We start from the raw sequence: 144,179 nt of genomic DNA, 5'->3' as shown, positions 1-144,179 counted from the left end.
GCTTTTCCATCTCAAAACTTCTCAGAAAACCTTCACTTCTACTCCCAGCGGCTGCTTGGAGAGTGCTGTCTCAGTGCAAGGGCTTCTGGGCTGGCAGCATACGGTAATTTGAAAATATATGTTGAAATGAATACCCAGAAGCAATAAACAAAATGGGATTATAGATAACATATTGTGAAATCTGGGTCCTGAATTTAGTTTCTTCTCAAGCATTTTATCTGCATGATTTTAAGAGAATCAAAGGGTAAAGTATTTTTGGTTGAAAAACTGATTGCTGCTGAATATCACATTGGTACAGAGATCACCACTGACAAGCAAACAGCTTGTGTAGTTACTTTACATATCTGTGCATTTATGTTTTTCCATTTGGATGTATGTAATGATAAAATACAGATGTTTCAGTTCTGGGAGTAGACATTACATTGACCTGTGGAATTACTGGTTAACATTAGATCATAAATACAGCATTTAAATCAACATGTGGACATGTATGGGACAGGGATGTTGCGTAGATTACGGGTAGTCATGGGTAAGAGTAAACGACATGATTAGAAAAAGATGATAGGTCTAGGTTTACAGCTTCACACTATAGTTGCTTTTTTTGCATTACCAGATTTCAGTGTAAACACACAGTAACTAACTTAAAAAACATTCAACTTAGTCATCTTTATCATTTTTATTCTTCTGAATGCAAACCTCGGGTTTATGGAGGATGTGTCAGTGCATTCAAACTGCAATAATAAGTTTGAGGTTTATCATTATCATGCCTCTGTTTTTATGATTTGCATTTCTATACCTTCTGAGGGGGCCTTGATTTACGATTATTTTATTACAATACTTTCACAAAATCTGTGTTCATTACCTGATTGGGGAACGAAATAATCAAAAAAAAACTTCTATAGACTGTCTTTTTTCAAGCTCTGTATCTGAGGCCTCAAACGTTTTTTTCACACCTATAATTGAGACGGGGTTTTGACATGCCATCTCCAAATGTGTATCTGAGAATTTCTTGTACTTTCTTTTTTTTTCTGAAATTTTGAATAAATAAATGAATGAGAACTTTTACTGTTTGTTCCATTTAATTCCCTCCCAGGCCACGGTTGCCAATCCACGATAAGTCTGTGTTGTGTGAAATGTCTTCATAAGGAGATCTGCCTCGCTGTGACCGCTGGCTTGAGGTGTCGCTGTCTTCCTCTCTTCATGCTGATTCTAAAGGCTCCTCCAGCTGGTCCAGCATGCTGTGAACGAGGCTCTGCAGCAGAGGTACCAGTCTGTCAGCTGAGGTCAGGCTGCCAGATGAGGGCACATGGATGAAGGCTGCTCTCCTCTGACCGTGATACAGTGAGCAGTAATAAGCAAAATTACACAGGTACCTGAGAGGAGGGCGAAGAGCATTATCTCATATTGCTGAGTGTCTGTCATATGCTGTGCAGGAGCAGCATCTCTGGAATAAACGACATCCGTCCCTGCTTGTTGGAAGTCTTTGGCGACAGCTCTCATGTTAACAACTGAGTCCAGTTTCTCTGGTCCTCCTTCCACACAGCAGTGGTTCTCAGGACAGAAGCCGCATACATCTTTGTCTCTGTATCCACTGCTCTTCCCTGTTTGCTCCAAAAAGACGACACTGGAACCTCTGGCTACGCCCAGATGTACTGCAAACTGGGACCACACCAACACAGAGGGTAATGTGAGATATTCACCTGTATTTCTGCATTTCAACAGTTAGTATCCCCACCAGGGCTGTAGATACCATTCAGGATGCCGAGGTCATCACCCCTGTAGTTTTTCTGGGAATTTGGGGATTTTACCCACTTTGATTTTATTGAACAAAATAAATAATAGTTTTAAAATCCAAATATTTAATAGTTTCACATTCAATTAGTTGGTTTCTGCTCCGGATGAGAGGAACTATCACAGTATTTATTTGAATCAAATAAGCCTAATAGGAGTTAACTGAGCGCCGGTTTGAAGAGTTCGTGTATTCATGAGTTAACACTACTTTACCTGTAACCACCACGATTTATTTTCCATTCATGACGCAGTAAAAACGACACAGTCAGTGAGGAAAGACAGTTGTTACGCACTTCATATCAGGAGACTGAAAAACAACACGGCTTATTTTAGCTCCCGCAGCTCTGTTTTTGTCCGCTTAGTGGAGCTGTTCCCCGGCGTTTAAATGACGAGATGCCCATGTGAAGGTGATGTATTCAGGTGAATTCTGACATCCGATATACAGGTCAAAAACAAGTTCATTTAATAAGCCTGCTAATAAGACTGAACCGACTTTTCTTTTTCAAGCCATTTAAAAAAAAGTGCATTTCCTCATATTTACTTGATACGTTTTATGATTAATTATGAGGCTACAATTACTAAAACACCTTTGATGTGTTCTTTTATTTGCATTCTTTTTTTATTAGCTACACTGTAGCAAAATGCAGAGACAAAACATGAATACAGTATGCTAAAATACGTCTTTATATTAAACGTCAGTAAAGAGAAACTACAGCCTCCAAAAAAATCGTTTAGACCCGTGTCCTTTTTCCGTTTCCCCATCTCGTAATGTTATTTTACTACATGACATATTTTTAGCATCAAGTTCAATTTTGTATTTGTGTTTAGTACCAATCGCACAGTTGTATTCACCACATCCTTTGTTTTAGTCTGTTGTTTTGAGATTAGAGGAGTAGTATTTCAGACAGCCCTTAAACGCAACATAACATCTGCCAGGGACACGGACGCGCTTGGGGCGATCCTGTGTGAGGCAGGACCCGCCCTCATCCTCCTCCTCCTCCCCCTGCTGCACTTGTCAAAGGGCACTGATCACAAATTGCATCACAGTCGTTCCCACAGACGCACACGCAAATGACACCGGGACAACCTGTCTGCTAGAGTATTACGCTTTTTTAAAACTCGCTTTTTCTAATTAGATGCCACAATGTTGCCTTTCAAAACAACTTTTGAGAGCGACAAACAGCAGCTGCAGGAGCTCAACAGCAGACTCGTCCAGTATCTTTCCAGAACGAAGCAGCTGGAGCAGGAAAATGGGTACCTTATTACCGAAATAAATAAACTTAGACAGGGGAAGACGGCGGAATGGGAGCCGAAGTACAAGGGTGAGATGCGGGAGCTGAGGAGAATGGTGGGTCTGTTGTCGTCTGAGAAGTCCCAGGCCGACATGGAGAGGGAGAAGCTATGGCGGGAGTTGCAGATGGTCCAGTCTCTGTGCAGCGAGCAGACCGGGGTGTGCAGGGACATCAGTGGCGAGCTGAAAGGCTACGAGAAGGAGCTTCAGCACGCCCACAAGGCCAACGGTGAACTCCAGCAGCGTTTATTTCAACTGGAGAACGAGTATAAATGCATGGAGGATGCGCACAGACAAGACAAGGATCGTCTGCGGCGTCAGGTGGAGTCCCGGGTGGTACCCATCATTACGCAAACTTATCGCGGGCCTCCGGTGGCCTCCATGGAGGAGGTGCAAGAGTATGCCCGCGGTCTGTCCGATGGGTGGATTGAGACCTATGAACTGTACCAGCTGAAGGTGGCAGATATGGAGCAGTCTGTTAAAGGCGACCAGGCGAGGCTGTGTGATCTGCAGAGGGAGAAGACGCTGTCTGCCTCGGAGTTGGGCAAATTACGCACAGAGGCGGAAAAACAAGGTCAGATTCAATCCTGTCTTGAAGAACAACTGATGCACATGCAGGATAAATTCCGGGTGGACTTCAGTGAATATCAGGTGAGGAAAAGTCCAAAGCTAATAAGAGTAGGACAGCTCAGGTTCATATGTCAGAGGGACTGAAGGGAAGCCAGAGTTTAGGAGATGTATTTGCATTTTAAGAAGTCCCAACATGCATGTAATAAATATGATACAATTTTCAAAATATACAGGCAGAACAATCTTCCCTTTATCACACTGAGCGATGAAGGAGGGGGAGGCTGCTCCCTGTTGTCGCTGCCACACCCACTTTGCTTAAAGGCACTTACGCAGCTGCAGCTCTTGGAGGCTGATTGTTAAGGAGAAACAATAGTCCTTCACAATCTAGGCTGAAATTTCTCCCCGTAAAGACTGCGACTCTGGCTTCAGCCCTTTCTAAAATGACACACATGCAGTAGATGTTGGTTCTGAAATGAATGCAACTCTCCCCACCCTCAATACATAATGACATTGCCAACATGAGGTGGTGCCAGACAAGTTTGCGTGCCACATTTGACCTCAGGATAAAAGGATTGAGTAGCGTGATCAGCTATAACGACGCTCTATACCTCCCCAGTACTGTAGCTGTTAGAGTACACCAGCCACTTAAACCAATTACTGTCAGACTGACAAATCCTTATTAGCCTCCTAAAGATTGAGCCCTTAGCAGGTCAGTCAATTACAAATGAATGCGCGGTAGGGCTGTCTTTAATAGTGGAACAACAAACACATTTCACACAAACAGTAAACCCCTGTGGTAAAATATAAGTCAGAATGACGTCTGTCTACGTATATCACATGTTATTGAAAAAGGCTCACGCACAAATTTACAGAAGCAGTCACTGGATTAAGTCATTAAGTGGTCCAAATGATAAGTGCAGTCTGTGAGTGGGATCAGACTTGATTTTGACTCGAAGTGTTCAGCCAGTTCGCCACCTTTCTGCATTAGTAGTCAACACAGATACTATTTGGGGAACCAAAACAGAGAAAACACAGATTTACAAAGTGGACAAAACTGTAGGCTGCAGTACAATAACATGTGGTCACACACTTGGGTTGTCACCAAGGCATCGGAGTTATTACAGTATTTTCAGTTAAATAGCAGGGGGAAAAATATATACATACCCAATGGACAGACCACAAGCTTGTGCTGTGTCTATATGAAACCAACTGTGCGCAGAGTAAAAACGTGTTGTTTTTATTTTTCTTTCGTCCCTCCAGATGATTATCGAGCAGCTGGAGCACGAGAGGAATATGATGGCTGACGCTATTGCAGAAAAGATGCGAGAGCATCAGTACCTTCTCCAGGTGAAGATGGATCTGGGCATGGAGGTGGCGTCCTACAGGTGATGAGCTTATTTCGTTTGTCAGTTGTCCAATCAAGACACGTTCTTTTTATATTGTGACTTTTAATAAAATAGACCTTTTCACAGTAAACATTTTTAACTTGTCATCGTTGAAAAAGCACAAGTGTTACTAATAACATTAAACAATCGCTGCTCTCCATTCAAGTGTTTTTTGTGAAAAAGACCTGTGGAGAGTCTTAATATGTGTTATGGAGCGTTACTTTTGTGCCAAAAAAACCCACTTTATTTTCTACTTTTTGTAAAGGTGATTTAACTGTTACTCTGGTTTGAGAAGTATATGAGCTTCTCAAACTGGTGATGAAATATACACATGAAAATACCGGCCAGTTCTTTTACCCAGGGCGTCACATACCAACGCTTTGTCAAGCACCTTGATGTCGACTGACGCAGGCCTTTAGGGTCTGTATGGGTAAGTACAATGTCAACACGTCATTATTAGACGCTCGGGGAAAATGCCACGGGAGCGTGATGACGTAGTATAAAGACGGAAAAAAACCACACAGGAAGTGGAGGTGGATGGGTCAAACAAACCTGGAGACTGATGATTGAGACTGGTATTTAGAAGCGATTTTTGTGATGTTTTCCATGCTTATGTTGCCTTTTTATTAAGTTTCCGTAATTAATTTCAGCACAACCATGATATTTTCCTTAGCCTAACTCAGCGGTTTTGTTGCTTAAACCTAGGTATGTGTCGCTATGTCACAAATTGTAATGAAAACGTGTTTGAAAGTACAGCCAGTACACTCTGAAATGTCTGGCTTTCAGTAAAAAGCTTTTCGTGAATGAAAAAAGTTAGCTTAAATAGGTACATCCTCTCTTTTCAGCGATATTTTAATGCTTTGAGAAGAGATTACTGGATGAACCTGCCCCCCCCCCCCCCCCCCCCCACTGCCTAAAGCTACTCTTAGATTAATTAGTGATTTCAGTAAACACAGAAGCAATCTGCTGCTTTCTTCCTGTTGGTTTGGCACCAAGTCATCTGAACTTCACTTGGATAAACTCAAAGTATCAGCTCACATGTCACAAGTTTAAACTTTTGTTGTGGTTTATTTTAAGTGTTTATAGTGTGGTAAATATATCTGCCATTTCATATCCTGAAATAACACGGCATGTCTTCATGCTGCTAACATAGCCAGATCACACAGGGTCACATACTAACAGACTATTTTTACTGAAAGGTATTTATAAAGCAGTGAATAAACATTCTGTATTTTCATGTTTCCAAACTCCAGTGTGTTTTAAGGAGTCCTTGTAACATAACTTCTTACCTCATATCACATCATTTTATTTTTAAACAGTTTTTTAAAATTAGTATTAAGCCAACTCCGAGGAAGTTCTTGAGAAGACTATTTGTCTCTATGTGGTAGATTCTCTGCTGGCACATCTGGTGTGTTTTGAATTTTTGGAATCGACAGAATATTTTCGCAGAGACGTGGCAGCATTTTGTGTTTTTGTGTGTGTCACAAGTCAGCTTTTGCTTTGGGATTCGTAGGGAAGTGTGCACAGCCCTGTGTTGTCACAGTTATGTGTAGGTCAGTCTTTGGGAAGGCAGTCTCCGGAGAGGTTGTTCCTTTTTGAGGCACGCTGGTTTTCTGTTTTGTGTTTGTTGAAGCATGGCCAAGGAAAGGTGAGCCGCTAAAGCTAATTCTTTATTAGCCTACATGACCGAGGCTTTTTATGTTAAGTTTTAAATTACTACCTTATATGGCCTGGTGATGGGCTCATACCATCTTGTAAGCCTGTTGCATTGAGTTTGAAGGGGTTGACATGGCAGAGCTGAATGATGTACACCGTCTAGTGAGGTATTTGTCTTTAATCTTTTCTTTTCTATATATGGTAAAAAAAAATAATTATGTTGAAATAGGAAAATAACCAGTGATTTTATAATAGTCTTCAAATATATTTTGCCTTGTCTCTTGTTTGTTCAGGGCTCTCCTGGAAGGTGAGAGAGTGGATCTGCAAGATGCTCATAGGAGGGTCACCCAACATCAAAGAGAAAGAATAATAGGTACTGTATTTTAAATCATTCATTGTTGTAACATGAAGTGTAAATTGTAAAACTAGTTTTACAATTTGATATTTAGCAGATAGTCAGATGAGAAGATCGATACGATGTTTCCATCTCTTGCCAAGAAAGCTAATGAGCTCATTGCCCAAAATATCGAACGATTAATTTAATTATCTGTCTCAGATATAAGGATGCCTGCCAAGCCCTACACTCCAAGAGCTTCCACCTTAACCACCAGACAACATATGGATATCAGGTACACGCCGCCGACTTCACACCTGAGAAGATCCCCTGTGCCTCCCTCTGGGTCCATAAGTCCCTCTAGGATCATTCCTATTTCAGTCGCAGCCAGAGCTCGGCATCAGAGTCCTGCATCCAGAAGGGACATGATCTCATTCACCAAAGCTTGGGCTGCCACCTCTGCCCCTGCTGCCACCACCGCCAAAGATAAACAAACAGGCCAGAGTGAATACCAAACCAGACATGTCCAGAAAACAGCAGCAGAGGAGAAAACTGTGAAAATCGAACAGGTCTCTCGGGTAGAGAACCAAGTCAGTCCCATCAAGTCATCCGCTACTGAGACCAGATCAGTGAAAGTGGTGTCACCGCCAATGATGAGACTGAGCAGGAAAACTGAGACAGAGAGCAAAAGGCAAGTGTCGGATGAACAAGAGAAAGATAATGTTTACGTTGGGGAGTTCAAAGATGAAGGAAAAACAGAGCCTACGATGGGCGCAAGTGAGAAAAAGATATTAGATTCTGTGTCTCTAGAGGAGATCTTCCAGAAAGCGATGAGACCAGCAGGTTCGGAAGCTATGGTTTGCTCCTCGGGGGATTCAAAGGTAAGGTATCATGTGGAGAAAACTGAGCAAGAGGATGGAACGACTAAGACGCAGATCGTGTTGGAGTCCAAAATGGAGGAAGAGCTGGATTTTGAGGACCCTGCACTGGAGGAACTACTGAGCCATGGGGTTAAGAAGATGTCACTGGAAGACATCAAGTACACAGCAACGGGAAGCATGATCAAGAACCTGCTAAGTGACCTCCAGGTAAGCGAGAACCTGGAAAATAAGTCTGTCAATGTGGAAATCATCGAGGAACCGATGGAGTCTTACATTGATGAAGAGTTTGCGCTTGAGCGGAAATCCAGATCTGTTTTTTACGAGCCGTCCTCAACATATTTCCAAATCGAGGAGCTAGAAAATATCCCTCATGGTGCTCAAGTTCAGAGGAGTGATGGTGATGCCATGAAAACCTCCATGACAGATACAGACCATCGCAAGGGTGCATCTGTACAAGTCCAAGAGGTTTCTAGAGAGAGTGAATCTTCATATTTCTCCCATGACCAAGGGCCTGACGAGTATTTCGTCTCCACACCAGATGATCATCTTTCTGAAACCGAGGCGGGTGGTGGCATCACCTCGTATGGCCATTATGGTATCGTCGATGACCTGTCAGATGAGCGGTATTATCAAGATGATGGTCTTCTCTCGAAAGGGGTGATTGTAGAGGAAAGTGAAGAGTACAAGTCAGGTGATCACTCGTTCATCAAGGAGAGTTTCCCAGAGTGCATCATTGAAGAGGAGGTTTGCGTCTCCCCTATAGTGCAGGAGTCGATGCTCGAGTTCCTGAGAGAGGACTCTTTGGAGCCCAAAGAGCAACTGAAGGGAGCTTTAGAGAAGCTACAAGGCTCAGTGTCGGGTCCACTGAGGGAGGAGTTGGCCTTCCTCACAAAAGTGAATCGTGATGGTTCACAGGCTTTCAATGTCACAAAAGTGCAGCAGTCGAGTGACAACGGCACCATGACTATAGTCGCAGAGCTGAACACGTCTCAAAGTCTGGAAGACTCAGGGCTGCTGGAGGCAGGAGATGATCTATCTGAAGAGCAGATCATGGCAGCGCTCAGATCCTCTGAGAAAGCCTTCCAGGGCGGGGCAGGAGGAGGATACAGCTTCAGAGTCTCCAAAGAAGAGGATGTTGTGAAAGGTGAAGAGTTTGAAGGCTTCACTAAAGAAGAAGGGCCTGCATCTGAAATCACTGAGAGGCAGATACAACTGGGGCCATCAGAGAAGTCCTTCACCTTTCAGATGGACGTACATGGCAGCCATGCTGAGCCCTCAGAGCTAGAGCTGCAGTCTCACCCAATTAAGATTTCTCAAGAGAAAAGAGTTGCAACGCTTTACCTTGACTGTCCAACAGATGATTAAAAAATAATTCGGTCTGAAATATTTTCACGGCCAAGTGCTTGCCAAGGTTACTTGTTAGTTTCACATTACAGAAGTTGTTCTGACGCAGCAGTCCACACACACACACGGTTTGCAGACACTACTAATGCTGTCAACTAATTGATTTTCGTGCACTCTTTTGCTGAACCTACTTAAATTGTGTCACCTAAAACTTGGCGTACCGAACATGAGGCAAGCTAAATTGAGTTATTCAGTTAAAATGACCAGATTAACACTTTGTTGTGGTATTAATTGTGGCAGCACTGCTATTAGAACACTGAGTGCAAATTAAAAATGGGATATTTTAAGTCAGGCTTGCGCTGGAATGTGTGTAACCTTTTTACAGCTTGCAGTTTATCTTAAAAGAGGTTTGTTTATTCTCTCTAGATTTCTCTATCTTTGTACTAACCTGTGCTTCGCCCATTCGGCAATCATCACATCACGTGTTACAAGCCAACATATGACCGTTGGAGTTATGATGTGCTGTGAACTGTTCGAGATCGGGGCTTTCATTTTTTGGTTTTGACTTGGGCACTGCTGCCAAATATACATAGCTTTAGCATTTACTGTGTCCTGCAGCAGCAGCAGAATATAGTGAAGCTTGTAGCTGAGGACAGTATAGTCGGGATGGGACAAAAAGATGGTAGTTTGTCTTAAGAAAGTTTTAAATACTGAAATCAAAGTGTAGTGCAGTAAATGTGGCACTTCAAGTGTTTTTTAAATAACCGGGTTATCAATGTGTTCGATGTGAAACGTGTTTGTAAAATATGTATCTTTAAAGGGTATGTGTCAATACCACACATTTCAAATTTCTTCCGCCAAGTAAAATTTAGATTTCGAACATAATTGAAAATGGTGAATGATACCATTTAGAACATCAAACAAGGCTTTACAATTACGAAAGCCAATAGTGAGATGAAAGAGTGAACAGCAGCAGCAGAATGTTAATAACAAATCTTACTTTACTGTATATGTACATGTACAGAGTGTAATCTAGATAATGTGCAACATCCAGAAAATATGTATGAAGACTTTGTAATGAATCAAAGGTTCAACAAATATTAGTCACCATGGATAGGCCAACGTCATTGCTTTTATTAACATGTTTTTTGTTGAACACATGGTATTATGCTTTTGTGAAAAAAAATCCAGCCCTTCTGTGGAAATTGATTAATATCTTAAAGCAATTAAAACACATTGTTGGTAAGTTTTCTGAGTACGAGTATTTCTTTAAAGCTGACTTATGTTACCTAATGTACAAAATGACACAAGATCATGTACAAATGCCAGTGGACATAATTAGTGCAAATGAAGATGATTTTCAGCAGTGCATTATCTAACAAACTGCTGGCATCCATTTTTGAATGCCAGCAATTATTGGTCAAAACTTGTAAGATTATTGTACTGGCGAAATAAAAAAAAAAAAGAAGATTTCAAGAGTCCGACATTGAGTTTCCATCATTGCCACGGCAGGGTTCAGCTGAAAGTGTGTGACGTTTTGTTTTCCTTCTCCCTTGCCTGTGTTGTCTCTCAGCCACCTCTGGTGCCCTACAAAACACACATTACATGGTCGCATTACGGAAACATGCACTCGTTTGTTATTTTTCAAATCATTCTATGACTGTAAATGCAACTAGTTGATTGAGAATTCATCACCAGGAGAGTAAAATGTCTTAATATAATATAAAGTATAGTTCAGCAGAATTACCGCGCCAGCATGTCCACCGCTTTCTGTGTAGCTTTTGTCTTCTTGTGCTGAGGACCGTACAACAAACTCTGGATCTCCAGGCACTAAAATAGAAAATAATATTAAAAATAAAACATAAAAACATGATGACAGCAGAGTGAGTGGTCAGTGGAAGACGAGAGGTGCAACTCACACTCAACAGGGGGAATAAACACTTCCGAGCAACATGTGAAGGCACTAAACATCCCAAAATAACCTCTGTTGCAGCCCAAGGTTTAGAGAACACCTGTGCTGACTACTCGGGAGTGACACTAGATTTATTACAAGGACTCCAAATAAACAGCCCAGAAATCTGAGGTCGTTAAAAAATGTAAGCTGCAGCCTGAGCCATTTCCCCCCCTACAGTCAGTTTGATCCTATCAAATGAGAGGAATGAGCAAATGGCTTCGCTCTATGACATGAGAAAATGTTGCCGAATTTTAACATAATCCAGTCAACTTTTAACCATAAACACATGTATTTGATAACACAGCGTGCGCATACAGTTGCGCAACAGACATGATAAAAGGCTGCCAATTCTGCAATAAATAACAAGATGTGAAGAGAACTTTGCTAAAAGAAGGGAAAGAGTGAGCCAAACGTTTCCCTCCTCGCAAGGGAAAGTAAAACACACTGTAATCTGGAACAGATTCATTTGGCCTCCTGGATATTTTCACTGTTGCTAAGGTTGATGTAATGGAAGCAGCACAACAGAGGAAGGGGGAAATGTCAAGTGTATGGCTGTGTGTGTGCGCGCCATTGTTCGCCATGTTTTTTTTAGCATATCTGAAGTTCTGTATCTTTTGCATGAGTCAGGTTTCCTTTGGAAAAACAAAAGTTATTCAGTCATTGTGCAGATAGTGTCAGGATGACAGGAAACAAATGTCCTGACAGGCTCAGTGCCAGGGCACTTCAGAAAGGTTACTAGTTGGCCGTGGTGTGGAGCGAGTGAGCCCTGATGCACTCTGTCAGTGGTACCCTTTCCGCTCTTAAGTGTCATAACAAAACAACATAGCAACCGGGCTCCTTTACTTACAGGCATGTTGTTACTTGTATGAAGAAACCCCCATTTACTGCTGTATTTTAGTATGTGTGATGAGCTGCAGAACTGAGCTCATACGGGCAAACATGTGCAGTCATACAGTCTGTGAGCAAAAACACATTCCGTAAGGAATAAAGTAAAACAGTAGCAGAAGGGGAACATGGTCAAATTAACTAAAAGGCTGCTGTTCTATCACTGCATGTGTGCTGAAAGACTGAGAACGTGACTTTTGTTTCAAAGGACATAATGGCATGCGTCACTAATTGGGGTCAGTGTCCCTTTAATTGACAGCAGTTAGCAAACTGTTGCCATCTGTCGGGCTCCATCCAGACTGAGGAAACACAAAGTCACCGTGTGTGATATTTTACACTCTGCCCCCTTCCAAGATTAGCATGCGACTCTGATCTTTAGGGAGGCGGGTTGAAATAGATCACCTCAATCTGACAGGGACTCTTTGTGTGTTTATTTTGAACTGGCCTCTCACTGGTGTAGATGGACACACCCGCTGACTCCTGCCCTTTTAATAAACCCTCCCAAATGCAGCACATTGGCAGGGACAATGTCATCTCCATCATTTCTAATATGCTTTTACAAGTTGTAGCTAAGACGAACATCAGTTGTGCTGTTTGTGTTCTGTAACTTGCGATACCTTTCTCATGGTCCTGTGGGCCGGCGTCAGTCTGCCCTCACTCATCTCCACACTTCCTAGAAGCTGAAGGGTGTCTGCTACCTCAGCACTCAGGTCACCAAAAGTAGATCTCTTTGTAGCGAGAGAAGCTTTCTGGATCGCCACACATCTCTGAAATGTTACATTGAAAATAGAGAAGTCCTCTCTCTCCATCAGTGGTGGAGCAGGTGAAATAAATGCCCTAACAATCACAAACTCTGAGGGTGTTACCATGAAATGACTGTAGTGGCATTGTCTAAGTGTGTGTGTGTGTCTGTAACCTCTTGCTGGCCACTGAGGAGGAGAAAACGGCAGAAATCATCCTGGGCCACGAGAAAGGCTGGATCCTGTGAACCTGCAGAGTTCTTATATGCACTGAGACTCTCCTCAAAGTAGCAACCTGCAGATTCTACACCAGCATGGGAAAGACACACAAAATATGCAGGTTAACGTGTATAATATCAACGGCAATATGATTTTGAGATTTAGTTTGTGTCCAGATGTGATGTTTTACAAAGCATACATTTGTATTGAGACAGTTGCCATGGGTGAATCATACTGACATGACTGAACCTCAACATGTCTTCAATGAGACTAGTCTGGTTTCCATAGCGCCATCTTATAGAATTTCACATATGGAAAAATCCGAATGAACCCTTTGATGCATATCGCACAGGGCTAGTCTGTGCCTGAGAATAAACTCACCATTCTGATGTGGCTCTGCAGCAGCAGAAAGGACGAGGGCCAGGCTGTGGGCGATCTGAGCCCCCTCCAGCTCCTCTTTGCTGTGACTCATAGCAATGGCATGGGCCTAGCAGCAACACCCACGCGAAATAAGGCAGATCACATATCACCAAATAAGAGCTGTGGGAACGTTACCGAACAACAAAGCCTGGCACCATCTCAAGAAGCCCTCGTGTGCATACAGCGTGTTGTGCTGTGTGAGTGACGTGCCCCTTGCCTTGGTGAGATGCTCGATGGCTCGGTCCAAATGACCTTTGTCCTGTTCGATGGCGGCCATGTCCCGATAGAGCGAACACGTCTTCTCTGGCTCGCCACAGTCCTTCAGCCGCTGCAGGGACTTCTCACACTGGCTTAAGGCCTCCTCTGGTCTGTTCTGTCTCCTATAGATCCTGTAGAGCAGAAAGGACAGATCAATGGAGAGACTGTCCGAGACGGAAAGACAAGAACAAAGAGAGTCCAGGTCAGCCCACTATAGGAGGCAGCAGTAACAGTAATGGTTACAAAGTGTACCCTGCAAGTAGATCGTCTGCAGCCGTGTGTTGAAAGACATTTGCTCTGCCAAAGTCGACTTGACTAATACTCTATAACCATTAAAGATGTTATAATTAAAAAATGATATCTACTAACATTCTGTATTTAGAGTGTCACTTGAGTACAGTATATACCCATAAGCCTGTTACTTCATTACCATGAGCCTGTTCTACATTACAGAAGTAACTGCTTGGTCTCTAGCCAAACCCAGATCCTGCAGAGTGGTGAAGGCTTCTGGCTAATGGCTGCAGTTGAGGCCTGTAGACTATATTAGGGAAAGCTTGCACATTGCCCTTATTAAATGTTTGGGTCACAGGAAACCCCTTCTCACAGTCTCCCACATCCACACTGAGCAGAGTATGTGTTATCGGAACAACAATTCACTTACGTACAGAATCCCCGCTGAGGTCAATCTGTAACAGCATGGCATTTGATTTAAGGTTTTATCCATTGTGCCTTCCAGTATCACGAGTACAAGTCTTAGCAGGGGCAGCCTGTGTGGGAAGCTAAAGTCTGAGCTTCACAGTATTATGTCCTGCTTACATCCCAGGACCACATGGATTTGGAAATTCATGGCTCCGCGGTTAAAGGCCAGCAGCACAGGTTTCTAAAACACTTTTTCCCATGAAACCAAGATTATCCTAACATGCTGTGATGGATAGAAGGTGTGCCCCGCCCATACGTGTTCATCAGGCAGGCACTTCGGGTCCTTTTAGGGCAGCAGCGATGGCTGAAGCAGAGCTACATTCCAGCATGTCTCGACTCCATGCCATTCTGCCTGCATGGACAAACAGAGACAATACCGCTCTATCCTCTCATTCACTCTGCATCCCTACGCACTTCCAGGCAGGACGGTAAATATGCCACATCCCACTGAAATATACCAAGAGTCCACAGGGCAGGGAATTAATATAATTAAGGATTTGTAGATGTGTTGCCAAATGCGAGCCATACAGCCCTCTTTTGTAAGCATTTCCAGAGGTGACGTAAGGTTGCTCTGGGCTTTCACTCGGAAAATAACACAGTAGGCCAAGCCTATAAGTGAAAAGAGAGGGACAGAAACACAACAGCCTTCTCCGGCAAATCTGCGTGGTGCTTTAAACTGATGGCATTCTGATCGATGAGGCTTTTTATTGAGTGCCTCAGGAAGATGTCGGTAAAAAGAACACTGGAGAAAAACACTGAACTACCTGATCAGTCTTGGGTAGTGATGTCATGGCCATTTACAACTAAATCCCTGCCAATCCCTGCTGTGTGTTTATACTATGACTGTGGATCAAGTCAATAGCATACATATACACAAGGAAAGGGGAACAGGTCATCTAATTGCAACAACAGCACAAAGTTGGTGAACACAGAGTGCAATTCAATCGATATGTTGAACATGACAATTAAGGGTGGAGAGGATAAAATCTGTTGGCTAAGATGTCGATTTATGGCAGCTGTTATAAAGAAGTGAAGAAAATAAATGAGAACAGATTTAAACCTAACAATAAATATCCCATCTGGCTGATCAGAAGTGCACACCTTGAGTGTGACTCTAAAGCCGAGCAGAATGTTTGGATCTAATGGAGAGCTGAGCGTACTTTATTGTTGCGGGCTTTGGTGGGAACATTACCCTCCATCACAACAGTGTTCACTGACAGAGCTTTTTAGAAGCACGCCAAATCCGTAGTCATCGCATAACAAAAGAGATTTAGCAAGCTTACACACCAGCCAGAGTCTGCACATTTTTTCAATTACACACATCATGTCAACAAACTCTGACTCTCTGAATCAGACCAAGATTCCTATCGGTGTAGCTAACCTCAGCCACTGACGAGGCTCGTTATTGTTGCTTCAATTTACCTAGCAACAGGATTTTCAAAACAATGGGTCATGCATAAGCTCGGCTCCCCTGTTAATATACTGCCACCCTACTACTGTCATACTCGCATACTCCTTTATACGACTGTAAATGGTTTTTCGAACTAAAACTAAGATATTCTTAAACTTTGTGAGGTTGTCAAATGCTTTGAGGGAGACCGGCCTGAATTTTTTGTTGTCGTTTTGGCTTTTAGACATTAGCGGGCTGATCTCAACCCGGTTATGCTGCTAACTTCACCCACAGTAATCTAAACTATGACAAGTAGCTGCTATTTTTATGTTGCCGGGCAACACAGTTCCTTTAACAGACTATCAGTCTCTCCTAGGCGTGATGTCTGTGAGTCTTTAATCTTTTCCTGAGCATGCAATCCTGCACTTGGGACCGCTGTTGTCAATACCACCACTAGGTTACAAATGCATATTGTAAAATGGTAGCCACAGATCAATAATGAGAGGAAAAATACCTTTCTCCCATCTGTGCCAAATGAAACCCAGCAGGTCTGTAAGCATCATTACAACACACCCACGCTGACTGCTGACTGGACAACAACAGGGGAAAATCCAGATTTATTTAAGTTGTTGTAAGAGAACATAGGATAGGCCTAGTGGTATTTTTAATAGCATAACCAAGTTAGCAAGAAAAAAACATGTGAAAGGTTGATTTCATGCCAATTGACGTGAATATATCACCATCTTGTGGCCAAACTTAAATGTAAGGCAATGCATTTCAAAATTTAAAAGGGTTTGAGAAAAACAAATCCGTTAACAACTTCAAAACAAATCGAATGCCCTCCATGCTGTGCTCTGGAAAGACCTGCCTTGTTACCTTTTAATTGGCAAAAGCACCAAGGTTGGCTCAGGTATTACATACTATAGGCTACAAATGCTGCATTAAAGCCTTATTTTGACAACAGATCTGCTGTGTGCTGCTACTAAGACATTTCTAGAGAAATGTTTCCCCAACTGAACCTGGAGAGACCAGCGGAGATTTCCAGCTCAGTCTTCATCTTCTCTTCCTGGTTGATGCCACTGAGTTGGTGAAGCTCCTCAAGAACTTGTTCTGCCTCCAGAAAAGAGGATTCTGCCTCCTCAAGAGTAGAGCAGAGTCAAGGAACTTTTCAGCTTGGTTATTTGAGTAAATACTTCTATTAAGATCGCACACATTACTGTAAAACGTATCATGGTAAGGATATTTGGCTGTAAGCAGTGAAGCGCCTCCCTGGGTGAGGTGTACGTTCAGGAGACACATAAGAACCTCGAGCTTTTCACCTCTGCAGGAGGAGACGGAGGAGCAGAAAGGCAGCAGCTCTCTGGCCAGAGCTGAGTGCTCCTGGGCCTGCAGTGCCCAGCCTCAGGGAACAAAGAACCATGATTGTGTGTAAATTAAACCGCATCTCAACAGGAACAATCCTTTCATTTTAGCTGGGCCACACTGAAGCAAAGAGCAAAGTAAAACCACATGTACAATTACAAATAGAAGCTTAATCTCGATAACACATACTACCGCGACATGGATTTATCATACTAGGCTGAAGTGTGTGTCGGTTTTTAATAAAATTGTCTTAAACTTTTAGTTTAGTAACAACAGGTTCCTGCATTTCATAATATGCAGTTTTGCAATGTGCTCACAGTATTATCTTTTTAACATTACCTTTGAACTGGAGATATGCTTCAGCGAGTCTGGCATGGGCCTGGGCTAGTTTCAGATGTCCGTCCCCATATACCAGCCTACACAGCGCCGCACAACGCACCAGGTCCTGAATGCAGGCATCTAACTGAGCAGACACAGTGAATAACTTTCAGGATCACTTCTCTTGATAACCCACTGTGCCATGTATCAAAACCCATATCAATAATACATCTGTGTTACACTTTAGAGCTTAGATTAGCATTTAGAAACTAATGTCAATCATTCACCGGCCTGGGTGTCGACCTTAGTGAAAACTGTATGTTTGAAGACGGGTTCATTTGAGTGTGTTTACAGCTGAAACGATAAGTCAATTTATTGATAAGTCAACGAATTGCCTATAAATTTGATTATCAATTGATTGTTTATCATGTAGAAATAGACAGCAATCACCGGTTCCAGCTTCTTGGATTTTGAGGATTTACTGCTTTTCTTATATCATTATGAACTGAATATATTTGTGTTTTGGCATGTTGGTCAGACAAAAAACAAACATATTTTTTGTCGAATGGAAATTATGATGGACATTTTTTTTTAAATATTCACTGATATTTGATTGAAAAAAATCAATGAACTAGAAAACTTCTTAAATTTTTTATGTTGATTCAATTTTTTTTTAAAATAATGAATTAATTAAAGTTTTCCATTTTTTTTATTTACATTTGTTTCCATTTTTTTCCATTTTTTTTTTTTTACAATTTGTTGAATTGATTCCAATTACATTTTTAAAGTTGATTCAATTACATATTTTTTTTAAATTTCAGCAGTGCAATGCTTTTAGCCTTCAACATTTTCCAGACAGGTAGTCTCCCATTTCTGTATTTTCAGCAATTGTTTTGCGATTCATTACATCTTTCAGCATTCCAACGCATTTTCTGCAGGAAATGCATTTTCTAGTTATTAATTGCAGCCTTATTAGTGCATTCATCTTCATGAATATGCATCTGCACAAATACCTCCAAAATCTAATTTGTGACTGTACCCACCTCTTGGTTGTCCTCACGGGCCTGAGCTCGGCGGTCAAAGTATTTGAGCTTTTCTTCAGGTGCCATCATAATAAATTCCCTCCGAGCATATCCTGTCTGAGGGGAACTCAGCACTGAGTAACATGGAGGAGATGCAGTCACGCCTCTGCTGGTGCTTCCCATGCTTTCTGGGGATCTACAAGGTAGGTCAGTGCATTTTTGAAAAGGTGGACGTATTTAAGGAAAACACCTTTTTTTTAGTATCTGTGAAGCTCCTGAAAACCTACAAAGATAGATTTAGCTCGGGACACAGTTAATACAGTTATAATACTATTTTTGTCTGCATCTTCTGTTCGGTGGGTTCGTACCATCAACATCTACCTTCACTGGTCAACGGATTAAACAGAATGTTAGAAGAAATCACTCACTCGGCCGTACACTCGGAGGAACTGGCTCGTGTTGTGGTCTTTGAGTGAACAGCAGCCATTCTAACAGACAATCAATGACTTTGTGTTCTCTCCGTTTTTGTTGTGGTTACACTTCGCGTGCTACTCTATCTCGCGTACGCGGAGCGTCATTTACGTGCCCACAGTCTGTGCCGCTATCTGTAGCTCCTCTGTCTGTCTTACGGAAAATACTACCGTACCTTAGGTTACGGTAGCTACGTGAAATGTGACGCAAAGTATTTCACCTACAGGAGATAGTCTCGTAGACACTGTTGTGGACTGAGGTATCGTTGCGGAAGAGTTTCCATCTGCAGAAATGCCTTTCCTTAAGGTAACGTACATTTACGCTGCGAAAAGAAGAAAGTGGGGTGCATTCAAGAGCCACGATGTTCTTAAAAAGTACAATGAACGCTTTAATTGACTTTGCAGCAGTGAAGCACAACAAATGACATGGTGAGGGCCTTATGTTTAGGTCCTGTCTGTAAAAGGGCCACTGTGTAAAAATATAGTTTCAAAAGCTTCATTTTTTTTAGAAGTTGTGTTGCTATATGTTGCAAATTCCTTTATTAATGTGTGCTAATCGAGTTAATACACCATAAGCCTATACCTGGGGCCAGGTAGTACTCCTGTATAGAAACAACAGTTGATAATACACAGAGGAGGGGGTTAATGGTTGGTTAACAGTGGCTTATCATCTTAATATGGCCCCAGGGCCCCCAAGCTGGTTGACTTTCATCTTTACTGAAACGCCATGAAATCTAAAGTATTTAAAACAAGGCAGAAATCTCATTAAGGCAGGCTTTTTCCTGGTATTGTTCAAATTCATGTGAGAACTCTTCCCGTTTTGAACATATGAATTGTAGTATTCCTATATGTCCACAAGATGTCAGTAGAGTAATACAAGAGTCGCAGTCCCAGATATACTGTAGTTTTTAATGTTGTGCTCAAGGGAGTTTATCATTTTGAGGGATTATAATATTGTTTTGCTCTTTTAAGAAGTGACGGCTGGGGTGTTGGCCTCTCCTTAGGGCACAGTTCAAAGTGTTTCAACTGGCAATATGAAAACCCCAGGGCCGCTGTTCTATTTTCTTCAGTGTTATCCAAACTGTGTCCTCCGTGCTCATCAGACCATTTAGTTTATGTTTTCGCAGACCTTCCTGTTGTCACCTACTCATGCCAGCCGTCTACAAAATAATAAAGCTTCAATGTAATTTTTCTTGTAAAAAATGTTATGACGACAAATACAAAGCATCATCACGAATAGAAGAAAAACATGCAACATTGTCTGTGAATCAAAAGCATAGATGACTGTAACGATGACCGGTTGTACAGAGTTAGCTGCTAATAGCTCATTAGTTTTAATGGGTGGGTAATTGGACTGGAGTTATTGAAGTGCACCGGTTTAGAGGTGTCACTCAAAATGGTAAACAATGAACCTGGAAGAGTCAAGAAGAAGTGTTTTAACCTTTAGTAAAACAGCACATTTTACAGTGCTTTCTAATTGGTTGTGCTTTCCTGAAACTACACCAAAAAAAAAGTATTTTATCCAAATCTGCTTCAAATGAAACAGAATAAATCTGCTTCAAATGAAACAGATTAAATCTTCTACATGGCAACATGCTTTCCCCTCTCTTTAATTGCTTATTATATAACAAGGAGTTTATGATTTATTTCAGTGCTGCACAATGTTCATTCATTTTATAGTGTGCATAGCATTTAGTAATGAAGTATAGATCTGAACTGTAAGTATAGATGAGGATGAAGAAATGGAAATCTTTTCAGGATTGAAAGAAAATATTGTCTAAAAATTACAGATAAGGAATACTTGTTCCACATCGTTCTTTACTTTCATAGACCTAAATGCTACATGCCAATTTCGCAAGAAGAGGAAATGTACATTTCCTTGTGAAAATATCCTCTCTTACATCAGCTCCCAAAATCCTTGCCAAATAAACAAGAAGTAACGTCTCTGTGGCTGCTTTGAGAAATTGGTCTCTGGAGAGAGCTTTCTAGGTTAATTTATTCTGTATCGGGCTGCGAGTATGTTTACTGTCACCGCTTTTAAACTCGGGGCAGGGCACATTTTGTGTGCAAGACTGCCTAAGATAACTTCTTATGGCTCCTTAGGATGGCTGCTGCCGGTTGATTCTGGCAGGCCATGAGACAACCAGTTTATTTGTTTGTTTGTCCCGTGAGTTTTTGGCTGGCCGTTCAGGGCTCTGTTTGGCCCCGGTCCCTGTTGAGCTTCTATTTCTGAAACCCAAGTGGCTCTTAATGAAGCTCGTAGGGTTGGCATGGGCCCTCAGCAAACGCAGGCCTGATCAGACCCTTCTTCTTCTGCCTTGGCAGCCACACTCCATTTGCTCCCTCTGGCTTCCTAATTTAGTAACGGTGGGTAAAAATATGTGCAAACGAACAAGGTCTGGTATGTCAGGCTGGCGTCCAGAGAAGAGGGGAGGGGGGTTGAGGAGGGTGTGTGTGTGTGTGTGTGTGTGTGTGCTGTTTTCACAGCAGGGACGACAGGGGTAGAGTCACTCAGACCTCGCTGACATCTGTGTGTTTGCGTGTACGTGTAGACGTTCAAGGGAGCGTGTGGGGGTGGATGATGAGAGGTGGCGGGTGAGCACTTAAAATTTCTCACCCTTGCCAAACCCTTCTAATCATTCTTCTGTTTTATTCCAACAACACTGTGAGGCTGCAAGGTATGGTGTACAGTGCAAATGCAGATTTTATTGAAATATGATGCATTTGTCGTCTTAAGTTACTTATGGTGTTTTACACACTGTCTGTAGTTTTCAGAGTCTAGCATCTGTACGTGACATGCTTTTAAAGTTGCAATTTCGGCACCATAGCGTATCATGTAACGTGGTGTTTTTGGTTATTTTAAGCCCAACTGTTACCTTCTCTCAATGAAACATTAAAGTGGAAAAGCAGCAGCAGCAGTTACTTTCTGTAGAAGAGCTTCAGCGAATCCAGACCATAAGATATTACTTAAAAACTATGACACCTAAAAGCCATGACACCTCAGTGAACATTTTGAGTTTTAATCATCTGATTTTGAGCGGATGTATTTGTTGCTCACTGCAAATTATTTCTGTTCAGCCTCTGTAAGTGCTTACTGGATCTGTAAGGAAACCCTTTTACATGAGAGCTACAGAGCCTCCTGATTCAACTCTATGTATGCTGTAGGTTTAGCTACAAACCATGCAGGCAGCGGAAGAAAAACATGTTTTTAATGTATGTTTACCCTATTCACCTCAGACTTTCAAAGTTCTCCATTTTCCATGGACCTGTTCCAACAAACATTAACGCTGAATAACTTTATTGAAGCATTTTCGGTGAAAGAAACCGGAGAAGTGGTTCCAGTGAACGTTTTTTGTGGTCATTCAATGGCTCTGAATAGTTTATTCTGAAAAAATGTTTTCTTTTAAAATGACAGGCCTGCTTTGAAATGACACCGACGTGTTGGCTCTTAAAAAAACAATACAGTGTGATGGTAAAATGAGCTTTTAATTCTTTGTTTGGGAGCTTAGAGCGCCCACTGCCCGAGTCTGTGCTTGCAATTACTCCATTTTCATCCGTCAAGACACTCGACCATTGAAATCTGCCCTTAAGCACTTCATCACTTGCCCTTCCTGTTCACAGTTTAAGAGGCTCGTGGCAACCTTGTCAACTTCACTTGTAAAACCAAAGCTTAAGATGAAAAGAGAAAACCTCCTTGTCTGTCGGAAGGCAGCTCTAAAGTTACAGGAAGGAAAACAGCTGCTCGATTTCATAGAAAAAAATAACATGATACAACTAATTGCACGGAGAGTTTGGGGGGGGGGGGGGGAATTCCCTCAAGCTGTGCCCTGAACCTTAGCCACACAACTGCGTGGTCACAGACGGGCTAGGTAACAAACCACACCGCCAGCTTGTGCAGGAACAGTGTGATCGACACGCAGCACGACTCCTAACGTGCATGATGAGTCAATACTCGCGCATCATTATGGGTTTGAAGCCACAACGTGTGTGTTTCGTAATGTTGTAGTTTGATAGGAGTCTCGATAAGATAATAGAAAATGTCATACATTTGCAAAACTCTCGTTGGAGCTATTGTATCAGTTTTTTAAAGACAGCATTTGTTGTTTGATTGTTCCCACGTAGTAATAGTCTAACAAGGCAATTAAGACCAGTTATCATTATGTCTTGACGAACAACTCTACCCAGCTAAGTGCTTTACCTCTTAGCAATTTATGGATCCACTTCTCAGATAAACACACAAACTCTGCCCTGTTTGGAGTCGTTTGTGCTCGTCAGATATGCCAGTTATTTGTTAGTACCACAAAGTAGCACCTACCTTTTTTATACAGCTGTCCCCACTTCCTGTGTTAGTTAACCCACAGACACCCACCACTCTGCAACATCAGCCCCTGTCATAACAAATGGTGTTTAGACTAGGAACTGACAGAGTAGACGGTATTTAATGTGATATGTTTTCTATAGTCTCTTAGATAATTGAAGAAAAACAATATAATTGCTCTTTATCCCAGCTATGATAGCAATTCTGGGGTTTCAGATATTCCTGCTTTATCTTTGAGTTCAACACAGTGCATTTATTTTCAAATCAGATTCCAAATTTGGTGAAAACAGGCACATTTCTATAGCTGTACAATTGTATGAGTGGTTTACCACTTTAACAAAGTTGTCCTCGTCCGACTCACGCAGCTACTACGCCAATGTCTTCACAGCTGCTGCACTTCAGATAAAGCATGCTATTTGCACAAAGAATAAGAAATGTGTTTCAGTGCCGTAATCAAAGTATTTGTGCAAGTAATGCCGCTGTAAAGAAGAAGAAACAAAGCCAGGCACTTAAGCCAGGCACCCCTTCCTTTGAACTGACTGAAGCTGTCCACAGCAAAGACATGATAGTCACAGTGCGATGAGATAAGCTCTCTTTCCATGCAGCAGCATCGCTCCATGCCAGTGCTTTGTTTAAACAATAGTTTTGAATTCGAATGTGAATTGTTCTCTGCTACGGCAGAGACTTGGCTTAAACTTGTGTTTATCCTTAACCAAACCTTGGCCTAATTTGAAGCATATGCAGAAAACAAATCTACTATTGTTCCACCACTAAATCTTCTTCTCTCCTTTCTATTCAATGTCAAAATCAAAGATTACGGAGAGCTTTGGAGGTGATATATTGCCATTCTTTGTTTCGACAATGGCACACTAAACCAACAACTGTGTTTTGTGTGCTGACAGCGTGTACGTCCTTTCATAATTGCAGTTTTAGCAGCACTGTGACAGGGAGATATGTGTATGGGGGAGTTTCATCTTCTTCCAATGGCCCTGCATTCAAGCTTTAGCTGATGGATGGATCAGCAACTGTTTGCCAGACATTTTCAAAATGATGTAGAGGGGTTTGTCTGTAACTCTGGCCCCTCAAACACAAAGACAGCGCTGCCAAGGACATTCCTCCAAATGATGAGAGAATGGTGCAGCTCCTTGTCTTCGGTACACTGTAGTCCAGCCTTGCACCCTCTTGTATCACCTTGTAGGCAACCAGGGGAAACTTCTGCAAGTTGCCCATTCGCTCACTCGGTGCTGCATATCACAGTTAATTGTGCTACAGACGGGTCCAGCATAAGCACCATTAGTTGCTTCTTTTATTATATCTGTAAAATGTACATTTTCTGTCCAGGAAAAAAGAGAAACCAAGAACCACTCTGTCAGCTTTTGCAGTTCTATGAACTTTAGATTGTTTTTCCATTTCATCATAACATATAATCTGTGATGCACATTAAATGTCCAATTATTCAACCAGTAATATTCATATCATGATGAGAAAACCTGGTGAATATGGCACTTTTGTATGGTCACTTTGAGCAGAAAATTGATGCCTTCTGCTTAAAGCTGAAATGAATCCCTCACGTTTGAGACTTGGCCAAACCGCACATGTAACCCCTACCCCTATGCATACACTTCCAAAACCAATGGAAGCCATGGGAATACGAATATCAAAAGCGGGGTTTTGTCACTTACCTTTTGACTATGAATGTGAACGAGAGGCAAAATGTCTGCCTGTGGTTCTTTGACCTTTTGTGGCTCCACTGCTGACTTGGTTCAGGTAAGTGCAGGTTGTGTGATGCAGTGGTATTAATAATGGAAGAAAGGCAACCCCCTCCCTCTGGCTGCTATGTGGGTCAGAGGAGGCTCTCGGTGGATGGGAGAGATTGATGAAGAGCACCAGGGAGAGCGTCGGAGCGCCTACCTCACAGCGTTGCAACCCGAGCCGCTCCCCCTGCACTTGTTCAGAGCCCCCTCCCCCCCCCCCCCCTCCCCCTCCCGAGCTGCACCGCCTAGCGCTCTTTAACTGACCTTCAAATTAGCCTTATTTTTCAGGGCTCCAAACCATTCCGGGTCCTTCCTGGAAGGATGGTGGTGTCTTGTTCTCGCTCTCTATCGCTGCTTTTTCTTTTGTTGACCACTGATGGAGTAAAACAACAGAGAAGTAGAGCTTGTGTAGCAAAGGTGAGTGATTTTCACTCCTGTTAGTTCTGTGAAGTGAGCTTTTTACCCTTTTCGTTACTCTTTCAAACATACAGTATTCCTTTGTCCCACATCCTCATTTCAGCTTCTGCAGACAGTGATACATGTGGTGTTTTGAGAGGTTTGTGTGCGTGATGGTGGATGGGAGTCACAGTGGGATCCTTCTTCCACTACATCACAGAACAACACTCTGTCAAGCCAGCCATCCATCACTACAGCTGTGGTTTATGTACACACTGCAGGTCATGCTGGTCCTCTGTCCAGACCTGATGCAGAGCTCCTGATTATCTATTTTATTTATTTTTCAGGGACACTGATCAACAGTTGCACTGTAAGTGAGCCAGAGTTAGCCAGAGAGGCTAATTTCCATCTGCTATCGACTTGCATTAAGAGAAACACACCCTCTCTAATGGAACTAAATGACTCGTATGCTGCAATTTGCAAGGTTATGCTTTGATGGAATTGGTATTTGCAAGGTTATGCTTTATGAAGTTTTTCAAAAAAAAATTTAGGATGATTTGTTCCCAATTTAAGTCTATTAGACCTCGACGATCTCATCTCTCTTACACCTGTGACAATATGTGAAGGGTGAAGAAGATCTCTGCAAACTCTCCTCGCCAATCTACAATATACAGCTTTTGAAAGCTGATTTTAACTTGCCAAGTGCAGATAATGTAGTGATTGCACGACATTACGCCCTCATCAGAAACCTCTCTGGAGGTATTAAATATAAACATATATTCACTTTTGCGATAAATATCACTGATGAAGGTGAATAAGCAGAAAAAAACAAGATCAAAATTCAAAGCAAGCTCTTTTCCTCTGCTTGCTTTTGCCAAACATTTGGAGTTAATTCTCCAGCTATCGTGATGGAAAATCGACAGGCGGGATTGTAACTCACAGGCAGCTCGAGAGTTGGAGAGCAAACATCAAGGGGAATCAAGTTGGAAAACATAATAAGTCATTGTGTTAGCTGTGTGAAGTGAAAGAGATGGTGTGAAAATAGGCAGGAGGACAGCCAGAGGTGGGGCATGACTGATGGCTCAGTAGGATGGGGGGCTTGTTGCTCCAGAAGGGCAAACCTGGTCTGATTGATTGGCCAGTATTTCAGAAAGGCCCATTTGCTTATGATGCTGGAATGCTTTGGTAGCATATTGTAGAAGGAGTGAAGACAAATGATGAAAAGCAACCAACGTCCCATACGATGTAAAAGTATAGGGTGTGAATTAGCAAAAAGGGACAATCCAGTCATGGGAGAAGATCATGATGGTATTGTTTTAGCTGTGAGTGCTGTTAAATTGTGAATGCGGTGTTATTATGATCGCTTTAATTTCACAGGAATCGTTTTAATAAATAGTTTTGGCACTTTAACTCACGTCAGTCACTTTCACATGGTAAATTAGTGTTATTCTGTTATTTTTGCAGGTATTTTGACAACAATCAAAGTATTGGACAAATTGAAATTTTGACCTGATGATGGCGCAAGATGAAAAGTTATCAAGGTATCAAAGTTACTGAAAGAAACATGAATGTCTGCACTAAATTTCATGGCAATCCATCCAAAAATTGTTGAGATGATTCACTAAAACAACAACAAGTCAACCTGCTGGTGGCCCTATAAAGTATTTCAGGCAATCACCAAAGTCAGTAGGATTCATCTTCTGGGGACCATGAATGTCTGCACATGGCCGTCCATGTCATAGTTGTTGAGATACTTCAGTCTGGACCAAAGTGGTGGACCGACCGGCCAACATTTCCATCCTTAGAGCCATGCTGCTAACTTGGCTAAAAAGCATGATTTTTGGTTTATTAAGCTTTCCTTTTGTCTGCTTAATTTTTTCTCTCGCAGCACTCCTTTATTACAGTATTATAATGAGAGGCTCACGCATTAAACTTCATATCGAATCCCTCCAGTCTCTCCTAAATAGTGTATGGCTCGGTTCCATGAACTACAACAGAAAGAAACACTTACTTCTGGAATGTGCTTCACTGAAGAGCTTTTCTCCATCTGGATAGTGGGATTGCTCTTTCCTGACTATCTAGTATCTATCCAGAGAGGTTATTACGGAGAGAGAGAGGGATATCACCGTGCATTATCCACAGACATCGTACAATAACAATCATGGAAATGTACTGAGCACTTTGCAAAGAACATGGCCAGCTGTTTGGCTGTTCTTAAGGAAGAAAGAGGATACATGCTGCTTCCACGTTGCACATTTCCTCTGCTTTGAACTTACTTCAAACATTAGTCAGTGTGTGTTTAGTGTCATGCCAGCCATGTGGATGGCATATGCTAACATTGCAATTGGGCTGGCATGGTTAAAGGTGTGTGCGGTGACCAGTAGCCCTTGGTTATGTCCCTGAGGTGTAACTTTGATGTGAGGTATGGATGCCAGTGGTTGAAAGGTTGATGCCTGAGGTAAACGTGTGCATGGAAACAATTCAGAAGCAAGCAGTGTACAGCAGTAGCCACGTGAAAGGCCCCTTTGTGGGGCTCTGCCTTACAGATGGTCAGCTTCCCTCGTCCATTAAATAATAACCGTGCTGCGTACTCTCACCGGCCCAGATGTGCTGAATCTATGATGCTAAATGGAAACAAATCAGCCAGGCTTTACTCTTTAATTGAGCACTGGAGTGTTTATTTTCTTGGGACTGTCATAATAGACTCCAGAATTCCCATAAAACTCAACTGTGAGGGCAGATTAGCCCATTTAACACCTCTAGACAGCATTTTCCACATGAGACGAGTCTTAAGTGCAGTTCTGCTGGTGGCAAGACTTCCACACGGGACTGGCCACATCTTTAGTCACTCCTTATTTCTGCTCTGTGATCTTGCACTTAGAGGCACCCCTTGTAAAAGCAGCAGTCGTGGGGAGGTCGCCCTGACATCTTTATCATAATTGCCCTAAATACCCCCATTAGAGAAGCTAGCCAGTATCCTCAATAACACTAGTCATCCCTGGTAGCACTGGTGCATCTAATTGCCTGGGCCTTTTTTTGAAAGATTGCCTGACATCAGCACGGGTCCCTGTGGGCTGGCCCTCTTCATTCTCTGCCCAGCAAAGCATATCGTTATCGCAGCCAGCAAAGAGACCCGGCCTCCCTGCTCCTGGATAATTAACTGTCTGGCTTAACTGCATAATGGAAAGAAAGGAACATTGGAGGTATGGTAGTTATTCAAGCAGGCCTTGGAGAGGAGAAGTATAAGACAATACTGGGGTCATCTATGCTCACCATTTTTCAGTGGGATGGCTGGTAATGTAGAGGGATAGGAAGTCATATTGCAGACTGGTTATGGAGGATTGGTTGCATATGATAATTAGGCCCATATGCTAATTGTTGAGGAAGCTTGATGAATTCGTTCAGCCCGGCTCTCCACTCCTGGGTTGGCTCTCTCTTATCAGCCGTCCCCAACGTCCCCCACTTCAAAGGCTCAAACCATCTTTACATAGCATTACTTTCACTCTGTCTTTCTGCTTCACAACAACAGTCCCTATCGGTGTGTCCCCCCCCCCCCCCCCTCTTCCACAATTTTTAAAAAGACAAGAGGAGCAGCAGGAGGGGGAAGTAAAGGGGCGTCCGCCGTAGTTTGACATTTCCAAGTCTCTTAATAAAATGCGTGATGCACATCCCTGCAAGTGTGCGCGCACAAGTGTAATTAGAACACGGCAGGCATGTGTTTGTCTTTGTGTTGTTGTATGGCGGAGGTATCAAGGACAAGTGCATTAATGAGCACCTGGAGAGGAACAGCTTGTGTCTCCTGGTTAGTGTGACCGCGAGCAGGGCGCAGACTCCTTCACTGACTCAGATGACGTGACTGATGGAGGGGGAGGTTTCTGTCAGATCTGGGGCAGTCCCAGGAGCTGCAGTTTGTCTCGGCTGACAACGGCGCTCACTAAAGGGGCCCCCCACGTCCCACACATCAGCTGGAAAGGCGAGAAAAGATGTTGTCCTTCGTTCTCTACTTAGAGACCTGCTGCTCTTCCGTTACGGCATATTAATATTGTCTTTTAAAAAGTGCCTCTTCTCTCAATATCCTATTATTTCCTGAAAGTACGACATGTATAGCTGCAACAGCGACCATAAATTCAAATAACTTGGTACTCATGACATTTGCTGTTTTATAAAGAAACAATTATCGAATCAACACTCTTTTCAGCTGGACAATAGAGCTTCTATCAAAATCTTAACTCTCATGACACAATTTGGTATCTGCACAACAGATGGGTGATGTCCATGAACTGGTCTTTTCCACATACAGACACATCGATTAGATGTTTGTTCCGTATTCTAAATAGTCAACGTGTGAATCACAACTGTTGTTAGTCTCCAACAGTAAAAGTCAAAACATATCATCATGATAACTTTGTCCAAATAAGGACCAAATAAATATCCCCCAAATGTCGCATTGATTCTTTGTGAATGGCAAAGGAACAAAGAGACGGAGTCATATCCTCAGTTATATATGGATGAACAGGATGCATATGGAGCAAGAGATATGAGAAACCAGCTGGATTTTAGAGTTTGGCAATGCTTGAAAGTGTACTGAGAGACCGAGTCCAGCCCATAATGAAAACGACAATGTACAGTCATTCATGCCACGTCAAAATCATAGCACTGCGTTTGTGCTGTGATATTGATAATAACTTATTCGAGCTGTGGTATTACATTGCACTACTAATAGAATTACATTCAGACTGCTAATAGCATTACATTCACTGAAGTGTCTCTTATCGTCATCAGTAGCACAACAATGCCTTGTCTTGTTCCCTGCAGTAGCTCTCATATAAAATACAGAAAATGTACAAGCATGCGTAGCAATATTTAAACACTGAAACGGATGGTTTAAGCCTGGATTTGTTACGGTGCGTGTCTCATTTAGAGGCCACACGAGTGCTACAACTCTCTCTCTCATTCAAACAAGACGTTAGAGACGGCTCAAAGGCTCATTATTGCCCCGGGAACAACTGTTGACAAAACAGCCACTCTGGAGCTCTTTTATCATCTTTTGCATCTTTATCGGCAGATCATTTTTCATCTGTAGATGATTCAATCTTTTTTTGGTCAGCACTTCTTTTCAGTGCCAAATTCCATCTGCTGATGAATATCATGTAATAGAATTGACAGGTCCAGAGCAACTAAATGGATCTTGCCCTTGTTGTGAGAATATTTAGTCAACAACAAGCTGTTGCTGTAATTTGTGTTCTATAATGAGGGGTGGCATGAAAAATAATGACAAGACTTGTAACAACTTCATTGTACTCTCATTGAAGTTTTACAAGTTCTAGTCAGTGATGGGTTTTCCAGATTCCAGACTGCTGGCGACAGAGCTGCTGGTTTTAAAGGTACAATGGCCCCTCGAAAACAGCTTTAAACACATGATACTCATTCAAGTAGAGCATCTCTTCAACTCTTACGGAAAAATGAAGCTTGGGAAATTGGAGCAGCATATCACAAAGTCCTTCTCTTTTCTGTGACTTCCTGCTTTGGTGAACTAAATACTAGGACAGGAAGAAAAGGCTCAAGGTGTTGAGATTGCATTCTGTTTTAACCAAAAACAGGCTTTTGAAGTAAGTTTTCCATCCAGTCAGAGGTCGGATTTACTTTGCCTGCACTGTGTTGGTAGTATGGTGTTTTGAAATTTGCAGAATGGAATCTGTAAGAAGTCTTCTCAATGTTCAGAATGTCCACAGACTTGATACGGTTATCAATACGGAACCTCCTCCTAGCAATTTGTCCATTGAAAATCCCCAGCCGAGCCCATGGGGACATTTGTGCTTGTGTTACAGCTGTCCATGTTTACCATTCTCCACCTCAGGCTCTTTCCACTGAGAGAAAGACGCTGGCTAGGGTGCAACTCTGCAAATCCCACCTGGATGTGGCATTTGTGACAAACAACCTAGGGGCATGGCTACCACCCTTTCTCTTTTCACTCCCGGGCCCTGGCGCCCCTCCTCGAGCCCCTTCAACACTGTTCGTAAGCTCCCCACACAACCTCTAATTTGTGTCTTGATTAGTGCCATATCAATTGCGGTGTGTTGTTTCCCAAGTAACTATAACGCGTGACATGGCTGTTTCACTGCATGCTCTCTTTTTCTCTCTCTTTCACACACATGCACGGTCTTCATCGCTGTGATAGCACATGAGGGGGAAGATATAGTTATTCAGGGAATTATCTGCCTCATTGGTGCCATATCTCATCCAATGCTTTTCTGCCAAATGGCCGTGTTTCCATGGAGCCTGCCTATGTTTACCGTGACGTGCCATGGCAGAGCCCTTTCTGGTACAGAGGGACTTAGAACACAGCAGTGGAGGGTATTTCAGTCCCCGTTTGGAGTTTTGGGGCTTACTTCTCCAGCTCTCCCCTCTCCTCCCACCTGCTCTCCTTGCTGTTCCTTCGCTGGGTGCCTGTGTGGCTGTGCTGGTGCTCCTGGCCCTGTTCTTGGACAGACGAGGCTAATTGAAAGGGAAGTCTGCTCTCTGCTGATCAGCTCTGACAGCAGTGTCTTGCCAGAGGTGGGTGTGCCACCCCATGCTGAGAGTTTTCACAGCAAAATAGCAGTGCTGTCGTGAAAAACACAGGCCGTGCCACGATTACCCGGGCAGCTTGCCAAAGGAGCCAGATTTTGCGGACGGAAGAAAGAGGGGAAACCCACTTTGTCTGCTTTGCGACTTTAGGGAGGAGAGCTGTGCCAGCATTTAGTGAAAAATCTCCCATTTCATTCAGGGTTAGAATGAAATTAAAACGCATCTTTTTTTTTAAACAAATGCAACAATGAATGATCGTGTTTGATCACAGATGTACAGTCTGTCATTTTGTGTTGCTTTCCAACCTTACAGAATAAAATGACTTGTTCACTAAATTTAATATTCAGTCGTTACCAACTCGCCCTCTTATCATCAAAACTGAAGGTAGAACAAAAAAATGAACATAAATGAGCTTTCTCCTAAATTAAAGAGAACAAGGACTCAAAAGTCCAATACCTTAAATTAGCCTATTGGGTTTGCATATATAATGACAAGGTTTATGATTTTTGCGATGTTTTATGGAGCTAAATTCGCATCCATAGGAACTGATATTGACGTATCATAACTGAATTGTCATTTCCAGGTGAACTATTCCTTTAAGTCAGACTTCAATCGACTCATCCAGCAGATCGTTTTCATTTGCTGCAGGTTCTTCGATAAACAGAACCTCTTTTCAACTTTTGTGTTGTGACTTAGCCCGCTCCCAGGGCTCTCCCACTGCCCATATCAGAGGTGCCATGATCCAGTGTGACTTGATGCACCAGGACAGGTCGGTGCCCCTCAGCAGGCCCACATTGGACAACTGTGATTACTGCTGACAATAATTGATGGTCCCCTCTGATTGAAAACATGAGAGCTTGAGATAGAAAGGCTGGTGCGGAGTCAAGGCACCACCTTAAGATATAAAACTGAGGCCACAGCTGCTGTCAGAAGCAAGGCTCCTGCCAAGCTCTGCAGGCCTTCTGCCCATCCAGACGAACACAAGCTCTCATGTTGCACTCTTTTCTCTTCCCTTATACTTTCCTTCCTCTGTCTCTTTGCTTGCTTATAATCCTCCTCGACATTGTCTCTCTCGTAATTTCTATCTGGCTGACACTTCTCTTACATTTTCAACTTCATGCAATATCAACCTCCATGTCCATCATATTCTGGAGGTATACGCTTACGCTCTGTGTAATAATTGTCTGAAATGAAAAGGGAACAAATACTTATCCACTCTGTCTGATCAGGTGTCTCGACAGTGAGGTTTTCCGGCCCTGAGATTACCATGCTAATCCTAACAATAGCAATGTGCAGCTGGTTTGAACAACTATCTGCACCATTGTTTATGTTGTCGTCCCCGCTGGATCGCACCGTTTGAGTGGATTTGCATTTGCTATTTCAATGCCGTATCCAGGGATGAGGATCTCCTTCACTAAAAGGATGTATGTTCTGGGTATTGTGTTCTATTTCTAAAAGAGGCCTTGAACTAAAGAGAAGGGGGAGCAAAGCTCTTGTGGATATGAAACTGAAATGAATCAATCTCTAGATTGAATTGAATTTATTGAAATGGAATCAGACGGGATGAAATCTCAAATACACTTGAGTCAAAAGATTTTCTTTTAAAAGTGGTCATAGATCAAATTCTCTCTTTGAGTTTTGGTTATGCTAAATAGAAAACTGATTGTATATTTAATACATGTTCATATATAATTAAATCTACTTCGAAGGAGAATTAAAGCCATCTTATACTTGCACAGTGTTTTGTACTATGTTTGAATTCTAGTTCTATAACAAAACAATATCAGAGGTTTGTTCTATAACTTGCCATGTCCTGATAGCCAATATTCATCACTGTGACCTGGTATTACTTTATGTAATTGGTGCAATTTTACTAAATGCTTTGTGTTGTGTTCTAGCAAAGTCTTATTTAACGTATCACTCTGAATCTCCACACAAGTCTGTTGGCTACCTGTAAAAATAGCACCTCAATCTAAGGACGGAATATGTTTCCGGTCAGAGCGAATGGTGTGCAACAGCCTCAGAATTATGTCAACAAGAGAGGAAATGGAATCGCCCCAAAATTCAAGGTGCACTGTTGTTCAAAACAAATATTTTTATTCACTACAGTATGTAACAAAGACATATGTATTAGAGGAGTGATACAAACATCCTATCAATCAAACAAGGTAACAATTACTCTCCCAATTCGTCCAATGTGTGGGTCACTTATCAACCGCCCCACTACTCTGATGAGCAGGTATAGAGAATGGATGGGTGACAGAGAGAGACACAGACAGAGAATCCGATCACCGATCAGCATTCAGCTGTATCGAAACCATATATGCCAATGATCGAAACATAACTATCTGCCACTTCAAACAACGTTAACTCGTATGAACGCAGGACCTCAACGCAATTACCTTGTTGGTCGCACCAGGGCCAGTTTGTGACCTCAGACAAAATAATTGTTGTAGCTTCAAGTTAATAATATAGTTTGTAACGTTGTGCAGTTTAGTACCTGGGCTAACAGACATCATGGAAAAAGAAGGCTATACTTTCAAAGAGAGTACACTCGAGTTTTGAGTCATTTTAATGGCTGTTTACCCCATTTTCTCAATGTTTCATTGAGACATAAGCCAGACTGGCTTCTGATATGTAAGCTGTATCTTCATGCTCCTGATTACAGGGTCAAATGTTGCACCTTTTATGCCTGAAGATGTATTGTTTTCTTAATCTCATATGATTACCCTCTGCCACTAGATAGTGGTTATTAATTATTGCTCCTATAGTGACTGACAATAATTCCTGCACTTTGTCCCAGAGACAGCACAACCATTCATCACGTTGTCACCTCTCACGAGGGACTCAATGGTGTCCATTTATCCAGTGGAATAAAACAAATCGGACTTTACTGTCTGTATACTAGCACCCGTGACCATGTATGAGAAAGTAAGCAAGAAACCCCACAGAGACCTGTTCCAGTGGTTCAAGATAAGGTATTAATGATATTTAAAATATCCATTATACTATTAGAGAAGATGCAGAAAGTGAAGCCAATATTATGGCAGGGTTTGCAGTTGTTTTTCAGGGTGGTTGTTACCGGTTGCTTTATATCTTTCAGCTCAAAGGGAGCTGATACTATCAGACTTCCTATCTCTTTTTCCCTCTCATCTCATCTCTCTCCCCCTCCGCCGTCCTCGCTCACATTCACTCTCTGCCACCTGCACACACTCGCACACATGGATGACATAAAAAGACTGCTTTCTGATGAATAAATTTGTATATTTTAGAACCTATCCCTGTTTCAGCAAGTATTCTCCAGAGGCCCTGGCTTCTCCTCTCCTGAGTTCCCCTGCAACCCAGTGGAGTCATTAGTCTGCTTGCTGTGTTGAACTCTTTAATCATCTGTGTGTTACATAAAAAGAGGACTATTCCTCCGTGACACACAACGGCATGCTCAGCTTGGTTGGGGCTTGCTTTGATGTGCATAGGCTGTTGTGTTGTGTCTGTGCTATAGGCTTCTTCAGGCTCCGTTTTTCCATTTCTCTGCGGAGGTGAGATAAGATGTCAGTCTTCCTCTTGTTGCACTAAAGATGTGACTGCGAGTGTATAGTTTGCCACTAAATGGGAGCATTGGGCCTTTTTAAACATACTTCCTACATAGTCCCAGGTTTGCGCCTCTGCCTGCGGCGCCTGGATCATGTTATTTTCTCTCGTGTGATAGTGAACTACTTGCATTGTTCTGATTGATAAAAGCCCCTCATTATAGTAACATATTTACGTTATTTACACTTTCCTTGTGGTTATGTTACAACCACAAATGTTGTCTGAGTACATTTGATCAAAACTTGTACTCACACACTATAAGCACATTCTGCATCAGTGTCCCGACGGGACGGAGGCAGGCGCCTGCTGCCATGGTATCGGGTTGCAGGTCTGTCAGACACAATGGTGAGGAGTTGCCCCGCGGCTCGGCCTGAGCGGGCAGAACAATGGAGCCGCAGTGCAGACGGAGCAGCAGAGGGCACGACGAGCCGATCTGTCAGCCTGGTAGAGCTGCACAGGCTACTCCGGCCCCCAGACCCTCTCTTCGCACATACAATGGAGAGTGGGAGGTCAAGAGCTTGAGGAAATGGAGGGGAATTCCCAGCATGCTATCATAAAATGGACTCCTCTATTTTGGTGACTGACGGAATAGGACACAGCTAGGCTACACCCAGAATACAGCATAACATTCAACGATTACAGTGAAGTCATTTCAGAGGGTCAGCATGCAGCTGGAGATAATCAATGCGTGGGTCAGCGGTTCACTCTGGTGGACCATTGCTCATTGCTTTTGCATGAAAGTAAATGGCTAGTCTGTCTGACAGCTGAACTTGTGCCATGAGACCATTACCATGCTCTCTTCATGGTTATCAGAACTTGTTAAAAGTAATGTGTGGTTGTACGTGACATTTTCAGAGGGGGAAAAGTAGCGTTTTGAATTGTATTGGAAGAATGCGAAGGATTTTGTGGTGCACATCTAAATCGGCAGCACAATATGTTGAAAGATAAAATTGAATCATTTCGAGGCATGACATCCGATAAAGCTGAATGTGTCTGATCTCCTACACCAGTTACAGGGAAAAGCGTAATTACTTGAGACCAATTCTGCTATGAGTTTCTACAGCGCCGCCATAATATCTCCATTCTCGCCTTTTATCTGTCGAGCACATGTACGCTGCCCCAAACTGTTTAGGGGGGACCAGGCGTTCAGACGGGGCTGTGTACAAACCGAGGTCCTGAAGACGGCTGCCCTCAGACTGGTGACGAAGGGGGGGCTAGCGAGAGCCAGATTTAGTTAAAGCTCTTAATAAGGCACAGTGTGATATATAAGCCCGCAGGCGGCAAAGCTCTGTGTGCAAACACTTCAGCAAATCGTGTGATAGGCCAATCTGTGTATGGAACAGCGGATGGCCCAACAACTCTGTTATTTCAAACACGACCCTATTTGGCTTCTCTGATATCCTTAATTTGGTAGCTGAATTTGATATAGTGCTGCAAATATTTGCTTTGGCACACATTAACGCTGTTTGCCTGGTATGTTACCATAAACAAACCGCAATGGTGTACTGAATGTAATAAATGTCAAACAGTGCATGCAATTATATACTTCACATATCTGGCCCTGCACACTGAAAGCAGGCTTTGTGGACCTGAGCTCTCTTTTGACAGATCGTTATTCCCCTTCCTGACCACCTAGGTTTACATTTAGAAATGAACTGTTTATGGGATGCCCAGGGTAGACGGCACATTTTAGCCCATATTTTAGTGTGAGGAAAATATATATTTTGATGTGAAAAAATTCACAGTTTCAGGGAGCAGAGGTTACATTGACATGCACAGAGAAAACCGGTTCATGCAGACGCTTTAGATCAGAGTATGTACTGCATAACTGGTAGGTTGTTGGTTCATGCTTTACTGTGCTTTCTGCTTTGCCTCTTTTCTGAATTCATTTTTTTATTAGGACTTCGGAGCCTGTCTGTCCTTTTTGCCTCTACTATTTGTGCTCTTTCTGTGCCCTCGCCATTACTGTACACAATAACAGGTTTATCTCCTTTTGTAGGGGTGTAACGGTACGCATATTCGTATTGAACCGTTCGGTACGAGGCTCACGGTTCGGTACGCATGACGAACCGAATACGTTTGAATAAAAAAAATTTTTTTAATTGTTTAAAAAAATTTAAAAAACTATTTAACCAGGTAGTCCCATTGAGATTAAAAATCTCTTTTGCAAGATGTAAGTAACAATACAAGATGTAAGCAAGATGTAAGTAACAATACTACATAACATTAAGGAGCAGTTTTTGTTTTTTATGCTTCTGTGTTGCTTAGAAGACACCCCAGAAGATGGGTCACTCAGGTATAGTTCCATCATTGTTCAAAGTCAAAGAATAACTTCATGATGTTAGTTGTAATGAATAAATATATTTTAAAATCAAGTACATTTCTCTGGCATTTATAGTTTTCTACTGTATCATACCGAACCCAACCGTGGATTTTGTGAACCGTTACACCCCTACTCCTTTGTGTATTACCTTTATTTGACCTCTCTGGTCTCATAAAAAGTATTTTCCTCTTGCCACAATATCGCTAGTTATTCCTATTAAGTCCATGAAAACCAGGGATGTTTTTTTGTATTAGACAAGGACTTGATCAACTTTTGCTACACGACAACAATATTTGAGATCGTGGAGGGACAAACATTTAGTTGTTTGTTTGGAAGGGCTGCACACCCATTGTTCCCACGGAGGTTAAATGCACTATATGTTTCTGTGGGCTAAAGCAGCCAAACGAATGCAATCTAATGGCAATAATGTTTAGATGCCTCCTTGCCGGCGAGAGTCTTGGCCAGAGGCATTATGTTTTCGGGTTAAACTGTCCGTCCGTCCGGTTAATTCTTCATGACTAATAGGATGAAATAATGAAGTGATGACATTTCGGCCAGACATGGATGTAAACTGCAACATGACTGGTTGGCGGAGGCAAACAACCAGGAGTCGGTAATTCTAGTTTGTTAAAGTTCAGCTATAAGTCAAGAGTCGCCTAATCACGCTGAAATACAATCCCTAATTTAATGCTACTGCTGTGATTAATTACCTCAAACACAAGCTGGAAGGAGTGTGTGAGATCAGTAGAAAGTGGGGCATCAGCGGTCAGCTGTATTTGGATTATAAGTCAACATGCTTTTAGCTGCACTGCTTGCTGAATCAGCCGTTTCTTAGTAAGGATAGTGAATGATCTTAATCCTGTATATCCAGGTAACCTTCTCTGAAGGAGGAAGAGAACAAGAGTAGCGCCTGTTATAGTCAGACAATGTCTAGATAAAAACCACAACATATCTAAGCAGGTACTCGTACGTAGGTTTAGGATCTTTTGGTTTTTATAGCTTTTTTCCTCCCGTGACTGCAGAGATCCTGGCATGCCGCAGCTACCATAGAGGAAAATGAGTGAGGCGTCCTGTTTTTGTGTTGCAACTTCTCTGTGGGAATACATATATACCCTGTAGTTTCAGAGAGGCACCAGCAGTTTCTCTTACTTCTTGATAGTTGTTCTGAAGCTTTTCTCCGGATGGTGACAGCCTGTAGCACTGGTGTGAGAGGAGGAGAAGACAAAGCACTCTGTACTCCAAGTCTGTGTTTGATTAATGACAGAGGTGTGTGTTGCAGTGGGCACCCTCGGAGCAGCTACAGATCAGTCTTCCTGTAAGTCAAATCTGACACTCACCAACCCGCCGCCCCACCTTCTACCCCCTCACCACCATCAAACCCTCAGCACCTCACAGCCAAGTGCACCCAGCACGACATCGCACTCATAAATCATCCCAAACAAAGCATGTTTAATCTGTGACGTGCAGACCTGACACGCAAATGTATTACCTGTTGTAGAGAAAACTGCATGTGCCCCACTGAGTCAAGCCTCTATTTACCTTTGAGAAACCAGTGAAATACTGGAAAGACAAAGTCTGCTTCAAAGAAAGCTGATGATGGCAGTGTCTTTCAGGCTGAAGTCAGGAGACAAAGCCCCGCTTTACTCAACCATCCCGCTGCCTTTTCATGGCGGATGACATGCTTGCTCGACTTTCTCGACTGCACTTGCCAAAAAGATTTAGGGATTTTTCTCGAGCACATTTGTAAAACATGAATACCGAATTATCTCTCGTGGATTAGACTTGGATAGCTGGTATGAGTCATAACGCTGAGTGAGAAATGGGCACCTACTACCTACAATTGTGTGATATGGTAGGTTTTTAGAAATCAACCGGGCAGTGATAGAGCATTGTGAGGGAATATGCATTTAATATTGTGCTTGTCTTCAAAGGCAGCGGCATAGAAGCCATTCAGAGAATATGACAACAAAAACAAAAGTTTGGATGAGGTGTTTCGAAGAAAGCTGGAACTACTGTATTTTCTATTCGGCCTCATCAGTGTGCCACCTATCGGATGAAAAGATCTAACATGAAAAAAAAGAAAAGCATTATTTGGATTACAGTGAAAATGTAAATGCTGCCTACAGGTGAACAGTGACAGTATATTCAGATAGCTTTAGCTTTCATGCTATATAGTCTGACAAACTGAATTACAGTAGCATTAGCTTGATGTGAAATCGTTGCTAAAATGCCAAGAAGAACTGGCTGAAAGGCAGAAATTATAGAGTGGTTTCTCCCACACATTCCCTTTGGCAGTCTCCCTTGATCCCGCTCGTCCTCAACATGTCTTTACACTGTCAATGGTGGGAATGAGAAGTGATGGCACCTGCTGACTGGCTTTGGGGATGTCAGAAAATCCCACACATGAACACAAACACACACAACAAGGTTTTTGTCTATGATGCAATCATCGTCAGAAAATCTGTGAAATTAGCCAATAGTGAAATGCAGAATGATCCTTATGCCTCATAGAACATCAACGTTTTATCCCTTACAAGACAGAAAAGGCATCATGGATGTTCTTTTTCTTTTTTAATAAGTGTAATCACAGACATTTACAGATGGCTCTTACTTTAAAAAAAGGAGGAAATTAGAGAAAGTGTTTTGTTCCATTTTGCTCACAAAAGAAACGCGTTTGTAAGTATGAAAACCGCTAATATCTCCCAGCAACTTCTGACATTGTGAATTATTTGAGTCATTTCAGGTGATTAATTAAATAATACTTGGAATTAGGGACAAAATGAATAATGGTAAGAGCAGTTTCATTCCTGACCTTGTTGAATTTTTAATGAGCTCAGTACGGCGGAGACTCAATTTTATAAATGGAGCTATAGGCTCATGTGAATATTGGAGATAATTAAAGAGCGGATCTCTGTACATCTGCAGGAAAAGAAGGGGGCTCATCAAGCAAACTGCTCCACCTTGCAGTTGATGAGCATTCAGCGGTGTGATAAACAGGGAAGAATACTTTAAGCAACCCGAGAGACTGGTAATCTCAAGAGAGATCGTCAACTCATCATAAGGACCTTTGTGCTGTCGTTCTCTTGCCTCAGGAAGAGCACAGGCGCTCAACAAAACCCACTGCAGCGTGTCAAAGTTGTGCAGAAGTGCGATATAAACAAGATGAATAACACCACAGAACATTTGAGGAGTCGTGCCTATCATTAAACCTGAATAACAAATATGCTGCAACTGCATTGCCTCGATTTGCAAGGAACATTTGTCTGCAGTTGACCACAAAAGCTAACTGGACGTTTCTCTTCTGACCCAGAATTCACTGGAGATCTCATCGCTCTGTGTTATCTGCAAACTGACATCATGAGGCTTTTCATTTCAAGTGTCATTCGCTCACATTAACAGTTGAATGCTATTCTGTGCTGTCGGTTACTTTTAATTACAGCGGGTAAAGAGAGAAGAGATCCAAACTGTGAGACATGGAGTATTATTAGATCTCCATCTTGATTATCCAACATATTGCTGAGTTCTCCTCAGATATGACTTTGTTGGAAAAGTTTTGTGACATCAACATGATTCAAATGACTGTGGACGGAGAGTTTTAGCACTTTAAAACCATCAATTCAATTATTTAACACATTTGTAGGTACTTTACTGTAGTAACCCTTCTAGATTTGTAATATTTTTGTGTTAATGTATTTTAACCACTACTTGCAGATTTGTTTCATAAACTGGTGCTTATGTAGGGAACTCGCACTGCAGGGAATGTAATGGGTAACTTTATATTTCAGAGTCGTTATCTGAGACCGCAGTATGGCATGTGTTGGCAGTGTTTGTCCCAAGACTGGATGTGTAGTGTGCAGCGAGTGGAGGAGCAGGGATTGGTGAGAAGTGTTGAGGGCTTTTCACAAAGGCTGCTTTAATGAGCTTCAGATAATGAATTGTTATTTCGGAGCTCGGTGGTCAGACTGCTGTCTCAGAAAGTTGTGTGACTCAGTGATCTGTTTGTGCGGTTCTCATTTACAAAATAAACGTCTATTTCTTTCCCCGCTATCGTATTGTAGATCAAACTTGACTTATAGCCTAATAAAGCTCGCTTCATGAGACGACTGTTTTAGTCCCTTTTTTAATTGGAGAGAAAGAGTGTCTGGGTCTATTTGTGGTCTGGTGCAATGTTGGAAATGCCAGCTGTCGTGCATCAAAGCCCTGCTGGAACAAACCGTTATTTGGCATGCAACTTGTTGAAATGTATCACTATGTCACACACACAATACATTTTCACCTATAATTTAAAAAAAGACAATCTACCTCACATGGATGTTTGATAAAGTTTAAAAACAGTGTAATCTACATGATAATACCTTCCATTTTGAAGATTTATTTTTACTGTGAACCAACACAAATTCCTTTTACTGCCAGCTTTCTGTGGGAGGAAGGAAAAATATTCAACACTTTCTGGAGATATGACTGACAGCTGTGGCTGGTCCAGAGAGCGCCGAGCCAAGCCCCGTCACACAACGCATGCCCGACATATCTATGTCCATCTGGGGTCCTACCTTTCAAACCACTGCCCCCCCCCCCCTTGCTCTCCGCCTACAGAGAGACCAAGGGACAAGCGGAGGAACAGCGTGTGAAGACGGGCCTCTTAGGTCTCTGAAGGAAGCATCTAAAGCCAGCTGGTCTGGCTTTGAGGTAAATCAATGGACAGACTGAAACAAAGGCAGCCGAAAGAAGAGGAAGTGTTGTAGACGGAAAGAAAGGAAGAGAGTGACAGAAACTTGTTGTTTTTTGATTGAAACAGCAGGTTCTGTGAACAACAACAGCAAACAGGTGAGACACAGGTGTCAGGACAGGTCTTGACTCCTTGCACATCATGGAACTGTGATGCCAATTAACACTACTGTCATTCTTGTTTATAGTGAATCTACAAGATAGTATATTTTGTGTGATTATGTGGATTAGAGAAAGTATCCCACCACTTGTACTGTAAGCGTCATGTTGAGGTGGAACTTAATGAGCTGATCATGTAAATCACTACCTTAGTGTTGTTTGTATTTTTTGCTCTCATCACGGTTTTGTTGCTGGCATCATTTTTGGAAGATGGGAGGCAGGGGTGTATGTTGAAACAAAACTGCTGCTGAAGGAGATGCTGGGAGCAATTTGGATCCACACTGTCAGTTGGCATCAGCGTGAACTCACTAAGAACCACCGCACAGCAGACACTTTGCTGATTGAAAACACTCCAAGAAAACAGCTGGGGCCGGCTTCTGTATAATTCTTTGTTGTTGTGACTATTGTTGCTCACAATGCAGAGGAAAGTGCAGAATACCATGCATGACGATAACATGTGAGCAACACGCTGTCAAAATATTTTTTATAACAAATAAAAAATATTTTAAGTCAAAATATTAGTCAAAATATTTTTTATAAAAAATAAAAAATATTTTGTGTTCTTAAATAATGCAATATTGCTAAAACAGGCTTTCACTTTTGGACCAAACACTTTAAGAAGACGGGAACAATTTACAGATTTTAGGTAGGCAGGTAGGTAGACGGGTATGAAGCCTGTCCAATCATTACATTTGGGCCAAATGAAATTATTGTACGAACTTTTACAGTCCTGCGACAGCAACAAAGGCTGAATTGTTTTTTCTTTTTCTTTTTTTGTCAGAGCATTTGATTCATTAAATGCTGTCAAGGTGTGATGGGAATTTCGACAACAAAAAAGCTGCCCAACAAACAAATACAAAGTAGTGTATTGTAATACAATGTAGCTGCAGTGTTATGGCTTAATATAAAGGACTGATGTGGGTGTGAGAAGCAGAAGGGAGTACTACTAATCAAGCATCACTGTGGCCACCCTGGGAACAATAACAGTGCCCTTCTGGTTTAGCATAAGTCTCGATTCTTTTACTTTGAATGGGCATGCATGTGTGATTACACGTAATATGCAATTATCCTCAACTGGCAGAGATGGTAATGGTCAAGTAGACTCTTGTATCTCCACTGGCCTGTTAAAAATGCTGGCAGGTGTTAGTTTTGCTTTTGGAGCCTGAGTTTGCACGGAAAAGCAAAAGTGGTCCAAGGCTCGCGTAAACTGCAGGAAGAGTCAGCCCACATCGCCTCATGTGGCAATAAAGCATGCCCTCGTTTAACGTGAACCGGTGCATGACTAAAAGCCAGGAGCAGGATTATGCAGATTACATTTAATAAACTTCAAGCAATCGATTTTTAAACTCTAGCTTCTGATTTGTGAATTGTGAATTTAACACACGCACACACACGTGTGTGTGTGTGTAGTGGTAAAGGAATGCAGGAACTGTGTTGGACAGGTATTAAAATCCAGCAAGGACAGTTGTGACTCCTTGGCCTTGAGCCCTGAGGAGGAGGAAGACTTTTCCTATGGGACTGGGACTAACTGGTGAAAAAGGTAGCACAATACACCAGGGACCAAGCTATACTGGACTAATACAAATGAGCTACATACAGCTGGAGCCATGCTTCGTGAAAACTCCTTCCCTTCATTAGTGAGTATATATAACAGGATGCCATTAGAGGGGGATGCTAAAATAATCACACACTGTTTTACTCCTCTGCCGGGGCAATGGTGCCATCACGTCCCTGATTCTGGTTTCAGGGACACCAGATTGCTTTGGCTGCTATTTCTAAATCATAGAAAGAGAAGTCGTATGATATGGAAGCAGGCATTCAAAAGCAACATGGCATGCCTTTGAGATGATGAGTTAAACCTTTGTGCAACATGTGTAATTCATCTGACTCCCATGTGATAGCAGGTGTGGAAGCAGATGATTCAGATCCTTTGTTCAAGTAAAAGTAGCAATATACCAAAGTGAAGATATTGCATTATAAGTTAAAGCCCTGGAATTAGAATTTTTGTTGAGTGACCATCAGAATTGTATGCAAAATGAAGGCAACTTAAACTATCAAGAGGAAAAATCCTCTATTTGTGTTTGTTATGGAGATTTGTACAAAAATGATTATGGTTTTATATACATACAATCTTAAACTATAGTGACTATGATATCGGATAAAAGTACAAAAAGTACAAAATGTTTAGTGGAGTAGAAGTGTAAAGTAGCAGAAAATGAAAAAAACTCGAATAAACTGTAATAAATGTACCTATGTGAAAGGGGTAGCCCTATTAACTTGACATGGCTTTGAACTGCCAAATATATTTATAAAATGTGTCCATGTGCATGTAGTTGCTCTATCCAAACCTGGCCGCACGTGCCTCCCATTCATATTAAATACATAACTGAAGCAGAGGATGATAATTGTGCTCAATTTCTATCGCACCTGCTTCCAACCGCCAGCGTAAACAGCCCAATGAGCCAAGCACTCCACTTCCTCTCATCCTGCACGTACACGTGAGATGCTCATGTGCGAGTCATCCAGGTCCCGCCTCACTCCTCTAATTGGCTGCTCAACAGATACCGAAGATTCTTATTGGCTATGGGACGTGTCCTTTAAACCAAATTCCATTGCTGTTGTCTTAGAGATGTGACGTCAAATGTGTCTAATGTGATGAGGCCAAGCCGAGTAATTTGGGAAAGTAGTTGTCCTCATGTTAAGTCGGTCTTAAAGAAAACATATTTTACTTCAGTAATTATTGTGTTTGATTTAGTTGTGTGTTTGGTTTTGTTAGTTCTTTTGGTCAAAGTTTAGTCTGTTTTATGTTGTAACTGACTCGTCCTCGGGGCTGTCTGGAACAAAGTTGTATTGTGAAAAAGTATTATGACACGAGTCAAACAACAGCAACGCATTAAAAAACAATGTAGCATATATATTATACAGGCTACCAACAGTAACCTATTGCGCAACTTCCATGGCTCAAATTCATTTTCACTTTATTTGAGTTTTGTTACGTTTGTATTTACATTTGTACTACTTATTCTAATGTTTTGACGGCGGTTTGTGTGTGTGCGCGCGTGTGCGTGTGTGTGTGTGAGAAAGAGAGAGAGAGAGAGAGGGTAAGGGGAGGAGTCTCTCGCTGACAAGAGGGAGACTGGCTTTTTCTGAGTTTGTCAGCTCCCCCTAAAATAGCAGGCAGCGTGTAAATGTGAACTGAAATTACGTTTATCCACTGGAGCCACCGATATAGAGTGTCTATACACGGCGACTGAGTTTGGAGTAAAGGTGAGTAACGGAAATAGAAACAATGTTGCTGAGTGTGGCAGCGCTACAGTGAGTGAGAGTAGAGGAGCGCAAGAGGGAGACGTAGAGAGGATTTGGGAGACGTTATCTGTCTCTCTATGTATCTGTCTTCTCCGGGGTACGAGGGGAATGTGAGACAGATTGCAATTCCGTCGCACTTAACATCAGTCATGTTGAATTATCAGTTAGGTTAAACGTAATACGTCCAAGTGTGTTTGTGTGTGTGTGAGTGTGTGTGTGAGTGCGTAAAGGGTGTAGTCAGACGCGCGCGCGCTGTTTATCAGTCAATTGCGAGAAACTTTTACAGGAATCATTGTCAACAGTAATACGCCGATGATAAGCATAACTGTAGATCCTTCAAGATGGTCCAGTCGGGAGTTATGAGTCTTAAAACTGCCTCGCGTGTAATCCTGGAATCGAAAGTGCGGATTGTCAAACTGGAACTTTATAAAACATGCGCGTCGTTTGGGTAAAATGGTAATCAATGTGTCTATAATACCATTGTTGATCCATCACAACGAGAGCAGGCTACGGTTCACAGTAGTAGAAGTTGAAGTCTGAATTGAAACTTCTAAAAACGTAAACCTTGCCAACATACTTCAAATGTAGCACATATTTTGTATTATATTTAGAGTTTTAGCATGTTGGCGCTTTGTCAGCTTTGATCGTTGCTTGACATTATTTGTACTGAAATCTAGATGGTGCTGGTCAGCCTGTGCGCGGTGACATCGCTACACTTGCTTATTGCCAAACATGTTGTTACCGGTGGTGTCTGTATCAGTAGCTGCATGACATCAACCCTAACTTCATTTTATTCTGGCAATTTAACATGATATACAGTGAATCAGCCGCTTATACCTGATAGTATAGTTCCTGATCATAAAGTAAACCTCTCAGTCATTAGTTTGTTGACGAGATGATGAGGGTTAAAATAAGCTCAGCTGAAATGTTCCCACTCAGGTGAATACATATTTTGGAGCTTATTATTGTATTGATATACTTATTTTTTAAAGTGACAGACTGTGGGACAGTATATTTCAGATAAGCTGTACGGTCAGCCTCGTCACAGAGCTTGTGAGAGAGGATCTTTGAATCTGTGGGACTCTTGTGACCTTAACCCCTCGCCAGAGTGGGCAGTGGCCATCAGTAAGCTGACCTTCTCAAATGTTTTCTATGAGTACACTGTGCACGTCTCATTAATATTGTACCGAAGTAGAATACTATATTCAGTTGTAGCAGAAAATACAGCTGTCATAACCTTGAAATTGTGCTCTATTCACTTCTCTTTTACAAGTTAATTCTTGCTTTGGAAATTGTTTGGTTGTCTGACATGTGGCAACTCGTAAAGTGTGTTTTGTGTTGCTGTACAGATGAAATACAGTATATTTTGTAGATCGGTAAATCCAAACTGCATCAGCATCCATAGCAGCTGTGTATTCGGCCTATTGTTTATTATTATATAAAAATGATGTCTTTGCCTCTTACCCCAGTCATCAATATTTTACGATATATCCCTCAGTTACCAGGGCGATCCAGAGACACATTTTATTGTGAAAGTAATTCTCCAGGGACATGAGTTGTTGCAGCACCATTAAAGCATGCTTGTATCTTTCACTGTCCATTTACTGTTACCGCTGTTCTGGCGGCGTGTGCATTACCATACCAGCTGTTTGCCTTTGATTTCTAAAGCAAAGCAGTAAAACACCCTTCAGTCTGCAGTCATTAGCTTCTGTACTGCCCCTGGCCCCGCCAGTAATGGGCCTTATTGCTCATGATCCACATCACGTGAGCTCTTATGTCGAATGTGTGGATGAGGGATTCTATCAGCGCTGCTGAAATGGATATCATTTGAACAATTTATGTTGTGTATGAGTCAAAGGACTGAATATGATGCGTGTGAAGGCAGGCGCAGGGAGAGCCATCACTGATGTCTCTCTGTGAACTGTTGCTCTAATCTCAGAGAGCCCAAATGTTCTACCTTTGCCATTACGCAAACACACACACAGAGGTTTGATAAAATATCTATTAGATTCCACCTTGTATCATTGAATCAACGACGTGGCGATGAAGTGAAATGGACGGAGGATCTTACACGATGACTACCACTGTTTATTAAATGCTTTAGCCTTGTTACATGTTCTGTTTGTGCCCCGGCATGTCTCTGTAAATGTGAGTGAGTGCGCGTTAGCGTCTCAGCACAAGTTCTCGGTGGAAAGGGAGAAATGAGAGGTGGCGACGGTGTGAGGAACGGGCAGCTGCAGCATCTTTTACTGCACTCCTCATCCCACTTCAATCTCCGTGTCTCAGCTTCTTCTTCCAGGAGAAATGTGGAGTGTGTGGGCGAGTCGGATCTGCAATTAACGCTGGTTGTCAGAAAGAGAATGCTGGCGTTTACACGATGCCTCTGAATCACTGAGTGAAAGTCTATCTCCTCCACTCTCCTCCTCCCAGGACATGTTTCCAAGGAGGACAAAAACACCAGAAAGCTGAAAGCCAAGGATGTATCAAGTGACAAATAAGAGATAGAAGCCGAACATTCTTGGTCCAATAAAGAGGATAGTGTTTCTCTCATTGTTTGGTGAGCCAAGATGTTCTTTTATACTGCAAATTTTGCTCTAATCTAGCGATTATGGATACAACCATTGTTTTCTTTATAACTTTAACATGATTGTGAATCTGTTTCTTCAATCTTTTGGCTTCATTTAAATGCTATGGATTGTTATCTTAAAGTGAGCCTTGTGTGCTGTTGACTTTTCTGGTGAAGAATGTGAACATTAAATCGAGTCTCTGGGTAGATGATCCGGAGCTGAAACATCAGAAAGGTTGCGTGAGTTCAAAGGCAAACGTACTGAGGTGTTTGGAGACTCTTAAATTAATAATTGTTTTTTTTTTCATTTTTCTTTGTGCACTTACTTTAAAAACTGGTGTTTTGTTAAAAAAAAAGAAAAGAAATGTCGGATCACTCGGCATCTTAGTAACATGATTCATTGTTTATTGGAGCTCTATCGGCAATATGGAGATTCCAGCGTTTTCCTGTGAGACCTGGAGGTTGGATGCAGAATCTTGAGCCTGGCAGATAATGTTTTTGACCGCAGTTAACCGTAGACTAAAGAGAAAAGACTTTTGTAAACAGATAGCAGGCGGTTGGTGTACAGAAAACCATTAATCAGCCCTGAACTGTACATTTAAAGCAGGAAACCTCACATCACTTTCAAGTCCAGAGACTCATTTGTAATAAAACCTTTTTTCCTCTCTGTGTTTGCTTAATGTTATATAGGTCACTGTGGGCCTTGGTTATCACGAGTACCTCACTGCCAAGAGGTCCTGGCTTTAGCTCCTGTGTTTGCATGTGCTGCCTGTGTTAAACAACATCTTCATGTGCTGTGATCATGAGCCGTGGGTCTGCTTGAGAACTAGCACTGGGTGTCAGACAACATCAACTTGCTAAATACTACTTACCGTTTTACATGGGGTGGTTTATTCTCCGTTAAAGGACTGTTCACGTAACCATTCAAATACAGCGTTTACATTTGAATTCAGCTTTAAATATAATTGAGTCAATTCAAAGAGTTCATACTCTGGTTAATACCTACTAAATAAGTCTTTTACTTTCCAAATATCTATAAATAAATGTCGTAGATACTGCAATACAAACATTAAATAACTCTATTAGTGGCTGTTGGTCGTCTTCAGTGTTGTTTAAGCCCTCTAATGGCCCGGGGTGAGCTCAGAGGGTAAATGTGTTACTCGCTGAGGCTCTGTTTGTACAGCAAGACTGCTCGCAGTGACCTTTCAACTGTCCTGCCCTTGACAGAGACCTCTGGTGGTTAAGCCACCCTGTTTGGCTCACTCAGCACATGTGCTGCTGAGCAGGGCAGAGCAGCTTAAGGCTACACCGTCTTTTCCTGTCGCCCCCTGCTCTTCCAAAACGAGGCCGATCGGAGGTCTCTCCACCTCCTCTACCGGGACCACACGCAGGAGAAGCAGCAGGAAGATCCTCAAGCGGCGCCGCACTCTAAACTCTGCCGTTGATCTGCTTTCGCCGCCATGACCCCTAGACTGTCTCTCACTCCACATCCACACTGGACACTGACTGTGACTAAATACAAGTACACAAAGGCATGGTGTCACAAAGCCAGCGTAGCAACAGTAGCGTCCTAAAATAACACCGGAGTTGCTTTCTTGTGTTCTCTAATTAGTGTTTTTAGCGTCTGTTTGTGAAGCACCACACCATTACTTTTGAGTTCCATCAGTTGCTGGCAACTGTGTTAAGTTTTGACAGGCCACATTCTGTGACGGGCACACAGAATAGCACATGCACACTATGTGGTTTGGGAGGTTAAGACTGTGAAAGCATGCATTGGAGCAAAGGGGGTGACTTTGAGAAGTCAAGTCATTTAGCACCCTCGTAAGATGCCTCATCCTCGTTTTGGCTCTCTGGAGTGCAAGAAAAAAAAACCACAGCACTGTGCATCATCATACAGGGCATACAAACCAAACGTGTGTGTCCTGTGGTTTGGTTAGTCATTGTTTTTAAGCTTGTTTTCTTATTGTTGTTGTTCCATGAAACAGACCTTTGCCTACACGGGAGATGAAACGATAGCGAGTGACTATGTTGCGACTCAATACTGTGGTTATATTAAGTTGAATCATCTATAGAGCAAAACTGATGGTTGAAAAGGAAGTTAAGAAAGACATCTCTTTGCTGAGTTGCATTTTATGTGAATTTTAATGAGACTCTGGAAAAAAACATAAATCAAAGGAATATATTATAATCTAATTTACTAGATCAAAAGATCTCCCATGATTGCTAATATACCCCACTGTATTGAATGCCTGATGTTCTACAGTAGATCTTAAAACGCATCTCTCACTGGAGATTTATCTTCTCCAGCTTTGTGTGGAAGTGGAAGTGTCAGGAACAAACAATTGAATTATGTGCAAAGTCAACTTTCTGCAAAGTCTGGTGAGCTCTGTGAGATGAAGATGTTTACGCCGTTCGAACCAAGCGCCACAGTAAGTGATTTGAAACATTTAAATGAGCCTCCTATTATGTTACGCAAGATAGCAAAAAAGTAGAGTCCACGGAGAAGTGTTAACCAGTGGCTGGTGTAGTAACTACAGCTGTGAGACCTCTGTGTCACATCTCCGCACGATGACTAAAAGTCCAGTAGCAGCTGCTGAGAGGAGAAGTAGAATCTCCCGCAGCTTGACCGGCCCTGTGGCCGGAAGGAGGTCTGGCCCCGAGATATCGTTGTTTTTCTGTTTGTCTGAGAAGCCTGAACCAGGACAGCTGGTAGGGGGAGGGGGGGGGCGGATTCCTCTCATTATTCTGCAGCACACCAGCCATATGAACAGTGAGGGGAAGTGACCCAGCACCCTTTGCTCTCTGGAAGCTGCCCCAGCAACATCAGGGGCTCTGACTTGTAGTTCAAAGTTGTCTTCCTCTCTCTGCTGGCGGGGCTCAGCTCGAGCAGCGGCAACACTGCAACGCTCCATGCGTGTTCTCTCAGCTTCAAAGCTGTTATACATGCGACTGAGGTACAGTTTGTTGTGTTTAGTTTGTTGTGTTTATGTTGTGTGTGTGTGTGTGTTGATTCTGGGTGATAACACCATGTCCACGATAGGGGAAGTGTAAGCCTGGTCAAGTATCACTTTTACAAGCCATGGTGTCTTCTACAGGCTTGTGCAGTTAAGACGGCATCCTAAAAGGTCAACATTGCTGCTTCTCCCTCTTTAAGTGGACACAGTTTCAAAATCTCTCGCAAAGTTTCTCATTCAGTCAAAATTAGCGGTTCAAAATCAAGGACGATTCAGAAAGTATTGTCATTGCGTCTCCAGTCTCTAGATCCCAGCTCTCCATCGTGTGACTGCGATTGTGAGTGAGGTGTTGAGTCTGCCCGCTGTTTGTGCGTCCGCCCATCTGTCCTCTCCCTTTCTCCCAGTCCACTTTCCATCTGCGGGCTGTGGGCAGCAGATCTAGTTGAGAACGGCGTAGTGTTTCCACCAGTGAGCTGTTGCCAGCCTGTATTCATGTCAGACTCTGTTGTTGTTGTTGTTGTTGTTGTTGCTCCCCCCCCCCCCCCCCCCCCCCGCCCCTCAACCTCTGTCACTGGTCCAACAAACAGAGGTGTTCAGAACTGACTTCAGGACCAGAGGCTATCAGCAAACAGTTTGACTGAAAAGATTCCTGGAGAGGCGAGCAGCAGCAGCAGGCCCTGTGGGGGTCTCTCTCTCTCTCTTTCCCCTTTCTCTGTCGGACTCCCTCTCTCTATCACACTGTTTGCGCACAGTGTTCATGTGACAGCTCGCACACATCATCTGATTTGGGAGAAGCAGTAGCTGCAGAGATGTCTACTTTGCTCAGTGAATGCCGTTTATTGATGTCAATAGAGATACAAAAATCTTGTACATCATGTATCCATCCGCCATTTGAAAATAGAGCTTTCAGGGATATTCTGTTATTACTGTTAAACACCTCATTCACAAAGCAGATCCTCATTATTCAAAATGAAAACTGGCTTCTCAGTGTGACCGTACAGAAACCTAGTAACGTGAAAGAAACCTCATGACAAACATTTACAAATGCAGTTTTTCTACATTTCGAGCCTGAATGTGTCACACTGTATCTTCAGAAAATGGATGAGCAATTGCTTTATTGGTAAATTGTTTTACATGAAACAAAATGTGTGAATAAACAGTCCTGTGTGAGATCATTAACGGCCTAATTCTATAACATGAAATTGTAAGAAAAAAATCAATGCTACTTCAGCTAGCCTTTTTTCCCTGTTATGACTCATGGCCATCCTCACTGCTCAGATTGCATAAACCTTTTATGTAATGGAACACTGTGGGAAAGAGGCATCGAGTGGAAGATAGAAAATGTGGAGAGAAAATCAAATATTTATTCTGAGCTTTTAAATGCTTTTCCCCCATTAAAAGCAGACAAGTCTCTGAAGGCAGATAGTCAATATAATCCCAAACATATGGACTACATCTATGTGTACCAAGAACTGTTGTCTTTCCACAGCGTCTCAGTATTTGTTTGGTTAAATCATCAAACACTGGGGGAGAGTTGAATATCTGGAATCTCAGTGTCTAATCTGGATCCACAGTGTTTCCAAAGATGTGTTGAGATCGAGTAAATGCGCTGCTGCTGAGACACAGTATGCATGACGTCCCCAATATCCTTACAGTGTGGATTCCCCCTGGAGGAAGATCTCGGTTCATCCTCGCTGTTTACCATTTCTGAGTTTGCGGTCTGTGCAACATCAAAAGGCTGCCATGGCACTTAACACAGCTCGCAGGGATCCTTGGAGGGTGGGGGACTGAAGCTCCCTATGGTGTTGGCATTACTATTGTTCCCTGGCGAGAAGACCACCTGATGATCGACAACCATGCAAATGGACACATGCCATCGCACCACATCAGACCACACAGCACCACACTGTAATGCTACGATCATTTATAAACCTCTAGGACCAGGCTTTCATTGGTTTTTTTATATCCATGCGTGTGTGTGAGTGTTAGAAAAACAAGTTTCTTGTAGATATTTGCTGCACCAGTTTACAGCAAAAACTAACGAAATACTGTATTGCGAGATTTCAGATGTGTAACAAGCAACGTGTGACGCAGGAAGTGCCATGTCAAGACTTTGGCTTGTTAAACTGACACTGTCATAAGGAATGTTGGTGATGGAGGGCTTTTGCTCAGAGACATAGTTTGTTAAACTGATGGCATTAATATAAAGTGAGTAGTTAGATATAAGTCTGTCAATTGCATTTTACAGATGGCATACTGTAGATTGGCTGATTAATATTTACTTCTACGGGTAAAACGTATGGAGAATATAGACTGCCAGAGTTTTTCTGGTACCAGTATCGGCAATGCCTGCAATACAGCCTAAAATGCTGGATCAAGTATTGGCGAGTATGGGAGTCTATGCATTGATCCGATATCACGTATCATTTATCAGCTCATTTCCTTTTACAAAGGAACAACAACAATACTGATGATGGAAGTAGCTAATGAGTGAACCATCTCGCTTCTTTTTTTCTTTGTCTCTTTTTCTTTTTTAGACTTGCACATGCGCAGTACCGACTCTGTACTGTGTTTATTTGTTCCTGTTAAGGGTTTAAACTGAGGCAGGTCATACAGCCATGATAGCAATGTTAGAATAATAATAATATGTTTTTTATTTTTTATTTTTGCTTTTAACTGGTAATGGATTCGTGATGGGTATTGGCCAATACGCAAGGTCAGTTATCGGAAAAAATAGTATCGGAACATCTCTAGTATATACTGTACCATTATTAATTACAAATATAATGTCATTTCCAGCTACCACCTTTGCTTGGATTAGAGATAAGAGATGAAACTGGTTTTATAGGCATTTTGCCGTGGGCTGGATGGATCTTTTCATCCAGTTGGTTTGTCTTTAAGAATTGTGGAAATACCTTCAGAACGGCATTAAGTGTGAAACAATCTTTTAGTTTTTCAAAGATTGCTGCGTAGTTCATTTTCCCAAACTTGGATGCTTAGCTCTGTGGCTCGAATGTTAATGCTAGAGGCACAAACGGGCCAGTACATTATAGCAACTGTACCTTAATGTCTATAATCTCTGTTATCTAGCGCAATCCTTTTTTTTATTAAACATAATTCATCACCCTATTCTTGCATCAGGGTAGTTATTATCATTTTCTTTGTTCAAAAAAGTTTTCAAGGGATTTACCTTGAGGAGAAGAGCAGCTTTTCAACATGAAATGGATATAACTGTTAGGAGAGGGTCATCGCATTTATCCTTGAGAAACTGAGAATCCATTCATTGGCTGAGCTCGAGAACCTGACTGACGCAAATGGATCATTGGGAATAGAAGTGTCCCAGCAGTAATTATGTTACAACGCCGCTGCCGCACACTACCACTGAGGTGGGATGGGATGGGCGTGGGGTGCTTCTTTTAGTCTTGTTTCCCTTACATCTTTCCACATAGTTAACACAGTCATACTGGTCGCTCTCTCCCACTCTCTGTCTGACCCGCCCTCCCTCCCTCCCTTGTTTTCTGTCTGTCTCTTTTCCATACACACACCTGCTATCAAACCCAAACACACACATGAGGAGCAGTGGAAAGTTTCTGACTAACGTTTATCCTGCTCTGCTGAGCCAACAACTCTTAAAGTCAGGAAAAAGTTAGTAGCTGATCATGTCACCTATTTGTCGCTGTTATCTTTCTGGCCTCTAGAGCTCAGCTGCCTCTGCCTCGAAGCTGAAGCAAAAATGTTCTGTTTCGGGGTTTTTTTCCGTGGTATCCAGGCCTCTGTGGCACTAAGTCTGTTTAAAAAAGAGACACGAAATTAATGTAATGTCAATGGCGTTTTCTCGTGAAACCCCAAAGGCACTTAGTCAAAGTCACCTTGTGTAGTCCTCCTGACAGTACTGTGAGAGTGAGATGGAGGATGTCTGTCTGGTAGTGCTGTCAGCACATGATGCCCTTCATTGTTGGTTGTTATATATCCACTCATCGCCATTCAGATTTTTTTTTTTTTTTTTAGATTGGATAGATTTTCTGGTATTCATCTGAAGAGTGACATCGTTTCCATTCAGTTGGCTGTGTATCGTAGTGAAACATTTTCTCAGCGAGAGCAGGTTCATCCTGTGGGGTTTTCTTTCCTTTTGATGTCATTTCGGAGGTGATAAGTAGCTTTCCGTCTGCGGGTCCCTGTCTTACAGCACCCACCCCCCCCCAACCCAAGCAAGGTGCTAGCAGCATGGAGGATTGTTTGAACTTGCATCGATCCAATGTGGGATTACAGCTGGGTCATTGGAGAGTTGGACTGAGCTACCAGTCATCAGGGCAGATTAACCACTCGCTGTCTGCTCGGCTGCCATTTCAGTGCAGGCTCTCACTGCCCCAGTCTTTGTCACTGTCCCTACTGTGCAGGTCACCGTCTCCCTTTGAACAATGCATTTATACATCTTACTCGATTGAGTTAGGTTCAGACTGATATAAATATTCCGAGGAAACATATTGCCTCATGAAATAAGACAAGAAAGATGTTTGACAACCTTCTGACATGGCTTGGCTTTAAATCTGTAAGCAATTTATGAAACGATTGTCTTAATCTTTACCATAAACCAGGTATATGTGTTTGATTTTCTTTCGACACCTTCAGGGAACTCATGTCATATCATTTCACCCTCTCCTTTAAATGTTATTAAAATCATTCTCCGGTGTGAGAAATGTCACCCCAAGCAACGCTTTGCAGAGGAAGGGGAAGTGCTGCAAGTCCATGTTTTGCAGACCGCCCCACCTCGCTCTTTACATTTCTCAAAGCCTCCTTTTTTCACTTTTTTTGTTCGCATGCCCTTGCGATAGCTCTTATTAATTATATCTCATTAGTTGCCGTGGAAACTGAGGTGAGGGAATGTATAACATGAGTTGAAAAAGAAGAAAGCCAGAAATCATGAGAAAACGCAAGACAGAAAGAAGGGGGGGGGGTTGAAAAGAGGGGATGGAGAAAGTGGTTGTTGAGGGATCAGCCATGTGTCAGATTAACATCAGGAGACATTAACACTAGTGATGCTGCCGGGGCCACAATCCTGCTTTTCACTGCTGGAGAGGGAGATAAGCGTGCTCTCACAAAAGGAGACGAGAGAGAGAAAGCGTGAGAGGGCTGGCTTGCCTCCACTCCCCTCAGGCCAACAGCCCCATTTACAGGTACAGCACCTCCTGATGAAAGCGAGAACAAAGAGGGGGATGTTCATTTCCGACCGCGCTGGTGTCAAGGCTCCATTGAAACAAATCGGTAAAACTGTGGATTTAGGCTGCTCCGCTTCATGTCTCCAGTCTGCCAGAAGCTAATCTGAAACTGAGCCACAGTGTTGACACTTTGAGTTCGATACACTTAAGTACGTTTTCATGGATTACTTCACAGAATCCCCATATCAATGCGCATCGGATTACAGCATCCTATCAGAAATTGTACTTCTCTCATAATCGTGTCGTTTCAATGCATATTTACTCGTATTGTGAGAGCTGTGATTCATTCTTATGCAACCGGTGGAGTGTTTGAATAACAAGGAAAGGTCTCTGCCTACTAATTGTAAAGTGAGCGGCTGAGAGCAGCGTGTGCACGTCGTCCAGCCTGCGTAATGATCCTTCCAGTAAACACAATAAGCACACAGAGTGAAGCCACAGGAGATGAGCCTCTGTTGTTGTTTAGTCTCGGGACTCAGTCGGGACGATAATAAGGGGAAGGATCAGAGGGGAAGGGTGTCCCCAAGGTGGTCCCTCCCTTTCTTCCTCCTCTCCATCTCCTACCAGGCTCCCACTGACTCCCCCGCAGAGGGGCAAGTAAAAGGGTCGTGAATAACAGGAAGTGGAGGGGCAGGAAGTTGAGTCTTGTCTGCCCACGGCCTGCGGTAGGATACTGAGGCTAACGGTGCCTCGCACAGGAAGAGCAACTGTCACGGCTATGCTCAAGACTTTGGCTGCTGTCCATCACCGTCAGAGAAGTGACGGCTCGCTTGCTTCTTTGACACGAGTCAGATAGAATGAATTCTCGGATAACCTTTTAATATATCTATATGAGAAGACTGGAAAAGAGCTGGTGTGGTGTAGTTGATACAGTGTTGTTACAAACGTACAGAATAACACTGGCCTCATTTTTTTTTGTTAGTTAGGAAAACATAAATCTACTCTGTCATTTTATGTTGCCATTTATATAGGACAACGGTTGAGGGAGAAATGCCTCAGGTTTGTGTGGAGTGAGCACAGGCTTGAACGCAGAGAGGAGGAGGACGTGCCGGATCCAGTAATTACACTGGGAATTGAGCATTTTTATTGATTGTGAAAGGGCCAGGCCTGTCACCAAGCCTCCCAGTCTCTCTCCATGGCCTGTCTTAAGGGAGAAGGAGGCGGACTGACCCACCTGTCACTTGACCAGTCTCGCACCTCGTCATGGAGAATCTAATCGGCTCTGGTCAGAAATGATTGTAATGCTTAGGTACTTCCATGGATACAGCGTGACAGTCTATTTAACAGAAGGTACAGTACGGCGCGGACTCCCTCTGTTAGACAAGTCATATTGGCTCTCTGTCAAGCTGATGTCGTCGTTCCTTTGGCGACATATTCTCTGCACATCGATATATGTGTTACTTAAAAATGTTTGATAAGCAACTTTCAAAAGTGCTTGGACTGGTTTATATCAAAGCGGACCAGGTGTAATATATCAGGGCTTTTAAAAGAGTATGTGAGGAGATGCTGTTATACAATGTGCCACTTTGTGTGTACAAATTAGGGATCCACATACAATTTATCAACCTCAAAACAACAGACGGACCATCAAGTTGTGTCTATGGCTGTTGTACACACAGTTTGTGCTATAGGGTTACTGGTGTTGTGAATACAGACATTACAAATAGCCCTGAGCTGCTGTGAGCAGAGACGTTCACACCTGATGCTCACTTGTTGTCCTCTGTGCGTCCACATTGAAAGGGCCCCCCTTGATATAATTACATGGTGCTCCGTCTGGTTTCCCTTGACCAAAACTGACCTGTTAGACAATGTAGCTCATCCGTTTTTTAATTTCAGTTTCTAAACGTTCGCTGTAAGGTCAGTCCATGTTTCTTGAGCTTTAGTAAACATGTAAAAAAAAAAAAGGTAAATCATCCATGCAGAGATGCAAAACGACCTCCCAAACGAAAAGGCCGGAAAATGTCTAAATCTACCGTTAGAAAAACTGTGGAGTAAATATTTTCAAACGTTAGCTAACCACGTAAACCTCTAGTTTCACAGAAAGGGCTGACAGCTGCTTTCACATTAAAGTACATCTGTAGTTCAGCACACACAGACAGTAGCAAAGTATCAGCAGTAGCTCTAATTCTTAAATTGTTTTTATTTATTTCACCAGGTTATTTCCGTTAAGATTTAATATCTCTTTTTCGAGGGTGTCCTCGCCAAAACGGTAGCAAAACAAGTTTCACATAAAAGTGCAAATCACAAACTTAAAACAAAACAGCATAGAGTTAAAAACAACAAAAGAGCATGTTAGCTTGCTGCTGTAAATGAATGGAGTGAAACAGAACACTGTATACTTTTAATGACTGACAGCAGTGGCCAGAGAGGCATTACGATGTTGGTCCGTCCCATTCTCGTGTACGCGATATCTCACGAATGCTTGGGCCATCTCTTCAAACATCCACCTGGACTCGAGGGGGAATTGATGACATTTTTAGGGGTTTTTGGCCATCACTCAAGAATGAGTATGCTAATCATGACAGCATTTCACACAAATAGTCTAATAGGATACAATGGTGAAGGGATGACATTTTCCATCTAAAAGGTCAAAGATCAAATTCAATGTGACATCATAAAGCTAAATACTTTTTTATGGTCATTATTCAACGCCATAACTCAGGAACAGAAGGAGAGATTGTGGCCATATTTCGCATTTGGCTGGATACTGAATTGGTGACACTAAGCTTAAAACTGTGGGGAATGTATAGAGCTTCAGTGCTGTTGGGTTGAAGATGCGAGAGAAGGATCCACGTTTTCGAATTTCAAGCTTCTTTGCAGCACCATCCATATTTGAAGCATTGTCCGCTGTCATGGCTACAACTTTGTGTTCAATTCGAATCAGCTTTATTGGCCAAGCATGTCAACACATTTGGAGCCAAGGTACTAGTATGAGATCACCCTCTTCACTTATTCTCCCTGGATGACAACCAGGGCAGGCTGTTCCTTTGGTAGCTCGAATGCTTTCGCTGATATTGAGCTTCAGGTGATTGTCGTTGCACATGTGATGAAGCTCTCTATCGGTCCTCTGTACTCCTCTAAAAATAGTCCCTATGTGAAGACGGCACGTTCCTCTCTGTCAATGTAGTGCTAACTTCAAATTTGCCAAAAAATACACTTAAAGTTACAGTGTAAAGGATTTAGCAGGATTTATTGGAAATGATTGATTGTGATATTCATAATTATGTTTTCATTGGTGTATAATGACCTAAAACTAAGTATCTTTTTTTGTTAGCTCATAATGATCCTTTTATATCTATATATGAAGCAGGTTCTCTTCACTGAGTCCGCCATGTTGCACCGCCATGTTTCTACGGTAGCCCAGAACAGACAAACTCGGAAGGCCTGCGTAGTTCTCCCTATGGAAAGGGAGGAGTGACAGAAGGGTATTCATTTGGATACAATCTGCAACCTCACCACTAGATGCCACAAAATCTTACACACTGCTCCTTTAATTCCTTTTAATAAATTACTTTCCAAGTCTACATAAACTGGACAGACATGGATGTAAACTGCAACTTGACTGGTTGGCGGAGGCATAAAACCACAGGGCGGTAATTCTAGTTATGTTTATCTCTTTGTCTCTGTTTCTCTCACACACACACACACACACACACACACACACACACACACAGAGAGCACATGATTTAGGCCACAAAAAGATACTCTGTCCCCTCCTAACATTCAAGAGAAGTCAAGAGTGTCACACACAAACATGTACTCTGCTACAGTGCGGACATTGTTCTCCTTTGTAATCTGACCATCTTCTGACATGTCTATCTGGGTAACGGTGCCAGCTGAAAATTTCCCAATTAGATTAAAATTGTGTGATTTGAAGTAATATGACGTATGTTGGGATATGAGCAATGGCAGCATTAGATGGAGTGATAATTAAAATCCTGAAAATTAGGTTTTCTCAGCTAAATGTTTTAGCTTACAACTAACACTAAGTCGGAACATTAACTGTGCGGCACACCTGCAGTCTGAAGGCCCTCTCAGCTTGTCATTTCGTATCTGTATTTGAGAAATGTAATGACACAGTCTATTATGCCTCTAGACTTGAACTGTCCTGCTGTGACAGCTCGTCTGCATAAAGAAAGGATGTGTGAGAGTGTCTTGATTCTGTCTGAAGTAGTTTCATGCTCGGGTAACATTGATGAACACATTCACAAACAGCTTGCGGTAGGTACTGAATATTCAGACCAGTCTCAGCAGATGATTACAGATGAGTCCACCTCAGATAAGCTCCTCTAACCCAACACCAAGTTCGCGCAAGGACAAAACAAAGAAGAACACTGTTAAGTGCATCAAAATTCAATACATTTACTTTTTAAATACACAAAGAATTCACCAGCAAACCTGTTATTTCCAGTTAAATCATGATACAAACACAATGAAATATTATGAACTCATCACTTTCTGCAACTTGCGCTGCTATTGCTTTCAGGGTGGCTCAGGTATCTCTTTGGGGGAGCTGAACACCCCCGATTTGCCTCTTCTTCGAACACCACTCTGTCAATGTGTGTGTCTGTGTGTGTGTGTGTCTGTGTGTGTGTGTGAAATGGGGAATGAACAAGAACGTCGTCATTCTCCCTGGCCTGTTGTGATGTGGTTTGGGGAAATTCTTAGTGAGGGTTCAGGCGGTGACTTTCCTGGCGCAGACAGCCGTGCGTGGGTAGTTAGAGAGGTGATCTCAGTCAGGTTTGCCTACAGTGGAGCCCCGATTCAGACAGCCAGACACCATAATGCCAGTCCAATCTGTAACCCATAATGACTGTGTGCCACTGGAACCGGTCATTTTCGTTTTCACTGCCAATTCGGGCCCTGGCGTCCTCGCCTCACAACTGCTGACTGCATCTAATGGCCTGAGTTGTTAACCATTCTACATTTGTACTCGTATGGGAAATGTAGTTGTTTAGCCATTTTTTATTCGCTGGGTGTAAGTGATGGATGCGCCTCCAGGGAGGGGACTATATCTCTTCCTGCAGAGAAGCAGAGATAGGACAGAGTAAGATGTTCCCTGGGGAACAGTGCGATCTGAACCACTGGCCAGGTTACAAGCTCATGTGGGAATATGAACCCCACCCTCCTTATCCCCGCTGGCTTTTCCTCCAGCCCAGGAGATTTCAACGACTGTCAAACCCAGACTGGGTGCTCTCTTAATCATCTTAAGAGCAAAGCTGGCATCAGGGCGGGTCCGCTCGAGAAGAGCAATGAAATGTTGCTGTTCTTTTTCTGCAGGAAGGGAAATGTAGAGAAATTATTCATATTAAGGTGAACATCGCTTTGTAAAATGCTATAAATACAATATAGACATTAATCTAGATGCAGTGCATGAAGCGAAACATCTCTATGGGGAAAATGAAGCTACAGCCAGCAGCCCGTTAGCTTGTCTTAGCGCAAAGACGGGAAACAAAAGGAAAAGATATTTTGTTACTGTTGGAGAGAGCCAGGCTAGCTGGTTTCCCTTTCTGCTAAGCTAACTTGCTGCTTTCTTTAGCCTGGTATTTAACTGACAGATAGTGGTATCAATCTTTTCATCTCACTGTTCAGTGAGTCTGGTGTAGCTGCTGCCCTGTCGGTGTGAAGCCGTCTTTCATTGACTTCAGCTGTGGTTCAAGTGCAGCAGCAGAGCAGATAAGGGTACACCATGTGGGTCTCATACTTTCTGAATGTGCTTGAGAACAGAAAGCAGAGCCCTCCGCTGCTTTGAAGTGCTTGAGGAGACATTGTTGAGTGTCAAGTTAACTTTCTGTCCCCCCCCCTCTCTTTCTGTCCCCTTGCAGATTGTGGTGTTGAAAAGCACATTGCGAAGAAGAAAAGAGTGTATAGAAGAAGAGAGACTGTTGCACAATGTGCTAGGAGAGTGCGGGAAGAAATCGTGTCGTTTTTCTGATATTGTTGAGGTGTCAGAGAGACCAGAAAGGACGCAGCCATGGGGCGGAAGAAGATACAGATCACCAGGATCATGGATGAGAGGAACAGGCAGGTGAGTGTCAGAATTTCCTACATCATTCTGGAGCACTTTTATAAAGGTTAAAATATGGTTTACGTATGAAAAATATAAATATTTTAATCTTAATAACTTCTTTCTTAGCTTATCTGACAAGATGCTACCACGTCCTTCCTTTGGTGTCTCAGAAGACAGTCTGCTTTGTACCTGTTTGAAGGTTACAGTCGTCTTCTATTTCCCTTTCTGCCTTGGACCAGAGTTCAGCAGCTGTCATGGTGTGCATGGATCTAAAAAGACATACCTCCCTCCCCAAAGTCCCAGCCAGCTGAACAGGGACCATGACATTTCTTTGTCAGTGCGGTCATATTTACAGACTATTCCCCTGCCACCCTGCAATTTCAGCCCGAGAAGTTGATGAGGCAGCAGGAGCACTGGGCTGCAGCGGGGGCCTCGTGGCGTGGGAGTGAACTGAGGGCAGCGAGGAGCACAGCGAGCCGCCTGTGGCCTCCCCACACTGTAGGGCTTGTACCCCTGGCCTGGCAGTATGGCTGGGCCCCTTTGCTGTAACACTATGTGTTTGCAGCTGTTTGGTAGCAATTAGAAGCAGCCACTGCACCACAGCACCCTCTCATTTTGCAGGGTGGGTCAGCAGGACACACAGCACCCTTCTCTGCCTCGGCTACACTGGTCCCAGCTAGCCGCAGAGAGGGAGAGAGCTGGAATTCAGTCTGTCTGCTCATGTTAAATATAAACTCCTAAACAGCAAAACACTGTACAAAACAGCCGAGGCCTGTTTGAATCAAGAATAACAGGCTTTGATATCTATAGCAAGAAGGCTGGGTCCATTTCTTTTTTAGCTGCGCTCTCTTTGATTTAAGAGCTAAGTTGAGGAGGCGTGAGCGCACTTTTTGACAAATTACACCAATTATTGAAGATGCGTAGGTTTCTCATAGCCAAATAGAACAGATCTTGTTAACACCCCCTCAAAATGTAATTTGCATTCTTCACAGGTGGAACAACTATTTTGCTGTGCACACAGATATATTACAGAGCTACAGTGGTGCTTCCTCTCCTGAGGGTATTACAGTAACATCATACAGTACTAGCCAATCGGTACCCTGACCGTGTCTGTGTCTGTTACTGTGAGACTAGCAGGTCAGCCAAGTGCAGACGAAAAATCCACACTGTGGGCCAATTATCAGTACAACACCTGGCTCTGGGTTGGATACAAGCAGGACAGTTGGAAGGATTCATTGCTGGTATCTACACCGTATGCAATGACCTGTGACATCAGGGGGAAAAAAAGAGAGGAAATTACATGAAAAACGGTTGTCAACTGTTCGCGAGGTGAGCGAGCATGGATGAAGGGAGTGAGGGAAGACATTTAGCTGTATTGTTTCACAGAGAAGTGGACCTGCAGAGAGAAACGTAGCTTATTAGTAAAGTGTCTCCCAAAGTTGAGTGTTTGTATCAGATTTTAAATGTCTCACTGTATAATTTGTGAGAAAGTTTATCAGCAGAACGCAGGCATTTCAGCTTGCATTTAGTTTGTTTTAGCTGGCTCAGCAGACAAATTGCTGTAACAATCGGCCGCCCTGCAAAATACAGCTTCGGTATAAAGTGATGTATGCGTGTGTGTCTTTCTCTCTTTCTTTTTTTTTTTTTGTTCCCATGGGCCATGAAGCGAATGCCATATCCCTGGGGCATGCTCCTAAACAAGGGGGAATATCCATTAGCATACGGTCCCCATTGTCGTGAGACAATTTGAATCTTTATCTCTGCTGCTAGCTATCCATACTCTTTGCGTTAAAATGAAAGAAGTCCCTAAGTGGGCTAATTAGATAGTATTGCCATACACGGGATGTTGTGTGGGGACAACGGGGGCCCCCTTGCATTATCACTGCAAGTGCTTTCGGAGGGCTGTTAACCTTTCAGGATTTATAACACGGACTGTGGCAAAGGCTGAGAGGGTCTGTAATTGCACAATCTATCAGGAATTGTGAGCGCAGGGTGGAGACAGGCAGTGAACTTAGCTGATATTTTGCTTCAAGTCATTACCTACGCTGTATAATGACAACACGTTTTCATAATTCCGAGTAATGAAGTGTATTGTGCACAAATGACAAGTAAGATAAGATAATTACATTTAGTCCAGTTGTTGCATACGTCATGTGTAAGTGAGACCTTTTTGTGCAGCTTCGTGTTGACACACTGCAGCGTTGGACAAAATGAAAGATGAAGGCAGCAGAGGTCCTTTCATGCATACCGTAGGACGGTAAAGACCCAAATACTGAGCCATTTTCTTCATAAGTGATGGTCCTACAACACAGCGACACATCAGCCAGAGTGACACGCTGATTGTAAATGAATGCTACAGATAACAACCATTCAACAGCACCACCCTGCTTGGTTCTCCTCATTTACAGTATCCACAGAAATTAATACAGTTTGACTCACAGACTTGCACGCATTTATGATACACTATTATCTAACATTCACGTTTTCATCTTCTCTCTCTGTTTTACTATCATTGCCGCACATACAATGCCCAACAGTGGAGTAATATGGGCCAGTGAAATGTGGCCCCTCAAAAAGAGAAAAGTATTGTGTTTTGACATGGCAGGTTGGGAACTCACAAACCGCACAACATAACAACAGTGGCACTTAATGAGCATTTTTCACCTACTTCCCCTGGATCTGCAGGGGGGGACGATGGTGCAGAAGGGAGGGCACACATTAGTCTTGAAAGTTAGTGTAGGGAAGAGGCTGGTGTGAGCAGTGTCGAGTGACGTCTTATGGATGTCATTAAGCAGGCTGGGGGTAATTGCCCAAGTCATTAAAAGTTTGATGATTTTGCTGCTGGGTGGAGGGTTGCCTGCCCTTGCTGTGGCTCATTTTGGATTGTGCTCTGGCACTTCAGATGCCTGTAGGCGCCGAGCAGCTCCATCTCTCTCACTTTCTCCCCAGGGAGCAACATCAGCGCATACCTCCCACTTTTCAGCCTTCACCCATTCCTGTGGTTCTGAGCGCTCATCATTATTATTTTGACAGGTAAAGAGCTTGTTAATAGACCATGGACAGAACAGAGGAACACTGTTAAATGTGACAGCCACCGTATATATTATCATTGTTCAAGATGATGTGTAGTTTCCATAAAACTGCGCTGAAGCAGCAAAACATCAAGTCAGGTGCTTGTAATTTTACTGCCGAGGGTGCACCTTGTATCACTACAATGCTCACGGATGATGCGGAATTATTTGCAATTTTATCGAAACAGCACATGGCCTCTTATTACAATTTCAGTTTTCAATAAATTAAACAAGCCAATTGTCTTTAAACTGGATCATTCTGGTTATTGATGATGATATTTCTAAGAGACCTACTTACGTTTACTTAACCAGCATGTCATCCTCTCCACTAAACAGGATCAGTCACGGCTACTCTAGGTTTCAAGGTCAGGCCCACCCAAGTAGAGGAGGCCTTTGCGGTCTCAGTTGTCCACATGGGGATCCCGGGGCTGTCCTCTCTCCCAGCCACAGCTGATCCATGCAGACAGTCGTGGTGGCCCTGGCCTGTCTCCCAGGCCCGCACACTCTGGCACCGCGTAGCCAGGGCAGCAGCCACAGGGCCCGGGTCACTCTGCCAGCTGGTGCCAGACCTCTCTGACTCTCAAGCCCGCTCTCATGTCTGCCATGGGGGCCGTCAGAGGTGACATGAGGTTCTTATAGGGCCGCTAGCTCGTCAGCCCTCTGAAGGTGTTCGTGAGTCAGGCATCTCCTGCCGTACCCCAGTCACAGCTGCACTCTGAGTCCCAGATGTCATGTTTGTCATCTTGGCACCTCTGCCTGAAGTCAGACATCGATAGACCTTTTGATTGACACATCAACTGTGTGTGAACGTGTGTGCTGGGGTTTGTTGTAGCATATGTTCTTATATACTATACCGTTTTCTGTGGCAGACTGTCTTGTGGAGGATGGAAACAATAAATGTAGCAGTAAAAGCATGTGTGGCAGGCACATATGCCCGTGCTTTAGATTTTAAATGCATTTGTCTCAAGAATATTACACATAGATAAATACGGCATGCCCAGCTGTGGTAAAAACAAATTCATGATTTTATTTCAAAAAGCAACTAAATTTGCAATTTCATTTGCTTGTAGCTGTTTATCTGAATTTTTTGTAGTTTCCCCTTGATCTTCATTTCGTCAATTCCTGGAAATCACAGTAACATTTCCATGAGTAAACATTCCAAACTTGTATTTCGGCAAATAGAGCGAGTCTCTTATGGTATGCTTTTCTCTGCTGCAGCACCGCTCTGTGATTTTTACTGATATGATTGCAGATTTCTACACAAACATTTGCATCGTGCACCTTAAAATATTTCTTCAGAGTCTTGAACGTAAAACATGAAAAACTGCTACCCAAAGTATATAAAATATACATATGAGAAATGAATTACCAAGCTCAATTAAAGCTCAGTTAAACAGGTCATGGTGGGCACTTGGGAAGAAGTTGGAAATGCAGAAAGTGTGAATTGAGAGCAGCACCACCACCTCATCTTGACATTGTGAGAGCTTCTTAAAGGTCAGGGCTTTGAGTCTTGCACAGTCTAAATGAAATGCTAGCATAGCCACTGATCTGTCTGGTATTGTGTGAGCTGTTGTAACGACCTTATCAAAAAGCAGAGGAAGTTGGAATCACTCCAGTTCATTGGAAGTTTAAATGTGGCCTCCCTTCTCCTTTGCCTTGACATTTGATTTCTCAGAACATGTGTAAGATGCACCGGTACAGCGACACAACACAGCTTTACAACACTCAGGCTAATCCTGTCTTTGTGAATTACATGAATTAGTCAGGGAGCTAGACTGCATGTGTACCACATCTTACTTATAGAAGCAACTCAAATTTTTCAAACCACATTGAGTGTCTTTGTGGGCGTCTTTGACTTGGTGAACCGTAGGATAGCTCCGCCAGTGAACCTCCCACTTGACCTCAAGGATGTCTGTGGTTTTCCACCGTCTCACCAGTCACCCCACAGAAGATGTGGGTTGATGGAGGTTATATTTGTGTACGTTGGTCTTAATGTTTAGAGCTGTTTTGTGTCATGACTCGCCATACTCTAACAAAAGGAGGCAAAACTGTATAAAATAGCCTCCTTCGTTCACCGTTAAAGGTAACTGTATGAGTACAGAAGAGCAATGTGGTCGCCACCTTTGTGAGCAGCAGATGGCTTTTGTAGAAGTACTGTGTTGGGGCTGGGGCAAGGACCAAGTCTCCATGCCGCTGCTGAGGTTTAAATGAAGCGGTGCCTGGATCAGCAGCGCTGCACTCAGCACTCTGCCACGCATCCAGGTGGAACAAAGTCCTCGCTCAGCGTCTCGTCCTGGGCTTCCTGCTGAAAGGTGACATCTCCGTGGCTTAACAGCCACATTCATCTACTAAAGAGCATACAATTTGTTAATCATTTTCCACACATGACAGTCCCTGCTTTCCAGTTGGTTAGGCGGACAAAACAAATATGCAAGCAGGCAAATGAGTGCGCAGCCCTGGTGTTTAGTCAGGCGAAACTAGTGTCAGCTGGTTAGAACTGCAGGTGCTCTCGGTGGGTAGAAACGGCCCTGATGCTGGTCACATCATATCCCCTTATCTGCCTCCATGCAGTGAACCACCTTGAGGAAATCATCAGAAAGACAAAACCCTCCCATGTTTTTTCTGTTCCACCGAACTCACTCGAAGGCTTTATGTGGCTGCCATTTGCAAGGAAACGTGTCATTTGATTGAGCTTGTATTTAAACCTCGTCATTTTACAAAATGCCATTTTTAGAATCTGGTTTGTCATACGAGCTCGACTAGCATCGGTGCATTGAATAGAACATGACACGAGGACAGGCTCCTCCATGTCTAGAGCGGGGATAATAGTCCTGTGTAATTACCTGTAGTGTGTACGATTTGAAATGAATTTATCACAGTTGGAGTGACCCCACTGTCTGAGCGTTACATAGACACTATGCAACACATAGGATTATACTGCATTATACCAGTTCATAAAATGAGGGTATAGCCGCAAGCTGTGTCCAATTAAAGTTGAACAAAGCCAGCTCATCTGCTCAACTCCTCTCTTAGTAGGTCAGTGAAACTGATGGAGAATACAGACACGTGCACTCCTCTGTGGCTCCGAGCACAGCTTTCACAGTCACAAGCCACACTGTATAGTACACGTTTGACAAGAGACACGCACTAACGACAAAACATACCGAACCGAAAGAGAAAACGGCTGCCTTTCCATCCTCCCTCCTTGTTGACTGTGTTTTTAGCTGGAGAAATGACTGTAGCACACTGTAAAGAGGTGGTGTCACATGATGACGTGTGTGTGTGTGTGTGTGTGTGTGTGTGTGTGTGTGTGTGTGTGTGTGTGTCCGAAGTGACCACAGAGATGCAGAGATACAGGACATAAAGTCACTTTGCAGAGAGGGTTGCGTTACAACTGGAGTGATGTATGACCCAAAGTCCCATCCGAGGGCTCATGTTACAAGGCTTATGCTGCACTACAGAGATCGCTTTCCGTATATGGAGTCAGGGGCTACAGTAATGTATGGACCCCTGTTGTTGCCAAAGCTCTGACTCAGCTCGCTGACTCGTGCCTCTAACCCTGACCTCTGTTCTGATAACTAGACATTTCAGACTTGTACTATGTCATTGCAATCATTCCTAAAGGAGGAATGATCTTGTTATCTGTCACCTTGGTCAGCATAGCTGTTATAATATTGTTACTTAATATTATACTCATTTTTAAATTTCAGCCTAAAGCAGCTCCACATTTTTTCTTAGAGCAAGTTGTATTAAGTCGCAAGTATCAGCCGTGGATGTACATTCACTGCACATAATACAATTTTTAAGTACCTGTAATTGCAGTATTTCCATTTTATGGTATTTTTTACTTACTTCTACTCCACCAACTTTGAGTGAAGTACTACATTTCTTTGCGGGAGTATTGTCACTCTATGGTATTGTCACTTACAGTTCAGTAAAATATGTGAATACTTCTTCCACGACTGATAATTGTGCAATAAACATGGATTTGGAAATGAATAAACTACTTCCTTCTGTTGCAATAACAATCCTAAATTAACATTTACACTGGTAAAAATTGCGTTCACAAATGTATGTTTTGTTCACTTGACTTTGATCTCCTTTTTAATTTTGAGAGGAATAGTTTCCCTCTGTAATGGATGCTTTTGTTTTCTGTGTGCTCCTCAGGTTACCTTCACAAAGAGGAAGTTTGGCCTGATGAAAAAGGCCTATGAGCTGAGCGTACTATGTGACTGTGAGATAGCCCTCATCATTTTCAACAGCACTAACAAACTGTTCCAGTATGCCAGCACAGACATGGACAAAGTGTTGCTGAAATACACCGAGTACAACGAGCCCCATGAGAGCCGAACCAACTCTGACATTGTAGAGGTGAGTGAGCGTCGCCTTCTTGCTTTGTGGGGAAAAACGTCTTTCACATCATTCCTTTTCCTATTTTCTCTTCATTACGATTTGACATACAAAACTTACGTTCAGATTTCACAAATTTAGACTAAATTAATTATTTTAGTGCTGGATTAAGACTATAAGATATATTTCTTCTGTGACTGTACAGCTCTGTAAATGCTCCACGGGTGTAGTGTTTTAGACAAACAACAGTGAGGAACAAGTAACAGTTTCCCTCTAGTCACCATTCAGATAGGGCACAGGAGGTCTGCAGTCTCTGATAAGTGCAGCTGCTCTCGTGTGGCCGTCAACTGATGTGGAAAACCTATCTCTGCGCATGCATGCCACAGTAGCTGCTGACCACCACTGTTTCCCATAGATATTGTACCTGTAGGGCTCAGTTCTCTGGCTACTCCTCATCACAGACCGTCAGCGTGGCGTATAGCTGCAGTGAAAATACAGTGTTTAGTACATTCCATACTGCTCTATAAAACTCAACAAGCACTTGGGTTTTCTGGCAGCTCCTGCGTGCCCGGCGACTGGCGGAAGAGTAAACCACTTGTTATGCCAGCATACAAAACTGTCAGCCAAAAGTGTAGAAGCCAAAGTAAATGAGAATGATTAGGGATGCATCCTGTTGCAAACATCTTTCATTGGCACACACTTGTGTGGTTTCTCGGCTTATTCAAGATGTGCTTTAAGAGGCTGGTATCTTCATTCTGACGAAATGGAAGCACATACAATGTATGTTAATGCCTATTGATAAAAGCCTGATACTGCTAATATGTAGTTGCCCATTCATTTTAATAGCACTTATTTAAAATAAGATTAGCTTTCTCTGCACTTGGATATGTTTTATTCGACAATGCAGCCTGCTGCATACTCCGGTGTCTTTACTGCCACCTAAAACAAACAGCATTTCTTTTTACTGATACTCAATTAAGAGACGTTAAAGGATTAAGATGGGTGAGATTGAAACATTTCAAGAATCTTAGCTTTGGAAAAGACTTTCACTTGGAGGAATTCGTGAAATTACATGCGGCATAAAGGAGTCAGCTGTGGCCCATTATCTTTTATTCATGCTGCTGCTGCTTGTGAATTACCTGCTTGGCAGATCTGCAGAAGAGTGCTTTGGCATCCAGTAGACTCATGCAGTCACTCCTCCATCAGGGGCCCTCGGAGCAGAGCAGGGGCTCACCTGCATAAAAAATACATGGATAGATTCCTTACTTACGTAACAGTGACCGCACATTTCTTTTTGCCGTGACTCTGAAAGCTGTCTTACTTTAAAGAAGCAAACGCAACAGCATCTTACACTCTTGAGTCTTCATAGGGGTTTGTCACTGCCTATCAGTTTGGTCTTTCCACTTATTTCACAACATAACATAACGTAACATAAATCTGTGGTCTACCAATGTATGTTGATGTTGACAGCGTGGTGTAATTGGAATGTACATTGTACATAAAGTAGCACCAGTGGTCCCATGCTGATCTCCCACTTAGCCCTTCTGGCTACTCTCAAGGAAGCTGCCCCGGTGCACAAAAGGCGAGAACAAGCCGCTTTTGTCCCCGCTCGCTCGGCCAGCGTCTTTGCACATATGCACAAATGTCCTCTCTGCCTGCTGGCTATGTGCTCAAGGTTCAGAAGTGAGGAAGCAGAGCAGAAGTAACCAACCCAGTCCAACTCGCAGCATCACCACACAACCCTCACATAGCCGTTGTCGGTGGCGGTTCATAATCTAAGAAAATTTTAACATAATTTAAGAGAAATTCTGATCTGAACTGTTTTCCCGACTGCCTCTTTTGGCAAAGACTTCCTTTCAGCCTTTGAGCTTCTTTACAGCTGCACAGATCCTTGTGCACTACACGGAGGAGCTGATGCCTTATCTATGGCAAGAATCCAGCCCTCCTCCATTCATCTCCTGAAATGGGTCTCACATGAGGACACTTACACTGGACACTTATCTAAATGTTTTAATTGTGTTAAACCCATCTTATGCCATGCAAACAATCATGTGCTCATTTGTCCGGTACGGGAGGCCAGAAAAACCCTCTCCCGCTTTTCATTGGGAAGCTCGTTCGTTGTGAGAAACTCAATCAAAGGTCACATTCCTGCTCAGTAGTACCATCTGTAGATAAAGGCTGAGCTGTGCAGTGTGGGAGAACAGTCTCCATGTTTTCCACAGATGGATGCATGCCTGGGCCACAGTTTGATAACTCAGTGGAGGGCTATGGACTTTGTCTCAAACTTGGCTCGTAGTCCAAAGCAGAGCAGTCGGCCCAGGTTTTTCTTCGATGTGCATGTTGGTGTGTGCGTTTGTCTGCGTCTGCATGTGTTGATAGCGTTTACCTTACCAACACTCCAGGCGAACTGTTGTATGAAATCTCTCCTCTTATGCATTCACCTGTGTGTACTTCTTAACAGTATGACACACATGTACAGACAAGGTATAACACCAATACATGTTCTAATTTACTTTGTAAAAAATACACATTGCTGTATTTTTATTGTTTTGTAATGCCGAAGAGCAACACACTCCTGTCTCAAGATCATACTTATCAACATACAGTAATGTCTCTGGAAATAAATGTGGTGTTTATTATGGTTGTGTTGCTGTGAACCAAGCAGAGTAGGCTATTCGTGCCAGAAGGTTTGATGGTGTTGTTCCTATTGTGTTTCTTATTGAATTCTGTGCCACAAATCCAAATGCTGCCGTTGGTCATTAGATTAATCGAATAATATTTACTCTTCCTCCACTCTCCGCTAGTGGAGCGAATGAGATTTTGCTCATGCTCCGCCATAACCTCGCACCGTTCTCCAGCACACAGAGCGACCACTGTGTCTGTGGAAGAACCCTTGAAATCAGATTTTGACTTCACATGCACCGTTTGGCATTTATCTGTCGTCTCTTTGAGCAATTCAACACAATTAAGGTATATGGCATATAATAATCAGGTTTGCAGGCATTAAGTCAACACTTAATTGTAATCTTATAACATCAGGGCTGTGAATAGGCTTTAACCCAGTTTGAGAATGCAGTTTTGGTGAAATACCAATGCTGCGTAATTGTAAATAACTGGGCAGCACCATATGCAAAGCATTGACTTTTCACTGCTCTGTTTATGTCTTTTACCCTGATGATTTGTGAGAGTAAACAACATTCATAGGGAAATTCTGCTTATCTTCCACATAATAAAGAGGGGCGGCCATTGTTAATGTGACTTGGGGGAAAAACAGACAATCCCCTCTCTATTTATGAAGGAACGCCCCCTCTCACAAGACCACTACAGTGAGAGGAAATGAGACTAAAATGATCAGCAAATTTCCATTAGGGTTTATCTCATGATCTCTACTGTTGTTATGAAGGGAGCTGTATTAATCATTCAGTAAGATATGTAAATTTTGACCATTACTGAATGTCAAGCCCTGTGTTTTCAACTGAATCTATTTTATTTGTGAATTTCAAGACTGCCCTTTGCCGATTTTTCATCGACTAAAGCAACGCAATCATCACAACTAAGAGTTCAATTTGTCATCGTGTGCCATATTCTGTAGTTGATTTACTTTTACCAATGAAGACAATCAATGGATTATTCCGCTGTGCTTCAAAGTGCATTTTCAGCAACGTACAGCTTAAAAAAAACAGATTTTATTGCCAGTTATGGAATGAACCCTATACAGTGCTTTGGGCTGAACGTGCAACATGAGTTTCCGGCAGGGGGTGTTTATGTTGTCAATCAAAGGCTGAGCGGTGATTAAGACTCATTTCTAACTTAATGAATGCAAATTGGCACATCTGCTATGGTGGGCTAGCTGTCCAGACTCGTCAATTAGCATGATTGATCAATTATCCTCCTGCTGGTGGCTCACTGGAAATGGAGGCTGGGGAACGAGAGAGGTGGGGGTAGGAAGAGAGATAAAAGAGCATGAGAAGAAAAAATGAACAGAAAACTGTCCAAAAATGAATAAATCAGATGCTTTATTTGATTAGAGTCAAGGATAATGGAATTTCATTTCACTCTTTAACACACAGTTCTTGAAAATAGACGAGATGAGTAAAATTGAAAAAGACGTCATTTTATCGTTGTTTTTTTTACTCTTTTGACAAAGACACAAATCCAGTTTGGCACATAAAAGGGTAGGTTAGAAATCAGAAGGTGATGTTCCTCAGATTAAAACAGAGAAATATATTCAGTGTATTATTGCAACAACATCTTTAATAGGTCATGTGGCTCTGAATGTGTAATCATGACTTTTTTCTACTTCATTTGTTGTTTTTTTGTATTGCATTTCCATTGTGATACATCAACTTTACAGGAGCAAAAACTCAATTTGCATTTTAAATAATGCGTCTGATTCTCCATCAGCAGATTTTCTGATCAAATATTCCTGTGAGAAATGAGCTTCAGCCATGCAAATATTCAGTAGATCGGTACTCTTTCAACTCTGAAGTCTGTCGAGGATAGTGCGGCGCGCAGCTTGTTTGTGTTTGTTTTAACAGTCAGCACAAATCCTTGAATATCAAAGCACACTGGTGAGACTTATCTGAGTAGCTGAGGCATACTGTCTTCTCTTCTGTGTGTATTTATAATTGTGGCACAGAAACATAACAAGACGGTCAAATGAGGCTCTTACAGGGAAACTGTCGCTCGCTACCACCATGTTCTCTAATGCAATAGAGAGTATTACAGCAGCAATGTTATAGCTAGTGTAGCCGTGAAGGCAGCAGAGAATTTGATGTGTAAAACTTTCTTTGATAATAAACTATAATAATGAGTCTTTTTGTAGTTTTGTATTGTGATATATAAATAATAAAATAACTATCTGCCAAAGCTTGATTTGGACGTTTAAGTCAACGAGTAAAAGGTTTATTTGGTAAATGTATCAAAATAGACACATGAAGCTGTTTTTTATACTCACACATCGTACGTTGTAGCTGTTTGTAACGAGACGTAATAACTGAAGATAATAAATTATTCAGTCAACTTCAAACAACAAAGTAAATGCATGTCCTATGTCCAGTTTCCTACTAGCAAACCTGCCAAGGACACCAAAGATGTCAAGATTTTTCAAAAATATTGTTTCTGCTTTAATGCATCTGTGCACCTCATTTTCGTTTTCTTTCCATTTTTGTAAACTATTAGACTGGAGAATAGTAGAACCCACTATACCTGCCAGTGCTTATTCAAAATGATACTCTGTTCTACATCAAATGTATTCTGTAACTTATATAGGTGACTCATTCATCTTTTCATGTACTGTTTTAAAGATTGATCTAAAAAAAATAAAAGTCCACCAAAATAGTAAAGCACACAAAATGATGCAACTGATGAAAGTAAGTGTAGTCATATTATTTACACATTTTCTTCATACAACTAAAATCCTACAGCATGCTTTGGAAAATAGTTGGCAGTAGTAAACATACAGTAATATGTAGTTGGTGGGCTAAAACACATACATATTTTATTTGAAAGAGATATCATAAAATAGTATCCGTTTTTTGATTTTAAAGCTTGTTGAAATAATATTACATTGGATGAGGTCACCAGTACACATTTTACATTTTCACAATTTGGTGTCCATGTCCATAATATTGACTGAATAAATATCGGCATTACACTCCGACTATTGTTTTTGGGTTTGAGCCGTAGTTTGCATAATTATACGTTGTAAGTGTTATTAATGCGGTTTCATGTATTTCAGAAGATCTTTTATCTTGGTTCCATCTGTGCAGACACTGGGTTTTTTTAGTTTGTATTTTTATCTCTGCTGCAGTTTTCTGCATCTGATGCTGTTTTCTGATGTCTTCATTTGGTTATTCTGAAGAAACTGATGTTGCTACTTCCTTTGCAACAGTGCCTTTTTCTCTGGAAAGACCAAACTCAGTACCTGCTGTTGGTGCCACCTTTCTTTGTGCTGATGTTTTTCTCAATAAACTTGTGAGCCTCCATTTATAGAAACGTAGAATAGAAAGTCAAATTAGACATTTTATATCTTGAGATGATTGCACTTCTGGTTGGAAAAATCCATAATTTCTTGTTGTCTGGCTGGTGCTCAATCTTTGCATATAATTATCTACATCATTATCTATCATTGCCGGTCTATTAACAGTGGCACAGAAAGGGAAAGCAGCTGTTTTAATGAAACAACAAAGTATGAATTTAGATCTTTTAAAATTATTTTTATTTTGATCAAACGAGTGCAGTGTCTGTTCAGAACAAACGCTTGGCCTGTGGTGTTGCTGCTTGCAGCTTTCTCAGGAAACGCTCATACAAACAATTTGCAACGTAACTGTGAGGATTTGTGTCTAGCTCGGCTGTATTTCCCTCAGTAGGGTCCTCCTAAGAGTCCCGCCCACTGCCACGCCTCTCTCCGTAGGCACAGCTGTGCCTCATCTCCGGTGATCACCTCCAGCTGACATAAATACTCCTGTCACTCTCATCCCAGTTGTCAGTCCGTCCGTTTACCTACCCGGTATTCCGACCCGTGAGTAGTCTATTTGTTCACTCTCTGAAGTCCGCTACGAACGTTGCCTCTCGTTTTTTCCGACTTGCCTGCCGTACAGTGTCGAGCCTCGGGTTTTCACCTGTACGAGGAAGCCTTCCAGTTAGTTCCTCGGAGATCAACTGTTTAGTCTTTGCTAAGATCCGAGCAGAGCACGAGGACGCGCCTCCGTATTGACGTTTGACAGTTTTCCTGTCTGCTTCGTCTGCCGCTCCGCAGGATTAGCCACTTTCCGGCTTGGAACCGGGCGGAGGCGTGAAGACGCCTCCTATTGACTTTGTCCATTTCCTGTTTTTTCCCTTGACTGAGAGAAATAAACGACCCTTTGTTTTGAAATAGAACTTTGCTGTCTGAGTCTGCATTTGGGTCCGTGAAACACCCCACATCATAACAGTAACAAGCTTACTTGTTATGTTGCAAATTCAGATTTGGCTCACAAAATGAATCAATTAATATACAATGCATTATTCATAAAATCATCCAGCATCATATTTTCAGAATTGAAAGCTCCACCTTGAATGGATGTTCAGTAAATGTATGTACATTGTGCTTATACCATACTTCAAGTACGATTGGTACTCAATAGTTTTACATCAGGAACGTTTTGAGTTGCCTTCTTATTCTGCCACTGCCATTACCAACATTCCAGTTGGAGAAAGCATGAAAAGTAAAGCAAGATAGTGTTTGCCTTGAATCCACCCTTGAGAAACTCACCCAAGTCGTGGTTACTTGCCATCAGAAACATGGCTGAAATACACTGAGCGGATGTCATTTCCAATCCGGCGTATTAGTCGCTTGTTTTGACAAAACCACTGATGTTATAAATAAGAGCATGGGTTTAATCGGCAGAGTTGTTTTGCTGGCGATAACGTTATTAGTGTTATGAGTTAGTATTGTGTCTTACACCTGGGAAGAGTTGCCAAGTTGCGGCTTACTCATTGTCTCACCGGTGAAATACATTTTGATTGGCATCTGCTTCCAGTTGGCTATTCACTCGTTTTTGACTCTAGGGAAGTGAAGAAGAGTTTGGTTGTTGTCGGGTGAACTGCAGTTAATAAGCGGTCTGCCCGCTGCGGACGCCGGGCAACATGCTCAAGTCCAAATGCACTTCCCCTTTTGGTTTCCAGCAATACCCCCCGCCAAGTGTGAAGTAGATCAGATGAACGGTTCACAAGATATGCGAAGAACATACAGACGGACAGAAGTTTTATCAATTTAATGTATTGTTCAATGATTTGAGTCTTGATTACACTTCATATCCAGCTCTTGGCCATTATTTATCTGCTTCAGTCCTCGGTCACCACTAGGCCATCATCATATTACTTTATTCCTCTTTTTGATATTTCACCTTCGGGCTCACAGCAGCACTGATGAGAAATCCTTTTTTAAGCTAAATCAAATGTCATTGCTGTTGCCATAGACTTATTGGGTTGATGTTGATTTTTCAGGGCTTTTCAATATATGTGAAATTTGCCGCCGGCCCATCTTTAATATTACAGAAAAACAAAAAGTATGTGCTCTTTTGGTCTCCGGTGATTTATTGGAGTGATATTAAAATGATTTTCTATATTTTTATTTTGACTGTAGGTCACACACAGTATTGCAGATTATATTAAGTATGATGGTATTACTGTACCTTAAGTATGGGTATGTTATTTTAATAAATAGATATGTACATTCTCTGTGATGATGTTTTTTCTCAAGCATCTTCTGTATGTTGCCACATAAATTCTAAACCTGTCAGTCAATCTGTTGTCTCTGGAGGGGATGGCACATTAACAGCATGGGCAGTCATTAACGAGTGCTTCTGAAATTCTATTACCGCCTCTTCATTTGGGGCTCATATAAACACATGATTGACTTTCTATTTCCCGTGCGCACAGAGGGTTTTGTATACCTCAGAGCAGTCATTTCACCTCGGGGCCAGCTCCAGACTTAACTTGTGTTGCTGTAGTCAAAACAAACACACCGGTTGTCCATACAACACCAGCATCTATTTCCAGACTCGTGCTGTAGGACAAGTTCAAAATAAATATCTCTCAAATATTATCAAGACAACAAGAGAGAAGGGTTATCTTTGTTAGCCCCAAGAATACCTCTGATCTCGTTACTTACAGTTATAGTATGCGGTTTCAATTTGCACCTGTAAGCAAAATGCACCCTCTGGGTTTCATGCATTCTGTATATGTAATACTTTATTACTTCCTCTTTTATAAAGTTAGGAATGTGGTGTGAATTCTCCAGTTCCTTTAATTTATTACCACTCTCCTCTTGACGTACTGCATTGCATCTACATTGATATCTCTTATGGAGTACTATGACTCTGGTGAGTCTGAAAAGTCTCCTCTTGCCACAGTGAGTGGAGCAGTATTAATGGTTCTGTTTCGAGCAACACGCTGGGTTTCAAAGTGCCCCTTTTTGTAGGACAAGGACTCCTTTTCCTCTGGGCTTTCAGTGAAAAAGGGTCACCAGTCCTCTTTTGTAGTTTTCTGAGTGTAATGAAACAGTTGTGGTAATGTTCATGCGAGTACATCACATGCTGTTCTGTAATAGGTGTCCTCTGCTGGAACAGATACAAAGTAATTGCCACCTGATGGCAGACGAATGGCCTTTGATTTGTGAAAATGTAGCTTGATTATTGGAACGAAACGTGCCATAATCAGCACCAGCCCTGCTCTTTGGTAATGTGTGGCTATTCAACAGTTATCCTTTGAATTGTGCATTTCAAACCCATCGTGTATTACATCTCACTGTTTTATATTGTCTCTGGTGTGTGATGCTTGTTACCAGGTTACAACAAAGAGATTTGAGCTTTTAGCATGTATCATACTTCACCGACGTCAGAGCTTACTTTCCACCCTCTCAACTACGTATGTGTCTTTTCAAATCGAAGGTCTCTTAGAGAGCATGTAGAGACACAACAACAAAAGACCACAAGCCATGCTGCCGCCTTCTAATTATTAGTTTCCATTGACGCTAATGAGTTAATACTTGAAGGTCAAACATTTGCTATGCTAAAATCTGGAGCTTAACAACAGTACAGTTTATTCAGCAAAGAGAAAAAGATGTACGAGTTGTTTTTTAAGCTGATTTACTCATTTTTTACTGTTTTTTTCCCGCCAATTCCTATAAGAAAATGTTACTGTTTTTTTATTTGAAAGTGTATCAGTGAAATATCAAACTTCTGCACAGAGGCTCTTGGAACCGGTGGTTGGTAGTCAGTTGGTTTGTTTGACAAACTGCTAACACAGACAGTTAAAGGAAGACATTTGAGCTGGTGTGTGTGGACCTTTGCCTTGTGCCGAGCGTGAAATCAAGTTAACACAATTTTACCTTTCTGTAAATATAATATCTATTGATTCTAAAATGACTACAGGCAGGCATGACAAAACTGTATATACTTCCAGACATGAAATCATTTTTTCTTTTGCTTTTTCAACATGGAGGACATTATTTCTCTCACCTTGGAGCAAAAACTTCCACATTAGGTTTGACAGAGTTGTATTCTGTTCTCAAAGTTTTTACTGATTATTTTATCTGTTTAAATGCCCCAAAGAAATGTCTGCTTCTGTATGTACAGGTACTTCAGTCAGAATGGACTTCTTCTCCTTTATTTCAGCTTCCACAGAAATGAAAGTCTGATGCATCACTCGTCTGCAGTTATGTTAAGAGACAGAACAGATTAAAGCATCTTTCCAGTATTTTGTAGTGAATACTTTGCAAGCTTTTATGTTAATTTTGGCATTCATTTTATATTGACTTTTACATAAATGGCATCAAATTCAAAACTTCTTAAGATTTCTGAAATGACGATTTCTTCATTATTCTCACAATTAGTGTTTACTTAGTATTTATCTAACAGACAAGGTGCACTAAAGTAATGCACTGTAATGAGTACTGTAACTGCTAATTCACGTATTGCTAGTAAGAAAAGCAATGGAAACATGATTTGTTGCCCTTCTGCAGTGACAATATGTTGGATGGCATGCAACAATGCATTAGTTCCTCAAACTGAGCTCAAACCACTAACCTGTCCTAAACTGTGGTAAGAACATGAAATAGGTCAGACATTGACCTTGCCTAATTTGGTTTGATCTAGTTACAGAGCAACAGTGATGCTAGCTACGTTAAAGACCACCAGACCCACAAGCCGTGAGTCCACCCTCTGCGTTCTGCAATGACCTTGCGGGCTGAGCGTCTGAAATGAGACCTTGCTTTTCGTGGACAGCGGCTTCTGTGAGTTAGCTTGTGCAACAATCAGCTTGCCCTTGTGCCCCCCTCCTCCCACTCTGCGTGCTGTGCGGCCAACCCCTCCTGCCCAGGGGCGAGGACAGAGCAAAGCCTGCTGGGATTGGGGGTGTAGGGGGGGATGGGGGGTTAGCTGGCACTGTGCCACCTTCCTCTGACTGCCTGGCCTGACTGGGGGCAAAGAGGGAGGCTGCTGTGTCTCAGATTGATGAGGACAGGTCTGTGGTCTGGGTATAGAGTGTTGCAGAACAGACGTCCTGCTGGCACATCCTGCCGTCTCTGCCGCTCGCCCCCCAGCCCTCCGTACTCGCCTTATCGGAACTCCTAATTGTCCTTATGAATATTTTAGAGGCGAGCAGGAATGGGAGTTCAGGGTTGGGGGTATGGTTTCAAGGGCCCTGACAGCTAATGATCGACTCGATGACCAGAGAGAGAGAGAGAGAGAGAGAGAGAGCGGGAGACAGAGAGTAGAAACTGTTAGAACGATTTTCAATAATCTATTTGTTAATGTTTTTTTGCTGGAGTGTAATTCAGTCTGATCAGTTTTTAATGTGTGCCACCTTTTCTTTATGTGGAGTGGGAACAGAGAGTGTGTTCTCATTCTTTTTAATCTGTCGATAATGATGACATTGGTTTGCCTTTATCCTCAATTTGTAGTTGAATTCCCTCTTGTCTATACTGAAAATATGCAGTCTGCTGATTGAGACTGTTCCCTCTGACTATGGCGGCTAATAGCTTTGTCACATCAGTCATTCACCACAGTCTCAGAGCAGAACGCTCCAAAGGGACTGCTCTCTGCACAGCAATTTCCTTTTATTCAGTAAGATGGATGAGCTATTTTTAATTAGCAATTTAGTTGGTCAAATGCAGGTAATCCTTTGCAGTATACAATATAGAATATGATTAGTTTGTCCATGTATTTATCTATCGCTGGTTTCGATTTTATGAGCATGACTCACTTCAGATTAATATCTCAGTACAATCCGAGTTCATTGTGGTCTGTCCGTTGCCATTCTCAGTCAGGTGGGATTGAATCTCACTATGTATATACAGCTACAAGAAAATAATATCAAAATAAAATGCAGACGGTAGAGTTGCCCCCTCCCGCTGCTCTTCCTGTCCACTGTGTAACTAGACAATGGCGTGAGCCACAAGAAGGACATGAATCCAGCCTCATATCCTCATATCAGTCAGTAATGTGCAATGTTCATGAGATTAAACAAGATATGTCTGGGAATTACGGAGGTCTCCTTATCTAATTGCCCCTCACTTTCAACTCACAATATGTGGTGGGAAAATGGCGAGAGAGAGAGAGAGATACGACGAAGGCATCCTACAGTAACCTAGAGCTGGGCCAAGGCATGCAGTGCCCACCAAAGACCAACCAAAAGAGGCTTTTATTCCCCTCAAGTGAAGACTACAGCACCACAGGGGAAAGAGAACATGATGGTAGTGAAAGTCTCTTAAGATGTTATATAAGAGCAGAAATATTCCTTCGCAGATAAAAGCTTTCCGATCAGCCGCCTCCCCGCGCTGATTTCCTAGTGCGTTCACACTCAAAGAAGCCCTTTGATAAGCACATTAGATGGAACGGCCTGGACACAATGGTGATGTCATGAGGATTAGCACGCTACCTCGCTTAGTGTAGCGGCAGGCACAAGGGCTAATTCACAGCAACTGCAGTGCGAGGAGACCCGGCTGAAATGAGGTGAGGGGAGGCCGCGGCACAACAATCGGTTAAAATATAGCTTTTACGTACTTTAGGGAAGGCGGGAATAATGCATTAAACATTCCACTTTTGGAGCATTCTGTGTAATTTCCAGTTGGTTCGCCATCTTGCTGTTGAGGGGCCTGAAATCAGAGCCGTGGTGCACCAGTCAAAGGTCAGGTGGTGCTCTACCAACAGTGAAAGCTACTGTAAGTGAAAGCTGATGTGAATCAGACACAATGGAGGAAACAGCCTCTTCGTGCCTTCCTTTCAGCCATCTCCCCCACCATTTTGAAGTTCAGCTTTTATACCAAACCACTATCTCCTTTCACCCTGCCTTCTGTTCACGTACAGTTTGTACATTACATGAATAAGTTAAATGCAGAAAGCTCTCTTGGCACAAGAGAGGGAGAACATCAGAGTGAAATTGTTTTCCAAGACTCGCAGCAGCATTGCACGTTGCTCGGGCCCATTTCACTGAGTGTACTCCTCAAGAAACAGGTGATGTAGGTGGCTTATGCAATGGTTTGAGTTTTATTTTTAATCCATGGGATCGTGTTTGCTTCAATTTTGCCGTAAAAAGAAGTGAATACAAGGCTTAAAAGTAAATCTAAGGTCTTGAATTGACCTGTCTAAGGAATGTTTATATATATATATATATATATATATATATATATATATATATATATATATACTGTATATGCATAGCAGTTCTTAAAGTACTCATTGGGCAGATTAGTTTTCTGGAAAAAAGAATCACATTTATATATAAAATCAAAGTGGTTTGCAAAGTTGGGCTTCACTGCTCTATAGTCTTCTGTGCTGAACATATACTGCAGATCTGCTGAGGCACTGACTGCGCTGAATGTTCCCTATGGTTACAGCTACTGTAGGTTGATAGTCAGGGCTCAGGTGGAGATGACGAATAGATGTTTTCTTCAGGATGAGGAAGCCTCAAGGCCTCCTGGAATGGAAAATGTTTTTTTGTTTTAAGAGAAGTTCAAGTATCACACAAGCAAACGGATGGACACACATACATGCACGCAAAGACAATGGTGCCCAGTTGGTTTGACGTCAGCCACACAGAGTCTCATTTTTATTTCAAGAGCCACATTTCTATCAATACAGGTTTGGACTGCTGTGAGAAAATAGCAGCTGGCCTTGTTCCCACTCATCTTTGTGAGCCTCTCAGGAACTTGTGAATAGATTACGCAAGTTCCCTTGTCCATACTCTCTCCAGCCCCCCTCCCGCAACAAACAGCCCATATCTCTGCTGTGAAAATCCCAACCTCTGCTGTATTCACATCCAGCCAACTTTACTTTCCAAAGCTGAAACCCCACAACTTGATTCAACATTTGAGAGGCATTTTGAAATGGCTTTTTATCCAACTATTCATTTTGCAAAAAGAGGTTACCTATCTCACTGTTCGGTAAGTTTGACTCCTTTTTAGGTCGGACCACTGTAGTGTCTTGAGCAGTCTGCAGCATTGGCATGTAAGAGCAAAGCTGATCTGGGGTCGGGTGGCCTTCAGGGCTCCATGTGGTCCCTTCTACGGCCATATCTCTGCGCCGCTGCCTCTGATTGGCCAGCGTGGGGAGCCACGTCTTGACAGGTGTTTGGAAAAGGGACACCTGTTTGGCCATGTGCTGGTCCAGTGATCCATTCACCAGGAGCTATGAGTAGTGTCCGTGGGACGCCCAAAACATGCCAAGTCATTTAACAAAGAATTACGGCCATGCTCTCCCAGGCCTTCAATGTTTTATGCCTCAGAACGCCACAGCGACGATTAACTCTTGCACACCGAATGTTGTCCATACACAGCACCTTCAATGCATCTTTGTGAGGAGGAATGTGTATGAGTGATTCCTGTAATGTTTCATGGAACAGATCTGGTTGCTGCCTGCCCTTGTCTGCTGCTATCTGGTTCCCGCTCACCCACTGTGCTGCTGCAACCCCTCCCTAAATGGCTTGGGCTGGTGGGTGCGGGGAACCGAAGGCTGGCCAGGCTTGTTGTGAAAGTAGAGCAGCCCTGCCCATCTCACGCAGCCGTGCCCGACCAGTCCGACCAACATGTTCCCATAATGAGTAGGTTGGAACCTAAATTTGCAGGTTGAGATCAGATCTGTGGCTCACTGGTGGAGAAAGTGCATAGTTTAACCACAGTAAACACAGGCCTTTCAGGACCCTAACTAAAGAGGGTTCATTCAGTAAACAGGAAATGAACCAGCAAGGCGTTTTCTTAGAATGAGAAGAATGCCACTGCTCTGTACCGCACCAAACGGTAATGCATCTGTGTTACAATGCTGGCCATTCATTATCTAGAGGACTTCTCTCTCTCTGTCTCTCTTTCTCTCTCTCGCCTCTGGGCATTGTCAACACTTCATATGTTTGAAGAGATGTGGGTGTCTGACTGAACTTCTGTATTTATGTGCACAGCGTCACGGTTCTGTCGATTTAACATTCCTGTGGCCCCAAAAACGTACATCGCTTCGAAAAATGTCTGCATGTGAATGCACGGGGACGAAGTGAGCAGCGAGGTGATTTAGAATCATCTGGGTTTAATGAGCAACGATATTATGCGGGACTCTCATAAAGCCATGGCACAGGTTTTAGGAAATGTAACTGAGGTTGTGGTGAGCAGCGCTGGGTTAGCCGCATTGTCTGCACAGGCCTAAACGTACTGTCACATCGCTGTCAGAGGATGTAGCAGCTGTAGAAACACACACACACACACACACACGCCGCACACACTCCTACTCATATAGTTTCTCTTTCTCCCTCTTTCACACACACACACACACACACACACACACTTTCCACTTTCTTGGGTGATGAAGACCAGAAACAGAGAGTGCGGTCTCATTAGTGCGTGTAGGTTCCTCTCGTCTGGCTCACACTTTGACCCCTGCATCCACAGGAGTCAGTGACCTTCCTGTAGACGCGAGGCCTCCGAGGCAGCCCACAGACAGGGCAGGGTGCTGCTGTGGACCTGCAGTAGTCTGATAGAGGAACCTTGAGAGCCACACATAAATCATGTTTTGATGTACACTGCCTTGATATCACATGCTGTCACATGCTGTCAGCAAGTCTTGTTAACACCGCTATTCAGAGCTGTAATGAGGAGCAGAGAACAGCCTGTAAGAAAGTGAGCAAAAGAGCACTGCGTTGCATTTAACTTGCATGACATCTTTTCTTTCTTTTTTTTTTCTCTTCAAGTTAGAATAGGCCATTTATTACAAAACCACCGAATGTACTTATGAGTGCTTTGCTTTTCGGATAATTGCTCAATTTCATGCTCAAATAAGCATCTTTGACCACATTTGATGATCCTTTTTTTTCCCCCACATGCATTAACATTGATGATTTGACAAGTGACAACTATACTGAATTACATACCGGGACTGTTTTAAAGGGCTCTACTGTAGGCTCTTCATATGCAGGGGTTTCTTCCAGCTGGTTGGCTTATGATAACTGAAACATCATGAAAAATGGAAAGACACACTTGCAGCAAGACAATGAAGAACACAGAGGGATGGCGTAAGGGAGGGGGGGGAGAGAAGAAAAAGAGGAAAAGGGAGGAGGACAATATTTAGTTTCTCTGAACACTTCTGAAGGGTGAAAGGATATAGAGTGACATTTCAGTTGCTGCAGAGCCTTGTATTGAACTTCAGTTCAGCCCAGCATTGGTGTAGCAGCTGTTCATGTTGTACTGCACCAAAATAAAGAAATTGAAGGACAGATAATGATTTTTGTACATGTTTGATTTATATTTTATATATTGGGTCCTGGGATACTGCTATATTGTTTCTCTTCAATTGTGCAATTTCCTTTCAGAAATTGAGAAACAAAGGCCATAATGACTGTGCTAGTCCTGATCCTGAAGACTGTTTTGGGCACAGCCCCCTCATGGACGACCATTTCGGCAAACTAAACGAAGAGAGTGATTTAATGTACAAGCGCTGTGGTGTAAGTACTTCCTTTTTGTCTCCTGCTGTTTTGTGTTGATTCCTGTCTTTATGTTGATGTTCACTACAGGCGCTAAACAAGAAAGAACACAGAGGTTGTGATAGCCCGGACCCCGATGCCTCATATGTCCTCACTCCTCACACAGAAGAAAAGTATAAAAAAATTAATGAGGAGTTTGATAATATGATGAGAAATCATAAAATCGTAAGTACTGTCAATGCAACGTTTTTGCTTGGCTTTGTGGCACAAAGGATTTTCACTCTTTTTTTCATTTAACTTTTTCCTCTTTTTGTTACCCCCCCCCCCCCCCCCCTCTCAGAACCTCTGTCAACTTCTTTCAGAGCTTCTCTAGCTTAAGATTAATGCTACCTTCACTGGGTGTGCATTTGTTTCTTATGTTGATTTGTTCTGCAACTGATATTTTGGCACACCCTGATAAGATCACATTTCATGTGAACAGGTGAAATGTTGCATGCTTCTGCTGGAAGGATTACACCCTAGTATCATGGTCATGTTATCATAAATCAAACAGCAGTCGCTATTTAAAGACATCAGGAATGTGCAGTAAATACTTACTCACATATCGTGATAGTTTATCCTAAAGATCTGCAGGTTCTGTGATTCTGGGTTGTTTTTTTTTCCATCTCAAACCTGATTTTCATCTCTTACCATAAAAAAACACAGTTCCTTGGTAATGTAAAATGTAAAAATTCTCCTTTTGAATCCTTCTGTTACCTCTCTCTCAATGCATGCTAGCATAAAATATCTCTTACTCCTGAACAGCTCCAGCATTGAAGTGTTCCCAGAGCACACTAACACGACACTATTATTTAGCATCTTCACTCTCCTTCATCAAGTACCACAATGGCTGACCCTCTAAAATACCACAAATCTGTTGTGATCTTATCATGCGTGACAATATTAGAATTTTGCAAGAACGTAGTGCTTACTAAGCAGTCGTTTTCTCTGTGCTCCTGACATGAAGAGCATCACTTTGCCATTAACAAACTAATGATAACACCTGACTGGCTCACTGGATAATGCAATGATGAAACGTTCTCACTGCCACCTGTCATTCTCACTTCTGCTTTGCACAGTCAGTACTTTGTAGGTAAATGCAAGTGAGTCAAGATTCTTGTAGTTGCGAATCCCCACCACCCCTCTCTGCTGCACTCAGAAACACAAAGGTGTTTCAAAAGGCAAAAAAGTACTTTTGTAGTGCTGACTGCTGCAATGCCAAAGTGATCACCTGAATGCATGTTTTTTTAGTTTTCTGTGTGTTGCTGTAACACCGAGGATTTGTGTGTATTCTTTGTGTCTGATGTTAATGAAATGTTAATAAACTGTGTTGAAGGTGGTAGAAATGTTTCTTAAAAATGTTTTGTTATGAAGCAACAGCCAAGTTTTAAATGTGCAGTGCAGTGTGTCCTTGTTTAATAAAGCAAACCCTCAAGGGAGGCTCTCTGTTAATGATAGCATGACAACCACTGACCCGTCAGATTCATCATTAGACCTTGGGTTTTGAGTGGGTTTGTGTGTAAACCTCTGTGTGTTTGTCTCCCTCTTATAGCCCACAGCATTGCCTCAGCAGAACTTCTCCATGCATGTGGCAGTGCCTGTATCCAATCCTAACGCCATGTACCAGCCAGGAGGGACTCTGGGCAGCCAGGCCCTGGCAGCAGCCGCGGCCTCCCTTAGTGACATTGGGATGCTGTCCCCTCCACAGGCCTCTCTGCACAGGAATGTGGGCTCAAGTGGAGGACCCCAGAGGCCCACCAGTGCAGGTTAGTAGACAACAACCCCTGTTAATTGGTCAAAGTGGTGCACAGAGGACGCTCCAAACCACTCAGCTGGATTTATTTACGTAATTGATTAAAGGCCCTTTCTGTGTTTTCATATGTGATTATATCATCTTTCTAATAATTCTGACAGCATACGCTGTTTTTTTTGTGGACTAATTTGACAATTCTGGTGAGAACTGATGGTTGGCATCCAGGAAGACATTAGCTTAGCATAGCATAGAAGCAGGGGGGAAAAGCTAGCCTGGTGCTCTCCAGTACTGAAACTAACTTACTCCTCTGACGCTCATTACCACATTATATCTTCTGTGTTTAATAACAGAACTGAATAATGTGTGGCTTTTAAGGAGTTACAAGCTGTACTACTCTTAACTATTTTTTGGATGAACTAATGGTTGCCTAGTATTTTCTCTCAGAGTCTCAACTTCACATTGACGAAACAAACACTTACTCCATCCAACCATGATATAGTTATGACGCATAACTCCCGTAAAACTACAATGCTTTAGCAGTGTGGCTCGGCTAGCTGTTTCCTAAAGCTTACATTTGTTATGCTAAGCTAGGCTAATTGTGTCTTGGCTCTAGCTTCATACTTAGTGCATAGACATGGGTTTGATATCAATCTCATTATCTAACTATCTGCAAGAAAGTAAACAAGCATATGTTTGAAGTTTTGCTTTGGTAACTTCAAGGGTTTTTTGGTTGTCTCTGATGCATATCGAGTTTTATTACATTTATTTCGAGGTGGCTTTGGATGTAAACGGCCTACGGTCAAGCAGTCATGTCATAACACACTTGAGCTCATGTCTGCGTGATATATTTTTTCACACCCTCTAGAATGCTTATCATCACACTGTTTACTGCATCTGCATTGTGGAAAGATAAAGTCAGTCTACGGTAATACTTGTTCAGACTGTTCTGACTCAGTCAGTCCAGATGGATTTTGGAGATTCAGCTACACTGCATATGATAGAAGTACAGGCAACAAGTTGTGAAATGCTTCATTCAAAATTAAACACAAGAAATTGTCTAACACCTCACAAAATGCAGGGGGGTTTACTTCAGGGCTGTTTTTCACAATAACGCCTCTCTTGATTATTCACTGTTGTATCTGTATTTGTTCTTACTGGATCAGCGTATTTTCAAAGCTAACGACATGCCCGGGCTCATGCAGCAAACTTCCATTGTGCTTGATTTAAGTGTATCTCTTGAAAGTGTCTACTTGGTAGAGTTTTCATTTCGACTGTTAAGACAGGATACAGTAGATGATTTCTAAGTGAAGAATAATTATTTGTCCTCATTATGGAATTCTGCAGTCATCATCTCTGACAAAACACCATTCTGAACGCAGCTTGATGTAGCTCTCTTTAGCCATACAGTGTATTGAAAATGTTCCCATTAAGGGGACACTGGCGAGAGCACATGCCTCCCTTTCGTGCGCTGTGAAGTTAGATCGACATGACATTTCCATGTCTTGTCTGGCATCTCCATCACATGCTCTGCTAGCTTGCAGAAGGATGCAGATGGTTAATCGTATCACTCTGTGCATCTCATTAGGTGGCATGCTGGATAACACAGACCTTTCAGTGCCAAGTGGTGTGGGCTCCAGCCCAGCGGGTAAGTCCTCCCGGAGAGATTTATTAGCTCTCTGTAGCTCTGCCCAATAGGACTCCTGCTTAGCACGCGAGCTGGATAGTTGCGTATCCATCTGTGATTGGTCCAAAACAGTTGTCAGTATCGTTGACTAATGGTGCCTTTGCCTGACTGTGTTTCCACTGCATGTGTAGGGAATACAAGTGGTGCTTCTCTCTACAGAGGAAATGTATTATATGCTTGTTAAATGCATGTGTGAGGGATGGGAAATTCACGTGTGGTGTTTGTGCTTGAAACCAACTCGAGTACAACCAGGCGTGGCAATTAGCTGTCCAACTGACTTTGACAGATAAATAAATGCAGCGTTTCCTTTCAACTTGTCACCTCTATGTAGCCCCCCCCCCCCTCATCCTGTTTCCTTCCCTCTATTGACAGGTGCATCTGTTTTCCCCCCCACTGCTCTGGCAGCCCTTATAAGGCTGGAGAAGGTCTCTAGACCAGCATAACCCTTTAGGTATTCGGGCCATGACATCCCACTAAGTCCTCAGTACACAATGACCGGACAGCCTGTCATGGCTGCAATGTGCTGTGAGAGAGGCGAAGGCAGGTGGACTTTAAGTCTTTCCTTATCACTTAGCCCGCTGCACTCCATATAGCATTTCTGACAAAATGCAGTATGGTGTTACAAAATGGTACGATATTAAATGTGCATAGCTTGTGGACGACCACAAGAATGTAGGCTTACAATGAGATATTTGGTTAGGCATTAGAAAGTATTAGAAAGTATAAAGAGCACCTCGGATCGGTTTACAACATTTAAAGAGAGTGCTGGATACGTTTTAAGTTTAGGGTGTGGTAACGGGTCCGGGTAGAGTTAGGATCCTCTGCCAGGGGGCGTCGGCATTTGGCACAGTGTGAGCATGCTGCAGCTGTTGTTTGTACCAAGTGTGTAGAACAGCAGAGAGGGTGGAGGAACCTCTCCAGCACTGCTGTCAGATGACCATTCCTGACATAGCTCTGATTTTTCACAAGTTGCAGCTTTGACCACAGCAGAAACTTTTCAAAGTGGCCAGATGGAAGATGTGCCGTGTGACATCTTTACTCCTTCATTGGTGCCACCAAGTTGTGTGTGTGTATATATATATATATATATATATATATATATTTTTTTTTTTTTTTTAATATATTTTAAATAGAAGAAGTGGATTATTTTCCACGTCTTCTATTTAAAATATGTATAAAAAAATAAACAATCTCTTTGTGTCTGGTTTGATACTGTTACTCTGGTGAGCAGTTCTATAATAGATCTTTTCTTTCAACCGCTTATATAATTACATGCTGGTCCTTGACTGGTAAGCATTTAGAATTAAAGTTGTGGTGAACTTGTAGGATTGAAGAGCGTGATATCTCTTTCAACAATATTGGAGCATGATAGGCTTTTGAAACACAAAGCATGTTCGTATGTTCTGCAGATCAGGTGATGAAATAAATAAAATTGTCCTCTTTTATTGTAGGTGGATTGAATGTGAAACATGTATTCAAAGTGGGAGGGTGATGATGATGGTGATTACACCCTTGCTGAATACAAAAACAACGAGAACAATTATTGACCTTGTTGCCATGTGCCTTCAGTCTTAACAAATCACCTTCTACACAACAATAGGACTGTGCATGGCATCTATTATTAGAAAACTGTTTTGGAGGCCTTGATTCGTACATCTATTATTTCTTGTCATTCATCAAGGCATTTTCTCTTTCTGCCTGAACATGACGCACGTGGGATATTCTTTCCCTCAACCTTAAAATGAAAACTGAATGCTTCAGTTGTAAACACAGCCCTTGTGAGGATTTGTGTCTAACTCTGCTGTATTTCCCTCAGTAGGGTCCTCCTACGAGTCCCGCCCACTGCCGCGCCTCTCTCCGTAGGCACAGCTGTGCCTCATCTTCTGTGATCGCCTCCAGCTGACATAAATACTCCTGTCACTCTCATTCCAGTTGTCAGTCCGTCCGTTTACCTACCTAGTATTCCGACCCGTGAGTAGTCCATTTGTTCACTCTCTGAAGATCCGCTACTAACGATGCATTTCGTTTTTTCAACTTGCCTGCCGTACAGTGTCGCGCCTCGGGTTTTCACCTGTACGAAGAAGCCTTCCAGTTAGTTCCTCGGAGATCAACTGTGTAGTCTTGGCGTTCCTGTGTCGAGCCTCGGGTGTCACTCAGACCTGCCGGACGCGGACCGGCCACTTCCCGGCTAAGATCCGAGCGGAGCGCGAGGACACGCCTCCGTACTGACGTTTGACAGTTTTCCTGTCGGCTTCGTCGGCCGCTCAGCAGGATTCGCCACTTTCCGGCTTGGAACCGTGCGGAGGCGTGGAGACTCCTCCTATTGACTTTGTCCATTTCCTGTCTTTTCCCTTGACTGAGAGAAATAAATTATCGTGGTTTTGAAATAGAACTCTGCTGTCTGAATCTGCATTCGGGTCCATGAACACACCACATCATAACAGAACGGACTGACCATAATTATGGACCCAGCAGCCACAGCAGGATTTCCACCTGCAGATCCCCGGGTCCGTGAGTCATTTGTTCCGTCTCCTGAACTTTTCCACGGAGACATGAGAGGATGCAGAGGTTTTCTGCTCCAGATGACGTTTGTGTTTAACCAACAGCCCTGCACGTATGCATCGGACAGTTCTAAAATTGCCTATCTGACCGGGTTACTACATGGCCGTGCTCTCGACTGGGCCCAGGCCTGGTTCACTCAGAACCTGTTGGATACGGTTTATTTTGGACAATACCTGGAGGCATTTAAGAGAGCTTTCGACCACCCTACATACTCTCAGGTCGCTGTTCAGAACCTCCTCCGCCTCCGACAGGGCTCTGCTAGCGCCGCTGAACATTCCATTGACTTTCGCATCCTGGCCGCAGAGTCCGGTTGGGAGGAGAGGGAGCTAAAGGGGGGTTTTCTCAGCAGCCTGTTGGAGGGATTAAAGGACGAGCTCGCTGTTCTGGAGGAGGCTAAGACACTGGAAGACCTGATCGCTCTCACCATCCGACTGGCCGCAGCCCTGGCCCCCAGCACTCGCCCGCTCCGGCACCTTCTCCCGTGGATCGGGATGAACCCATGCAGTTGGGACGGTTCCATCTGTCTCAGGATGAGAGGGAGCGACGAATCCATTCAGGAGCCTGCCTCTACTGCGGCGAGCCGGGTCACCGTATCCCTGTCTGCCCGGGGCGCCCAAAAGAGAGGGCTCGCCGGTAAGAGTGAGAATACTGGCGAGTGACTCCACCCGACTTCCCCGTCCCAAGTCCCGTCTCACACTACCAGCTAAGTTATGCCTGCCATCCAGTGCTCTACCGGTCTTGGCCCTGATTGACTCCGGAGCAGAACAGAGTTTTTTGGACTCCTCCTTGGCCTTCGCTCATGGGATTCCCTTGGAGGAGTTGGAATGCCCTCTTCAGGCGAACGCTCTGGATGGCAGTCGCTTGACCAATATCACGCACCGGACTTGCCCTATTACCCTGCTTGTGTCAGGAAACCACCAACATGAGATCTGTTTTTACGTCTTCTCTACGCCCCTGACACCCCTGGTTCTGGGCCATCCTTGGCTCCTCGACCACAACCCACAGATAGACTGGGCAGGAAACAGAATCATCGGCTGGAGCCCTACATGTCTTTCAAGGTGCCTCAAGTCCGCCATTCCCCGGCAGACCGCTTCTCTCCACACCCCTACTACCGGAACTGATCTCACCTCGGTCCCTTTGGAGTATGTAGATCTCAGCGAGGCATTCAACAAGGAACGAGCCCTTTCCCTGCCACCCCACCGACCCTACGATTGCGCCATAGAGCTATTCCCCGGCGCCACCCTGCCCTCCAGCCGACTATACAACCTTTCCCGACCTGAACGCGAGTCGATGGAGACCTATATCACAGACTCCCTCGCTGCTGGAATTATCCGCCAGTCATCGTCCCCGGTGGGAGCAGGGTTTTTCTTCGTGGCCAAGAAGGTCAAGAGTGTCCGTGCTTGCATCGACTACCGAGGGTTAAACCAGATCACCACCCGGAACAAGTACCCACTACCCCTAATCAACTCTGCTTTTGAATCGCTACCCGGTGCCACAATTTTCACCAAGCTAGACCTCCGCAATGCTTACCACTTGGTTCGGATACAAGAGGGGGATGAGTGGAAGACCGCTTTCAACACTCCCCTGGGACATTTCGAGTACCTGGTCATGCCATTCGGACTTACAAATGCACCAGCCGTTTTCCAGGCTTTGGTGAACGACGTGCTCAGGGATTTTCTCAACCGGTTTGTGTTTGTCTACATCGACGACATTCTGATTTACTCCTCAAACCTACAGGAACATTGCCACCATGATCGTCAGGTCCTTCAGCGCTTACTGGAGAACCAACTCTTCATCAAAGCCGAGAAATGTGAATTCCATGTCACCTCTATACAGTTTCTTGGTTTCATCATTGAGGAGGGTCAGATTCGGAAGGATCCAGATAAGGTTAAAGCGGTCACCGAATGGCCGGTCCCCTCTAACCGGAAGAAGCTCCAGCAGTTCCTAGGATTTGCAAACTTCTACCGCCGGTTCATTCGGAACTACAGTCAGACGGCGTCACCCCTAACCAGACTCACCTCCTCTAAGGTGTTTTTTTCCTGGTCCCCCGAGGCCGACCGGGCGTTTAATGCCCTCAAGGAGCGATTCACATCAGCCCCATCCTAGTACAGCCGGATGAAAGCTGCCAGTTCGTGGTCGAGGTGGACGCCTCCGACACCGGAGTAGGAGCAGTATTATCACAACGCTCAACCACTGACTCTAAGCTCCGTCCGTGTGCTTTTTTCTCTCGCCGCCTTTCCCCGGCCGAGCGGAACTATGATGTGGGCAACCGGGAGTTACTGGCCGTCAAGCTGGCTCTGGAGGAATGGAGACATTGGTTGGAGGGGTCAGTCCACCCGGTCATTGTGTGGACCGACCACCGAAATCTCGAATACATCCATTCTGCCCGGCGACTGAACTCCCGCCAAGCCCGTTGGGCTCTGTTCTTTGCCCGTTTCAACTTCACCATCACCTACCGCCCAGGAAGTAAGAACATCAAGCCCGACGCCCTCTCTCGGCAGTTTTCCCCAGACGAGGTTGACCCAGCTCTGGACACGATTGTTCCACCTGCCTGTGTCCTAGGGGTTCTCACCTGGGCGATAGAGTCTGCAGTGCGGGAGGCTCAGCAGACCCAGCCAGACCCAGGAGGTGGTCCTCCTGGGCGCCTGTTCGTTCCCCTTTCCGTCCGTTCCCAGGTCCTACAATGGGCTCATGACTCCTGACTCTCCGGCCACCCTGGGATAAGATGTACAATCAACTGGATCCGGCGCTCCTTCTGGTGGCCATCCTTGGACAATGACACCCGAGCGTACGTCCTAGCCTGTACCACCTGTGCGCGCAACAAGGCCTCACACAGACCCCCTGTTGGACTATTATGACCTATGCCTGTTCCCCACAGGCCTTGGTCGCATATGGCATTGGACTTCGTCACTGGATTTCCTCCCCCCGAGAACAACACGGTCATCCTTACCATCGTGGACCGGTTTTCCAAGGCAGCTCACTTTATTCCCCTTCCCAAGCTCCCATCGGCCCACGAGACCGCAGACTTGTTGGTTCAACATGTCTTTAGACTCCACGGCATCCCTATGGATATTGTTTCTGATCGGGGTCCTCAGTTCTCCTCCCAAGTTTGGAAGGCATTCTGCCGCAGCCTCTGTGCCACTGCTAGCCTCTCCTCCGGCTTTCACCCCCAGACCAATGGGCAGACCGAGAGGCTGAACCAGGAGCTAGAAGCCATGCTCCGGTGTGTAGTGGCGGCAAATCTATCTTCCTGGAGTCGTCACTTGGCCTGGATAGAGTACGCACACAACAGCCATACCTCCACGGCAACAGGTCTCTCCCCCTTCGAGGCCTCCATTGGCTACCAACCTCCCCTTCTACCCAGCCAAGAGGTCGAGATTTCCGTCCCGTCAGTCCAAATCAACCATCGCCGATGCAGAAGAGTCTGGAGAGAGACTCGTGCCGCCCTAATTCATTCTTCCGAACAAAACAAGCGTCTGGCTTTCCACCAAGGACATACCCCTACGCACTGAATCCAAGAAGCTCTCTCCCAGATGCATTGGCCCGTTCCCCATTGTCTCAGTTATCAACCCGGTCACGGTCAAGCTCCCGCAATCCATGAGGATCCACCCTGTTTTCCATGTGTCTCTTCTGAAACCCATTCACTCTAGTCCTCTGAACCCTCCGGCCAAACCCCCTGCATCTATTATTAGAAAACTGTTTTGGAGGCCTTGATTCGTACATCTATTATTTCTTGTCATTCATCAAGGCATTTTCTCTTTCTGCCTGAACATGACGCACGTGGGATATTCTTTCCCTCAACCTTAAAATGAAAACTGAATGCTTCAGTTGTAAACACAGCCCTTGTGAGGATTTGTGTCTAACTCTGCTGTATTTCCCTCAGTAGGGTCCTCCTACGAGTCCCGCCCACTGCCGCGCCTCTCTCCGTAGGCACAGCTGTGCCTCATCTTCTGTGATCGCCTCCAGCTGACATAAATACTCCTGTCACTCTCATTCCAGTTGTCAGTCCGTCCGTTTACCTACCTGGTATTCCGACCAGTGAGTAGTCCATTTGTTCACTCTCTGAAGATCCGCTACTAACGATGCATTTCATTTTTTCAACTTGCCTGCCGTACAGTGTCGAGCCTCGGGTTTTCACCTGTACGAAGAATCCTTCCAGTTAGTTCCTCGGACATCAACTGTGTAGTCTTGGCGCTCCTGTGTCGAGCCTCGGGTGTCACACAGACGATCCAGCCTGCCTGCCAGCCGCGGACACGGACCGGCCACTTTCCGGCTTGGAACCGTGCGGAGGCGTGGAGACGCCTCCTATTGACTTTGTCCATTTCCTGTCTGTTCCCTTGACTGAGAGAAATTAATTATCGTGGTTTTGAAATACAACTCTGCTGTCTGAGTCTGCATTCGGGTCCATGAACACACCACATCATAACAGCCCTTATGTAATGCCCCTTCCCAGACCGTGTTAATAATTCAGGACAATGAAAGAAACCAAACAGCTTTCAACACGCGCTGGTTTCAGTCAGAGGATTTATTGGCACAACCGAGCCGTGAGTGAAGTCTGAATATGGAATGAGGGCAGACATCAGAAAAGCCCACTGAAACGTTCCCGCAGAAAGGCTGGGTCTTAACTTGTGGCTGTTACCTTGGCTCAAAATTAACTTTGTGGTCCGAGTATTTGTTCAGACATGTGTTCCCTTCTTGGCAAGTATTTGAAAGAAGTGGGATTTATGTATCATCAGACATCTGAAGACATAATCAGAGGCAGATTCCAAAGATGTGTGAGTCAGGTGGGTTAATCCCAGTCTAACTGAGCTCGTGAATACAGCACAATACAGTCTGTCGTCACCCTGTGAAGCACTAGCATTGGTTATCAGCCCAATTTCTGTTGGTTTAGAAGTGAACAAGGAAAATTACTGAAATGTTTGTAGAAACATATACACATATACATTCTGTTTTCAGAAAAAAAAAGAACACTTAGATGTTCAGGCTCTGTTAAAGTTACATTTTCTTTTTGTCAAAATCTATAGAAAGAACAGTGAACAATGCAGGTAGGCTATGGACACAGTAGTATTTGATAGAACAATTAAATAGCCTGAAAGAAGATTGTGTACATGGTGCTCAAAAACAGCGATGAGAGAAAAAGCTCTTTTTCTTTGCACTGCACACTGTATTACATTTTGCATTAAAATATATATGTTAAATTAAGGTGTATATATACATACAATGTAATCATTTATGTGTTGTATTTTTGATGTTTGATGAACAGATGTGTCTTGTGACCCAGACTGACACAGAAATAGAAACTAACCAACTTAAAGCGTGACTGGTATTTTTCAACCTTCAACTTGTGTTTGAGTGACTAATGGGGACAGCAATTTTTTCAATTGTTACAGTATTGGGCCAGAGCACTGCAGGTGGCAGCCGCTAAACGGGCTGCAATGTAATCGCTCGGGGCGTTTCCTCACCGTCCGTGAACGTCCACTAAAAGTACTTGTTTGTGCCACTGACAAGACTCAGATTGTTATTATACGTGTCGGACAACATCATGGAAAGGACAGAGAAATAACACGTTTTTCTTAGCTTTCTTAGTCTCGCTCTGAACGTAGCATCCACATTATTGTCGAAATCAGCTAACTATTCAGACATGATATTGGAAATCGTTTTGATAACGCAAAGCTATTCTTTCTGTGCTGCAACACAACAAACCCTCAACACCGACACACATCTCTTCAACTCTCACTCACGTTTTCACCGTTGTCTTCTGGCAACAAATCACATGACACATTCACAAACAGAACGCGAAGGGTAAGAAAAACCTTTTTGTTTCTCTGTTGGGTCCTTTCCATAATGTTGTCAGAGACCTATATGGACAATATGAGTCAGTGGCCAAAGTAAGCCCTCTTAGTGGACATAAAATGACGGAGAGCAGTTACCCCGAGCCATTATAGCCTGCAGCACTCTGGCTCAATACTGGACCAGTTTCAAAAATTGTTGTCCCCATTAGTCGCTGAGACGCTTAAACGGGGAAACCAGGGTCAAGGTTTGGTAACTTTTTTTAAAAGAAACAAACGTCAGACTGTCACTTTATCCTGACAGTAGTGCATGAGACAGTTAATCTGTGAAAAATAAATCATGTTCCTCTGCCTCCTCTTAGTGCTCCGAATGGCATTTTAAAGATTTCACCGCGCCGAAGGAAAACAACCAATCAGACAACTCCTTTACATGACAGTCTATTTGCACTGACATCTCATTCCCATGAATGACATCGTCACTGCTTTTAATCAGGTTTGCTATTTCTAGGGCCTTGGACATTTACTGTGCTAATTCTGTAAACATTTTATTCTTGCAGCAGCCAAGTCTCGTACGATCAAAGCTAGAACTGGCGGCGATAGCTGCTTGTATATATACTGTTGATTCAGCTGTGAGATACTATTGTCGGCTTCATAACTGTTTATTTGACCGTGAATTGTTGGTGTCCTTATCTGTAGTCAGAGGGGCTATTGTTCCATTATGTTCCTATACAAGAGCCTACTCATTGTGCACAGACTTTGTGTTTCACTGGGATACACTGAACACAATGGAGAAGTCGGCAACTTGTTGAAGTGTTACTGATCTGTTGATGCAGCGCTAGACGCAATTCATACTTTCTTACCCTTTATTTTCAAGATTTCAACATGTATATGTTGTAACGGTATAGTTTTTACTTACTTACATAACTTGAATTCAATTCTAAATTCATCCGCACTTGAACAATTTGCTTATTTTTTTCACAACAATTCAAGGCTCCGTTTTTATTACGGTGGATTTTTGTGGAATCCGCAGCATCCTGCCTTGTTCAGACGGACTCACCGTATCTTTCAATTAAAAACAGCTACTGTAGGTCGACAACAAAAATGAAGAATTCATATTTTCCTGAATCCTGTGTTTTAAAAAAATCAATCAAAATACTAAGTGAAGACAGTTTCCAGTGATCTAGCAATCTGTAAGGGATCCCCCATTAATACAGGAGCACTTGCATTTCGTGGTGCTAGTATAATGTATTATTTTAAGGTACATAACATATGACAGTATTTTATACAATATGGTACAGTATCTAAAAACTGCTACATGAATCTATGCAGACATGTACTGTAAGTGTAACAGACAAACATCTCTCTGTTTCACTGTGAAAATGATAATTTCTTGAAGTATGTCTCAAAGAAAATCATTCTCTGTCCTCACCCACGGATAATATTCACCCTTTGCATGAGATAGTTGTCCAGCGATAGAGTGGGAGTGAGGTGGATGGAAGTTCCTAAAATAAATTAGAGGGGACTCATCGCTTTGCTAAGAAAGGAAATGACGAATGACGATGACATGAACATTAAGGTGTGAATGTGTAAGGAAGTGTCTTGCACTTTGCCATTGTCTGCGTGCACAGTGTAGAAACAACACCGAGAGATCTTTTATTGTTTTTTTTATTCAACTGTAATGGCAGCTATTTCTTTTAAGCAGTCACAGTACATTTGTCAGTGAACTGCTCCTCATCCCAAGATGCAAAGAATTGACTTTGATGTAATCATTCACAATAAAAATAAAAGGCTCATCAATTTTGAAATGGACATTTTATTTTTGTAAATGTGCAGGATAATTATCCAAGTCTATTAAAACTTCCCAGAGGGTTGGAAACACTTAACGCTGCGTGCTGCAGCAAGCTGGAAAACAATGCTGTGTGAGAGCTTTGCTTGATGACTGTGAGTGTTGTCAGTCACAGTCCGTGGTTTGATGATGTGTTTCTGTCGCTGTGTACCTCTGCAGGAAACGGTTTTGTTAACCCCAGGGGCTCTCCGGGCGTCCTCAGCTCACCCAGCGGCAACGGCCTGGGTAAAGTCATGCCCACCAAGTCTCCACCACCACCTGGAGGGAACATGGGAATGGGAGGCCGCAAGCCAGACCTAAGGGTTGTTATCCCTCCATCTAGCAAAGGGATGATGCCCCCACTGGTGAGTACAGAGCACTCCACTGCACACAAGTATCCCCAGCTAAAGGACCTTTAAGTACCTCTGCTGCAGGGCGGACCAGAGCTTTCTTCAGTGTCATCTAGACTTTCATAGCAGAATGTTTTGCAACATTTTGCCACAACCGTGATCACATCGACGTAGCATGCGAAAGGACTGTTTATCTGCCAAGTGGGACTCACTCACAGGGTGTGCAGGCCACACCTGAACAGCGTTCTTCTTGTGCTGCATTCTTCTTCTATCACCTCCATTAACATGTGGGCAGAGCCAAGAATCTGCAGCCCGGGTGTCATAAGTCACACTCAATTACTCACATTTAAATGAGGCTTTCTCCAACTATAATAATGAAGGTGCAGAGCGCTCTGACCACAGCGAACCACTGAGGCTGAACTAGACTCTCTTTGTCATAAATCAGCATTCGGAAGAAAAAAGAAAGCGGCCAGCAAATAAACTATTTCCAACTTTGCGTGTTCCTGGTGTTGTCAGCAACAGGAGCCACTCCATGAAAATGGTTGTGTTTGGTAAATAAACCCCAGGTTACTGTGGGTGCTCCTCCTTTGCAGAGCTTCAAGTAGCCTGGAGCCGTTTCTAAACATTGTGTCTTACCATGTCGACATGTGGAATCAGTAGAGCAGGACAGGTTGTGTGGTAAGAGGTCTGAAACAGGTTCGGCAGGGAGGCACTGTGGGTACTTTTGGAGTGGTAGAGGCTGTGGAGGGCGCTGGCTGTGGCAGGTCTGCAGACAGCCTGTCATTAGGCCATAATGGTATTAAATTAATCACATCTCAGTGTGACAGAGTGTAGATGAAGACTTAATCAGGGGCCCAGGGTGTGAGCCAGATAATATCTTGTCGCCCTTGTCGTGTCTTCCTGCCGCTATTGATTGAGTGTGGGTATTAAGACGGCCCCGGCCTGGTCGCAGTATGTCCCACAGCACAGGGAAGATGGGCTGTGGGTCCTCTTTCAGCACAGGCAGGATTTGAAATGCTCTCCTCTGCTAAGTACCCTGCGGCCATTGTTGGTACCAGCGGAGAAAATGCATATGTCATTTTTGGCTAGGCGATGAGTGCAATCTCACATCCAGGATCAGATCAGTGTTATCAATATCCAGAACAAATCTACCCTCACTGGCATCTGTCCAGGACTGCTTCTTCTTCTTCATCTTCATCATTTACATGATAAAGACAAGTTAATCGGGTGCCTATGCTTTGGACAAAATTGTTCACGATGACAACGGACTATAGACAATACAATGTTCGATTTCAAAGTGACTGGAGAAGTCATCCCCACTTTTATATTCCTTAACGCCCCTTTTACTGTAAAATCCAGACAGCTGGCACGATTTTCCAGAGCGATTTACAGTCGCTCTGCTTCTTTTCTGTAACTCTGCCTCTCTTCTTCTCTTCTGTTGAGGGCAGTCGCAGGAGGAGGAAATGGATTTGGTGAGTTTTGATAAATGCCTGGGCAAATGGCTGAAATGTGAACATGCTTCCGGTAATCACACATGCAAGACTAAAGGCATTGCTCGAACCGGAGATTGGCTCTCAGAACTGCCAGCAATAATACATAAAAAAAAATGTTTTGTCACTGCATGTTTTGGGTTTGGCCTGTGAAAATTGACTCAGCCTGCTAAATTGGCTCCTCCGTTCCCAACACGTCCACGTTAGTCATATACCAATAGGAGTGTGTGTGTGTGTGTGTGTGTGTGTGTGTGTGTGTGTGTGTGTGTGTGTGTGTGTGTGTGTGTGTGTGTGTGTGTGTGTGTGTGTGTGTGTGTGTGTGTGTGTGAGAGATAGCTACGTGCGAATTCGAAAAATTTACATTTTTTTAACTATTGTCGTCACATTATGAATTTAAAAAGTGTTGGGTAGAAATCTAAATGATTCATAGTTTTTTCTTAGGAAGAGAACATTACATCATCCTCAATGACATCATGCTGTGAGATACTTGGGGTTCGGTGAAGTCATCTGGCTGGAGAACAATGCAAGGAAGCCATCAGCTAGATCATGATGCAATGCTGCTTCAAATGTAACCGCTGGCAGCTGCACATACGTTTATTACATTGTATTCTCAGGATTTGTTACAGTATTGTTCTGAACTATGACTGCATTTGGTTAGTGGAGTTGGGAGTGTTTGTGCATTTGTAGCTCACAGCGCAGTTTGCGGCATGACCGCACCACATGCTGTGTAGGTGTGCGTTTGTGTGGACTGCATGCCGGCCACTGCACTAAAGACCACTGGCGCTTCACTCTACGTCACTCTGGGATTATCCCTTTGCACCCTTTGCACCAAAGAGTTGTTGATTTGATTGTAAAACTGATCACTAGACTCACTCTGATCCCTGAATGAGTCGGCAATAGGTGCTGTGGCACGGGGCTTGCTCATCACAGGTGTCCCTCACCCACACTATCCCGATAACTGCCTTCTTTTTTATGTCTAACAAAGTAAAACTCATTAAGCAGAGTGTAGTAAATCTGATTAATAATTAGTTGTGCCTGTTGTTGTGATGACTACATCTGTCTGTTGTCTACTTAAAATATATATTTATTGTGATAACTGAAATCTTTTAATATTTGTAATCTTTTAAAGCCCGTGGTAATTCTTTTTTGGGATAAATTCACAAGTATATCTGCAGTTTGTTTTATACATACACGTGTATTTAGTCAAATATATCTGGATGATATCATAAAATCCCATAAAAAGCACATCAGTTATTTAATGTCTCTTCCAGTGTTGTTATCTTCGTTTTGACATATTTGTAGAAACACAAACGCTGCGATCAGAATATTGACTTCCATGAAGCTCCACCACCACCTAGTGGCAGCATTCATTATTACATGGATAACCCGGATTACCACAATATATATATATACTGCAAAGTATATGCAAATTCAAAACGTGCCTCTAAATGAAATGTCAATGTGACCATCGCTGAGGATTAGAGTGTGTTATATTTTGTGTTTATGCCTTTTCTTTGTTGTTTTTTTTGTGTTTTGCAGAACACCCAGAGGATCAGCATCTCCCAGTCCAGCCAGCCACTGGGCACTCCAGTAGTGTCTGTCACCACCCCCAGCCTACCCCCACAGGGCCTGGTCTACTCAGGCATGCCCACCTCCTACAACCCAGCTGGTGAGTCTGGCCTTCCTCTCCCCTCACACTGAAAACAACCGCCTCAGCCGTACTGCACACTGTTCTTTCTTGCTCTTTTCTCAGTGACACATGGTGCTGTAGCTGAAATAAGTTCCCACTGTGTTTGGCTGTTTTTGTTTTTACAGAGTTCTCCCTGAGCAGTGCAGAGATCTCTTCCCTACAGGGCTTCAGCTCTCCCGGGCTCTCACTGGGCTCCATGTCGGCATGGCAACAGCATCAACTGGGCCAGGCAGCTCTTAATTCTTTGGTGTGAGTAACACACTTCCAAGCAAAGGCACACTCTCCAGACGCCCTCACATAAATGCAACACCCACTGCGCTCTGTGATATCATGCTGAATCACACATCTACATATTCCTGGCTTCTCGCGTTGCTGCGCTTCACATTTGATGTCTCATTTCATCAGACTGAGCACAAAATGTCATGCTTACCTTCTCTGCAGTGGTGGAGGTCACCTACCTCAGGGCTCCAACCTCTCCATCAACACCAGCCAGAGCATAAACATCAAGTCCGAGCCCATTTCGCCGCCACGGGAGCGTGTCACCCCATCTGGCTTCCCCCATCAGCATCTGCAGCAAGGGTCCGGCCGACAGGAAGTCCTGGGACGGTCACCTGCTGACAGCCTCAGCTCCTCCTGTAGCTCTTACGACGGCAGCGATCGCGAGGACCACCGGCCAGACTTCCACTCTCCGCTGGGTCTGGGCAGGCCCCCTGCTGGCTCTGAGGACAGGGAGAGCCCCTCGGTCAAGCGCTTGCGCATGGACACATGGGTGACATAAAGAGCCCCGCTGAAGCCTCCAGTCACCAGCCAGTTGGAGAGAGGGGGAGGGGTTAGACATGGAGATAAAAGAAAGAGCAAGGGTCCTTAAAGCTATATCATTATGATACTATTATTCAACTCCATTTCAATTTGTAAGATGACTTGAGTGGCAAATGTTATAAGACGTGTCAGAACATATCTAAAGTAAATTCTCAAACTGATACGGTAAGATAAAGAAAATGAAAATCTCAGTTAGCTGGACTGAATGATATGCACAAGCAGGTGGTATCAGGTACTTGGTGCAATTCAGATGACATTTGCTGAAGAGAGATGTTCAGAGGAAATTGTTAAACAATAGGCGGTAGATTATTGTAGTCACTGGTCTAGTCAGACACTTACATGTAGTTGCTGTATTGCTGTTGTGCTCGCAAGTTGCAATCAATCAGAGAGAGTTGTGTTGCATTCAGGCTGAGGGCCCTTATATATGATGTTCACTGCAAGAACTATCTTTTAAAATCGTGCTGTAACCACACAAGACCTTTATCTCGAGTGGCCTCTTGTAAGTTATTGATTCAGGAGCTACAGAGAACGCCGAGTTAATTAAGACTATACGGGAATTTGGATCACACAGTAAATAATAACAGTTGAGACTACTTTGGTGAACAAATGAAAAAAAAATACAGTTTTTACTCGAGGTAAAAAACAAAATAGCAACCGAATTTATTGCAATAATGACATACTATTCATTTTATAATTTAAAAGAGTAGGATATATACCTGTGCAATTAAGATAATGCGAACCTGTCCAGTTGAGCTGGTGAGAAAATCAACATGTTCACATTTGTGTAACAGTTCATCAGTAATATAAGCCAAAGCTGTTCTTTTTGTGTTGTTTTGTACAGTTGCTACCGTTTCCTAACATGTCACTCAAAGCACCATTTCTGTCATCAGTTTTCGGGGGTTTTTGTGCTTTATTGCAAACCGTGTAAAGTCGTATAAAAACAGATCTTGAATCGATATCTAAAGCCATGAACATTTGCTGTTCTGTTTGTATAATTGATCATTTGAGCCAAACGTTTTCTTTTGTTGTGTATATAGCGACTTTAATATATATCACCAGGGTGTGAGTACATACTGAATGTACTGTACCAACACCGTTTTCAAGAAAAGTATATTTTTGTGGATTTCAGCCAAGTTTACAAGAGTAGACCCTTAAAAAGTAGATCTTTCACTGGTCAATATTTGCTATTTTGTTCATTTTACTGTAATCTCGTCTAAATTGAATTACCAACATGAACTCCCATGTGTTTTTAGTTCCAGATGGTCAATTCGTTTTTTTCCCCTCTCTTTATTAATGATGACTGTTTGTCCTGAATACATTGTGAAAGCAATGCTGTGAGGTTGAAGTTCCACTATTTTCTAACTTGTGAAGGATGATCACAAGGCTCACAGGGGAAATAGGGTTTCTTCCCTCCTATTGTAGTTGTATACCAGCAGCTGCTGAATGCACTGCCAACATTCAAACCCACGGTCCCAGCCCCACACTGAAGAATACTCGATTGTTATTGCATGTAGCTCAACTGAAAGACATGTCATCTCTCAAGCCCGTTCCACTATCCTGGTATTGGTTCACTGCATTAAAGCAAAAGACAAAACGTGGCAGAAGTGGCCGCTGACATTCACACAAAACTGATCACGCCTGTGCTAATACACGTATGTGGTTGTAAATATCACAGTCAGTCAGAATTATGTACAGAAATACTATCATGTGTTTCCTTAATTGGCAACAGAAATGTTATCTTATATCAATGCCCTATTACTAGTAAGACTACTATAGGCCTTAGGAGCCGGAAAAGTGAAACTCTGAAGGCTTTGAAGTACGCAGAAAGTGTCGCGACACTTTTATCACACCGTGCAGAGACAGAGAGGGAAGAAAGGTGCTGTGACTTGTTTTCTTCGTCGTCATCACAGGAGCAAATAATTCAGCAGCTTAATCAGTAACCCGATGTCATCGACTCCAATCTCACTGCTGGATTGCACACATTTGTTTGAGAAGTTTGCTGTACGTGAAAGCTATCGCTCTGCATTCACCGGGACATATCTTGTGTGCGTTTCTGAGGTTTTTCCGCCCCATCGTCAGCTCCATGGTAGTTCTCAATATACAACCGTAAGGATCTATGCAGTTTTAGCCCCAATTCACAGCACATATGCAGAAACATGATGTCATTAAAGGTCACGTTTAGGCCACAAAGCATCAGGAAGAAGAGCATCTGAGGTTGCTGGACTACAAGTTACATATAATACATTTTATCAAATGATTGATTTGGATACCCCCGGGGCAATCTCTTCATGTCCATATACATTGGTAGACATACTTTACATAACATGTAGTAATCCACAATGCAATCCAGTTCAACGAAGCAGGTGAAAATAGCAATAATAAATGACTACAACAAAAACTAGTCTGCCTGTTTTGGCAGCTCCACCTCGTAGTTGAGCACATACTTTAGCACTTGATAACGTATCAGGGAGTTTTGTAGTTTGTCGATCTATATGCACAGTTAGGAAATGCCTTATCCCAAAGAAAAATGACATTTACCATTTATATTTAATTTTCTCTTGTTTAAAAAAGAAACAATGCAGATATCACTCAAACGTAACCAGACTCAGAAAAGAGCCACATCAGGAAATGCACGGTGAATGCACGGCGATACAGTTCACTTTGCTCTTTTGGTCCCATGTCCAAATTGTGCACAACTGATGAATGTGAAAGGAAAGGGTAATCAATGCACCTGTAGAGGACTTTCTTCACTTTGCTGTGTAAAAGTACACCGCTTTGCTTCTTGGCTTTTATAAACAGAACTGTGTGTTTGGTAAGTGTTTGTAGTTGATAGTTCACTTAAACTAAAGAAGCTGTTTTCGGTTTGATTGCTCAGACCGTTTGGCGGCACAAGCTGGACTTTGTTGCCAATATTGAAATTATTTGTTTCAAAATTGAAAGAAATTTTAAGTTAACATTTTTCTTTCCCTTGAATGTGTTATTTTATTTTCATCATACAATAAATATTCAAGTGAACTTTTTATTAAACAATTAAGATACTATGCTAGATATTGTTGTACAAAATTTGTATTCTTCACAAAAGTACAAATATTGGCTTTTAATGTGTAATTTAGGTTATCTCTCTTATTCTGTATAAAATGAAGTAAACAACTCTTGCATAGAATTTGTTCTCCTGTGAAGTCCCAAACAGTAGAAACTGTCAACTTTATTAAACACCTCAGTGTATGCTCAATCTGAACTCGATGCCTGTTCATCTTTGAATGTTGCCTTGAAATTGCATTTCTCTTCCTTGCGTGCATCAGCGAGTGCACTCAGGCCACTGTGACAGTGAAGATCTTCATCTTAAAGACTTTATGTAAGAACATTCTTTGACATACTCTTTCAATGAAATAATCAAATCATGTTTATTCATTAAAATAGTGCTGCTTGTAATTGTACCCATGCTGGATTAATGGCTCCATGCTGTGTGACAGCCAGTGGTGGGAGAAGTGCTCAAATAACACTGCTACAGTGTTGCATATTTCATTACAAGCTGAAGTCTTGCATTTAAAATCTTAAGTAATATTGTATGATCAAAATGTAAAAAAGAAAGCGTTCTAATTATAAGTGTAATATATTGTCATATAAATGATATTACTGGATTATTATAATATGGTTTCACATGTAAGCAGCGTGCTGATGTTGAACTCGATTTGATAGAGCTCATTTTAACAGATTTATACAAGAGCCTATATGGGTGGGTAGTTTCAGATGTTTTGAATAAACATTTTATTTTACTTTTATTTTTGTAGGATACCTTAAAATTGCACTTAACTACAATGTTTGAATACATGTACGTGGTTACTTTTCACCAGTGCCGACAGCAGCACTAAAACATTCACTAACTTCAAAGTTACAAATACACCTTTGTTTATGTGAAGTCAGTGAAATGAGCTTATTTGTTTGTTTTTTAGCTTCTTTTTGTACTGCACATAATAAAGAGACTGATACAGATTTAATGCGAGAAACACACAATTGAAACGAAACTGTTTTCGCAGGTGACATCCAGTGATATTTCATTTTAGAACAGTTTTGCAAGACGACCTCGTGTATTTCTACAGTATCGCCAGCAGGAGGCACTGTAGTACAATGCATGACACAGCTGCAGGTGGATGGCCTGGTGATACATCACGCTAAACTGAGTTAAATGTAAGTTCCAACAGCTGGATATACTGGAACACGAGCCAAAACTACAGGTAGCTGGTGTTAACCTAGCTTGTGTTGATTGAACCTGTCTTCACAAAAAGAAAAGATAAGGGTAAGTTTCAGCATTTCAAGAACAACCATTTCACAGTTCAAGGAGACTTTCAACTGTTACTTTAACAATGTAAAATGTGCTTTAATTCAAAGGTGAGCAACATCATGAACCCTCATGAAATATCATGCATCGCTAACTGAAAACTCCCAAACAGTAACTTTATCTTTTTCCGAGTTAAAGTTATCCAAAGCAGTTCAAAAAGTGTAAAAGTTAATTTCACTACTTAATTAGCATTTTCACTAAAATAATTTGAGTAGAAAAACCATGCGAGACAATCGGGGGTCAGCTGTGTAATTGACAACCTCAATCGTTCACGGCTGCTTTCAGTGTGAAGGCCTTGCATGTGCATCACTCAGTAGATGTGTCCCCAAGTGCATGTACTTGGCTTCCTGTCCGTCCGTCAAACCAGCTGTGCTGCAGTCTGGACCAGGTCCAGTGTGCATGTGTAGAGTAACCAAGCCAGGTTTTGGGGCTGTTTGAGTTGTGTGAGGAGGAGGGTGACAGGCCACCTGCCACAGGGGCTTGCCCTGTTCAGATCCTCCAGCTCTGCCTTTCAACTGGGAGCCAAGTTGGGGTTCTTTCATGTGGGCCTGATCTCCTTTAAGACACCAGCAAATATTGAACAAGACTCAGTCCAGACTCAAACACATCTGTTGTCATATAGTCTCCACTGTTGGGCACAGGCGAGGAGAAAGAGAGAGAGTGAACACCAGCGGGTCTGTTGCATTAGCTTCGATGTGTGGACAGAAAGCTATAGTTTATACTTTGCAAACACCAATGCTCACTTTTGACGAGCTTAGGCTAAACCATGTTCCTCTGTAAACAAACATGGGGCTGTGTGAGAGAAATGGAGTTTTGGTACGACAAGGCAACCGCCGACTGCCAGATTCGTGCTGAAGATCAGAGATGAGATAAGACGAACAGATAGCCAACATTTCATATGCCTCAGTCATGTTGTAGAATCCATCAGTTGTATTCTGGGACCGTTTTGGACAGATAAGAAGGACAGTTGTATTGTAGAATTAGGGTAGATTATGGAATTAAGTATTTTTCTCAAATACTTGGAGCTATAAGAGAACACATATTAGAGGAAGTGTCGTGCATGCGAGTCTTAAAACAGACAAATAGCCTCACAAATGCAAATAAATATTCAAATCAACAATGAACAGACTGCAGGCGATAAGCAAACTGTGGGCTGAACTGTTTCATCACGGTGTTGGTGCCTCGCTGTGCATTTAATCTCCAGCCACTGTGTCTTTTTATATATATATATTCAATATGTGTCGTCGGATTCACAACTGAAGTCAGACTGTATGTAGCTCAAGCCATCACAAAAAATAACTTGGGTTGGACCCAAGACTTATCTGTGACATTCTCCGAGTTGTTGAAACACACCTTGTGAGACTGGAATGGCCAGTTTCACCCAGTCTCGCCTCGCCACCAATCACCTGCCGTAAAAGTTGCCAGGAAGCAGGAAACTGCATGTTGTGCTACACCTTTTCTTTGACTTCATAGTTAGGATGGTTGAGCTGCCTCTCGGTGGAGACTGACTCAGTGTGCGGCTTCGTCAGGCCGTTTGGTCGAGGTCGACTTGACAGGTATAGTATCGTGCTTTCGTTTTCTGAATTCTACTGGGATAATCCAGGAGGTAATGCCATGTAGAATGATTTGCCTGTCCCGCTAATGGTAAGATTATTCTATTTGAGTGAATGAAGTTTTGCGTAGGCATTGTTTGTGTTTTATTACAATAGGTGAAGGCAGAGCGTGTATAGTGGCGAATCCTGTGTTGCTACTTATTTAACTACTGTACACCACGTACAGTGCCTTTTATCAAATGCTATTTAATGAGTCAGGCAGGAAATGTAACGTAAGACACAATAGGAAAATGTATTTTTGAAGATGTGTTTACCACCTTAATCAGTGATCACACACATTTGACTGTTCTGACAAATATCACTTTTACTAAGTGCTCACAGGACACCTTGCTGCATTTTCCTTAGGCCTGTATAAAACAAGGGATCTTGATCTCACTGTTCTTTTTTTTTTTTTCTTCTGAAAGTTATCATTCAAGATGGAAGTCAAGAAAAAGACCTTCTTTGAGAACCTTCGTCTGAAAACTAAGCACCTGAAGAAGCCAGGGAAGAAGGGCGGGAAGCTGGCCCATCGGCGCAGCATTTCTGTACCAGACCTACGGTTTATTCCAGGTGGAGCATTTCCTTCAGACAGCAACTTGGCACCCATTCCCTCTGATGCCATCTTCTTCGGCAACTCCCCTAGTCGGAGTGATACTGATTCTGTGGCGAGTGGCTCCATCGCTGAAGAACCACTTTACACAGACAAACCAAACGATCCAGTCCCAGACTATAGACTCAGAGTTCCCACAGGTCGCACCAATGCTGCTTTGAATAGAATAAGTGCACCAGTGGGATTAAGCATTTACGAGGAAATTGACAGTGGGATTAATTCACGCTCACAGAACAAGGTGGCCTTTACTCAAGGTCTGTATGCACAAGTAGACAAAAGACCCAAGGAGAATGCGGCTAGATTTGCTTTTGACCCTATTGCTGCACCAAGATCTGTTTTTCCCAACGCATCTTCACCAAGACCAGACCACGTAGAGAGACGGAGTGTCTTTGGGGAAGACGCCCCAGTAGACGGAGTGTGTTCAGGTGCTGTCGCTGCAGTATTAGCCAGAGCAAGCTCAATGGGCGACCAAGTTAACCCGTACTCGGACAAGAGGACCACATCATTTGAGCCTAGACAGACATCGTCTGACAAGGGAACTCCGCCAACAATCAGAGTAAATGCTCTCGCAGCTACGTCTCAGATGTTAGACACCCTGTGTACTCCTGCGGAGAGTGCAGACGGCACCTCTTTGGACTCTGCCTGTGGCAGTCCCACCGAGGAGCGAGTCAACATGCCCTGGACGATGGACTCGGAGGAACTGGACCGAGAACTCTACTCTCCCTTTTGGATGAGAGAGTTTGCTGCCGATGAGGCTCTGCTGGAACAAGCCCAGGCTGAGGAGGCCCTGGAAGAAACGGCAGAGGTCAGTTTTTTATTACCAGTGTATTTGCATTACATCTCAGATGAAGTCTGCATGTAATGTAGACTATGTTATTTAAAATTTGTATCCAGATGTCAAACTTGTGATTTCCTTTTTACAGTGATAAATCAAACGAATGGTAATCCAGTCCTGTGCATGTACACTCATTTTTAGAGTCTCTACTCTTGTAGAAATTTACATGGAAGTGATAATCTCATAGGAATTAGATACAAGTATGCAAGCTCTAGTGCTCTAGTCAACAGCATGTAATGTATTCTCACAGTGGTTATGGAGGCACACTTTTATTTCACTTTCAAATAGTGTGGTTTGGTTTTTCACCCACTTCAGCTGTTATGTTATAAGAGCTGGACTCAGCCTCTAATCTGACGAATGAAAGCCACATTCCTTTTCTAAACCTAAGCTTAGACCTTTATGACACTTTATCCCTGTAGCACTGACACAGAGACATCCTTTATAAACCTATTGTGACAGTAACTATTCAGTCTGCTGGTGCTACATCCTCTGCCAGATGGTTGGGTGTTAAATGTAAAGGGACCACATGGGATTTGACTTTGTACAGCTTGATGTTTGTGTCCTCTTTTGTCTAGATGCCTTTTAGACACCAGTTGAAAACCTGTAGTACTAGTTAGAGACACAATGGGCAGGGAGTGGTCTACTAAACGTGCTCAAAGGGTCTGATAATATCTTACTTCCTATTGCTGTTAGCAGTATTTACATTCTTTAGTAACATTGGTTGTCTCCCTAAAATACATTCTCCATAGTCATGAGTACGCATACATGGCCAATAAAGCTGATTCTGATTAAGATGGGAGCTGTACACACACACACACACACACACACACCTACTATAGACATCTCAGCTCGACTACTTTTATCAAGTGTTTGTATTCTGATGATTCATAAAATGTCCTTACTTCATTTTTCCGTGTAGATGTCCAGTGAACCGTTTGATTTCTTTGATGAAAATCAAGATCCCCTGTGGGACACCCCTGTGAGTAATTACTGGACTGCCCCTTTGAAGTGAGCCAAGCATTCGAGTATAAGAAAGTGTATAAGTGTGAATTGTTCTCCGACGCAGGTTATGTCAGCAGGGCCTGACGTCCAAGCACCCCCGTGCCAGAGATACCTCCTGAACATCAACCTGAAGCAGGCAAAGAACCTGGTCATCCGGGACAAGCGCTCCGGTAGGTCAAAAACCTACAGGTGGTCCATAACTCCTGTTGTCTCACAACCTACTAAGAAGCTGCCTCGCTCAGATCTTGAGAAGATAATTACTAACCCTTTACAAGCTAACATCAAACTGTTGGGTGGATCATTACAGATCAAGAGATACCAGATCAGGTTTCCTTTACTTCCTGTGCAGTTATTTGTTGGTTGGCTTGTGGCTTGAGCGTTGGATGAAACGCAGCTGGTACATACGCCTCGTTAATCTTGTGTTTATGAGCCAACCGGACAGTTGTATATGGGAAATGTGTTATTGTGCATAAAGGAGACGGACTGTGTTCAGTTAACGCATGTGTTCACTTGTGAGGATGACTTCTCAGGTGGTGTGTGTGTGTGTGTACAAAGAAAAACAAAAACACTAGATAGGTATGCAGTCAGACCAGTATGAGAAAAGACACACTGAGCTAAAGCATAATTGCGTCATGATCTGTAAGGCAAGGCAAGGCAAGGCAAGTTTATTTGTATAGCACATTTCAGCAACAAGGTAATTCAAAGTGCTTCACATAAACCCATCAAAAAAAAGCATCAAAACATAAGGCAAAAGAAAAGGAGATTTAAAAACAATTAAGAACATTCATTGCATTAAAACATTAAAAAAACAGTGTAAGAAATAAAATACAGTAGTAAAATGCAGAAATGCAGGAAATTGATTAATATATTAATTGAATGTGGTTCAATTAAAGGCAGCAGCAAACAGAAAAACATGTACATGGAACAACAACTGTATTAATATTTATCCTAAAGTAGCTGAGATTTTGTTTGGTTGCAACTATTATTGGTCATACGCAGATATAGAATCAATGAACTTTTAAAGATGGTCCAGATTCTAACACGTATGACTGAGTTGATTTTAATAACTGGATGATTTGTTAGGAATTGATTATTCATGTGCGATGATTGAGATCAGTGAGAGAGAGACGGAGAAACGAAAGTGTGATCTACAAATATCAGCTCATCTTCACCGCTCTGAGGCTCAGGAGAGTTTACTTTGGGAAAGCAGCGACCTCAGGTGGTCAGAAGTTGAACAACAGGAGAAAATTCATAGATGGATACATGTACTCTATTAAAGAGCAAAACGGTTTAGGCGGACAGCTTTAAGGTCTGTTCGATAGGAGTGAGGTGTTTTTAGAAGGTGTTCATGGTTGATCTTAAAAACTGTAAGAGTGGCTATTTTTGAGACTTGCATAATTAGTTTCGCATCATGTAAAGAATACTAGCTTTGGGATATCACTGTACAGCCACACGGTGAAAGGACTTCCTTCTTGGAATGATGCTTAACGTTGTTGTTCCCGCTGGGTGGCAGAGGACCCGCCCAGCCCAGTGTCCTCCTCCCTGCTAGTTGAGACCTTACTTTCCCTGACAAGATGGCACCATGATGATGCAATCCCCACACGCCCCCTGTCTCTCCACTGTTTGCCCAACAATCAACACCGTGCCAAAGGCTCACCAGTGGCATACACTGTCATTACATATTCTGAAAGGAGCCACGCCACCAGCCCCCCCCCTCCCCTTCCTCGGTTTTTGTTCTCCCCTTTTTTCCCATTAATTTCCATCGTCACCGTTCTCAGTCATGCCAGAGCTTTTCTCCTTGCTAGCTGCCACATTCTCCTCCTGTCAAGTTGCCTGGAGGTTTCCCTGTCACGGGCTGGCAGGGTGGAGCTGCTGTGGGTCCTGCCTGCCTTTGCGAGATGTTCATTTGGAGTGGGGAGCTGACAGGCCTGACAGCCCATCCCCACAGGGCCTTTGTCATGTGATTCAAGCCTCCCTGCAGGCTCTCTCAAGCACCCCCTTTATTCCCTATACAAATGAAGGCATGGGACTGGCTTTCATTTTTTGGCCAATCTGCATGCAATTGCAGAAACAAAGAAGTCCCATACCCCCACCCCACTCGCAGACAGACTTTCTTAACAGGCTTGGGAGATTAACACTGGTTGCTTCTAGATTTTGGTTTCTGGTTGCCTCATGCTGGCGAGTGTTTCTACTCTTTCACAATTAAACAGTTACATCCCTATGCTTTTGCCATGTGTGGGGTGCACCCCCTCCTCACATATTTCAGTCTCTCACACAACCAGCATGGGGGAAGGGTGTGTGTGTGTGTGTGTGTGTGTGTGTGTGTGTGTTCATATGCAGTGTACATTTTTAAAGTGACAATATGTTCCACACGAAATTAAAGATAGTTTGCTTTTAATAATTCACTGTTGCCATATATTTGTATGTAAATCAGTGTTTGTGCACTGTGGTAATCACCACTCGTGTCACACAACATTATCTGGCTAATTTGCCATTTTTTTCTGTGTTTAATTCTAAGGGACCAGTGATCCTTATGTGAAGTTCAAACTTGAAGGAAAGCAGTTCTATAAAAGCAAAGTGGTTTATAAAACCCTGAACCCACGGTGGAACGAGTCCTTCTCCCATCCTCTTCGAGACAGAGACCACGCCGTGGACGTTCGGGTAGGCGTTGTTTCTTTGAATAGAAGTGCATCTAACAATTCAAGAGTGATCTTGTACCAGCGCATACAATTTCTCTTCATTTACTTCATGATATTTGTAATATTGTTGCAGGTCTACAATAAAAAGCGGACCACTGATGAGTTCATGGGCTCCAGCACGATTGTTCTGAACAATCTTGATTTGTACAAGTGAGGAATTGATCCTATATTCTCTTTGAAGGAATAAGCTCATTGTAAGGATAACCATCAGTGGTCATCATTTTTAATCTCCGCGTCCTTTCTGTCTCTTCACAGAACCTATGAAATGGAGTTGCAGCTTGATGATCCAAAAAGCAAAGAAGATGACATGGGAGTGATCGCTGTGGAAGTCTGCTTAATGTATAGAGACGCCACTGTCAAAAGAAGCCCAGTAAGAGTGTTTCTCATAAAGGCAGTATTTGTTGATGCAGTTCTCTGTCCCCAGTGTTACCTGAATTGTTTGTACTGATTCATGTATTTCATTTTCCCATAGAGATGGCCAGTAAAGAAGAATAAGGTATGGATTTGTATATCATTACTTTTCTACAACTTAACTTTAATCATTTCCAAGTCGTATCCGGAATGACACCCTGTTTTCAGTGTAACAGTTTGCACGGCCGTGCTGCCGGTTCCCCTGATCTAAAGCACTAGGGGGCAGTAGCTCACTGTGCTATGGAGCAACAAAGAACGAGGCGTACGCTCAGGACTCAGGCTTTTGTGTGTAACCTTGGTTTCAGCACAGCCTATTTCTTTTATGGTTTCACAGTGAGCCTTTTTTGCAATGCATATTATTTTCAGTGGTGTCATATGCTGTGGAAAAAAAAAGTGATACAATATTACATTCTGCTCAAAACCCAAATGATAACATTGACTGAATATGTTGTTGTGAAAGAGCCCTTAGATGGATCTTATAAAGCAGTATTTGGTTTTTGCAGTAAACAAAGTTCCGTATCCTCTCAAGTGGTTTTCAATATATTGCACAGCTGTAATTAGATTCAGAGTGAAATAGGATGGTTGCTGTTTGGGACTCACACTGCAGCGAGTGGGTTTATATTCACACCTATGTAGTCACTACATCTGCCACTGTTCAGTCTCTTGATGGTCCAGTAGACAATCTCAATTTGAAATTAGATGACAAAGGAATGAAGCCATTTTCATCCACATTATAGGTTATCCACTACAGATGGTTAAAGATACTCAAAGGGAGACAGAAATGTGTGATGGGACTCTTCACAATGTTCGGCTGCCTAAATCACAGTGCTAATTTAACAATGTAACAATGCCATTTTTTTTCTTCCCATTTCATTTTTGACAAATGTACAATATCTTATTGCATTTAACACCTATCCTGGAAGTGCTGAATACCCAGCTCTTACAGCTCCACTCCCCCTCTTTGTGAACATCGTTTTCTCCCTCTGTGTTACCACCACAGAGACAGGGAATGGCAAGTGCCTAAGTAAAACTCTGCTGTGTGATAGTGTTTCAAACAGGAGGGGGGGGGGGGGGGGGGGGGGGCGTATGGGAGAAGTGTGTGTGTGTGTGTGTGTGTGTGTGTGTGTGTGTGTGGGGGGGGGGGCTCTGCTGTTCGAGGCATGTTGCCAGTGTGGGATGCCTAAGATCGGCACTGCTGATAATTCCCAGGCATAGCGGGCAATAACCCAGATGTTAGGATGTAATATCACAGCTGTGGATGGACAGTGCTGAGGTGCTCGCCAAATGGACCTGGGTCTGAGCTCATCGTGCTTGTCCCCATGCTGTCCCACCATATGGAAGCAATCGCACAGCCCTTTTAGGACCAGGAATAGATTCTCTTTAGGGGCCACTTACAGTTAAGTGGAATTGTTTTATTGGCCGCTGAGATAGAAATGTGTCCAAGATAAACACTTGGGATGACTTGGCTGAGGCCTGTTTTATATCGCTCCTCCACTCCCTCTGTTCCTCTTCTTTTGAAGGGGGCTGATATTTATAGGGCTGTGCCTGTGCTATTCCATGTTAATTCAGGTCCCTGAGATGTGCTTTGATCCCCTCCGGATTGGGTGGCAATGTGGGTTGTGACCCCGCAGTGAGGAGGAGGGGCCGGAGTGGCAGGGGAGTTGTAGTGGGGCTGTTTGAAGCGGCGTCGCTGGGGCAGTCGAAGGAGCTGGGCAATCAAAGAGGCTGGAGCAGATTACGGTCCTGCTCTTTAATTACAGTCAGCCCGACACAACCTCTCTGCTGTTTGTTTTTACAGCCCTGGCCTATCACCGCATGGCCTCACGGGAACTCTAACATGGAAACATATCAAGGCCTCTCTCTCTCACTCCCTCTGTGGCACACGGCAGGAGAAGTGGATTGTTTGCTGGGCTTGTCCTTGATTTCTTTCGTTTTGTAGCTTCACGACAGATTTAGTTGAAACTATTTGTTATTTTGCCGGTTAGATAAATATTGGATGAATTTGCCAACACGCAGTAAACTGTGATGCTGGCCATACATACTGCATGTATGCATAATTTGCTGATGAGAGAGCTGTGCGGTTTGCATCATTACTCACTGCTGCCTGCTGTCTCTTGTGCAGTATGCCAAGTGTCCTGCCTCCCCACACTCAGTCTGGGAGCCAGTGATGAGTGGGACTGTCACAGCCAGGGACATCTGGCTGCTCGCTGACGTTCCTCTCTTCCTTGCTCTCCAGGAGCCTCCATGGTGTGGCTTACCTGTCAGTAGAGATGTGGTAATGTGCTCCAACAGAGATGTGCTGTATAGTGTGGACCTTTTGTCCTACTTTCATACACTCTGTGAACATGATGCCAGGCTGAGGTAGGAGCAGGTAAACCATAGGGGAGAGCGCAGAGCTTGCACACACATAGAGCTTTAAAAAAACCAAAACTTCTACTCTCTGTGTACCCTTTGGCCTGCAGCAGAACCCGGCCGCAGCATCCCCGCGACCAACTGAGACGCAGAGAAATCTGCTGAAGAACCAGATGTGGACTGGGGTGCTTGGTATCACCTTGGTGGAGGGACAGGACCTGCCTCAGTATGGCCAAGGGGACATTTACGTCCGCTTTCGCCTCGGTGATCAGAAGTACAAGAGCAAGGTTGGATTTGTTTCTTAAGTCTTTCTCTTTTCCTACTTCTCCCACACTCCCTTTTCTCATGCTCCCGTGTCTTTTTAATGTCTGCTCTTTGTACTTCACGTCTTTCTTCACAGCCCCTATCTCTTACTTCCCCGCTTCTCTCGCTCAGCAGGTGCCTGTCAGTGACTCACCTCCACCTTGGCTCACTGGGCCATGGCAGAGGCAGCTCATTAGACTGGGCAAGGCTGCCACTCACTTCTCCCTGTGCCTCGGGTGCTGGGCTTCATTGCCTTCATTTGCATACCCAGCATGTCCTGTTCATCTACCTGTACTTGTTGGCCTCCCCCCTGATGATTCCATGGTGCACTTGTCTTGTGTTGTCGTGTCGTTTCTTTGTAAACCGCTCTGCTTTCCTCTCTGCTTGTTTGTTTGTTGGACAAAGCTGATTCTAATTGGAAGCTGTCAGTGTTTACAATCCCAGAGTGGCTACTGAGGTGTGCACATACAAGCACACACAAATAGAGGCGCGTACACACAACACACCTCTCTTTCTCCTCTCCTGCCTTGTTCTGGCTGGACTGAATGAAGACTTAATTCACCTGTCATGCAGGAGCTGCTCAGTCTGATAATGCATTAAACCTGATGTTGTGTCAAAGTGTGTATGTGTTTCCATGTTACTGGATGTGCTGAATCGGTGTCTTAACTGCCCTCAGAACATTTGCGTTCAGGCCAATCCACAGTGGAGGGAGCAGTTTGACTTCAATCAGTTTGAAGATAACCAGGAACCTCTGCAGGTGGAGGTGCACTCCAAGAGAGGGAGGAAGGTTGAGGAGTCATGGGGCATGTGAGTATTTCCTGGTGGGAAGTGCAAGTTTTGCTCACATTTGCTCCTCCACAGAACCAGTTTGCCTCGTGTGTTTCAATGGAACTATTTTCCTTTTGTGTCTCAGGTTTGAGATTGACCTATTGAGACTTCCACTTAATGAGAGGCAGCTCTACACTCATGTGCTGGACCCAGGAAAGGGCAAGCTGGTGTTTCTGGTCACCCTTAGACCCTGCTGGGGAGTCTCCATCTCTGACATCGAAACAGCTGCCTTGGAGAAGCCTGATGAGAGGGAAGTGGTATTGGAGAAATTTGTAAGTTCTATTCTCGTTTAATGTTTTATTTTTCTGTGACATATTGGGATAAGATCCTAGTCCCGAGTGCTGGTGGTTCATTGACATTAATCGAATTCTGTTTCGAGTGAAATTTGGTGTGGTACATTTATTAATCATGCTCATAAAAAGAGTTCAGAATAACACGTTTTTAATATATATATATATATATTTTTCCAGAGCTTAAAGAACTCGCACAAGTGTGTGGGGGAGGTTGGCATCCTTCAGGTCAAAGTTGTAAAGGCAAATGATGTTCCTGCCACAGACCACAAAGGTAATCGTTAGAACTACTCACTTTAGTTTTCTATTATCATGGTCGTGGCTCTTTTTTTTTTAAACAAATAACTGTTATTTGTCATTTGCAGGAAAAAGCAACGCTTTTTGTGTTGTGGAGCTCGGCAACAGCAAACTTCAAACTCACACAATCTACAAGACCCTCAATCCGGAGTGGGAAAAAGCCTTTACGTTGTAAGTAGGACATCTGGAAAAAAAAACCATCCTTCTTATTTTGTGTTGTATATTATACATGAATAAAATGTTTCTTAACTCTCATGTTACAGCCCAATAAAGGACATCCATGATGTGATAGAGTTGACTCTCCTTGATGAAAATGGAGAAAAAGCCCCAGACTTTTTAGGGAAAGTGGCCATTCCATTACTGACAGTAAGTTTGTTCATGACCAGCCACCACATTACTACTGTGACAGGATTAAGTTGGTCTTACATATTAATATCTGATTTACAAAATACACATTTTTTTAATTTCTAAAAGGTTCAGAATGGGCAGGAGATATGCCTGTTCTTGAAGAAAGAAGACTTGGGAAATGCATCAAAAGGAACCATCACACTGGTGCTGGATGTGATCTACAACAAAGTAAGGATATAACTAAATATGTTCAAACCCCTTTAGAAAGGTTATATTATATTTCATATCATACAGCGGGAAGTGTGTTAAACTGCAGTGTTTATTGCTTCCTTCTTTTGTCCCAGGTCAGAGCTGGTATCAGAACCTTCAAACCAAAGGAGACCAAATTAACGGACGAAAACCTGAAGTTCTCCAAAAAGGTCATCTCTATTGATGTTTTTAGCAGAATTTAGCAGATGGAACAAAAAAAGGCTTGCCACACATCCCAATCGTAAAGTATCCACAAGAAAGCAACGCACGGTCGCAGTTTGGATCGGACATAGTCAAACTCATTTGTTTAATTGGCTTTAAACATCTAACTTCACAAGTCTAGCAAATAAGGGATTGTAAAGCTCATTGAACCTCATTGCAAAGTCATAAACATTATGTCCAGTATCAAATGGTACTAACTGTTGTTTTGTTCCAATTATTTCCCATTAGGTTCTTGCCCGGAATATATATCGGGTTCGAAAAATCAGCACAGCAGTTCTGTACACGTTACAGTACATTAAAAGCTGTTTTCAATGGGAGAGCACGCAACGGAGTCTAATAGCCTTTCTGGTAAGTCATTGCCTCACGTTAATGAACTCTCTTTAAGCCTTGGGGCGAACAAGTTTTGTCCCATTTCACTGTGGCCCAGATTTTAACTCTTTCATTTGATGTGAATTCGATGTTGGGGAGAATCTTTGGTTGAGTCGTTTTCTCTCTCACTCGTCTTTTTTTCCCATGGAAAACAATGGCTGCCTTCTGTTTCTATCCCATGCGTATGTGATGGATGTGCTCTATCCTTTAAATCAAACCCCACTTGGCTTTCCTTCAGTTCTGATGACATTAGAGTGCATTTGAAGGGGTGGGGTTTGCACGTTTGTACATCTGACTTCCTAGCAAAGCCTCCTAGCCCGGGGGACGATGTAAGGAGGATCACTGTCTCAGCTTCTTTGGGTGGAGGAGTGACAGTCTGCCTCCGAGATTTGAACCTTGTTTAAATGTCTCTGTTTAGCTGTTTTTAATGAGGGTATATGATCTAAGGTCCTAAGCTTAAATAATCTTAAATCACCCCGTGAATCCCCCTCAGTACAGCACATGTAATGTCATGATTAAGAGTGTACACTTGCCATGAAAGCCCTGCCAGCGCCGTGTCAGGGTGAGGAAGCGGTCACAGACAGGGTGTGTGTGTGAAGAACTCTCCTTTCACCGCCTTTCTTCTGTCTGCTCTGTCTCAGAATGACATGCAATTCATACCTGGTGTATTCTGTAAGCCCTTCTCACTGATCCTGAGGTGCAAATCCCCCCAGGCAATGGCCAGGCTCAATGTATCACAGCCCTTAGAACAGCAAGGCACACAGACAGGCAGGCCGGCGGACACACAGACAGGAAGACGGAGAACAATGCAGGCGATTGTATAAGGATAGAGTGGGAGGCAGGCTACTATCTGGGAAAGAAAGTTGGAGAACAGAAAGAGGAAGACAGTCGAGTAAGGGTGCGGTCCACCACAGGCAGATAGCGAGAGACTTGGAGGCAGGAGAGCAGGAGGACAGGCAGGCTGACAGGTGACAGGTCAGCGGGATGGGGCCATCTTCCTCCACCTATAATTAGATCCTCCGCAGGCAATGGGAGTGTGTGGTGGCACACTCTAATCTTTCATTTCTACTTCTACTCCACCTGCTGTTTAGGAGTGCAGCACATAAATAGAGATCTTAGAATGAAGGAAAAAAGACTCGCATGCTCACTACTTTCATCAGGAACATCATTGCTATTGTAGTGGGGTGCTTCCCAATCTAATTTTTGTCAGCTGTGTGTCATCTGCTCCCCGTCAGTGAGTACGATAATTCTTGGGACATTGACTGTAGCTGCTTTTATGTGAAACAATTGCTCTTTTAAGACTCTAACACATGCTATTTGTAAAAGCAGATAGTAACAGTGTAGTCAGAGTACGCCTTTGTCTGCGATTAGGTGTGCTTCAAAAATGACAAGTGTCAAAGGGGTAATGGCAAGAATTGCCCAAACCGAGTGAATCTGCCACGGTGTTTTCATCACCCACTCATCAGCATGTGAGAGCATGCTGAGAGTTCAGCGAGGGAAAAGTTCTTTTTTTTGCAGTAAGTTATATTCTCATCAAGTAACAAGCACAGGGAAACATGCAAATCACATGTAAATATTAAATGCAATTGATGGTAACCGGGGAAAAAAATTCAGAACTTCTTTCAGTGAGAGCAACGACAAGGTCTTGACCGACTGTCATTACACACCTAGTCCCATGCCGCCATCCACACAATTGCCTCTGCCCACTCCAAGGGTAGCTACTGTACAGCCACTCCGCCTCCCCCTCCTCCTCCTCCTCCTCCTCCTCCTCCTCCTCCTCCTCCTCCTCCTCCTCCTCCTCCTCCAAGTCATCATTTGCAATTAAGTTAGTGTTGGGAGCTGTCTAAAGCAGCATGCCACCATGTGCCTTAATGAAAGCAGCTCCCACTCCTATCTTTATATCTTTAGGCAGTGGTAATAAGGTAACTGATTCAGACATTGACAGATGGCCTCTGCTTGCATCTCAGATGTGCATAATTATCCCACTAGTGTCTGCTCTTTTCCACAGCGGCAGGCAGCGCAGGGCTTCTCAGGGTCTGCTGGTAGGAAAACGCTGCAGTGGTGGGTCGAGCTTTAATATACATTACAATACATTATTCATCAAGCAGGCAGACCGGTCCTACCCTTTTACACCATATACATCCTGTAATGCATTACCGCTGCTGTGGTTTCTACTGGGACTGCGGGATGCTCGCGTAGTACTTTACCAGGAATACTCAGCCATTATATCACTCAGTCCCACAGGCCAATTCTCTGACCTCCACACAGCATGCAGTCTACATTTGTATCCTGTTTATGTAGATTCTTGTATGCATTATGAGGTGGTTGCTGGTGGTATTCAAATTTTACATGAGGGATCACTGCTCTGGTTCATGTTAACTAAGTGAATGGGAATGTGAAGTTCTTTTTTTGGGGGGGAGGGAATAGTCTTCTTTGTTGAAATCAAGACAACTTTTCTCTCATGAGTGGCAGAAAGCTGCAGATTCAGGAACGTATACATTTCCAGATGGATTGTTTCTTTAGTTTCCGTGCTGTCGTGTGAGGAATGGAAATACTTGCAGTCGTGTCACTGTTTGCGAGTGCAGGAGGTTACTTGTTTTGAATGTGCGATCTCATCGGCAGAGACCATACTGTTTGAAATCGCCTTTGATTTCCCACCAATGTGCAGCAGTTTTAAAACAGAATCTCTCTAATTAGGTAATGTGACAAAAAAAACAGAAACAAGAAAAGAAAGACATCACTTACTCATTTAAACAAAGTTCTGGCAAATCCTCATAAACAATTTCATCAGTGAACGGAAATACAAACAAGAAATTTGGATTTTTTTTCCCCCCCTCTTGTTTATGCTACAGTACGCAGATCTGCGCTTTTCATAAGTTTGACAACAGCATGTTCCTTTTCTGAGAGAGAAGAAATGTGACAGCTAAAACTCTTCATAAAATAACGGCCTTTAGATGTGCTTTTCACTAAGACCGAGCGAGATGAATGTGCTATACATCAGCAGTGACTGCAGAGGGGTCACCCAGAGTTCTTTGCTGCACACAAGAACGGGACCTGTAGATGGAGCTACAGCACTGCTGGAAACCTGCACGGAGGCACTGAGGAGATCGGTTACTTTGCTCAACATTCGTGGGAACAACTTGGGAGTGAAATCCTCCACTCTGTGCATTACACCAAGAAACACAAGTTCCGTTCACACCGAAAAAGAAGAAACAAAGAGAAGCGAAAGGAGCGCGTATTCGAAAGACAAATGAATCTGTTTCAGAAGTTTAAAGTTGAGAACAATTTTGATTTAGATGAAATGGATGAAAGTAAAAAAAAGAAAGAAAGAAAAAGGATCATTTACATTTGAAAGCTGATTTTGAGCTTTGCTGTCATTAGATCGCTTTAAGTATTTAAGTAGAATTAATATTTTAACATATGAGGTACCTCATCTGTCAGGAGTTAGACTAGAAAGAAACCTGTACACCTTATGTGAGTATTTGAACCGTTTTCTTTCTGTCATTGCCAGGTAGCAACCGCTTTAGACATCATTTGACAGCCTGTGAAATGCTGATTGCTTCACATCACACACTATAAAGATGGCATTTGATGAATGTTTGATGCGATGCAGCTGTAAACACACTTGGCAGCTGCAACGGGGACTTTTTTTGGGGGGGGGCTGATAGAATCATCGTCTTCCCCCAGATGAGGGCAGGACCGGGTCAGATCTGGCTCCAGAGGTCTCAGGAGACCACCTGTGTAGAGCCACAGCAGTCGGGGCCGTTTACCAGAACACCAGCCTGGCTAAGATCAAAGCCGTAATCAGACTTTTGGTAATTGTTCTTGTTAACGCTGTCCCTGCAAGTGAGATGCTCTGTGAGTCTAAGGATCTGCCTGTTTGTGGTTTACTGCATTGCAGTGTGGCCGAGCGCTTGTGAGAACAGCGAGACCGTGCACGCCTGTGAGTTGTCTCCTTGTTTCTGCTCTGCATCTGTTTTCTCTCTGTTTGAAAAAGTTGGAGGCCCTTCAGGAGTGGGTTTCTTCAGTCTCATGGGGTTATGCTCTCCATCTCCACGGCTGTGGGAGTTCTCACAGACTGTGTAGTGGGAATGTGTCTAGTCGAGGAAAAAAAATGATGACAGTGATGGCGATGGTGTGTATTCACGCTTTTGAGTCTGAGATCTATTAATTATTAAATGATAGGCTGTGACGACTTGCAAACTGCTCAGCAGTGCCTCCCGATTAAACAGTGTTATTATTTAGCTGCCCTGGCTATGTGTCAGTTGACAGCTCTGGCTGAATGCAGCGTGTAACCTTGAAACATGTCCCCTTATTAGTGGGTTTAATAAGCTTTCTCTGTTAATATTCACTTCATTAGAGCTGTACAATTGTTTCTATTTTCATATGTTTTAAAACATGCATTTCAGTTTTGAGAACACATTTGACTCAATTCAAACTGACCAAATTCTTCATTATTATTTTGTATTATCAGACAGTACAAACAAGTAGTGCTCAGATGTATAATAGCTGGCTGCATAATGAACACAGGTATTTTCTGTGCATCGCTTGTACTTCGCTTTCTATTACGCACTCTTTATGCTTTGTGTTTAACCCCGTTGTGTGTGCCATATAATAATGACTGCCTTTAGCATACTCGCCACCTTCCTGGTCACAGAGGACACTTCTCCCCAGGCAGCTGAGGCGGTGACCTGTCCGCCCCTGAGTGTGGGTGTTTCGGGGCCGGTCTTGGCCCCGACGCGTTAACGTGCGCGTGAGCCGAGCTGACAGGGAGCGAGAGTCAATGCCACTCCCTCCCCAACTCCTCAGGGGGGAAACGGCTCGCATGGCAGGTTTGTCACCCAGGAGGTCGCTCAGTGTTAACGCTCCCGACACGGATTAAACACTAGTGGCCAGTGCTGGAGTGCAGGGTCAGCGTACAGCCGCCACCGACTGCCCTGCTCCAGCCTCGCACCGGCGCTACTCTGGCCCTGGCATGTGTCAGACAAGCGGGGAGACAACGGCCGGAGCTGGCCCTGTGAGCACGCGCTCATGCTTCACCTCGCACGGCTGCTCTTCCTCAGTGCTTTGATAAAGAGCTGCTATCACGATTGCACTGCACCGTGCACGCGTCCTCATAAGCCGGCATTTGTTTATCATTAGCTTGCCTTTTGTTTTCAAATTGTAAAAAAATATAGTGAACACTGAATCAAGGGAAAATAGACTATATAACTATATAATCATTTTTACAATTTATTTTTAGGATAAGGAATAGTTTGCTATTTAACTATGGTGTTATTACTAAAATATGTTTTTGTTTTTTGTTCAGCTTTTATTGAGCAAAATATATTACAGTAAATATAAATGTTACTGTATATGATACCATATATTTATATAAAAACTGAATTGTGAAATGTAATACTCTCCAGGACTGTTAGAGCCGATTTCACCCCGCTGAAGAGGGACACGAGATTCCCCATTGTATTGCTCTTACTCGTATGTAGCCTCTCCTTTTCTCTCTCTCTCTCTCTCTTCCTCTCCATCTCTCTCTCCCCAGTCGATAAGACTTGAGCTGAGCGGATGTGAAATATTTATTCAGCGTTAGCTCAGAGCACCATGGCTGCCCACACACTCTACCTGCCCCGAAGAGGAATCTTATCTGTGCTTCCTCTGCCTCCGACACCCCCTGAAAGCCTGTCCCCACACTGGCCCGAGCTCAACACAAATTACATGTCTCATTGCTCTGCGTTTACAGCTCCTTTAAAGCCTGCCGCTCCTGTCCCCAACATAAGCCCTCAGCCAGACTCTGTTTCAGCTGGGCTGGAGAAAAAAAAAGACCTGCGTGAGCTGAGCTGCTACTTGTGCCTTTGATTCATTATTCATCTCTTTTTTTGTATTTTAATTGAGGAAGTAATGCAGATTAATTGTACTGCCCTTGATTTCACCCAGAAAAAAATCCATCTCTATCAGAGTAAAGACTATTCAAGGTTTTGTAGAGGTTCCTATTTATTTATTTAAAAAAAATAATAATCATTGTAATACATTCTATATACCATATTTGCACATTGTCACACACACACACACACACACAGATATTAGCTTTTCTCCGTCCATTACACACACACACACACACACACACACACACACACAAATGCAGAAACAACCATACACATAAATACACCAACCCTGCAGCCTGTTAGTCAGTCTTGTTAAACTCTTTCAGTATATGTTCACGTAATCTGGCATCCGGCCACAGCCCCCATGACTGACCCTCATAATGCTGGCTGGCGCTCTCCTCGCTTCGTTTAGCTTTCCAAGTGGAGTGAAACTGAAGAGAGTAATGACGATACAGCCACCATTAAATCATCCGTGCTTTTGGACAGTACGTAGTCTTAAAGAATAAGGGTATTTTGGAATGTAAAGAAATAGTTGGTTTTAGTTAGCTTTCATTCGTAATGATATTGTATGGCCTCATGCTGTGACATTACACTGAATTGGCTTTTCAACAGTATTATGTGTGTCACACTGATGTGACGCCTATATTTATAGCCCATTATCTGCTGTAGTGTATAAGGAGAGCATTTGGCAGCCTTGCAGTCTGGTGGTACGTCTGCCAGTCAGTAGTTTGGGTTGGTAGACTGGGCAACCCCCTCCACTGTTAATCAATTTACAGGACGGTAGAAACTCTTCTAGAGGGTGTCTTTGTCCCTTTGTTCCTGCTACGATCTCTTCTCCCTCTCCTGGGAGAGTGTGGGTGGTGGGAGCTGCCATGCCTGCTCAGCTTTAAGTTATTTTATTCACACTTTTAATCGCTGAGTGCTTTATTATTAGGTACTGGATTCTGCTGGCCAGGGGATCTGCATGAGAAGGCGCAGAATGCATTTAGAGGAATCATATTAATGGCACTATAAAACAAATCTGTCAGGCTGTTCTTAACCCTGCTGGCAGAATTGCTCTGCCCAGGGTTGCCCCCTTCTCCAAGCGCTTACAGGTGGCTAAGGAGAGTGCATCTCCATCATCTACTCCACCGTGTGCTAATAGTTTTATTAATTCATTCTCTTTTTCCCTCCCTAGGCACCCTGTGCATAATCATACAGACATTTTTCAGTTAAATGGTGTTTGTCAAGGGAGTTTTCCTACATTAGAGACACTTCTCCCAGACATACATACTAACACTTGTTCAATTACAAGTCGTTTGTCATCCAATTCTGCTGTGTGTAAACCTAAATGCTCAGGTGTGTCATTAATTATTACCTCCCTTGCTTTTGTTTGTTGCTTTATGGCCTTTTTGGTTAAATAATAATTATTTTTCACCACTCATACCGCAACATATTAGCATTGTCGTGTTTATAAAGTTCAAGGTTTTACTTGTCAAGCGTAATTTGTTGACGGATGAAAAAATACGCAGTCAGGCCCTTAAGACTGAAATGGAGCCTCTTTGATGGCAATTAAAATGTGGATTCTTTTTTTTATATGAATTTACACTTACGCCTGAGAGGTTGCACTTTGTCCAACATGTCCTTTAATCACTCAGCTGCTTGCTAATAAAACATAAACCACTTAGTGGGGAATTAGTTCTGTCTCCATTTCACAGAAACTCTGGAGAATGCGGGGAGACAAGGGAAAGCTTTAGTCCTGCCTCTGCTCATTACTGCGGGATGTCTGACGGCAAAGTCTCAGTCTGTGCACCTGAGTGAAGGAATCCGAGAGCTTTTCCCAGATGTTTCTCTCCATCGTTTTTATTGGTGTTAAAAAAAAACAACCATGTACATTCTGAACACATGGGCTGACATACCATGAGGGAGGAATTGAGAAGATATTTCTGACAGTTTTGGTTTATACCCTAATTTAAGCACTCAGTTTAGACACTCGGCATTGTATTTCTGTAGGCTTTTATCTTGTCCACTGAGCCAGAACGCGGTGAGCAGAAATTTGCATTAGTGGGCGATTATGAATACCTGTGACAGATTCTCTCTGCCGGCTCCCTGGGCGGAAATGAATTGGCTCCCTCTGTTGACTTGCACAGGAAGACAGAGACCAAGCAATTAGACTTTAGTGGTTAATGTAGCAGCTTTTGCAGGGAGGGCAAGGAGGTTCAACATTCCTGCTGGGCTCATGTCAGTTTCCAGGCACATTTCTCCCCCTTCTCTTTCTCCTTTTTTTATGAGAATACTGGGAATATGACAAGCTACCTGTCCACCAGCCAGCTGAATTCCTCTGGGGTGATGGGAGCGTCGCTTTAGAGTCGCCTCATGGGAACTGAGGTGACAACAGATGACGTAGGTTATTCATAACAGAGATGAGATGTGCTGCAGCTACCTCTGCACATCATGCATATTCATTGTTTACCTTCTTTTTTTATCCGCCACCAGCTCTGGTTTGTTGCTGCATACGTAATTCAAATGAGCTCTAAGAATAACATATTGTTCCTAATGTTCATTTATTTATACCTTGGTCATCCTGCTGTGTTTCTGCATTATGCTTTGACTCACCCACTATCTCCCAGGTTGTATTGAGGGATACTAAGCAGTACAGTGGTGACGCCTAGGGCAGTTGGGCCACAGTGTTGTCTGCATTACTCACGGTTCACGTTTCCCTGGTGGCTGTTTGAACCTAGGCCTGGTGTGGCAGTAGGTAGACCGGCCCCCAGAGCACCATACACAGACCCTGTGCCGTTGCTATGACAGGAGCAGTCTGCTGTTTACAGACCTGCTATTGAGGCCTGAAGGCCCCAGTGGTTCACATCCTGTCTCGGGCTTAACTCGAACATATTGTTCATAGTCTAAGCACCCTCAAGCACTTGGAGCCTAGACTGCACGGTGCTATCATCGTGTGGGTTCAGCTTAGCGGTTCTACTGTTTTGAAATAAACTTTGTAAAAAAAAAAAACGTAAGAAAGTAGAAGTAATGTGTGCAAAAGGATGCATTAATTATAGAAAACGTTGTATACAAAGCATGAGGAAAAATTGACATTGTGAAAGATGTCTGCGGCAAATATAAGTGGACCATATGTTGGATGTATTGGCACATAATCACACTCTAATAGATTTTAAGATTCAACTTGCTGTGGGGGACATTTTTATTTCATCCCTGTCAACCGGCTGGTGTGATCCTCCTCACACATTCCTGATCATTTCAGTTGGAGACGGACTAATTAGGCTGTCACTAAATGGGTTTAAATGCAGCCGTCCAATTAGTGCTCTGCTGTGAAATGCAGTGGGTGTTGTGCAACGTGCTTAGCACCACTCCTTTACAGAATTATGAGGGATTACTCATTCAGTGGGATCCATCTTATTTCCACCAGGGGTCTTGGCTTTTCTCAGTATCATCGCCATGGAGGGGGTAAATGTTGCAAATGCTTCTCCAGTTGCCATATGCGCCTCGTCAGAGAGCCTCGCTGCTTCCGCATCTAAGACGATTTGATGTGCCAGTTAAAAGACAGCATACCATGCCTATCCATGTCATACTTTCTGTTCCGCAGTAAGACACTCTGCCAGCACAGTGTTACTGGTGTATATAAATAGGATTTCAAGATATTAAAAGTTGTTCCTGAATGTCTGTTACTTTCAAACCACTAAGAGTAAAATCTGTTTCCATCGGCTGTAAATCTCAGAGGCTTTACGGGCTGTAGTGCTTTTCATGAGATTTAGAACGTGGTTAAATCCATTATATATTTTGTTTTGGGAACAGGCTTGCTGAGATTTGAAAGCTAGGCCCCTGCTACAGTGTGATGGGATTTGCGTTCCACTGTCATGTCCTGTCTTCTCAGATCTTCCTTGTGACGGTGTGGCACTGGGAACTCTTCATGCTGCCCCTCTTCCTGCTTCTGCTCATTGGCTGGCACTACTTCCAGCTCTCTACAGGGAAGGCCAGCTCCAACCAGGACCCGGTGAGTGACGTGGACTCCCAGCTCTCCAGTGCTCATCCATACACAGCTGTAGATGCATGTCAACTCCGGTCAAACCCTGTTGGAATGAAATCCTTTTGGCACACAGTGGGCAGATTGCAGTTTTAAAGTAATGTCAATTAACAACTCTTGCACTTGCATGTAGACTGTATAATACAAGAGATGATCTATAAAATGCACCTCACAGTACAGCCAGTTGTAGCAGCATTCCCCATTTATAGCTGGTTGAACTAGTTTCTACATTTTCTCAAGAGGCCCAATGAAACACCAAGCAGTAAGACTCAAATCACTGTAAATGTGTGTATTGCATATCGTCGGTTGATTTAGCATTGTCACATCTGTAAATGCAGGACTATAGTTCTCTCCACAACACGCCACTATCTCCTCTCTTTCTACTGTTATGGAGATGATGTTTGCCCTACACATGTCTGTGAAGGTTAATGCTGTTCACACTTCCGACTGGCCCCCAATTTCATTGTGTTGTAAGCCTTCTCACCGGCCAGCCGAGGGCCTGGCCCGCTCACACACCCTCCCCAAAGCCACATCCCCGGCCCGGTGATTGTGTTTATGGCTGCTGGCAAAGATGCCGTCCCTGGGCAATGTTAAAGTCCAGGCTCACCCTCATATCCAGTGTTGAGACACTGCCACCCCTCTGTGACCCTCTGGCCGGCAATGGCACAGCTCTGTTCCGAGGCAATGTCACAGTGTGCAACACATTGGGGTCAGGGATGACTTGATATAAAGTGATCTAGGCAACAGCATCCAAATTAAATGTGTTTTTTTTTTTTTTTTTTCCTCTTTCTGTTTTTCTGTGTGCTTATGTTGTGGAGAAATGAGATTGCTTCGGTGTGACAGTGCTCTTGTGAGGAAGGCCCTCTTTCACCTCTCCTTTTGTGTGAGGTCACCCCTGTGATGCAGTCTCTATGGAAACAAGCCTCTCCCAATAGGGGTGAATGTACTCAAAGAAAATTTCATTACTAGGTGTTTGTTAAAAATGCTCCAGTGCCCACATGTCCCGTTCGTTTGAAATCACCCTCTACCCTTTATTTTCTCTTAGGTGAACACGAGCATGGGTGACGACGAAGAGGAAGACGAGAAGGTATTTTATCTCGTCTCTTTCTAACATTTTACGGGATAATATGTTTTGGTGGAATGTTGTCGCTTTTCATTTTGCACAATAAACATAAATATATCTTTGAGGACAAACCATGAAAACAAACGGTTTTAACATTTCACAGTGACATTGCTCAATGGCTTGTGTAAAAATCATTTTGGAACTCATCAGAAGCGTGAACCCTGCTAATATTTCTTTCTGAATAACCGAGGTTAAATCAAACGCATGACAGTGTCTGCATTGTCTCGGCTGGGTACAAATTCACGATACAGCAAATGGCTGTTATTCTTCTACAAATAAACACTTGCTTCTTGGAAAATAGTAGAACCTGTATGGCTCTTTGGTAAAATATGATCTATGTCTTTTCTGACTATGAATAGAAATATTTTCATGCATCCCCAAATGAGGGCAACATCTCTGAAACAGTTGCAGCATGTAGATCTTTATTCTGTTCCTCTGGTAATTCAGTGTCACTCTACAAATGCACTCCGCCGAGATACTGCAGCCCTTTGAAAATCCATGAATCAAATTTAAACAGCACCGTCAATCGATTTTTCACAGTTAGGGTTAAGTCGGTCGATTTTTTTTATTTTTTTTTGTGCCATCATTTTCTTAACAGTGTTGAGAATGACCTTTTACAACCAGAACAAATGAACAAAGTAGAATAACACAGCAGTAAACTTTACTTTGCCCTGAAGGTTATCAGTCATTTTCACTTGTTCGTTTGCGAGAAATCATGAATGATCATTTTTATTAATGTGTCTCTCTAGTGTCTCTTGAAAAACAAAACAGGAAATCTTTAAGTAGCCTGAAAATTATACTTCCCCACAGCACATAATATTCAATTACACTCATCCCACTGTTTTCTGTAAAGAAAGAAGAGTTAACAGGGATGTGTATTATTGCTTTATGGCAATGAAGTGTGGAGCTAACGCAAAGCCTCCAAGCAATGACCCTTGTGCTGCGTGTCTAGGCCCAGGATTCATATCCATAATGCGCTCAATATATTCTGCTGTGATGACCTGAGGCTATGAAAAAAGCCAGCTTCTTTTAAAAACACAGGCACATCCACCAAATCCTGTCTGAAAGGATGGGCTAATTCCCAGATGAAACTCGCATGATATGTCTGCACACACAAAGTGGGAAGCCGCACTTGCTTTCATTGCTAGGAACAGGCAAACTGGTGCTTAAACAAACAGCAGTGACACCGGAAATTCTGTGTATTTATGAATATTGAATCGGACAGGATTACCGTTACGCACTGAATTTAATATCAGAGCAAAATAGAATGATTATTACATTTATCTTCACCTTGAAACCTCAATATATAATAGAGGAATGTTGACCATTTATTTTACTAAAAAAAGCAGTGTCTTCAGACAGGTTAAAGATTCTCTCAATAAGCTGCACGTGTTTGAAAACTCTTAAAGCTTTTTGAAAGGTTTTCCATGAGCCTCCCTAAGCCCTTTCACACTCCGAGGAAATGAAATATCTCCTTTCATTTACTAATTAAGCAGTCACCCATGTTTGTTTTAAGCTGTCAGCTTTAATTTAAAGGGACTTTTTTGAAAGTCTTGTTATGGTCTTGCTGTCACTTGAATGTGATATCATGCAGTTAGATCAAGCAGTGTAGCTTTACACCTCCTATCAAAGTCTTCTTTAAAAATATTTGGGGTTAAAGAGTGATCAGTGTTAAATTTGATGACTTCAAAGCCTTTGCTTCCCCCCCTAGTCTTTCCTCTCGCATGCAAATAAAGGCTTTTCCCTCTGAGCAGGTTATGATTACCACTCAAATATGTTTTGTATCCCCCTTTTTCCCCCTTGAGGAAGGAAATATTTAAACCTCAGACAGAGCAGCAAGAATGTGAAGGCATGACGTTAAAGAGAGACGAAAGGCACGGCAGTGTTACAGCAGGATAATACAGAACAGATTCTCTGACTGTGAACAAATCTGTCCTCAGGGAAAGAGACAGCTTACAAATTATGTGTGGGCAAAGTGACTTCCCTTTGGCCTTAGGTATCAATTGTGCAGATAGACCATATTTAATCATAACATAAAGAAACAGAGAGGCAAAACAAGTCCCTAGATCTCCAATGAAAATGAAAAGGGAAGATGAAACGGCCCTTTCATTGCCCCCCGGCTGGCAGTGCTGGTCTGGGGTTGACTTGCTCCCAGTGCCTTGCCCGGGGGAGTTTGGGGGGAGGGGGAGGAGGTGATGGCGGGGGTGCTAGACTGGACTATGGGGTTACTCCATCTCTCACCCGATAGTCCACAGTCACCGCTGGGTCTCCTTGAGCACACCGGTCAGACAGACTGCTGCTGTCACGATCTGTGGCGTCCATTACTAGAGCTACCGCAATCTACCCACCAACACATTAGAGCCTCTGAAAGCTTTTTTTCTGTTTTATCCCGGCAAATTGTTTGTTAGTTTATCTCATCTCCATGTGAGATCATTTTCCTGGAACAGGTGTTTTTCATTTCGATGCACTTCTTGTCTTTGTCAACAAAAAAAAGTCACTAGAATGATATTCGGTCTCAGAATTCAAATTTGGCACAGTTTATTCTAATTACAATGATGCTAAATGAGCCTTTCCCAGCCTTTGATAACACCCCACATGTCTGTGAGAGTATGTTTACCTTTGCAGGAGATCAAATTGGTTCTCCATTACCGCACCTTAAAAGCAAGCTTTTACAATTTTATCTGAAATGTGAATATGATTTCACCCAGGTTTTCTAATCAGCAGACATTTAGGATTCATTTAGACCATCCCCAGTTTACCCATCCTTTTCCATTTCAGAAGGAGATCTTTTTACTATTTTTTGTTTTCTCTGCACTCGTGTACACGCTGGAAGAAAAATGAACAAAGATAAAGAATATTATCAAATGATTAATGTAGGAAGGACTTCAGTTTTGGTCGCTAAGGAGATGGAGGACTTGAAGAATCTTAAAGCGCATGAATAATGATAATCACGAGAGCTTTGCCTGTCGATGCATACTTCAGAGTCTATTTGTCTGTTTTTCCTTTAAGAAATGAAAGACAATATGGTGTCTCTTTTTTTTTCCTGCCGGAGCTGTATTTCTGGCTGAATTTACCTTGCAAGTGTCTCAAGTGCAGTTAAATAATGCTTCATATCTCTTATTAGGTAGGAATTCTAAATTGCGTAATTGGGTCGCTTAAACAAATGTAAATGGGAAAATGAAAAGGAATGTGAGCCGAACTGATGAGGCTTAATATCCAGAGAGCTATCATTTGTCAATGCGAGGCTCTCTGCGTCCATCAGCTGCTCACGGCACAGATTGGAATGGCTTTTAGCAGACTCTACCAGTGCTCCCCGCTTTTAAAATAAACCGAGGACAGAGAGCTCAATTAACACCTGATGTGGAGTAAAGGACACGCAGGAAGGTTTTCTCAGCCCCCCCCCCCTCCCCCATTCAGTGGAGTGGAGTAAGATGACGCATGAACACAGACAGTCCTCTTTCCCCATGATGAGACCATGAGATGTTGATCTCAAGGAAAGCATATTTGTGATAGTTTTCCCTTTTTTGGACAGCGCTGAGCCTCCAGTGTCGGTCCAGACCCCAGCTTGGTGGGGGAGGCTCTGCTAGTGTGGGAATTGCTCTCTTCCTGCGCCTTCCGTTGAGAAGAGTGGGCCTGACAGTGGGGAGTCTCTATGTGCTGGCAGGCCGTGTGTTCCCAGGGGCTGCCTCATGAAGCTCTGATAAAGGCATTCTGTCTGGACCCTGTCAATGCACACAGGCCGCGGCTCCGGCTGACTTGTAACATAAACATATCGACATCCCCAAGCCTCCTGCTAGGGTTCATCAGAGCGCCCTCCCCCATCACTCTCATTCCCCTTCTTCCCTCTCATTCTTCCTCTCCCGCCCTCTGTCATCATTCCTGTCATTATTTCCTCCTTTTGATGTGAGGCTTCTCAGCTCTCTTTAGCTTGTGTTACTTGTGTTATCTCTAGTCACTCCTCTGCCTCTGGAAGGCTTCACACCCGTTGTTATTTCTAGCCTTGATGGGATCACATTTATTTTTTTATTTTGAGCCCCCCCCCCCCCCCCCTTAGATGTTGATTTATGTCTTTGCCTGGCTCAGTCATTATTCTATCAGTGCATTAAAAGCAGATAATACTTTATGGGCAGTGTTAGTTGACACGTAGACAAGAATCATGCCAGTGACAACATCCAACTGGTGTTTTAAGCAGGGTGAAGTGTTTTTCTCACGCGGAGAAAGTGTTCGGGTAGGTTAGAAAGCCAGACAGATTTCTAAAAACATGTTCAAACTTGTCCCGTGCAGGCTGCTGGAAAGGAATCTTTCCTAAGTCGTGAAGCCCCTGCTCTTCTATAGTCGTCTCGTCTGGCTGATTGCGGATGGCCATTTTGTGTACTTTTCATCTAGCAGAGAGTCTTGATTGTGCTGCACTTGTGCAACGGCTCTATTGTGTGTGGCGGACAAAAGCTGAAATCTCTCAGCCATCCACATAACCGCTTCAGAGCACTGAGTCTGCCTCATCTTCTAAAGCATAGTCTGAAGATGTACAGTGTTTGCTCATTATGGGCCATTCAATAGATAAATCACACATAATAGCACAGCAGAGATAAACTGCTCTTTGTCTACCCTGCCCAACAACTGACATGCAGTGTACCTCATCAGTGTCTCTGCATTTTCTTTTCTTTTTTGTTTCCTTTTTAGGAATCCGGAAAAAAGGGTTTGATGGATAAGATACATATGGTGCAGGAAGTAGTGCTGGCTGTCCAGAACATTTTGGAGGAAATCGCAAACATCGGAGAGCGAATCAAGAAGTAATTTGACCGTTTTATATTTATCCTACAAAATATCTTTATGTAAAAAAACGTTTCAGTAGATCGTCAAATTAATCTGACACACTATTTCTTTTATAGCATATTCAACTGGTCTGTCCCCTTCTTGTCATGCCTGGCCTGCTTGATGCTGTTTCTGGCAACGGCGCTGTTGTATTTCATCCCTCTGCGATATATTGTGCTGATATGGGGTAAGTGCTACATCGAATTAAACTGTTTAATTTGTCAAATTGTAATAAAAAACAAAAAAACATTTGTGCAATCAAAACTTTATTCCGTGAACACCTAAAGCTGACAAACTCCCACGATTTAGATCCGTCATTATTGTGACCAAAACACACTGACAAGCATATAAATCAATGCCCATGCCATTGTTGTAAAACAAAACTCTTATTCAAGCTTCATAACTGCAAATCCATGATTTAATAAAGTACAGTCATTTAAGAACTCTGCCATGCCTACACCTCTGCAGATGCACAGAGATCAGACAGCTGCAGAGGTTTGCTCCGCTCAGTGTGTGCTGATGCGGCAGAGGGGAGGCCTAAGGTTTGTGTGGAAACAAAGCAGAGTAGCAAGCTGCATATAATACATGATGTCCTTGGGCAGTCTGTAGGCTCCTGGTCTAGCCTCTCATTATCCGCTGTAGTCATACAGAATAGACAGTCATCTCAGTGGTCAGGGAGATATGCTGCCCTTAACGGGCTCTCCTCCTCCAGCTGAAAGCCCACAACCACTGTACTTCCACACTGCCTTCAACACAATCAATACCAAAAAACCATCATATCAAACAAAAAACACACAGCCTGAGACACTCCTCTGCCTCCCCAGTTAACCCCCATCTCTGTGGTTGCAAGGCAAGCCTTTCAAGTTGCTTGCACATATTTAAGTCCTTAGGTTCTTTGTCTGCATGTTGAGGTACCGGCGGTACCAAGCTGAGAATATAATGGTCCCATTACAGGACCCTGGAGATCGTGTTTTTTTTCTCTCTCTGGTGCTATGTGCAAAGTAAATATAGATTATGCTGGAAATGATTACGTTGAAGCCAACAGAAGTGAGGAAAAGTTTTCATGAATGCCTGCGTCTTATTTTCCAATGACTGTTGTTATTCATCTGCTTTAATTGATTACGTATTGCGTTACCTCGTCTTCATTGTATTGGTCCGGCTTGAATTCAGTTTGTCAAAAATGAATCAATTGAAACCGCGTCATATAACGCAGTTGCTGATACACCGGTGGGAACTCTATAGAGAACATAGATAGAGTTACACAACTCTTTTTATTATTCATTTTTGACACTGTAAAGTATGCTGGTTGGCGGGACACCTTTTATTTATTAATGTGTTCTTGTTTTCACAGGTGTTAACTCATTTACCAAGAAGCTGCGCAACCCATATACTGTTGACAACAACATACTGGATTTCCTCAAGAGGGTGCCTTCTGATGTTCAAAAGGTAAGGGTCCAATTTTGCAAACAGATAGCGAAGGAATTCCCTGAAGACGTCTGCATTATTTGCTGTACCAGAATTCCCAAGTGTTGCGGAAATATATCCTCTGGCTTTGTTTGATTATTAATGGACTCTCGCCTTTAAAGCAGCCCTGGCCCAATTATTCCTCAGCGCAGCTCCATGTAGTCGCCGTATTGCCTGCATGCTCAGATCTGTCCTCAGCCATATTGCTGCAGCCTCGTCCGTTATTAGCAATTTTGTCCGTCTGATTGAAGCGCTGTGACATTAAAGTTGGTGATTGGCCGAGGGCTGGCAGAGGGCTCCTGACGTCGCCGACTGTTGTGTCAGCGCAGAGACTCTGATGTGGCCTCAGTCACTTCAGGGCGGCAGAGTCAATTAATGTAGTCGTGAGCCCCAGTCGTCTTGCTGGGTGCCATATGTGATTACATATTAGCCATGGCTGATATGTCATTTGCATTTACATCACAGAGCTGAGGAGAGCTGTCAGGGTCTTGTAAGTGGTGCTGGGTGCTCGCCGTTCTCTGACTTAGAATTTTGCTCAGCCAGGAAATGAAGTGCCACACGGTGCCTTCATCTCCCAGGTAACTCGCCAGACTGAATTCAGCGAGAAAGCCTGACAGTCTGGATCTGGAAAGACACTCTCACCCCCAGTCTGTTTCTCTGCGGCACCCTTGATGTCCTCCTGCAGCAAGCCATTGCTGACTCCTCTGTGATGTTGGAGGGAGCCTGTGTTGTTTGAGATTTGGCTGACTGAGTTGGCAAAACAAGGTGGTGAATACATTTTGATTCGGAATCCTTTGTATGTTTGAGCTTTGAAAATGACTCGCTTTCAAATCTCATGGAAACAATACTTTTTAGCCTGGTTTAAAGGAGAAAGTACATCTTGAAAATAGCTCCAATCATACAAAACAAAACACCCTTAAGATTCATCATAAGTACGTTTTATTATGTCCTGTGAAAAATAACCTTAACATCATATACACAGGAGACCCAAAACAATAGACGACATATTTTGTTTTTGTTGACTTGGAACTTCAAACCTCTGATAGGTGTGGACACAAAAACACCACAAAGGCTGAAAATGTACTCCTGTCTTTCTTGCAAATGTGACTTGGCAATTAGTGCCTGTGCACATCTACAAAGTCCGCCTCAAACGGGGACTTCTGACAACACTGTGTCTGTCCCGAAATAAGAAGCATCTGTCAGTTCTGAGGACAGTTTCATGTTCTGATGCAGGAGGCAGTCACTTTGTTCCCACATTCCATCTCCCATTCTAATAATGGAGAGCCGCTAATTAGCATATAGTTCTTACCTTTATTCAACAGATTTACCGTATTGTTGGAGCTCAGCAAGCATGCTTCAAAAGCAACTTTTCAAATTCCAGCTCTTCTCCTTTTCAGTTTAACCTATCATCAGTCCTCTTTGGATTATGTAGGCAGTTTTAAAGGAAAATGGACAATTGAATCAAATTTTTGAATGTCAAAGAGAACATGATTCTACAACGCACATTTATTTTGTAAATCCATTTGAAGATCAAGGCATTTCTGGAAAAATAAATCCTAAGACATTCGCCAATCTATCTACAGCTTAATTCCACACATGTAACTAGCTGGGAAAAAAAGTCTAAATGTCACAGTGCAGGTCTTGTTTTTCTCTGAAGAAATCAAAGTCACACCAAGGGGCTGTGAAGCCACGAAGAAAGTTACACGTCAACCGATTACTCAAACAACACTCGCTTGATACAGTTCTACAGTCTCAGGCATCAACAAAGTTTTCTTGAGGAGACATAACTTTCAGTGAAAGATTATGCAGTTTGCAACTCCCTCACTGGCCTGGCAGGTCATCCCAACAGTTGATTTCTGTTTCTAATATTGTGATTGTGGTGCAGAATGAGGGGGGCGTACGCTGGTACGGAACCCTTGACTCTTCAAATCCTTCCTCCCTGTGATTAATCCCCTCTGCTCCTGTGTTTAAAAAATGATTCATTACAGGCGAGCCCGCCTCGCTTTCCCCTGCACCAGCTCTCCTCAGGGGAGCCATTACCGTGCGCTCCACTGAGCTCGGATTACCTGCCTCTGACCAAACTCCTGTTTGTTTTTACAGGTGCAGCACAGCGCGCTGAGAGCGCCCACCAGCCAGAACCAGCCGCGGAAGAAGAGGTAAGCGTTGCTGGATGGAAAGGCTGGTCTCCTTTTGAATACGCTACGATGCAGTCCACCTGACAACAATGCTCCAGTGCCAGCAGAGCCTCTGACCCATGTGCACCTCCTTCCCTCCCCCCCCCCACCATACCATCCTAACTCTGGCCCCTGCTGCTGAGGGGCAGCCAGCCGCTCTCTGGCTTGTGTGTGTGCCACCCCCCCTGACAGAGGCTGTGAACTGCAGCAGCTAGAAGGGCAGCACATGGCGCTGTCAATCACAAGCCTGGAGGTAAAGAAAAGAGAGCGCCGCAAGGCTCAGCCTTCATCTTTGGATATCATTTAGAAAAGGAATGAAAATCGCCGGGTTTGGCTTACCTTAGACCTCTAATGTTTTGCTTCTTTTTAAATTCTTTTTTATTTACTTTGAAACTGAGAAATTTGCCTTCCGGTCAAGTTAATACAACTTCAACCGGACATGGAAATGTTTTTCTTTTTTCATGTGTTAATATAATTAAAGATCAAAAGGTCATATATCTCGCAATAGATTTTTTGTGTTCTAATCAAAATATGTTTTCTCGCACATTTAACATATTAGGACAGAGTACTGAATGCTATTGTTTTTGTCGTAAGGATTTAATGTATATAATATAATTCTGTCAGCTTTCTTATTTGTATGTCGGCAACAAATATATATTTATGTATTGCATGTGCTTTATTTCCAGCTGACTTTTTATGTCACTGTATTAATTTGAGTTTTATTTCTACTCGGTATCTTGTCTGCTTCATCAAATGGAGAATTTGCAGGAGTCCTGAGTAAAGCATCTTGATCACTTTGAGCTCTTGTTTTTTGCCCGTCTTTTTTCAATAACTGCACTCTAGTGAGGATGGATTACACCACTTCTTTACTTGACTACACAGTAAACACATCTGATTACACAACACAGCCATTGGAACAGAGCTCACACACCGGCCACCGCTGTGCCTTGGTTACCGAGCTCACATCAAAGCTGTGTAGCTCCAGTGTGTTTCCTAATGCATTGCTTTGTTGCCTTCTCACAATAACAGGGTCCAGATGAGAGAGAGAAAGAGCTCATCTCACAGAGAGTACTCTCTCCATCCTCAGCACTTAGTGCTTTACATTTCCACTAAAATCACCTGGTCTATCTAATGGTTACACACACACACACATACTGGGTTTTTTTTCCATCCGTCTCCCCACAATACGTTTTCCAAGAAGAGGGTGTAGTATATCCTCTATCAATTTTCTCATCCATATTTAGTTTACATACAAAAAATATATTCTAGACACTTTGTCACAGTTGTCTACATAAGAGGCAGTTCACCATGTGTTTCCTCCTTTACCTTCTTTCTGTCTCTCTGATAGTAGACAAATGGCAAACACACTCTTTTAAAGTATTCAGAGTAAGAAGTGAAGTTGGGCTGAACTGAGCCTTGGACCCCACCACTGGGAGTTTGTTCTAACTGATTGGGGGACTGAGCATCGCGGCCGGGTTCCCCCCTCTTCAGCAGTAGCACGCTGGTGAAAGAGCATCCATCTGTGCTTTGTGAAGAGTTTGATTGGCTCAGGGGGACCTGGTGGAGCCCCGGGCTATCTCTTTTGACAGGCTGATAGAGACATCACTGGGCTCTCCCAGGATCTGCCACCAGGGGTCCATTTCAAAGTGAGAGGGTGTGGAGGTGACCCTGAGCTTCTGACGAGCTAAATCCCACACACTGGCTGAAACCCTCCTACATTCTTGGCTCCATTGGGGCTGGGGGGCTGGCTTTGGCTGTGCTGGGAGGAGGGCAGAGCCGGGGAGGGAGGTGTGGAGTCTACAAGGAGATCACTGGGAAGACCCGATGAAGTGTCCCCAAGAGGTGAAACCAATTAAGCAATATTCCCAGGGTCCACTTCTAATCGACATTTCAGCAAACATTCAAATTGCAGCACCGGGACATCTAAATCTCAGACAGAACCCATAAAAAGGAAGGCCTGAGATTTACTGGCCACATGGAGCCAAATTTAACTTTAAAAAAATACTGCCTTGCCTTGCCTTTGATGAAAAGCGATTTTTAAGTTGAAATAAGTGTGTCGGATGTGGCAGATATATCATTGATGCAAATGCTGCCAGTGACATTACGAGAATTCGTATGGGAGTACGGTTGCCTGCCTCCAAGCTGTCAAATCTTTGGATCTGTGGCACTGCGGTCATGGACTTGGATGTTCTCTGTATCATTCATATTCAATGGATCATACAGAAGAGTGTGACAGGGTTACAACAATTGTTGATTCGGCTCTGCATGCAACAATGCACACTCATGCTACCTACTCATACACACATATGGTGCACACGCAAGCTCCTCTTCAAAGAGGCGTAATCATATTTAAGGAATTATTCGTCAATGCTTTTTCTCCTGGGAGAGGGTACGAATCTCAGCAGAGGAAGTCACTGTGCAATATGGTCCCCGAATGCAGTGGGGGAAATCCCTGGATGTTCTACAGGCTTGCTAATGAACATTTGAGCCACACGGCAGTTAACATTGTCTGATCGCATTTCTTTTCCCCCGACTAGTTGTTGTTGTTGTGCATGGTGTGGCAGTGATGTCTTCATCAGGCTGTCAAAAAGGAAGTGCCTGCAGCTGTGGCGGATCCCCCCAGAGCCTGTCACACTCCTTGTTTCCATGGCAGTCCTTCAGGCGGCACCACAGGCTGGCTGTGTGCAAGGACCCATACAACCTGTTTTTTCAGCAGCCGCTCCTCTGATGTTCAGCCCCGGAGCGGGCGTCAAACTACCAAGTGCAGAGAGAGAGCGAGAACACTGCACCCTTTCTCTCTGTCGCAGTTCTGCGCTGCTTTACAAGGAGATGCATAGCAAAAAAAAAAGGAAAAAGAAACCTCATTTGAATAAGCCACTATTCTCAGCACCTCCTTAGTAATTGTTACATGTGCAATGCTGTTAAGGTTCTCTGACCTCTCTGAGGGACGTCATGTGCACAGTAGGACAAAGTAAGAAAAGCACGACTCATCGTTGACTTACATGTGTTAAAGCTCTTACGCATGTGTTATTTGGTCTGCTTGTACCACCTGAGAAGCAGGTCATGGAGATCAGTGGCTGCGCTCCATGTCTCAACTGGCCTAAATTAAAGGTGCAGAGGTTGCGGTCTGCCTCTAGACAGAACTCTGACACCAATAAAGAGCAGAATCTGCCAGGGCATCAACCTGGTGGAAAACGCAGTCCAAATGGCAGAACAGACTGAGTTTGCTA

General features: G+C 43.1%; 5 protein-coding genes across 9 annotated transcripts; 3 read left to right on the top strand and 2 right to left on the bottom strand.

Annotated features, from left to right (window-relative positions):
• Positions 1 to 1,198: 1,198 nt before the first annotated feature.
• Positions 1,199 to 1,753, bottom strand: pgpep1l (pyroglutamyl-peptidase I like; the record flags this gene model as incomplete). Its single annotated transcript, XM_079277843.1, has 3 exons — positions 1,199 to 1,373; positions 1,427 to 1,659; positions 1,736 to 1,753. 3 exons carry the CDS (start codon positions 1,751 to 1,753, stop codon positions 1,199 to 1,201), a joined length of 426 nt encoding a protein of 141 aa, XP_079133969.1.
• Positions 1,754 to 2,839: 1,086 nt separating this feature from the next.
• synm (synemin, intermediate filament protein) lies at positions 2,840 to 9,292 on the top strand. Its single transcript, XM_079272833.1, has 4 exons — positions 2,840 to 3,733; positions 4,913 to 5,037; positions 6,987 to 7,066; positions 7,250 to 9,292. Exons 1-4 carry the CDS (start codon positions 2,936 to 2,938, stop codon positions 9,271 to 9,273), a joined length of 3,027 nt encoding a protein of 1,008 aa, XP_079128959.1. The 5' UTR covers positions 2,840 to 2,935; the 3' UTR covers positions 9,274 to 9,292.
• Positions 9,293 to 10,352: 1,060 nt separating this feature from the next.
• On the bottom strand, positions 10,353 to 19,037 carry ttc23 (tetratricopeptide repeat domain 23). The gene is made up of 11 exons (XM_079277831.1): positions 18,948 to 19,037; positions 18,541 to 18,715; positions 17,519 to 17,642; positions 17,035 to 17,217; positions 16,837 to 16,963; positions 13,688 to 13,859; positions 13,432 to 13,537; positions 13,008 to 13,135; positions 12,709 to 12,858; positions 11,000 to 11,082; positions 10,353 to 10,839 (listed from the first exon to the last, which is right to left on the bottom strand). The coding sequence occupies exons 1-11, from the start codon at positions 19,004 to 19,006 to the stop codon at positions 10,725 to 10,727; spliced, it is 1,422 nt and encodes a 473-aa protein (XP_079133957.1). The 5' UTR covers positions 19,007 to 19,037; the 3' UTR covers positions 10,353 to 10,724.
• A 23,535-nt stretch (positions 19,038 to 42,572) lies between these two features.
• On the top strand, positions 42,573 to 108,179 carry mef2aa (myocyte enhancer factor 2aa). 5 transcript variants are annotated; one of them, XM_079269541.1, is made up of 10 exons: positions 42,573 to 42,759; positions 62,684 to 62,886; positions 70,107 to 70,310; positions 86,823 to 86,957; positions 88,324 to 88,537; positions 100,565 to 100,749; positions 102,183 to 102,206; positions 103,764 to 103,893; positions 104,040 to 104,163; positions 104,356 to 108,179. In XM_079269541.1, the coding sequence occupies exons 2-10, from the start codon at positions 62,833 to 62,835 to the stop codon at positions 104,690 to 104,692; spliced, it is 1,407 nt and encodes a 468-aa protein (XP_079125667.1). In that variant the 5' UTR covers positions 42,573 to 42,759; positions 62,684 to 62,832; the 3' UTR covers positions 104,693 to 108,179. The 5 variants fall into 5 exon arrangements, with proteins under 5 accessions (XP_079125667.1, XP_079125666.1, XP_079125668.1 ...); XM_079269540.1 differs by lacking the exon at positions 42,573 to 42,759 and adding an exon at positions 45,950 to 46,086; XM_079269542.1 differs by lacking the exons at positions 42,573 to 42,759; positions 86,823 to 86,957 and adding exons at positions 45,950 to 46,086; positions 86,622 to 86,753.
• Positions 108,180 to 110,592: 2,413 nt separating this feature from the next.
• On the top strand, positions 110,593 to 141,738 carry mctp2a (multiple C2 domains, transmembrane 2a). The gene is made up of 23 exons (XM_079271366.1): positions 110,593 to 110,716; positions 111,090 to 112,079; positions 113,029 to 113,088; positions 113,176 to 113,281; positions 115,630 to 115,772; positions 115,884 to 115,960; positions 116,066 to 116,180; positions 116,283 to 116,306; positions 118,684 to 118,860; positions 119,553 to 119,683; positions 119,790 to 119,976; positions 120,175 to 120,268; positions 120,360 to 120,462; positions 120,555 to 120,657; positions 120,766 to 120,867; positions 120,984 to 121,058; positions 121,339 to 121,458; positions 131,227 to 131,346; positions 132,422 to 132,463; positions 137,180 to 137,289; positions 137,389 to 137,498; positions 138,663 to 138,757; positions 140,876 to 141,738. The coding sequence occupies exons 1-23, from the start codon at positions 110,714 to 110,716 to the stop codon at positions 140,933 to 140,935; spliced, it is 3,147 nt and encodes a 1,048-aa protein (XP_079127492.1). The 5' UTR covers positions 110,593 to 110,713; the 3' UTR covers positions 140,936 to 141,738.
• The last annotated feature ends 2,441 nt before the right edge of the window (positions 141,739 to 144,179 follow it).

Source organism: Melanostigma gelatinosum (assembly GCF_949748355.1).
Source record: "Melanostigma gelatinosum genome assembly, chromosome: 1".
Classification (NCBI taxonomy): domain Eukaryota; kingdom Metazoa; phylum Chordata; class Actinopteri; order Perciformes; family Zoarcidae; genus Melanostigma; species Melanostigma gelatinosum.
This window is presented reverse-complemented; position numbering and strand designations above follow the sequence as displayed.

What these genes read in the sequence shown, in the direction of transcription:
- ttc23 (XM_079277831.1), bottom strand. Translation starts at nt 19,006, where the DNA reads ATGGCTGCTGTTCACTCAAAGACCACAACACGAGCCAGTTCCTCCGAG. An exon ending in CCATCGAGCATCTCACCAAG is followed by an intron (nt 13,538 to 13,687) that starts GCAAGGGGCACG and finishes TGTTGCTGCTAG; the next exon opens with GCCCATGCCATTGCTATGAG. An exon ending in CCCACAGGACCATGAGAAAG is followed by an intron (nt 11,083 to 12,708) that starts GTATCGCAAGTT and finishes TTTCTATTTTAG; the next exon opens with TGCCTGGAGATCCAGAGTTT.
- mctp2a (XM_079271366.1), top strand. An exon ending in CATCCGGGACAAGCGCTCCG is followed by an intron (nt 113,282 to 115,629) that starts GTAGGTCAAAAA and finishes TTTAATTCTAAG; the next exon opens with GGACCAGTGATCCTTATGTG. An exon ending in GGCCAGTAAAGAAGAATAAG is followed by an intron (nt 116,307 to 118,683) that starts GTATGGATTTGT and finishes TTTGGCCTGCAG; the next exon opens with CAGAACCCGGCCGCAGCATC.
- synm (XM_079272833.1), top strand. Translation starts at nt 2,936, where the DNA reads ATGTTGCCTTTCAAAACAACTTTTGAGAGCGACAAACAGCAGCTGCAG. An exon ending in ATGGAGGTGGCGTCCTACAG is followed by an intron (nt 5,038 to 6,986) that starts GTGATGAGCTTA and finishes TTGTTTGTTCAG; the next exon opens with GGCTCTCCTGGAAGGTGAGA. An exon ending in TCAAAGAGAAAGAATAATAG is followed by an intron (nt 7,067 to 7,249) that starts GTACTGTATTTT and finishes TATCTGTCTCAG; the next exon opens with ATATAAGGATGCCTGCCAAG.
- mef2aa (XM_079269541.1), top strand. Translation starts at nt 62,833, where the DNA reads ATGGGGCGGAAGAAGATACAGATCACCAGGATCATGGATGAGAGGAAC. An exon ending in CACCTCCTACAACCCAGCTG is followed by an intron (nt 103,894 to 104,039) that starts GTGAGTCTGGCC and finishes TTGTTTTTACAG; the next exon opens with AGTTCTCCCTGAGCAGTGCA. An exon ending in GCAGCTCTTAATTCTTTGGT is followed by an intron (nt 104,164 to 104,355) that starts GTGAGTAACACA and finishes CCTTCTCTGCAG; the next exon opens with TGGTGGAGGTCACCTACCTC.